The 137598-nt window shown below is 40.9% G+C and overlaps 2 protein-coding genes, 4 long non-coding RNA genes and 2 other non-coding genes across 9 annotated transcripts; 4 read left to right on the forward strand and 4 right to left on the reverse strand.

Annotated features, from left to right (window-relative positions):
* The first annotated feature begins 2936 nt into the window (after nucleotides 1–2936).
* On the forward strand, nucleotides 2937–4515 carry LOC145450373 (uncharacterized). The gene is made up of 2 exons (XR_013918481.1): nucleotides 2937–3068; nucleotides 3112–4515. It is a non-coding gene; the product is annotated as an uncharacterized LOC145450373 (long non-coding RNA).
* Nucleotides 4516–28794: 24279 nt separating this feature from the next.
* Nucleotides 28795–60432, reverse strand: LOC145450985 (uncharacterized). The gene is made up of 2 exons (XR_013918664.1): nucleotides 60144–60432; nucleotides 28795–28912 (listed from the first exon to the last, which is right to left on the reverse strand). It is a non-coding gene; the product is annotated as an uncharacterized LOC145450985 (long non-coding RNA).
* Nucleotides 39890–45385, forward strand: LOC145450535 (uncharacterized). The gene is made up of 7 exons (XR_013918513.1): nucleotides 39890–41842; nucleotides 42191–42383; nucleotides 42767–42885; nucleotides 43442–43631; nucleotides 44121–44216; nucleotides 44881–44979; nucleotides 45347–45385. It is a non-coding gene; the product is annotated as an uncharacterized LOC145450535 (long non-coding RNA).
* Nucleotides 51979–53159, reverse strand: LOC145449901 (uncharacterized). The gene is made up of 3 exons (XM_080328341.1): nucleotides 52552–53159; nucleotides 52420–52489; nucleotides 51979–52113 (listed from the first exon to the last, which is right to left on the reverse strand). The coding sequence occupies exons 1-3, from the start codon at nucleotides 52755–52757 to the stop codon at nucleotides 51979–51981; spliced, it is 411 nt and encodes a 136-aa protein (XP_080184467.1). The 5' UTR covers nucleotides 52758–53159.
* A 15608-nt stretch (nucleotides 60433–76040) lies between the features above and the next one.
* LOC145450915 (uncharacterized) lies at nucleotides 76041–78059 on the reverse strand. Its single transcript, XR_013918636.1, has 3 exons — nucleotides 77596–78059; nucleotides 77361–77521; nucleotides 76041–76150 (listed from the first exon to the last, which is right to left on the reverse strand). It is a non-coding gene; the product is annotated as an uncharacterized LOC145450915 (long non-coding RNA).
* Nucleotides 78060–100984: 22925 nt separating this feature from the next.
* Nucleotides 100985–101056, reverse strand: Trnaa-ugc (transfer RNA alanine (anticodon UGC)). Its single transcript has one exon. It is a non-coding gene; the product is annotated as a tRNA-Ala (tRNA).
* A 96-nt stretch (nucleotides 101057–101152) lies between these two features.
* Trnap-ugg (transfer RNA proline (anticodon UGG)) lies at nucleotides 101153–101224 on the forward strand. Its single transcript has one exon. It is a non-coding gene; the product is annotated as a tRNA-Pro (tRNA).
* Nucleotides 101225–118833: 17609 nt separating this feature from the next.
* LOC145450310 (uncharacterized) lies at nucleotides 118834–124528 on the forward strand. Of its 2 annotated transcripts, XM_080328822.1 has the most exons (7): nucleotides 118834–119841; nucleotides 120395–120772; nucleotides 121028–121184; nucleotides 122796–122999; nucleotides 123061–123196; nucleotides 123943–124129; nucleotides 124199–124528. In XM_080328822.1, the coding sequence occupies exons 2-7, from the start codon at nucleotides 120765–120767 to the stop codon at nucleotides 124377–124379; spliced, it is 873 nt and encodes a 290-aa protein (XP_080184948.1). In that variant the 5' UTR covers nucleotides 118834–119841; nucleotides 120395–120764; the 3' UTR covers nucleotides 124380–124528. The 2 variants fall into 2 exon arrangements, with proteins under 2 accessions (XP_080184948.1, XP_080184949.1); XM_080328823.1 differs by lacking the exon at nucleotides 120395–120772 and having other exon boundaries at nucleotides 121086–121184.
* Nucleotides 124529–137598: the final 13070 nt, after the last annotated feature.

Consider the following 137598-nt stretch of genomic DNA (forward strand, 5'->3'; position numbering starts at 1 on the left):
GAGTAATCGAACGAAAGAGAGACGGTGCGGTAAAAGAGCTAAGTATCTAAATTAATTTGTAAAAATACCGTGTTTGTAATGAAAGATGTCGCGGGCCACAAAAAAAACGTCTGCGGGCCGCATGCGGCCCGCGGGCCGCGGGTTGAGAACCCCTGCCGTAGAGTTTGCTATCATTTCGAGTAAATGTTTTGTCGACGATTTCGCTGCGAGTGCACAAGCGAAGCCGCATTATCTCCTAATTGCGAATATAGTTAGACTCAATTTTGTGAATAATATGTATTTATAATTTTCAGAAGTGGGCTCAAATACTGAATGCAAGAAATCTAGTGACAATGAATCATGCGAAGTACCGAGAAAAATTTCAATTCAAATAAATCTGCTATGAAATATTCTACTTTATGGTCATATACGAAGATCTGATATAAATGTGGCTGGCCCCTGGATACGTCAATGCGTCAGAACTGTTGTTTTGGTCATCATCAAATTTCGCGGTCATGCTAGTCAAATTTTGGTTGTCCTTGCAATTGTACCTGATGTCATAAATAATTTCGAGAATTACCTCGCAGGCCACACATAACCTTCTCGTGTGCCAAATTTGGCCTGCGTGCCACGGGCTGGCCGGACCTGACCTGTATGGTTATTGATAATAGTGATTGGTGGTACATAAAAATTATTTCGAAAATTCTTTGAAAGCAAATGTTTTCATGATAGAGAAGTTGGAGTCGGAGTCGGAGTCGAAGTCAGGGTCATTTTCACAAACTCCGACTCCGACTCCAGTCAGTATTTTTTCCTCGACTCCGACTCCGACTCCAGCTATTCTAGTTTTCACGACTCCGACTCCGACTCCGACTCCATCAAGCGAAAATTACCCGGACTCCGACTCCGACTCCACCGACTCCGACTCCGACTCCACAGCCCTGCTGGAGAGGCTTGCATATCGCCTCCAGACTCTTCTTCATCCACAAAATTCGTAGTGTGGATGTCGACAGCTGCTTTCAATGCAATCTTCTCGGTATACGGCACAACTGCTGCGGCCATGGGGCCGTCGTGAACGATTCCCACTCCTATGTGGCGAATGCAGTGGCCGTTGTTTTCAGGAATCTCTTGAACATGATGTTCCTGAGAGGTGCTAGCGGGGCTTCCGCGCTCAGCACGCAAGGATTTCGGGGTCACAGCGCTCACCCGACTTAATTTTGTATCTGTGGTTCCTCCACACTTGGCGCAAAATCCTTCCGAGAGACAGGGACATCTTTGGTCCCGAGGGGCGTCAGCTGGGCATCCAGTCTCGACGCTGTGTAACGTTGCAGCTTCCACCAACCCATCACCAGTAGCAGCGTTGCAAGTACTGCATCCAGCTATGATTTTTGCCGTGTCCGAATACACGGACAATGATAGTTCATAATTTACCGTAGTGGGGTCCTTTAACTCTGTTGCTACTGAGGGTAGCTGTTGAACTTGCTCAATCCATTTCAGTCCTATTATGTTTAACGGGACTCCTTCACCAGTTGCGAACGGTACTGGTAGGTCGTCCAGCTTGATGACGACGACAAAGTTGACACAGGATGATCCTCCTATGCCGCGCAATTTCATTTCGAGAGGCTGTCTTTAAGTCCAGCTTTGTGGGTAGGCAGCTTTTACAGCATCTTGGGTTACCAAGTTAGGAACACTTCCCGTATCCGCAAGAAATTGTGTACCTGTTTTGTGTCTTGGGTGTTCGAAATCTGGCTCGCCTCTTGACTGCTGGACGGCGTCAACTGCGAATGGTATGGTCCACTTCGACACCCGAGTCGTGAGTCTGCGAAAGGCCGCGTCCCCTCTGCTCTGACGCTGGCACTCCCGGAGCCGTTCGCACGTTCTGAGAGTTTCGCGAATGCGGGTTGTTGTTTCTTCTAGCGTCGGGCTGTCTTCCCGACCTTCCTGGGACCCGCGATCCCGTTTGCCCCCCGGGTGCAGCGCTCCTCCGATAGGGGTTTTCACCGGCCATCACGTCATTAGAAAAACGATTTGTTTCAGCTGTTCGGGCAGGATTTCGTCGCGGCGGCGGATTACGATTTGGTGCTGGGTATCGCTGACGTCCGGTTGCTAGCGAAGATTGGGGAGGCCTGCCAGCCGGCAGGCAGGCAGCCCCGGTGGTTGCACATTATAGATATGCACTGGTGGTAGGGGTGACATTGTGTCAGCATTTTTTCCTTTACCCTCTTCTTGATCATCCTTTTAGACTGCTTCTACTTTTACTATGCACATTTTAGCTACTCATAAGTAGACAGAAGATTTGGAATCGGGTTGTTTTAGTTTTATAAATGGAACTGTCATAGCAGGAACTTGCTGAAATAGCCACAGTAAGATAGGGGCCAAATACATTTTTGAAAGTTGCTGTTTTTGTAGTGTCCTGTGACCTTTTGCGAATATATTCATTCTGCAAATTCCAAAGCAACCACTTGTGATTTACTGCTACAAGCGGAACCTCCGATGAAATTTACTTTTTATTTAATCATTTATTCTATACTGGAAATAAATACTTTTACTTGACTACCAATGCTCATGCTGATCACTTTGACCACATCTGGTGTCTGGCCATACGCGATATCAGGGAATGTACATAAAATAGAGATGATGTATTTAGAATTTTGATGTGTCCTGAATCGGCCAGGAAATTATACTTCGTACCAGGGCTTTCGTCGATTTGACGTGTCCCTTGACTGCCGGATGGGGTTATTTTCATTGCGCTATAGCTTGAGTCTCTCCTCTTGAATACGTTCGTCTGATCAGTAGTGTTTCGGGCGAGCTTTTTTTTCTGTTCAATGATATATTCTTGGTTGCGATGTGTTGCTTTGGACTACTGGATTCCGCGTCCAGTCCTGACGCTGCCGCCAACGTATACTGTGTGTTTTTGTAGTTGAGATGCTCAGTGCTCGCGCTCACACTGCCGAAAATTAGAAATTCAGCTAATCGTCCAAGTAGAAGGTCCTGGTACGAGATGTCAGATGTGATACCGTTTGCTTCTGCAGTGAGCTTCTCAATCTGGCGCTATGAGTCCATAGGTGAGACGAGGAAACGTTAGGGGTTGTGTACCGGTTGGCAATTGCAGATAGGAGAGTGCTGATCGACAAGTATTCGTCTCCAGACTCTCCCCCGTCCTCTGGAACTGCTGGGAAATGACGTTTAACGCCGGAAGAAACGGTGGGACCTCCATTTTTTATAGTGTAGCCCCAAAACGATTGCTTTGCGGGTAGTCTACACTTAGTTCAATTTGCTTCACAGCGTTGCACGTTATTCCGGCTCGTTACGCTTTCTTCACCCCTTTACACGCCTTGTTGGTGCTTTGTGGCGCGGATTGAAGTATTGGCTGCAGCTTGATCGAAATAAGCAATGACCTTCCCAGGCCCAGGGACTCATAATAATCAATATAAGATTAAGATAAGCATAATACAACCAAATAGTCCAATAAGGTCGTGCAGATAACAATAGGGCTTCTCTATGCACATTACACATACTGATAAAAAACCAAAAGTTAACTTATTTATCATCATGCACGATCTAAAATCAAAATAATTCTCCAAGGTTTGTTTTCACAATAGATGTGATGGCCTTTTCTGCCGCGTACATTATATGCTAGTGATATGCCATTAGATGCCCACAAAAGTATCAACACTTAGAGTCCAAGCCAACCAATTGGCAGATCACCAGTTCAGTCATAAAAGTATTGCAGTCTTTCCAGATGTAGATATCCATTTTCAATTGAGGCATTGATGTCTTGTACTTTCGTGTCTATTCGGGGAAAGGGAATTCCATCAGGATACGGGATTTCGTCCGTGGCTCTGTCGTAGCGAGATTTCAAATGCAATATATCTCGGTTACTGTTCTGGTTCGGTCCATCTTTAATTCATCTGTTTCATGGAGCTGTACCGGAGCATTTGATCGCGCTGCATCATTTCTGTGCACCTTACAACTGTGGCAAGCAGGCGATCCTATCAATGTATGCTTGAGAGCCTTTAGGGGGACATCCGACATCACCTTTCGAGCCCAAATGACGTCAGACTCTTTCAATGTCTTCGTCAATGTTTTGTGGATGTCTGAACACTTCTTTAGATGTTCTGCTTCGGTGGTGGTAGTTGGATTTGGCATCTCTGCTGCCTACATGGGTAACAATTGTTCACCGCAGCTGATATAAAATTCGTGTGGGCACCACATGACACATAGATATAACATACATACGCTTAACATAAAGTACGGCAACACTTACTACAAAAGTTCGCATGCACGAAAAATGGTGGCCCCATTTAATGGCAGCATGATGGTAAAACTGGCATGCATACGACAATCACATATAAGCATCTCTCTATTTTCGACACATTTGTATCGCAAAACATCGATTTCAGTTCCGTACTGGTGGTGGAATGGCTGCGCCGCACTACATAATGGCGCAAATGAAATTATCCAGTCAAGCAAATATACCACTAGTTCTGGCGAGCTCATTCCAATCAACCATCCGATACTGCCCACTCTTTTCCAATCTTTAGATTTTGATGGTATTTAAGTTTTTTATATATCATGACCAGGCAAGCTATTCCCTGCTTGGCATAATACTTATATACTTTTATATTTGATTTTCGATTTCGGGGTCCATCCACTCTTTTATAGGGGCGGGAGGATATAGCCCAAACTCTGTAATTACGCATATTGATTCGACTCCAGTGTCAAGAATGCCACCGTCTTAGCTCAATGAACACAGCTATCTTGCCAAATATGGCGCATTACTTGTGATATTATTCTTGACCAAGTATTATTCAACATTACTTTCATCGAATTGTCTCTATGCGTAAGGTTACAGATTTATAATTATAATATTTAACACAAACAAGATAGAGTGGTTACATATCTGTCGCTTTCGCAACGGCTTATATTCCTTTCTATCAGCTTCGTATGGGTATAGCTGGGTGATTCATATAGATCACCTCTATTCTTTTCAGTTACTATAGCCTTCTCCATAATCTAGGCATTATGGTGCTATTTTCTTAGCTTTTAGTTGGGGATGTGGACCTTATCGGAATCCTAAAGAGACCGTGTCGATCAAATTAATATATACATACATAACTACATAATTGACTCATATCATCATTATTTCATTGTTGTTAGTACACTGATATATCACAAAACAAACGAATTCCAAGCATTCCGTGTACAGTACATATATTACACCATTGCTATGCATTAAGTATTCACCTTCAAGGTGATATATTCACGTCTAGGCCAGGTTTATTTCCCGAGTTGACGCATATGCAAAACTCTGCTCTATGGGATTCAAAAAGGGGATATAAATGATTCTCTTGCCTCGGTAATTGTCTGACAAAAAAACTTTTTTTCTGGCCGAATGCGGCTCTTTTTTGTAGGGATGTATATATATATATTTCGCATTTTCGGTTACTTTTTAATATTTTGCACTTCTTTAAAATGTTAATGTTCTACATACAAGCATCAAAAAAAATGTTATTATTTTTTTTTATTCTTTTCGTTTTCGGACGGATACCACAAAATATGTACAACGAAGTCACCCCCTCCCCTTCTTTTAATTAGCGGAGGATGCCATGAAGCCATGCTATTCCCTAGTGTCGGGGCAGTAGAGAATGTGAGCATGGTTTTTCCTCAAACAGAATAATTTATTTTTCAAATGGCGACGAGGCGCAGCGTCTGTTAATCACAGTGCGCAGCCTCCCTTTGGGAGTGGGGGTAATAAAAGGCATTTTGATTACACTCAATCCAGTATAATAATAGGATATCTACAAGCAAATAAGTTAGTGCGCAGTCGGACTAAACATAGGCTGATAACTACAAGTACCATGATGACAAAATGCTTGATACCAACTGTAAACAATTAGAGTAGTATATAACCCATTATTAGCCAATCAATAATATCATGTATGCGCCATAAATCATATTTTTAGATATGAAAGGTTAATTCATACGGGTGCCGACAGCAAATAGTGTTACATATATTCAAACATTTAGGCAGGGCAGTTCGGCGTTGTTCCCGGTAACCAACGTCATATCGCGTTGCTACAAATAGGGATCATTAACAGAATTTAAACACGAAAAGTAAGGCATATACCAACATAAAGGTGTATCGTCCACCCTGGCTACGGGGCGTATTTAGTATTATGGGGTGTTTTTGTATAGGATCCCCAATTTGCTGGATCAATCAAGAATAAATAGTATTAGCACGTTTACTGACCAATTATTTTCTTCTAACCTGCGCTAATACAGCATCGCTTACGCAAAGTGAGGGAACACCATAATAGTGTTACAATCTGGCGGGTATTTCTAATAATAGGGAATCACATGGGTTTCAAATATATATCACCATCTTTGTGCGACAATAGATCTTGAGTCATGACAACTCTTGTGCTTAGCCAAATTAGTAGGTGGTTCTGAGCATGCCGAGTCGGGTTTACAAAAGCGTTATCAACCACAATGATTCGTTGCACTATGTTAGCTGATCAGTATTCAGACTGTGTACCTGGTTATCCTCAACAGCTAACGAGCACAGATTTAAATGTTGGAAAATCGGTAATGTCAATAATCACACATGCGCAAAGCTGCTAAATTGAGTTAAGCCCTAGCATATATAGAGTAGAGTCTGAAGCATTAGAAATTGTAAAGACAAGTCGACATGACGCAGGACCAAAATCACATGCACAATTGTACTTTCATGAGATACCGTTCTGCAAACACACGCTACGTTTATGAGGGCGTAAACGCATAAGCATTATTGATTCGATTTTAGCCATGCACGGAACTTGCTACAAGCGAGCACCAAACACTGTGGAGTGTGGATAATAGACATTCCATGAAAAAGAGTTACGCACCGCAAGCCAGATTACTCAAACATCATTGCAGCCTGAGCAGAATTTAGCAATACTGAATAACGAGTTGATTTTGAACCGCGTATTTCAACCAATTTCAAATCACTTATCACCGTTTTAAACGCCTTACCCATATGTCACGTACTATAGCTCTTTTCACACGTATCGTATCCGCACACTTTTTTAGGCAATATATTGATCGGAACAGAGGTTATTAGCTCGTGGGCGATGAAGGCGTATGTTTTGGCTTGATCATAGGTTAAAAGTGCGCCACCAATACTTTGCTTTTACGGAAGGTTTACATCTATTTGGTAGCGAACTTATTGAAATTGTGCAAAGGCTGGATAATTACCTCTAGCTGACGCCGTAAATCTAGTGTCGAGCTTGTTGTTCATAAAAGTTTATGCAGCTGATACAGAATTCACTTTGGCGAGATCTAGCGCAATTCCACTCGCGTCACGCACGATTTAATGCGAATTGATTTTGCGATTCAAATACCGCAGCGCCGTGTAATCTGATCCCCACAGCACAAATGCGAGCCGCAGAAGAAAATCAGGTGATCCATCAAAAATACCAACTTGGAATTGGGTACGTCTCTCGAAAGAGCGTCGTTTATGGCACGCCTAGGCGAGTCCAACATTTCGACAATCCCGATGTGAGGCCAAGAAATCAAAGCATGCAACGAAATGACCAATATTAGGGCGACCATTCTTTGATATACATGAGAAATTCAAAAATTATATCGTTGGGTAAAAAAATTGTCAAAATTCTGTACGTAATTCAAATTTGATTTGCAAACAACATTTCGTTTCTTACGTAGAGATTGCAGCGGCTGTGACCCTATCCTCTCGCTTTTTTAGACCACACCCTGTAGCCTATTTTAGGGTCTTATGTTTTCCCAAACTTACGCCCATAACGTAATTCTGAATCTGAAATTTGACGGCTTGACGGAAATTGTTTCTCATAGTACATCGGTGTTTCGCGACATCTCAGCAAAAGTGTTATTAGGTTGCGGTCTTTAAAATACGATGTAGACATCATTGTTGGTATCAAGCAACGGGTGTTTTATCAGCGCTTCCACAGTATACACTGAACCTCATTGCTTCTAGAACCCAACTGCTACTGTGGAACGTTTAGTCTCTATTGTTGCCAAGGTATTTCGTAAGAACAGCTAGTTCCAACCCAAAATGCAGAGACCAACCTTATGTGAACAATGCCTAATTTAAATACTTGAATGCAAAATTTTGTCAAAATTAAACTCCTAATGTTAATGAATGCAAAAATTGTGCATTTATTTAGTGCAAAATCTTCCGTTTTTTTTTAATCGATAGCAATTGTCCCACCCAAAAATACATCATCATTAATATTAGACACCAATTTTCGAAGACTTGCGCTCATTGATAACAATGATGAATCACACCATAGGGGTCGGGAAAGGACAAATACTATATAGCAATATCTGCAACTACAAATATCAATGACGAAATTCATATATGGATTCGATAAATCGCAGTATTTACTCATGACATGACTTCTCTCGGCGCGCCCAAGCCGATACGAACAAACACATTAGTCCTTACTTCATCGGGCACGGATCTTTTAACCTGGGATATCTGGCGTCCAGTTACTTCACAACCGAACACTGGAATACGGCAGTAGGCTATATTAATAAACAGAATATGGCCATACATAGAGAAAAGTTGGCCACCCCTGGTTTAGGAAGTATAGGGATACTCTCAATATGCGTCAAATCAAATTCAAACCTAGGCCGTAAATTAGCTGCAAATCAAAACATGCGTATGCACCATTATTTATTATACCGGTATTACATTTGGATTTCTAAGTACACGACACATGATGCCATCTTCCTTAATTATACGATCTAGTTTTAATAGCCACATCGTTACTTGGATAGAAATCGGATTAAAGACCTTGATATACACATATTTCCCAATTCTGAAATTTAGGCTTGTTGAAGCGACTTGCTTGCAACCGAGAACCTTGATTTCGCCAAAATATTTCAAAGTCTTGATCTAAACCCGGCCATGACGCCATTCTGAGCGTCCCAAGAAAAATTGAAAGTAATGCCCATGTATGAATTTATGACGTAACAATTGAAGTTACAATTTAGTCACTGTTTCCACAGTTAAGTTCAAATCTTGTTCGTTGCCCGTGTTACGACATTCAATCTATACCAGTGGTTCTCAACCGCCGGTCCGCGGACCGGTGCCGGTCCGCGACGACTTTCCTACCGGTCCGCCAGGCATTTTACAGTTTTATACCTTAATTTCCAGATGCGATATGGTGAAGGCTTGTCCATCGATGAAATAAATAAAACATTAAAAGTTTAACTGATTGAGAACTTCGTGAGGTAATATTAGGTCTAGAAACATTTGACTTGAAGTTCAAGCCGTGTCATTTGACGACATGGGAGCGACAAGTACGAGCTGACTCGCTAAAATGCGCAATTTGCACGATGATTCGTTTTCCATTCATTCATTTTGTGCAGTAGCCCACGCCCTATCGTAACTGCCGCACCACTAACCCCCAATTGAAGGGTACCCGAAGGTATTTCGTGAATGAACATAAATGATAGAGTATTTTAGTTGGAACTTCATCCAACTTCCTTCAAATTTTTCTAACGCTTTGCCCGATTTTCGTCACTAAATACTTTGAATTTTGGGTGTCCTTCCGCCAAGAAATACGAATAAATTATTAGATTAGGCATTTTCGGCGTCAGCCATTGACGCGCCACGACGCACCAACACATGATAAAGTTCAGGAAAACATAGGGCTGGGAAAAGTGTGCCAAAAATTTGGAAGCAAGAAAACTTTGGTCAAAAAGGACTGCCCTTTGTAGACCGAAAGCCTTGGTATAGATATGGCAAATTGTCCATAGGCACTTAAATGGCTGCAGCCGAATTTCACTATCCTGGCAATCTGTACCCCACAGGAAAAACGCCATCTCACAGAGCAAAATTATTTTTCAGTGAAGAAATAGCAATTTGGAACTGTGTGCATCTTTTAGTTTAGTACGCTTTGGTGATTTCAATATCTATTCACTAGGGATGGTCTGAACGTGTGGTTCACGATCACGTTCTGTGTGTGAACCTCAGAAATTTGAAGGTTCACGTTCACAAACGAACCTTCGTAGGTTCTGCACTGTGAACCTTTTTCCTATATTACAATTTTCCACGTCATTATAATGTTTTTGGTTGCAATTCTTTGCATTTCAACTGCGGGTAACTTTATGCATATGCCGACAGCAGAACAATGCAACGCTATATGAGCAATAGAGCATGCACCTTGACAATCTAAAAAATTCTGCTAGCTTTGTTACCAAAGTTTGCTCGAAATATCTAGTTTCCCGCTTGTGAATGTTTAGCGACTCTAGTGTGAGCTTGACCCGCAATAACACACCGAAATACGCTATACATGTAGGCCGTGCATAGGTAGTCTGCGAATGATGCTTATGGGATAATATCGGTAGCAAGTGTAGAAACCCGTTTTACACTCTGCTCAATATCAATGTAGCAATTCTCAGACACCGAATATATTGTCCGGTCTGGCCTAAGCGTTAATGCGTAAGCTTTTATTCTCTTGCAAGTCATCGTCGAAAATTATCAAAATGACGTCACGTGAAGTCATGAATTTCACGTTCGCGTTCACACAGAACCTTTTAAAAAGGTTCGCGTTCACACGAACCTGAACATTTCAGAGGTTCACACCATCCCTACTATTCACTATATAACAGACAGTAGGTCATTAATTAATGACATGTAACGAAGTAAGTATTGCAAGAGTCCCATCCGAATATGTTTAATTTGATTAGATGCCCTAAATTTTCCAAGACGACATCTCACCCAGCTCTACCGGAAAATCTGATAATTCTGAGAGGATAAAAAATAGCAATATATAGGCAATTACCAATATTATTGACTGATGTTTCGGTCATGAATTATATAAAATTTCCACGCTTCCCGCGATTAAGCTGCGCAAAGTCTCTACCTGCACTGGTTAGAATGGATGTGCTCACAAGTATTGGTGAAAGCATCCATCCAGCTGTGGGGGGCCCAAGACCAACGTTTTTCGGGAGGTTGACTAACGACGAGCCTTTTCGGCACTGGTTTTGTGTATGGTCATTAGCCAGGTATAGCTGTTGCCAGGTGTTTTCGTGCTGCGCATTGTATCCGTAGTATACAGAGTAGCAGCCTATACGCCTGGTGGTAGTGGGCAATGAACATTCAGCAAGGTAGCACGACAAGGTGCTTGATTCGACTCCGAAACACTTCTTCTCTCGATATTGTCGAAGAGGAGAATATTATTCGAGTTGGCGTGGACGTTTAAATCCACGGCATACGGCGCGAAAGACTGTGAACGACTCTCGGCGGCAGCACGTTTATCTGGGAAAGGCAATTTTACCCCGACTCAGCAGACTCACTACCTTAAAGTCACAAGGACGCCATCATGAACATAATTAATTACGATCAAAGCCCTAAAAATGTCACTCTCTTGCCATATAGGCCTACTTGCAAAAACCGGCTGCATACTTTACATTTTGGGTTGATTTCAATTTCTGAAATTCACCGGTCCGCCAAACATTTTTTGAAATTTCACCGGTCCGCGAGGTGAAAAAGGTTGAGAATCACTGATCTATACCCTTGTTTCAAGCCAAATCAGTTTACTCCTATTTAGGGAGGTGACTCAAGTCAATTTCTTAGTCAAATCAACATAAATTTCCAAAATAGAAGCCGTGACTCAAGTCAATTTCTTAGTCAAATCAACATAAATTTCCAAAATAGAAGCCATGACTCAAGGTCAATAGATTTTGCAGACAAATTAACCCAATACGATGAACTGCCGACCCATTTGCGAGTTAGTTTACCAATTTAAAGCTTGTTCCAATCATAATGCACAATGAAATGCTCAAATTGCATATTTGTTAAATTCAAATACTATAGTGGGACTGTTCCAAATCCTATAACAGGCTCACATAGAAACTCTGGTCAAGGTGAATGGCGATAGCACACTATGGTAAAGTCCTACACTACAGAACAATTAGGCCCCCCAACACTATTATACTCGCAAGACCGCTTCCCCAATAATGAAGGAAACATAGCACTTACTGTTATCACCATTAATTAAGACGTATACAAAATACTTCATCGCGTGTACGGCTCTAATGCACACGCACCTTGTTGATTCCGAAAGCTGAAAGCGTAGATGTAAGAATAGCCTTGCAAGTTCAATCGATAATTTCATAATAGTGTAGACTGCCTAGTGCCCATACATCTGATACAGGATTCCTTGCTCGAGTTACGATACTCACTTAGATATTGAAGCGATTCTGATCACTCTATGTTTTTATTTGATGTAGCTGACCTCAAATCTTTGCTTATATATATACGCAAAACAAAATAATTTTCCAACAGGTAAGTAGTTTTCAACCCATAGTTGTCTCGGTCGCGTAGCTATGTAGGGTATATGTAGACCAGACTGATCCATTCCAAGTCCTTATTCTACGTCTACTTGTAATGATAGGACAATACGCATAATACCAGTGGTATACATTCGTACATAAAGACGAGTACACGAACATACAGTCATACACACATATGAATGTGAATAAGTCAACCTCAGTTTCTCCAAGCTTTCATCTGAGCATAACTACAAAGATAGACGATTAGGTTGTTATCTAACTCCAACCTAAGTACATACTGATGAAGAAGTAAACGTACAAATGCTTATATGCCTTCAGAGTAAGGAATTGCGTCATCGTTAAAAGGGTTTGGTGAATGACAAGATAATCGTTCTGCTATTTTGCGAAGTCAATTACCGTACCAAGCGCCCCAGGAAACTGTCACGAAAACTCCTACATTCCTTCATAAGGGATTAGTATCCGGATGGCCAGTGGTGTTTCCTATCCAGAAATTGCACGTTGCAGTAGTACCGGAAGGTTTCTACTCTCACGGCATGCCGCGAGCGCCTGCCTTCCACTTATGACCCTCCCAAAAACCGCACACACAAAAAGAATATTACAACATGGGTTTCCCATATTTGGTGATGGAGCGTTTTCGCCGCGCACGCGTTAAGAATGACATAAGGCAGAACATTAGCTACAAACTCGATTTTGCAGTACTTTGTCAAGACACGATTGCCGTCACAGATTTATTGCCCGTACTACACAGACTTGGCGCATAGCAGTATAAATATTACTCCGGTCTACTGCACGAAACCTGCGAACTATATCAGTTTTTGCCCCGTTTTCTAGAATACGATGGTGGCGTTACAAACTTATCAACAACGACAATCCGAGCAAAATCGCAGTATCACGTTCAACGATTACAGTATGACGTATTAAATTAATATGTTTTACACACTCCGTGTGGTGATTTCCATGGAGGAAATCATTATTTAAAATTTTGCATTTTGATCGAAATATGTTGGGCAGAACAAGTATTGCCTCGACCATGCAGGATCGTTACCCAGGCCGGATGGCTGGTACCATGCCTTGTACGATTTAAACTTTAACCGAGGTGATATTGAGTTTCACCATGCGTCCAAAAAGAACTAGTGGACCAAGGGAATTATCCTCACAACCAATTTATAGCAAGCATTCATGTATTAATTTAGCCCATGACCGCAGAAACGAGTGCGACACTTTTACAAATAGTTTAACCAGGCCGATGAATGAAAATGCCGAGATAAAGTGGACTCGCGTCACAATGGTCAATTCAAGTTAAGAGCCTTTATTAATTGGTAAACGGGCGTCCGGAAGTTAAAACCGAATTTAGAGAAATTATAGATTTTACGCGTAGAGGCAATTTACTGACTGAATACCCAGTATCTGCTTGTGCACCAATACTTTTGCATTTTAACATTCAATATTACCACACGTGTACGTACAACCTCATTGCGCGATGTTTGTATCACTTTTGTCATTGCGGAGTGCTTTATACCGCACGCAAATGACGATAGTAACTATAGCCTTTAATTCTGATCTATCGTATACGGTCAACCATAGACGGGAATGTCAAACCCGATTTAGCGTCGCGGGCCGGACCAAAACCTTGATCGTTTGAGCCGGGCCAGTCTAATCAAGCATGATATCTACCTATAAAACTAGACATATGGTCATAAGTTCAATTTAAAGTCCGTGCACAGTGCACACAGACGGATTACAGAAACACGGGCTCTATTCTAGCAATACGTTCCCGAGAACACATTTTCAAAGCAATCATACTATCAGGTTGTTGTTCTTTTCATGCTAGTCGTTTTCCGAGTAATGACCTAAGATGTCCAATGTCCATATACGTCACTAGTAATCGCTATTATGCCTTTCAATCATTCCGCGCTAATGCGTTTATTCCGTTTACGAGACACCATCCAAATTATCATTATTAATACAACAATTAGGGCAGCTTAGGTAACATTTTGAAACTACTCCCAATTGCTCACCACCGATGAAAGGTTTCTTACGATGCATGTGTTCCCCTTCATTTGTGATACTTTCGAGATGCTCGTCATGTAGCTGGTTTTCTTTAGCGATAACGGTAAAGCTGAGGTCAATTGACGTATATTTCGTGGTGCAAAATTCGCGTGATTCAGGGTTTGTCGTAGTCAGCTCCTGCATCGAGTCGTCTCCCCCGCTCTTCGCCACCATTCACTAATGTGGTAACAGCATGGAAATTATATTGCTTACCCGTCACCGATGTTGCATAAGGAGATTTAATGATAAATTCACTTGAAATGATATTGACTCGGTCGGGGAGAAAACCGGAGTGGTTGGTATTACTTTTGCCGAAGTTCGCCGTTGCGTCACTAACAATTTCCACGGGTGTAGATTTCCTGAAACGAACTACTTAAACCTATTAAAACATGTCGCCATTTTAAATTTACATTGCTATACGTGAAAACCACATTCTCGTGGGGGCTATATCTGACCGTCAGTTCCGGACGTGTCACTTTAGCTCAGTTCTGTTGTGATTAGCGCCTATTGCATGAATAACCTCCCACATTGTTTAATCGTCGTCTTGGTCTGTCCGATTTTAAAATCTAATTCATGGCGCGCTATATATATCTCCCGCCGCCAAACCTTACCCAAAACAACGCCAGTAAAATTCAAGATTGGGCTAGACGTAGAACGTTGCGAGGTACTCCCAATGTTTCTGTAATATTAAGACGGCAAAGATACACGTATTTGTATGATATTTCCCTTTTAACCGAGCGCATAATGTTGCCGGCATGCCTCTGCACAAAATGTTACATTTTTAGGTTTGAAAGTTTGCTCGCAAGCGCCCACTCCAGTCGTAATTTCTGGATACGGCAAATCCACGTTTTAACATCTTAGGGCTTTTTTTTTCACCTGTTCCATATGGGTCGTACTACTCAATCCCAAGCCCCGAACTACTGCCATCTCCGGCTAAGCAAATTTGCGTTGTCACCATGTTACAGTTGCATTGTGGGGAATAGGCTGGACGACTTAGTACAGGCGCTTATGGAGAAACGTCCAGTTTTAAAATATATTTGATTCGTATTCGGTTTGTAGTATTTTATACGAATGGAGCTTTGAATGAATAATCATCGTAACATTCAGGATTTGTTTCAGCCCAATATCTCGTGTTTATATCTGTGTTATCTGTGTATTTCGACATGTCGAAGACATCTCGTTTTGGTGGTAGTGTTTGTTGCGCCTATGGGTGCAGTAAAAGGCAGAAAAAGATATCCACAGAGTCATATATGAGAAGTAATAGCGATGGTAGTAGCGATGAAGAGTCTTTGGTAAAGCGTCGGCATCCAAGAACATTTCACCGGTGAGTGAATGGCAGAATATGTTGGGCAGCAAGACTATCTTTGAAGAATCAGTATCTATATTTAATATCTCCTGACCACCACAGTCAATCAATGTCCAGATAAGCCACAGCATTAATGAATAGGCCATGTTAAAGTGTCATTTTACCAGAAAATTTTGTCACAAGTATATGGATGTTGGTATGATCAGAGCAGACTATATCAGCAGTCTCAGCATCATGTCAGTTTCATCAGTATATACCTGTAATAGCATGACCAGCCAGGTCACTGTTTGTATTCTGTATGGGCAGTTCAGCCAATAACTAGCTTGGTACTCAATCCTTGCTTAAAATTGTCGTGAAGGTTGGAGGTAGGACTAGAAGGAAAGGTATAATTGAGGGCCACACGGTTTTGTCCAGCATAGTTGAGTAATAATTCTATATTTCTGGTGCCAGATGCTCACACTAAAGTTCAAATTGCTAATTCTGTGGTCGAGTTCATTATAGCTTTGTGCGTGCGAGACGTTCGATTTGTCTCGTAAGATGTTTTTTTTTAGGTTTACCTTTGGCTTTAGATTTAAAAGGTTACCTAATAGTTTATCCTTCTGGGGTAGAAAGTAACAGATATATCTAAATCAAACAAGATAATTTCACATATGTTCCTGCTACTTTTATCATAGTTCATAACAAAGAATGGTCAATTTGGTGTGCTTTGTATCATAGAATTACTTGTGAACTGATACAATGTTGTCTACAACGCAGCTTTCCTACCAATGATTCCCTGAAAGAAAGATGGATAGAATGTATTAGAAGAAAAGACTGGGAGCCAGCAAGATCGTCGGTCATCTGCTCTGATCATTTTTCAGAAAGTGATATTTACCGTGTTGGCGGGAGAATTCGTTTAAGGACGAATGCGGTGCCGACAAGATTTCTGAATTTTCCAAAATCTATGAGGCCAAAGGTACGGTAGACACTAGACAGTGACTATATATTTATGGAGTTTGAGTTCCAATTACTATACCTTGATTTTAGCCCTAGTTAACATAAAATTCACAAATTTCAGGCTTCGAACAACCGACGAGTGAGACCTTCTTCAGTTCAAGATAAGAAACGGCATTATGAAGCACAAACCGCTGAACCTGAAGTAGTTCTTCACGACCACAGCTACTGTGTGCACACGTCTCCTCGAAAAGTCGTTCAACAGCAACGCCGTAGGGTGGCAGAAATTAAAAAGAGGTTGGTTGCAGCCAGAATGAGAACATACCGTCTGCAAAAAAAGTGAAAACTCAGGATGAGGTCATTGCATCTCGTAAGAAGAACAATTTGATAAGCGATTCGTGTGTAGAAGTAATGTCACATAAATTCAGTGGTCTACCAAGTGAGCTCTTGCATCGTATGAAGCTACAAGCTGGTGGAAGAGGAGTCAAATACTCCAAGGAATTGCAATCATTTGCAATGACGCTTCAGTATTATTCCACTAAGGCATACAATTTTGTGCGTCAGAATTTTCAACTTGCTCTTCCCCATCCAAGTGTGATAAGACGCTGGTATGGAAAACTTCCCGCTGAGCCTGGCTTTACTAGTATTGCCTTTTCTGCTATCAGAGGAAAAGTAGAGGCATCAGCAAATCCTGTAATATGCTCCATAGTGATGGATGAAATGTCGATCCGCAAACAGGTTTTTGGGATGGAAAACGATACCGAGGATATGTAGACATGGGTACTGACTGTGAGGATGATGATTCTTTGCCTCTTGCTTTCTCATATGTTAGTTCATTTATCTTGAACAGTGCCCCAAAACGACGTCGTCGTCGTAGGCCCCGCAGTGGGGTGGCCTTCAATGTGACTGTGCCTGTGCTGCGTAAGAGAGAAGAAATTCCATTAAATTGGAACTAAGATCAGAATCGGTTCGTTTATTATACCTCGTTCGCAGATATTAAGCCCTAACGTATCCCACATTTGACTTTCAGATCACCGTTAATTACGCCGAAGGCGACGTAAAGTCGATCACAATTAATTAATTTATTTCTGTTTTTATTTTTTTATGTTGGTATTTCAATAGAAAAATTCGTTTCTCATAACCGAAGCTGGTGTTTATGAAAACGAAAGTTCAGCATTTTTGTACGAGACAGTACAGCGCAGTATTTCGTGTGACGAGGCAGTACAGCGCGTTATTGCGTGTGACCACAGAGATGGTTGATCTAAAGCCAGGTTCGAGTGCTTCATCTAGTAGGGTAGGCAAGTATCGTGGGCAGAAAAACTGAGTTGAAATGTTCACATCTCCAGTTAGTTTTGAATCTAATCAAATTTCTGGTTTCATGAAAGTGCAAAACGAGCCAAGCTTCATGTACACACGTATATGGGTAGCTATAGGTGTAATTATGATCAAATACATGTACGCCATTTAGATTGTATCTTGCGCCGTATTGATTCGATAAAATTAATATTTATTATGAACTCCCACAGTGCACAGATTGCTGTAACCAACATAGCCTCAATTTCACTGTGAATTGGGCAATTCTAGCTACATCTGAATAAGGACCCATGCATTTCTTGTTTCTCTCATTCAATGAACTCATCCAGTCACTTCTACAGAAATCACTGCCCCATCGCTACACATAGCAGACATATCTTTACTTTCTCTTTTTTGGATTTATTTAAATACGCTGAACCAATAAATACGTAGAATAACCACAATGGCATTCAATTGATTTCAGCAGTGCTTTTTGATATGTCCTATGATGCTGAATTTTCTCCATCAGCAATATTCACAGCCACCACGTAGCTGGCAGTTACAGCATTCACATCAGCTCCATTGCAGTATGAAGATTTTGAATCCAGGATAGGTAATTCTGAGGCACGCTCCGATAATAACTTCAAGCTGGCAATCGTAGATGTTTTTACTTCCTATAGATACATATATCTGAAAGATAACTGAACTGGCATTATACATCTTTTGACAGCTTGGTTATTTCTGTACACTAAAATATGCTGGATACAACGAGTAAAGCAATCTACATCAGGAATATAACCACAAAAAAATACATACGATGACACATAGACATTAGACAACCTCATTTTACCACGAACAATCGAAACCACTTATATCTTCGACATGTCGAAATACACAGATAACACAGATATAAACACGAGATATTGGGCTGAAACAAATCCTGAATGTTGCGATGATTATTCATTCAAAGCTCCATTCGTATAAAATACTACAAACCCAATACGAATCAAATATATTTTAAAACTGGACGTTTTTCCATAAGCTCCTGTACTAAATCGTCCAGCCTATTCCCCACAATGCAACTGTTTCTAGTGACAACGTAAATATCGCGAGTAGCGCACTCCAGTGTTTATATAGCTCAGTGCTCAATCCACCCGCTAATTTCCCATTTATGTGCAACATTTTCACGTATATAGTGCAACACTTCAATATTTACACTTAGTGTTCCCATTATACCCCGTTATTGGTTACGGCCCTTGCTTCACTTGTACCGACATATCCCTAATGAGTATTCAGAGCAAATAAACACCGAAAACTTCGACATATAGGTTTAATTGTCTAAGAGCGCCTAAATGACTGGTACCGAATGTTCCTGTCTTGGCAATCTGAACCCCAGAAGACGAATTCATCTGGCAGGGAAAAATTACAAGCCAGTGAAGAAATCCCAATTTGAAATCGTGTGCGTCTTTTAGTTTAGTACGATTGGGCGACAGGAATGTCTAAAGCTAGATATTCCTGTTGGGTGACATCCCTGTTGGGCGATTCTATAGTTTTTGATATAGCAGACAGGAGGTCACGAAGTAACATCATGCAACGCAGTCATACCAACGGGTTCGCCTGCCCGAATATGTTTTATTATTAGTTACGGACCCTACAGTTTCCAAGACACCTCACAATGTTCGCTCTACGTTTGACGCAGTGTTGCCAACTCCGGACGGACAAAAATCGCTAAAACTGATGTAAAAAATCGCTAGATGTCGCTAAATCTTGAAACAAAATCGCTAAAAAAAGTCGCTAAATCCTCATTAATTCCTAAAGATGTTAAATTGAACCAGTAATATCCATACATTCTTGTCAGCTCTATTTTAATCGTTTATGTCACATTACACTTATCCTATTTCTAGTTCGTAATACGCAAGAGTCATGTCAGTCATCTCAAAACAGGACAAAATGTGCGGTGCATTTCAACAAACTAGATCTCTCCCCGCAATGATCGCCCTGCATGACAAGGTTTGCAGTCCTGAATACTCACTATATAGGCGTGACACAAACTGCCGCTGAAAGGGAAGTGGATGTGAAAATCATCCTTGATATACAAGTGCTTTGCTCGATGCGTCTGTGAATACGTGATGCGATATACAGGTGATTGCGGAAAGCCTCTTGTCACCCCTAACTGGATGGGAATATTTGAACGCGACATGACTTGCACCGGGTGTGCCGACAACTATAAGTAGTGACGACGTCCATTCTAGAAAGTAAAGGAGGGCCGAACCGCTGAGTAGCCTACACACCACTACCTAGAGCGGCTGGCTATCCAATTATATATTTCTATTTCCCTATCCATCCATCTGATCAATGGTATATGTCAATTAATATGTATGGCATTTGTCCGAGTATAAGTAGGATGTTAAATCTCAATGAAACTTGTTGCGAATAAAGTTATTATCAATGATATTTATCATTTTCAGGAGGGGTGGGTATTTGAATCTTGTTCGAATGCTGTTACATCTTGTGTGGTGTCAAATGTCCGTGGCGTATACTTGGCGTGGCGTAACTTTCGCGAATCCAATATCAAACTCGTTATTCGACATTCGAGTAATGTGGGGAAGGACAATTTGAACCGCGTTCTCCCATTGGATATCGATAAAATTGGATACGAATAGTGGTATGGTACTACTACCATTGTTACGTCTCGTTTTGGTGAGAAAAGTCCGATGTAATACAGTCTTCTTAGTCATATTGAATTAAGCTACCCCTATAGAAAGTCGCAATTTCAGTTTTGGAGGGTCGACCCTATATTCGCCAGGAGTATATTCATATATCGGACCTTGTATAGCACATTACATTGGGCGAGCATATGAATATGATTACTCGTATCGTGTTGGGAGTCAATTGTTCGGGATCTTGACGAGTTTGGCGAACAAGAAATTGTAGATTTCCATGGCGGGAAAAGTTATGACTAACTTCGCTTCCTTGGCCATTGTTCAGTGCTGCTCATTGACCAGAAAAGTCAGTATAACACGTTCCTATCCATGCGTGCTACCTGACTGCTGATAGGTGATACGTGCTGACGCAGTGGCGCGCATAAGATATGGCGAACGTGCATGATGTTTGCTGCTCAAACCTGATTATTATCAGATATTTTCGAAAAAAATCGCTAGAAAATCGCTAAATATTTTTCAAAAGTCGCTAGATTTATCGCTAGTCGCTAGATCGATATTTTTGTCGCTAAACCGAATGGAAAATCGCTAGATCTAGCGACAAAATCGCTAAATTGGCAACACTGGTTTGACGAGTCTGCACACACTCAACAACTCACTGCGCAGACCCTTGGACAATAGTGCGTAACAAAGAATGTAGAAGGACAAGAAGTGCGAGGTCATTGTTGCGTCACGCCACTGTTACGCAGCGGCATCCATTTTGGTCTCAAAAGACCACAAAAACAGCCTGAACCTATGCGTGCGACTGTAGTTTTCGGTCATATTGGCAGTGATATTTATTGGATTACTCTCGCAACTGGGATATTGGACATAGAAACCAAGGTGAATTTATGTATTTTCGTTGTCTGCTGGTCGTTTTTATTTCAGATCACCCCGGACTACCACAGCAAGATACCTTTTCTGGGCTGCACCGAATTGTAGGTCTACATATGGTGATATATTTAGAATCTCAACCTGAAGGCTTCTTGTGAGAATTGTATCCTGTTGAAGCAGGAGATGGAGCTAGTAAGATTCAATATTGCCGATAGGAACTTTCCGCATAGATAGTGTAACAGCATAGACCACCCACTACTATATAAAGTCACCCATCTTACAATTTGCAGCTACTAGGCCGGTGTCAGGAGAAAGATGAAGAAATCGCGCGTTATTATTATTATTAAAAGTTTAGAGTCGCCCTTATCACCTGCTTAGGTCTTGTGTGCCACGGAATACAGTGCAAACAAATTCAGGGAGAAAAATGAAGAAATTGCGCGGTTGAAATCGCCGGTAATGCGAAATCCTTGTGAAATGAATTGTAGCATTTTGTCGATACAAATACACAGTGAAAACCATACAATATACCCAAATGTGATTAATAGCGGAATTGTGCAATTTATGATCGTTTTGGATTTTTGGTACTTGCATGTAAGCTCGGATAACAAGGAACAGATGGAGGAGGATAGGAAGGTTTTTTTCAACAAGGATCAGATTCAGGCTTTGAAAAGAGAAGAGCAGGCCTCTGGATGCAGATGGACCGGTGATACAATTATGTCAGCACTGAAAATCCGGTTTTCATTTGGAAAGCATGGGTAGTTTTTGAGCTTCAACCGTGTTTCTATATCGAATGTAAACATTCGATAGTGTAGATATCTGAGTAAATCCTCTGATTATACCACGAACATTTTTCTGATTTTTTAAATATATTCTCGGGTTGATGCTCGTTCCAGTTTCTTAGTAATGATTAATTGGAGTATAAATTAATCGCTCATAGTCGGACTTTATAAATAAAGGATGAAATTATCCAAAAAATAAATTTTAATAAAACCGATGAGCGCGTCTGTAGGCAAACCGAAGGCAGATCACTGCAGCTTTTGAGACCAAAATGGCGGACGCCATACGTAACAATAAAATGACGACACAATGACCTCGCACTTCTTGTCCTTCTACATTCTTTGCCGAATACGATTCATAACAAACGTGCAACCAATACATGTTTCCCATGAACACGATTGACCGGTTCTGCATGGTATAACGAAGATACATCTGGCGTTTATAGGACAACATTTCAGTACATTTATGAATACAGATATATTTCCCATCCTTACATAGCCGTCTTGAACTGATAACCTCGCAAAAGCTCCAAACCAGTGATACGGTCAACACTACAGATAAAGATATGACGTAAACACTCTGGTGGATCGTCAGAAGTAAGGAGAATTGACTCGTGGGTCTTTGGGGGCTTTGCGCGCAAGGAAGACCGCGATGAAAATGACCAAAATCGGTTTTAGAGGTGTTTTTATGAACTAAACTATCATTTGGAATAACGCAAAACAACTTTCCAAAAAATTGCCCAAATCTGAACAACTCGTAGCGTCGAAATTTGTCAGGTGATGTTGTCCTTGGTGCTAAGCGCCGGAAACAGCGAATATTGCCACAGTATGTTAAAGTTTAATTGAAATACATCTTCTCCAGCAAATTTTTTGGTTTAGCGATATTCCAATCAATTTTGAACGATACGTCTGTATCGGTCGTCGGCAATTTTAAAAATTTCTCGAAATTTGAATTGCTTGATTTGACACCCAGGTACTGTAGGTAGCAGCGTTTTATTCTGAGATCAGGTGATATGTAGCCTATAACTCCAGAAGGAACTGTCGTGGTACCATTGTAAGCTTCAACCCTTCTTTACTACAAGTGTTCTTCGACAAATATGTCACGTCGACGTCGGTTTTCCGTTTATATCCGAGAAAACAAATTCATTGTTGCACGCAGAGTTACAAACCCAGTTTTCGACGTTTAATGTCCCTTTCCTTGTTCTTGTTTCTGTTCAAATCATTCGCAGTGAGTAAAACACTCTTTAAAAGTGCACTACGAAGCGGGTCTTCTTGAACCAGAGTCCAGCCGAATAGCGATTCAACGCAATAACAATCTAAACTCGAGCGTATATCAAGAAACCAGAACACATCAAAGAATGAGTAATCAAATGAAACAGAGACGGTGCGTTTAGCGAGCAAGTAGCTAAATTGATATGTAACAATATCGTGCCACTAATAATTGCGTTCCTGATGAAAGATGTCGTGGGCGGCAAAATGAACGTTTGCGGGCTGCTAGCGCCTCGCGGGCTGAGAACTCCTGTCCTAAACTATACGCTCTTTGCTACAACGATCCAATTTAACAACGAGAAGTATAGTTTCGATGCCATATTCCTCTGTGGCAGGCTAAACCTCGATAGGTCGCATTGTAGTATGCGAACGAAGCACGCAGAAAAATGTTATGTGGAAATGACTAGGGATGGTGTGAACCTCTGAAAGGTTCAGGTTCGTGTGAACTCGAACCTTTTTGAAAGGTTCTGTGTGAACGCGAACGTGAACCTCGTGACGTCACATGACGTCATATTGCTAATTTCAACCCTATCTTTCAATGAAGTGATAGCCTATATTAATGTACACGATACCTAGCGACGACTCGGGCCACATAATGCCACAATGCTGAAGTAAATATTGGCGTTTTAAACGTCGCGAAATGTATCAACTGAGGCAACAAATGATAAAAAACTCCCATAAAATCAATATCATCTGTCGCTTTGCCAACAATTTCGACGATGAGTTGTCAGGGACTATAAGCTTACGCCCTAATGGTCTTGGCCAGACAGGATAATGTGTTCGGCGTCGGAGTATTGCTACATTGATATTGAGCAGAGTGTAAAACAGGTTACCACACAAGTTATACAGCTGTAGCCAACACCTCAATCGCACGGATATGGTTTTAATGATACAGTAAACATATGAAGTCAAGATTGACCCCGTACGCCTGCTAGATTTGTTACAACCAAAAACGATATCAATCTCATTGATTGCGGTTGAATAAGCTTCATTCGCTCTCTACATGTTCTGTATGTCGCTGGTGATGTTGTTTGATTGCGGGTCAAGCTCACAGCAGAGAGTCACTAAATATTCACAAACGAAAAGCTGGATATTTCGAGCAAATTTTTGTAACAAAGCAAGTAAAATATTTGAGATTGTCAAGGTGCATGCTCGTTTTGCGTTGATTTTTTATGCTGTCAGCGTCATGCATAGAGTGACTCGTAGTTAAAATGCAATAAATTCGAACCAAAGATGTCATAATGAGGTGAAAATTGTAATATATGAAAAAGGTTCACAGTGCAGAACCTACCAAGGTTCTGTTGTGAACGCGAACCTCTAAATTCCCGAGGTTCACACACAGAACGCGAACGTGAACCTCACGTTCACACCATCCCTAGAAATGACATATCGAAGCTGCTCGATCCCCTTGGTCTGCATTAGTTGAATTATCACACTTGGAGCGATATGCAGATACTTGGGTATCACTCGTTCGTTTGTGCAAATACATCATAAAATTCGCCATTCGCATCATGGCTACAATTCGAGAGATATCGAAGAGGTTTTTGAGAATTCTTCTCCGGTTTTGCAAGTCTCAAATTTCTGAAAAAGTGTCTTTTTTTTATTTCCAAAATATGGTAACCCTATAGTCTATATTAGCTGTGTGAATCTGCGATCTTTATATTTATGTTTTGAGTCGCAATACCTGAATACCATGTGCGCTGCATGCAGCTTTTTATTCGGTAAACTGCTGTATATGCAGCTCGCTCCGATCCGATGCTTGTAGACAGTGTTGCCAACTCCAGATGGAAGAAAATGTCGCTAAATATTGAGAAAAAACGCTAAAAAATAGCGCTAAATCCGTAGTTATTGCTAAAGGTGTTAATTCGAACCATAAATCAATACATTCTTCTCAGCTATATTTTACTCGTCTGGGGCAGGGATATATAGAACTCCGGGATGACTGACTGCGTCAATTGCGTCATCACGGTATTACCTAAGTGGGTCCAGATTCGCGCATTCAGTTTTGATGCACGTTCCGGTCAGCCGCTTCATCTGTGTTTAATTTAAAGTTTTTTAGAGCGGTAAAGGCATATAATATCCATGTTTATGTTATTATATAAAGCTAGCGGTTAACTAGGTTAGGAGATGTTCAGATAGTCTGAAACTTTGCGGTATTAGCCGTTTTCCTTCAGCAGGAATTTACCGGTATACCAGTACGGTCATTTACTCGCCTTCGGAATATCTCTGCTTCTGTAGTATCTTATGTAACATGTTTTGCTGCGCTGATAATCGTGATAAGATAACAAAATTTAGAATAATTTCCAACGTTAACATTGATATCCGCAGTATGATTTTGATTACGCCTTGCGGTATGTTTTTCATTTACCGGTATGTTATGCGAATGTATGTCACCATCCAAGGCTGTACATTGTACAAGTACAAGTGTACATTTACACTGTGCCGTGTCAACTATGAAGGTGAACGTTAGGAGGGACTTTGTCAGTTAAGATCTTGTACTATAGATTAATATGTGAATATGCAGGTAGTGCTGGTATTGCAGGCTTACCGGTATTCCAGATCATTGCTGGATTATTCCTAGTAAGAATTGGAGCCACTGAGTACACCACCGGTGTGCAAGATTCAAGAGGCATTTCAATTAAGGATAACCAAATATTTGAATCTAATACAAACACAACACGTCAAGGTCGTTGCAGTTGTAAGTGTCCATAACAACTGTTGAATCCAATCTCTTGTTACAGATACTATTCATCAGTTACATGTCTGGTAACATAAGGCAGACATATGTTTGTTAATGAACGGCACCTCAATGCTACAGTACTGGAATTATACTTCAACAGAAGTACACTGTTGTGAACTGCCAATGGTTGACTCCCAGTATATGGCCACAACATTTGTTGACCATTTGCTCTTACTGAAGCCATGAAGATGCCCACTCCCTTGAATGGATAAGCCAACACAATCGTAAGGACACGATACGACCTGTCTTTACCATATAAACACTCATAGCCTATAGGCTATAGGCCTGTACGATGGAGGAAGAGAAAACTCTGAAGATTGCTTTCAATTTGCAAGGTTTAGTCAAATCGTCGCAATAACGCATGGACCTCTCCTCAGTCGGTCCAAGGTAAGTTTTGCTGATTCTAGTGATACGTTATCAAATGAGCGATTTAAATTAATCCTGATGTGGTTAAAGTAGTCTGCATTGCTACTCAAGTAAGAAGTAACAGTCGTATTCCCAGGCGTACTGGTATTCAAACTTCCTCAAGTAGCTGTAGAAAGTGAAATGCCTGCAAGGTACTTAAGTTTGGAGATGGCTGCTTCAAAATTACAAGATATATCTTCGAAAATAGGCAACACCTACTTGAGTACTGCAATGAAGTAGAAGTTCTTCACTACTGACCAACTCTGCATAAATCTATATATATTGCTAAGGTTGCTTTATGTCTCTAAATACATCATTTGTTCATTTTTGTTGCGGATTCCGGAAAAACAAACGCGATGTTCCAGCGTTTGCATCACGTCAACAGTGGATATCCTGATATATTATACTGGGCATACATTCCATTGAAATCTTGGCAAAGATGGCCACGATCTGAATATTTGGATCTCGTGCATCCTCACCGAGATGATATTTTGACATGGAATCATCTAACACTCTATCGGAAAATCTGCAAGACAATGATACTGAATATTTCTTAACTGATAAATGGCATGAAATGCTTCAGGAGGCCCATTCGTGATGTACCGTTAAGCCATTGTGGTAATTTCTTCACTGCGGTCATGAAACTATTTCTCGGTGAACAAAATATCAGCTGAATTCAACAACTGGGTCTACCGAATGCTTCTTAAATTGATAATGATATGTACCAAACTTCTACCCCCCGAGGCTACATTTGAACCTGAAGAGAAGTATCAATGGTGTGTTGATTTCGTGATCAACTTTCATTGAGTGACATAGAAGCTGACAATGCTGCTATCACAATTTCGAGTCCTTACAGGCCTGCTATCTTTTCGTTATTGGAAATGCTCCATGGTAGGGGTGCATTTAAAACAAACGGTGTTTGAAACACTATGTTTAAACATGCTTTAAACCAGAGGTCTCAAACTCAAATGTGCTCGCGGGCCATTTTCCCAGTTTTGACGACGCCGCGGGCCGCAGCATTTATATGGGTATTCTATGTCTTTCCAAGTAGGCCTTATTTGGCGGGAATGAATTTTCCTATTGAAAGTGAGCCGATACAGCAGAATGACAGTAAACACACATCGGCAAAATGTGATTTACGTTTGTATTAATTTAGGCCTGGCATGAAAAGAATCATCACATTTATAACTATTTGAATAGAATTGTTGTTGTACTTGATATATATTGACTATAAGCTATAGACACCATATGGGCGGACAAATGTATGATGCCATCATAAAAGCTATCAGGTTATAATTTCCAGCTACTATGAATATTTTGAATCCAACAGACTGATAATAGAGATTGATCTGATATCAAAACATTTTTAAGTTGAGCATTGTAATTCCAATCCAGGATTCGTGTATACTTCTGATAAGTAGGTTATTAATCTCATGGACAAATATCTTCAAATATAGGAGCAGAAAAAATATAAATATGATATAAATATATTAATGAATGTGTCCTAGTGATTGAAATGTCGGAACGCCGAACGGCCCATTGTTGTTACATCGTTGGAGCGTACCACTACGGTACTCGGTACCTCTAAGTGGCCTTAATAACATGATTTAGCGACCAAAGATGTAACTAACAGATTGCCAATGGTTGCCATAACTATACTTGCTTAGTTAGCGAAATACCAAGCTGCGACCTTCTGATCTATTACTATTCCCCTGATACGCGATTAGTATGTTGCGTCCATGGTTCTAGCAAATTTACGGCATTCCGAGTCACTTAAAGTCCACTCAAGTCATTTTCATTTTGCCATCGAGTTAGCCCGAGTCTGAGTAATTCTAAGAAAGGTCGCGTCCAAGTCCAACTCACAAATTTCAATCTAGAATCGTCCAAGGGTCCGGTTTTGTCATCATGAATTGGAAATGTGACGAAATAGTGAATGTTCCACTGCATGGTAGCGTTTGCAATTGATGTGATGGTGAAGTTTGATGAATAGTTCAAGGCTTTCAGAGCAATTTTAGAGGGAATTTTCAATTTATAACCTGAAAATATATATGTGACACTTATATTTTGTCAAATTAATAAAAATCTAAAATGTCGTCGCGGGCCGCACAAAATGCTCTGGCGGGCCGCGTGTTTGAGACCTCTGCTTTAAACAGTGCTTTGAACAGAAGGCCTTTTGAAAAAAATTCTATGTAAGTTGTAAAATTATGCCATAATTGTGTAAATACTTTCCAAAATACGTGTTGTATGAGCCTACGGACGATTACCAACCGATATAGCCGACTAATATCGATATGGGATGGCTGGAACCCTCAAAATAGTCGGTTCAACAGCAATAGCACAGATATTTCGTCAAAGGAGCTATATTTACACTATATTTTCAATTGTCAATGTCAATCCAATATGACGTCACTATTGAATATTCTTGACGTCATGGCTTGAAAAAGTATGTTTTATACAAGGGCCTGGTTTTAAACATGTTTGTTTTAAATGCAACCCTATACTCCATGGTAATTGTCGATTAACGCGAATTGAAACGGTTGATTAAATCAATCCTATTACCCCCTCCCCCCCCCTTCCCAGCTGCAAGGTTTCCGACAATGGCTTGTAAATAGGTAGAAGACGCTGATATTATTCGTTATTCACTCTGTTATTTATGGCCTGATGCAGATTAATATGATGTGTAGAACTTAAACACATTCATGATTTACTGAAATTCAGAGTTGTCGTAGTTTACTTGGTTGGCTATACAGCAGTGTCATAGTTTACTGGGTTGGCTATACAGCAGTAAGGTTGTGATAAGGGAAGAATGTCTAGCTTACTCACTAACTATTCCGCAAAAGGTTGAGGATCGTTATTCTAGAAACAGCTGTATTGCTAGCTTGCACAAAAGTGGATATTTCGAGGCAGATTGCAGGTAACTTTCTGGACCTACTTAAGTAAAGGCCAAAATGAAGTCAGCCATCCCGGAGTTCTATATATCCCTGGTCTGGGGCCAAAGTCACTTATCACATTTCTGGTTCATAATACGTAATGGTCATCTCTAAGCGGGACAAAACGAGCAGTGCATTTCGATAACGCAGATCGCTTTGCGCAATGATCGCTATACGTGACCACTGGCCAGGTTTGCAGGCATAACCGCTCACTATATAAGCTTGCCTTGCTCGATGCGTCCGTGACTTCTCAAAACTGTGTGTGAGTACTTGAACACGACATATCACTGGACACACTTGTACACTACATGTGACTTGACACGTCACAACACTACTTGAATAAGACAATGGAACGACCTCAAAACAGCCCCCAAAGTCTGAAATCGGAATTAATCAGAGCAATCGCTGGACGGAATTGGTCATTGTTATGTTCAAGTTCAGTGTGTTGCGACGGTGCCATTGTCCGAGCAATGCCGGTTTTCATACTTTTAGGGCTGTTTCGGGGCGCATGCGTTGTCCTGACGAGATTTTATTTTGAATTTTCGAAATCACTGCGACACTAGCTTTCGTTCAATGCCAATTATATTAAATTTCAGCGCGCAGGTCGCCAGATGTAGCACTGCTGATTATGTTACTTTTATACTACTCAGCAAGAAGAAGCACTGTTTGCCCATGCGTAACCGCCAGGAGTTGTTTGTCTATCCGTAGGTTAGAAGGCCTAATCTATAATCAGAGTGTTCATCATCATTGGTTTATTAGCAATTTTATCAGTTCAATACACCATAAAAAATGAGATACAATGAAAAGAAAGGAAGATGTCGAAGCGACTAGGAGTTGTCTTTGGTATCGGACACCCACCTTGGCCTAGGCCAGGGCCGGCCAACCCGTGGCCCGCGAGAATATTTTGAGTGGCCCGCGAGGTAATTTCCGAAATTTATAATGTTATAAAAAATGAATTGCACAGATTGTGAACTTGCAAGGCCAACCAAACATTTGATTAATCTCACCGCAACACTTGAGATGTGATGACTAAAATATCATTTACGACGCATTGACATTTCCATGAGCCAGTCACACTTTGGTAGATCTTATTACACTACAATGTAGCAGAATAATTTGCGATAAATTTTTCAAAAGTAATTACTTTCTACACGCTTCGCGCAACATGTCGTCACTCGATTTCTTGCTTTTAATATTGTTACATCTTTGCGAAAATGAAAGAACGCCTAATGTATCAGATTGAGTCTAACTACATTCTCGATTAATTACGAGACAATGTGTCGTTCAACATATGCGACCTAGCGTTTGCGCTCGCAGAAAGACCGTCGACTATGAAACCTAGGCACAAAATGATTGACGCATGTTGGTCGAAGCTTTCGAAATTTATATGTCCAGGCGCTGAATAGTCCCGTCCTGGTAAACTGAGCCCAGCGATATACTGCAGGCCCGCATTATAGTCAAGTGACAATACTATTGAGCTACAAACTCCGAAAAATTTTCGCGCTTCGCGCGGCTAGTGGTCCCCGCAATATTTAGTTGATCAAATGTGGCCCTTTGGCTGAAAAGGTTGGCCAGCCCTGGAGGTGATGTAAAGAGGAGGCATGCACACTGAATGAAAGTAAAGAAGATAGTATAGAAAAAGGAAGCGACAAGAAATAGGGCGGCATGTCATGGGAAGCGAGATCGATAGGTCAGTCGTGGTCCGATAATCTTGAGGATGGACTGTATTTATTTAGTAGTAATTGCTTGTATTTCGACTTGAATGTGGACATGCTCGTCGACTGCCGGATGACCGGCACGATACTGTTCCACACATCAGGTCCGGCATATTTGATAGAGCGATGATCATTTCGGTCGATCATATGATATTTGGACGACGTGGACGCGCGTGTGTTGTACTTGTGCGCTCTTGATTCAGAGGTAAAGAAGTCATTGAAGTATTCGGGGCAACGACCGCAGTGAAACTGACACATAAACTTGGCGATTTCTAGTTTCCGCATATCTTCTATGTTTATGACGCCGAATCTCTTCAGCAGCGACTTATTGGATGGGCAGCCAGGCCCCTTTGGGGCCCTAGCTATGATTCGAAATACTTTATGCTGTAGTTTCTGCAGTGGCTTGAGTGCAGTTTTACTGGCAACCCCCCAACAGAGGATGCCATAATGTAACTTCGATTGGATTAAGGATTTAGGGTGGAGCCCAATTCTTCTCCTCAACTGAGTACTGCTCAAATATATATATATATATATCGGCTTTCAATTAAATAAAAGGGCAAAATAAAACAGGAAACAAATGAACATCAAGATAATGAGTTTTGGGCACTTATTAAGCGCCTCCATTGTGGGCGGTCGTGGGCGTCTTCGAGCAATAGCCCGCGTTGCGCTAGCTCGGTCTCTATTGTTGAGCGCCATGTGGTTCTATTCCAGCCACCTCTGCGCCATGGCTCCGTCGGAATGTGGTTGATGATGGCGGCGGCTGGTTGATCGTCTTGATGCCGCACTAGATGACCGATAAAGCGTAAGCGTCGTTCAGCAGCCAGCAAACGGCATGGGACTGTTTTTGTGAGTTTGCGCAGAGCATTGGTGGATATGTGCTCCGGGTGGTGGATGCCGAGTGCGTAGCGGAGGAGTGCATCGTAGTTGGCGTTGAGTGTCTTAGCCAGCTTTTCTGTCAGCGTGAGTGCTTCTATTCCGTTAAGAACCTGCTCGACAGTGGCACGGAAGATGCGGGTCTTGAGCTGGGTTGAGGCACTTGAATGGAAGAGGCTATGTAGCCGTCTTGCCGCGCCCCAGGCCTTTGCTCGCCTCGCCTTGAGTGCTTTTCCAGAGTCAGCGACGTCAATACCGATGTATACAAAACTCGTTACATACTTGAGATCGATATCTCCCAGTTGAATTGATGTCGCGTTCGCCGGTAGAGCTGGTATGGCCAGAACCTCAGTCTTCTTAGCGTTGATCTGGAGGCCAACAAGAGCGGCGGCGGCCCCTAGCTGGTTAATGAGACGCTGTGCCGATGCGGTGTTCGGGGCAAGCAGGGCTAGGTCGTCTGCGTGGGCAAGAATACCTACGTGGATTGCCTCGCGAGTCGTACGCGTGCGCGTTCCTTGCCGTGGCCGCCATTCGAAGAAGTTCGTAGTATCCGGGAAGGCCGTTCGTAGCACGAAGTCAAGGATGACCACAAACAAGAACGGTGCCAGGGTGTCACCTTGAAGCACACCAGCCGAAGTGTTGAAATCTCCGCTTGGGCCGTCATATGCTTAAATGCGAATCTCCACTCAACTAAAAATCGATTGGTACTCAGCGTTGAGTGCGCGCCAATTCTCTCTGCTCAGTTTAGTATCGTTTTCCGAGATAGCGTTGCCAGATTTTTTTCCGCCCTCGACCGGACGCGCGTGAACGATTTTGTCACGACAACACGACGCTGTTGTCGCTATTTCGCGGGTAACCCTAAAATGACGGAACGCGGAACTCTCGGAAATGGCCCCTTAAACGCGGAAAAAGCGGGAAACCTCGACTCCTAAAGCGCTGAAACAGAGGATTACGCGGAACAGTCGGTCATTAACCTTTATAGATCACACAGTAGGCACTAAAACATCGAAACAGCGGAAAAGTGGGAACCCCCGACAATCGGTCATTGACATTTGTAGATCTCAAGGAACTCTAAAGTTTAAAAAGCGGAAACTGCGGGACACCCTAATTTTCGAGTATAAGGCAGACTTAACCTCACAAGCGGCCGAGAACTATCGTGATAGTTAACATCGAACTTATGAATAATATGAGGGTTGCACATTCGGTTACTGACCCAAATAGACGCTGAACATAGCCTGGCGGGATCTATCGGGAAAACGAGTAAACTGCCGGACACCCGAAATTCCAATATAAGACGAATTTATCGTCACAAATGACCGATAACCGTCGTAATAGTTATAAATTAAACTTATGAGGTATCTGATAGTTGAAACTTGGGTCACTGACCCCTGTGGACGCTATACGTGGTCTGGTTGAGAATATCTGCTAAACGCGGAAAGTGCGGGACGATTATAACGCAGATTTAGCCTCACAAACGGCCGCGAACTGCCGTGATGGTTAAAAAAATCGAACTTATCAAAAATATGAGGGTGAAACATTCAATCACTGCTCATTATATAGACGCTCAACCTGACTTCGCGGAAATATCTAGCAAACGCGCAAACTGTGGGAGACTCAAATTGTACCGAATACATATAGAATAACACCAACGAAAGTACTGTAATCGAAAGAAAACATTAATTCCATTGACAAGTTTTTTTAATCTCTAGCATCAATTCCCGATGATGGGGAGTCCGATATACCAGCGATATGAATTTTTGTATTTGAGGTTGCCCTTATCATTTCATAGTGCTGGATTTGGACTTCCGCCCATTTTTTCTCGCTCAGTGTGGTACTCTGCTGGGCGTGGATGAATGTATGCATGTGTATGATGCCTTGACCTCCAATTATTATTAGGGTTAAAGATACTATACCGGTTGATGATTTTGTCATTTCAATAATTCGTTTCACCGTGATGTGCATTAACATTCTTCGCAATTTTACCTATTTTTAGATACATCTAATTAAAACGTTAAATAGAAATAGCATGGACGCCGTGGACGGGTTGCATTTAAAACAAAAATGAATTTAAAACAGACATGTTCAAAACATATTTTTATTGTTTTTTTACGCCATGACGTGCCGAATATTCAATTGTGACGTCATTGTGGATTCACATTGATATAGGTTAAATATAGCTACTTTGACGAAATGTCTGTACTATTGCTGTTGAACCGACTATTTTGAGGGTTCCAACCATCCCATACCGATGTACGTAGGCTATATCTGGTGGTAATTGTTTGTAAGCTCATGCAACATATTTTTGAAAAGTATTTACACAATTATATGGAATAATTTTACAACTTAAAAAAAATGTTTTTATAAAAGGCTTTTGTTTAAAACACTGTTTGAAAAATGTCTTAAACAACAAAGTGTTTTAAAACACCGTTTATTTTAAATGCAACCCTAGATGGAGAGAGGAAGAAAGAACCGAATTAAAGAAAGATGGCAGCGGAGAAAATCTGAAAAGACATGAACTGGGAAATTACTGTGTGTGCGCAAATGACCTAAATGTTGATAAGCGCATCAATTGTGTTAATAAAACAAACACAGGCCAATTATGCCGCTATTTTCGAATGCAAGTGTAAATTATTCTAGTGGAGCATTCACGGTATACCGAAGAATTCGTGAGGAGCGGATCGACAAATTCTCTGGTCCAGCTCCGATCCGGTTGTTCAATTCTCTGGTCCGGCTCCGGTCGTATCAGGAATAAGTATTGATCCGGCTCCAATCCGGCTCTGGCCAAAAATGATAAAGTCTGGCCAGAAATCCGGCCGTACTCGGTACGGGAGTTCCGTGAATTTATAACTATGCCTCGTTTATTTTCGCATTGACTTGTCGGTTACTTGCGTGTGGTTGGTTGATAGTTATTTAGTTATAAAATTCATGCTTATCCATAAAGATTTTGATCGTATCAAAACAATAGTGATCCGGCTCCGTCCGTAACAGAAAAAGTACTGATCCGGATCTGATCCGGTCCGGCCAAAATTGAAAAAATCCGGCCGGATATCCAATCTGGCTCAGATACATGCCCCGCACTACGAAGAGTATGCTCATTGCACACTTGCACAATGCACATTGCACACCTACTCAATAAAATTATATTCTAGATCAGAGGTTCCCAACTTAGGCGGCATCACCCACTAATGGGCAATTTTGAGAAACAAGGGGGCGATGGGGGGGCGAAATTATTATAACCTCCTCTGAGATATTTAATTAACGCAGCCGAAAATACATGTGGCAACTGATTATTCTACATATGACACGAAAGTAAATTACAGGTTAGGGTTTAATTGAGGCTTTGGTTTTGGGTAAGGCTTGATATCAGGAACATCTGATTTGCAAACGTCACTTTTGATTATAACATAAACACGAGTATTAGCTGTACTCGAGCAGTATGTAAACCAGACAAATGCCCGATAAAAGAATTGAAATTCTATACCCGTCAAATAAAACATGACGATTTCCATGTCAACTCATTACTCAGCGGTTGCTGATATAAATCATTCTCACGTGCAACGGCAGCTCGAAATATCCGTATACCAGAGCTTGTGAACTGCGCGCGCGGAGGGTTTTCAATGTTATGACATCCGAAGGAATATCATTTTTGCAATATATTCAAAGCTAATGTTTGAGGCCTTTGTGAAAATGTATGCAGAGACGTAGTAGTTTGATCTCGACTGCTTCGTCATGCCGTCGTTCAACGCTACGACCACTCAGTAGATCTTACGTGGAGACAGCATAGCAATAGCATACTCCAGGCAGCGTACATTTGATGTCTATGGCTGCCTTTCGAATGCAACTTTTGATGCCGACTGTCTTTGAGCAGTAAGTAACATATCTTGAATTGATGAAATTTTGATGCCGACTGTCTTTGAGCAGTAAGTAACATATCTTGAATTGATGAAATTCGTAGACGAAATAGAATCTCAAGTGTGAAGAAAGACATATTCGTGTATCTTGCATTGTGGATGCTGGAGCAAAACGTTGAGATTCGCTGCATTAAAAATGCACTGTTCGTTTACATCAGGGGTTCTTACAGTATGAGTCGCGAAGGATATATATTTGGGTCGCCAACGTACCCGAGTGATCTTTTAAATTATTCTAGTGCATGTTCAAAGTCACTGGATACTGGCAGTGGTCAACTTGAGTACCAACATAACTTAACATTGTTGGATTATTATTTTTATCTGAGCAAGTGTCACACACAATGTACAATGCGATAAGACACAATGAACATATAGGAGGAAGTCGAACGATGTTAGAGTCTAACATCCACCTCGGCCTAGAGTAGGGTTACCATATTTCTGTGACACAAATTCCGGACACTCATTAGCGCACACTATATAGCAAAGCTTTGCTCACAGACTAAAGGTGGCCACGATCCAGTTCAGGAGTATATGGCTGTGTGTTATGTAACCGGGACCGAAACCACATTTTCAGCCCCTACCCACCCAAATAAACAATGATTTTTAGTCCACCATAGGGTAATCGATGCAACTTCTGGGGAGGGGGGGGGGTGCTATATGAATCTGGTTTCTATATGCATTTGTTCGTTAAATTTGTTGAATGAATTCTGTCAATAATATTGGTTGTTCCATGTATTACTATATAGTTACTATAGTTACTACTCTCCGCCCTCATGATCATAATTAGCGGTAGAGCTGGTGGAGTTTGATGAGTTCGAAAATACAGGGATCGTAATTGTACATCGTTAGACGAAGTCATGTTCATGTCCCTCCGCTAAGATTGTTTATCAGCCTTATGCCGGTGCGATCCACGGAGCGTTATAAACACCCAACATCCAGTGGTTTCCAACCTTTTAAGGTCCCGACTCCATCTCCAATTTGAAAATGTTCCGTGGCCCAGATAAAAATTTGACGAGCTGAATACTAAAAGAAGTCAGCACCTTGGCCCTGACTTACTCACGGGCTATTTTGGAAGCTGATTACGTTCAACATATTCGCGAACCCTAGAATAAAGGCAAATGACCTCCAAGTTTGGAGCCACTATATATCATTGAATAATGCATTTAAACGGCCCTCACGATCTTTAGGAATATACCGTTCGCCTATATTTTCGATTACAATTAGGCTTATTCCAGCAAATGACGGTCGTTTATATTTATATTTTATTGCACTTTATGCGAGGGCGGTAGTCCCCATATTAAAATCATTAAATGCGGTAGTAAATCGCGCTGCGCGAAGAAAAATATCATGCATTAGCATAAATATTCCCCAAAATAATGTTACATGTTAATTTACGAAAAAATTATGAGCCTACGTCAAGTCTTCAAAATTCCGGACATTTGGCATATTTTAGAAATTCCTCCCGGACGCTAGTTTGAACAGTGGAATTCCGGACATGTCCGGGAAATTCCGGACGTATGGCCACTAGGGCTGTTCAAAAATAACCTTTTTTCCTGAATCTTGCTGGTTACTTGATTAAATCGTTAGGTTGCCTTTAAAAACGACGCACACCAAATTTGAATTCATTCCAACCAATATTCGCGAATTTCGTAGAGTTTGAAAATTTTGAATTTGCCTAAAAATGAAAAAAAAATATTTTTTCAAATTTTTTCGCCAACCCCATGAAATTGTTGCGCTGTCTTCAAAAACGATGCAAAACAAATTTGACTCAATTCGAAGCTGTAGAAGTGGAGTTATTTCAGTTTTTCTTTGATAATTCTGGGATTATCCTTGATTGGTGGATTATCCCAGAATTATCATCAAAAAACTTGAATAACTCCGCTTCTGCAGCTTGAAATTGAGTCAAATTTGTTTTCCATCGTTTTTGAAGACAGCGCAACAATTTCATAAGGTTGGAAGGAAAATTTGAAAAAAAATTTTTTTTTGCATTTTTAGGCAAATTCAAAATTTTCAAACTCTACGAAATCCGCGAATATTGGTTGGAATGAATTCAAATTTGGTGTGCGTCGTTTTTTAAGGCAACCTAACGATTTAATCAAGTAACCAGCAAGATTCAGGAAAAAAGTTTATTCTTGAACAGCCCTAATGGCCACCCTAGCCTAGAGTGCCCGATGTCACAGTTCTTTTCGATGTACTGGCGTAGCAGCATGTGCTGCCCCCCTGGCTCTCGATTAAAATGCCGCCCCCCCTAAGTAGACCGCCGCAAATTTCGGCATAGATTCATGTTCAAGCAATCTTGTCAATAAAGATATTTGCAAATATTATGCCGCTTCTCAGCGTCACCGTCTCAACGTTAATAAGGCCAAAAATAATAAAGACAAGAAATAGGGAACGAATGTATTGTGCACAAAAGGGAGGCGAGTGGCGCAGTGTGTAAATCAAGTGCGCTGCGACACCCATAGGCGCCGAGTTACGGGGTGGCGGCCACCCCATAAGATTAAACGCCCGGCGTCTGCAATTTCAAATCATCAGCGCTGTCAATTAGCGAGTCAGTGATAGCGCGTAAATGCCAACTATTCACCATCAACAGATACGCGCGCTTGAGCTGAGAAACATCTTCTCTCTCGTCGACTAGGAAATCGAATTCACGTTCTCCTCTTAATTAAATTGTATTTGCACCCATATTCGTTTAGAAAATAAGTCTTGAGTTAATTCCGTGATAGTCTCTTTAATTGGAGCGCGAAATATGACAGTGTGTTTGCCTATGCCTGCGAATTGAAAGTCATTCCTGCGCAAAGTGCGCATATTCATTACTCTAACAAGGCTTTGCCAACTTTTATCGGGTATTGCAACAATGCAGCTCAAGCGTTGTTACAATGAGCCAACAATTTTCGCGATGTCAGACTTGGAACCCCATTGCGCTGTACGCAAGTTGAAGAATTACTGATTAGATGCGTACTTTCTCGTTTTGTATCATCTGCAGGCTACTCCTTCTTGTCTGCTTTATACACTCGTATTTCCTCGGTGTCACCCGTCACTGTTTGATTTGTTATTAATACTTCGCACTGCGCAGTGCACAACGTTGAATTACGTTGTAAAATATTGATGCAAAACGAGATTCTCGGTGGCGCAAATTCTGAATTTATTCGATTAGTTTGAACGGGAACCTTCTATGTTTCAAGGTCAAGGCCACGGTCTTCTCCCTGCTGATCGTTTTAGCATACTTCTCGGAGTTGTAAGTTAGCCTACATAGCCTATAACTTCATATGTTATGGTGCGTCGGGGCGCAGTAATGGCAGACGCTGAAGTCTCCATTTCCATAAATGATGCGTATTTTTGTTGGGGGAAGGGTGGGCCTACCCCCAAATCAAGATATGTGACAATATTAAATCGCGCACAGCGCGAACAATTTTTGAAAAAGTTTCATGAATTTCTAAACAATTACTCTATAATTTATGTTAATTCACGAAATAATTTTGGGCCCCCTTCGAGTCCCCCCCCCCCCGAATTGTGGGGTTTTTGGGGCGGCAGTTACGTTCCTGACTGCATATGGCCGTTTTACCGCTCCATCGCCCCCTATCGCCCACTTCATTGTTTTCGCCCCCTATCGCCCCCTTCGTCCGTTTTCGCCCCCCTATCGCCCCCTTCGTTATTTTCGCCCCCCTAGACCGCCAAATCGACCCCTGGGGGTGATATCGCCCACGTTGGGAACCACTGGTTTATAGCACGTCCCCATGCAGGCCTGCTACCATCCGCGAAAACACTTTCGCCAAACAGTAACAATCTCCTACACTGTAAATCCGCAAGGTCGTATTGAACACTTCATAACACTTTTTTCTGCGTACAGACACACTTTTTGGGGATATAAACGCATTGGGCCATTATCGTCGCAACGCTTCTGCGTATTTCTCCGTTTACATGTAACACTTCGTCACTGCGGCTTATTTTCAAAAAATTTATACTTGGTAATTTATCATCAATTTTGCATTCATAAACCATCGCTACGTTTGGAGATCACATTAAATCACGGTATATGTAAAATAATATTACTCACTTGACCCAACACTAAGTTTAAGGGTAATATTTCAATGAAATATACATATTTCCCTGTGACGCAGAGGGGTCACAACCTTCGTCACGGTAGAGCGCGCTCGATTTCAGTTTGGATTTGAATTGGTGGTTCGTCAGGCTTCAGGCAGAGAGTAAGGTACACGAAAAAACTTGGCGAAGTGGATATATTGAAGCAGTTTCTGCTACCTGATAGCGTAAAGGATCATAAATTCCATGTACTGTAAGGTATGGAGATGCGGTAAATGTTATTGAATGTATGTAATGTGAGAATAGTCATAAAATTAACTCGTTTTGACATTGCAGTAACGTCGTTTGTTTTAGATGTTTTAGCAGGCTACTCATATCCCTTATTCATATGAATGTTCTTTAGATGTTTTGTAGTATATGATTCGTCAGATATTATTGCTGGATGATCGAGCTTCGAATCTGATAATATACCAGGCTGCGACCAGGTCCAGTACTACGGTACTGATGCGAAGCTGCTATAAAATTAACTTTTTTGACATATGGATAAAGGGATGTTCTCTCTATCCACACTGAAATATCACTATGTAGGCGATATTGTGATCCATTGTGGACAAGTACTGCAATGTCAGCAATTGAATGCCGGTATGACAGTCATGCAACGGTTTTGATTGTTTTTCAACTGCAACACGTTTTACACTGTAGGCCTACTGTTTATTCCAAGTGGTAAGGTGTTAACTAAAGCGATTTTTTTGAAATGTCAAAATAGGTCAGAATTTTGTCAAAATTGTACCGTTAGGTCAAAAATTGCCAAAATTCTTTACAGAATCAAAATTTTGTTGGCAACTTGCATTTCGTTTGTATCATAGATGATTGCACTGTCGGTGAACTTATCATTTTACAATTTACATCTTGTAGCCTACTTTATAGTCCTACCGTTGTAGACGGACCATCGTCTGCTCATTGTGAATCATAAACTGTCAAATGAAACAAATACTCAACTTAGCCTATTGCACTATCCTAACTGAAGCAAGACTGCGTGGGCATTGGTTCTTCTATTAAAAACCGTATGATGAATACTTGCAATGTAGACAACTTTGTCATAATGAGAGAGAGAGTGCAGTGTACGCACAACTTCAGTGTTGCCGGCCAACAACTGCAGCTGGTGAACGTTCTTTCTTCATTCTTGCCAAGCTACTTAGTTAGGACAGACACTTTCTACCCGAAAATGTAGGAAAGTATCTTTCGTTGTACTACAACAAAATAATTATTTCTACCATAATACGAGATGTAACTAATACTAGAATTATTCATGGGTCCAGATTTCGATAAAATAAGTTCTTTTTCATGTATAAATTTGTCAATTTTCATGCTAAAAGATTTTTTCAGATCAAATTACTTCGGAAGAACAGACAGCTCCAGCCAGAAATAAAGAAAAGTTCTGGTAATACAATGCTAACACTATGTGAGAAACACCTAATTTAAGTACATGGGGTCAAAATTAAGTTTTTCATCATCAAAATATGTGTGAATTTGAATTTTTTAGTTAAAATCTTACATTTTTAGGTCCAAAAAATCGCCCCAATAATAGCACAGCCAAACAAACAATCTTTTCAACAAACCATGGATCACAAGGGGTAGTATTTGTTTTGCCCAATCCCCAAATTTGACTTTTCTGAGTTCATTGTGATACGGTAACTGAACTAAACTCTATTTTGCAGGTAGTATGTATTGAACTTGGCACCTTTTTGAAATGCATTTGCTGTATGGAATACTGGTAAGCATCACGGTGTTTTGTAAGTGAACTGGTATATCCTTAGAGAATGAATTTGATTCTGTTGCAATCGGTTATCTTTGTGAAAAAGATTTTTATGAAAGTTTGCTGGTAAAATTTCACAAAAATTGTTAACAATCCAGGAAGTATACTAACTGTGCCAGAGTAAAATTGGTGGTAACGTCATGTGCAACTTTCCATTCCATTACTCAATTATTCTATAAAATACACCCTTCTGTCACGCACAACTTATTGCAGAAAAAAAAACTGTATCCAGTATGATATCTGCGTGATTACTGAGCAGTTCAATTGAATTGCGAATTTTTGCAACAAATATTTTCTTTTCAATAGTCTTGGATTGATCCTCAAATTCGTTCAACTGATGTCCATTCTTTAAAAAGAGCCCCCTGGGTCTACCGTGCCTGCGCTATCAGACAATGTTGACAGTGACGTGAGGAGTCGTTCGTAACGGGTTTTGTGCCGGCACAGTCATCTTATGTGATACAGACCTTTGTCTCAAGAGCCCATGGATACATGTGATTATGTAAGCCTATTTTTTCATTTTATATATCACCATTGATTATGTAATTTGCTGGTTTTTGCAGTCCTACTTTTCTCAAGAACTATCTCGCAGAGTAGCTTACGGGCTATTCGATATGAGCTGAAAAAGGCTTCATCTGTGTACACTGCACAGTAAAGTGTACCCTGAACTGTGTACACTGAACAGAGATGTAGTTGAACGTAATGAGCTCGTGTAACTTGTACTTTAACTATTGCTTACTGAACTATAATGGGCTAGGTCAGTGGTTCTCAACCTGGGGGGCTGAGCACCTCTCCTGCGCTTCTGTAACCTATCTGTGTGAAATATTTATATTTACTTCTGCATCAAATTTACAATTTTCCTTTGTAATGTTTCGTATTTTCTAGGAGCAGCATTTGGATTTGACCAGTAAAAAAAGATCCGCCATGGCACGCCACGAATCAGGGACTCATCAAGCCTGAGTTGCGGCTGATGGAAAGAATATGAAAAATGCCCTAATGTGCAGGTAGTATGTATTGCAATTGGCACCTTCTTGAAATGCATTTGTTGTTTTAAATACTGGTAAGCATCGCGGTATTTCGTAAGTAAACTGGTATATCCTTAGATAATGAATTTGATTCTGCTGCATTTGGTTATTTTTATGAATGTTTGCTGGTAAAATTACACTAAAATGATTAACAATCCAGGAAAGTATGCTACTCGTGCTGTAGTAAAATTGGTGGTACGGTGACATGCAACTTTCCATTACAATAATTATTTGTTCTATGAAAGACACCCTTTTGTCACATACAAATGTATCCAGTGTGATATCTGCGTAATACTGAATGCCGGTGACGTGATATTTTGTGATACGATTTTTGATGTACAACGTTCTTTCGAGTTCTCTACTAGTTACTGACGATTACCCCTGACGAGTCTCAGCCGAAAATATTCGGGCTCATTTCAATATGCATATACTATTCAATTTTATATTGAAGTTTTGCACCTCGAAGAAGCTGTTCGAATATTGAATAGTTCCCTTGTATTGCAAATTTTTGAAACAAGTATTTTCTTTTCAACAGTCTTGGATTGATCTTCAAATTCATCCAACTGGTGTCAACTCTTCGAAGAGACCCCCTGGTTCTACCGTGCCTGTGCTAACAGACAATGTTGATAGTGACGTGAGGTGTCATCTGAACGGATTTTGTGCCGGTGCAGTCATCTTTTGCGATAATACTTTTGCCTCAAGAACCCATGGAAACAAGTGATCATGTAAGTCTATTTACTCATTTCATATATCACCATTGATCATGTAATGTGCTGGTTTTTGCAGTCCTAATTTTCTTAATAACTATCTATATATGCGATATGAGCTGAAGAGAGGCTTGATCTGTGTACATTGAACAGAGGTGTTGTTGAATGTAAAGAGCTGGGGTAACTTGTATTTAAACTACTGCTTACTGATCTATACTTGGAACATCAAATTGAGATCATTTCCCATGTCGTGCTAATTCCAAATAATTTCGTTAATTAAATTTAATCAGGAAGGAAGTATTTTGAAAGATTGAGAACAATTACAATTACTGCAATGAAGGAAAAGTATTCAACACCTTCGATAAGATGTCACAAAGTTTTTTGTACTAAAGACAATCAATGTGTCCTTTGTCTGGTCAATTATTGTAATGGAAATCCAAACCCATAGGAATAACGATTCTACTATATTTATTTTCGGATCTCGTTTGCAATCAATTACATTTTCAGCAAAACGAGGTTGATGAAGTCAACTGTCTTCTCCAAGCCAAATTGAGAGACAAGCAAATACAATCCAAGACCCAAGCGCATGTCTTATTGAAACAGGTATCGTAATCTTTCTGTTTTGTGGACCATACAAATATACATAGACCTTTCATAGACGTACATAGACGTTGTGCTATAAATTTCATCCTGAGTTACAGTTCTGCATTCTCACTGTGGCCTGTGCGTCTGAATGTCAATGTAAATGTCAAAATGGCCGAATTGAAAAAAGCGCGGACCTAATTCTAGATATTTTTATTAGTCGTTATGCGAATTTTAGTCCTTCTCAGTGATAGGATTTCACATGTACCCGAGCGCCTTTCCTGCGCTTGTGTAACCTGCATGTGTGAAATATTTATATTTATTTCTGCATAAAATTTAGAATTTTCATTGACATATTCAAAACTTTGGAATTTAATCACATTTTCAAGGAGCACAACTTGGAGTCGACCAGTAGAAAAGAAGCAAACACCATGCTAATTCCAAATAATTTCGTTAATTAAATTTAATCAGGAAGGAAGTATTTCGAAAGATTGAGAACAATTACAATTACTGCAATGAAGGAAAAGTATTCAACACCTTCGATAAGATGTCACAAAGTCTTTACTAAAGAAAATCAATGTGTCCTTTGTCTGGTCAATTATTGTAATGGAAATCCAAACCCATACGAATAACGATTCTACTATATTTATTTTCGGATCTTGTCTGCAATCAATTACATTTTCAGCAAAACGAGGTTGATGAAGTCAACTGTCTTCTTCTCCAAGCCAAATTGAGAGACAAGCAAATACAATCCAAGACCCAAGCGCATGTCTTATTGAAACAGGTATCGTAATCTTTCTGTTTTGTGGACCATACAAATATACATAGACCGTTCGTAGACGTACATAGACGTTCTGCTATAAATTTCATCCTGAGTTACAGTTCTGCATTCTCACTGTGGCCTGTGCGTCTGAATGTCAATGTAAATGTCAAAATGGCCGAATTGAAAAAAGCGCGGACCTAATTCAAGATATTTTTATTAGTCGTTATGCGAATTTTAGTCCTTCTCAGTGATAGGATTTCACATGTACCCGAGCGCCTTTCCTGCGCTTGTGTAACCTGCATGTGTGAAATATTTATATTTATTTCTGCATAAAATTTAGAATTTTCATTGACATATTCAAAACTTTGGAATTTAATCACATTTTCAGGGAGCACAACTTGGAGTCGACCAGTAGAAAAGAAGCAAACATCATGGCACGCCACGAATCAGAGATTGACCGATCCTGGATTGTAGCTGATGCCAAGAATATAAAACTGCTTCAGTGAAAATGAAGTATTCAGAAACATTGTTGACGTTTTGAGCTACTATGCATTAGATTGTCATACCCTGAAGGAGTGGTTCTCAAACAGGAGAAAGCATTTGAAGGGGCGTGAACCCGCTGTCAACTAAAGTCTTTTTCGCACATGGCAGCTTCTACTTATTTCTCTGTGTATGGTCAGAATTTAATATTTGAATATTCTCTCATCAACAACTATTACCGTCACTGCCATCCAACTATCAGTTGGGATTTTTAGCGTTCTGGTTGCTTTTTTTAATTTCATGATACGACGATAAGGGGTGTGTGAATTTTTTTTGCTATCATAACGGGGCGTGTCCAAATATGTTCATGAACCAGTGCCCTAATGACTTCCAGATTTCATATTTTGCAGCAGACTGGCAAATAACAACAAAATCTTTTCTGTAAATCTGCAAAATTTGTATGGACTCAAAGAAACGATTTCTTTGTTATTTAAACAAAAGTGATTGGCATTAACCTGATATAAATCCTTGTAATGCAAGCCCAAGAATATTTTTGATGCCTGGTTAGCAGGCCCAATTTCATTAAGAGTAAAAAAATACTTTGTTACTTGTTTATCGTGGTAGTGGTAGTGAAACTGATATATTCATTGTTTTTTTTTTTTTACAATAAAATTAGAAATTTACAAGCCATAATTTGATCAATTATAAATATGTTTTAATGATTTGTGTTGATCATGTTTTCCGTTAACGGACGTAACCAATGAATTTGATTCCATGCCATTGTCACGAATGTTAAAGATACTAAATGGTATTTTGTTATCACTATCCCTAATTCCCTATGCATTCATTTTCATGATTGAACGAGTTGCATGATATTTGTAGTGAGTTTGCTCTTGATCATTTGTGATGTTCGTGATTTCATGGACTATTCCGGAAACGGTTTCAACTGCTGATCTGAATTTATGAAACCCTGTCACAGCAGCTATTGGAAATTTCAATGTTTGCACGTATTTAATCACCCATGTTGGGTATTATAAGCGTCATCTATTCATGAATCAATAAAATCTGATTTTATTTCAAGCCCTGCGTTCCGGTGACTAGTCAACCAGCCACTTTGAGGCTGAACACTTTTTAGGTAAACACTTTTAATTTAAACACTTCGCAACACTTCTAGGCGTTCAATTTTTGGATCACGTTTCGTGTTCAATTTTCCGGGTTGAGTAACACTTCAGAATTTACAGTGTAGTGTAATATTGTTTGTGTTCAGTTGATGTATCTTTTTGATTAAAGCTTATGCCCGCGTCTGAACAAATTGTGCTCGTTTCCATTGCCGTATTTGGGTATGACTAGCGCACGCTGTAATTGTAATTATTGCAGGTTTACGGCATGTCTGCAATTTCGTGATCAGCGCAACCTTGCCGGCCGATTGTACAGTCCGATAAAATTGATCACTACTATGTACTTCGCAAAGCTTACTGACTACTGATGCTGATTTCATGTACAAATTCGACCTCATCGTTAGAAACGTAGATTTCATCGCGCGCTCTGAGAATCACCATCTCCTATCCCGATTTGACGAACAAATATACGTTCACCTTCTACAAATTAAAGTACATTAATTGCATCGATGAGGGCCGCAAGCCGCGTTTAAAATATTTTGTGAACCAATTTTGTGATAAATATTCGCGGAGTGCAAAGTTGAACAGTGTTTTATTGTGTGTGCCTGCTAGTTGGAATTTATTCCAGTGCCCATAATATTATTCCAATTATGCTTTGCGGACGTAAATCGGAAAATGCAGCAATGCAGTCAAAATCGATGATTTAATCAGCAATCAATCGTCGCGATGCGAGCTACTCAATATCAAGTAAAAACCCGTTGTGTTGGCGGAAAGAGGTAATGACTGATTGGCCGCGCGCGTTTGTAATCATAATTTTTGTCCGTCTTTCGTGTTCCAAAATTGTCGCGCCGTGTTACTGCTCAGCGCTCAGTCCAGCGACTAATGCCGAGTGTGCGGCGATCAATGACCTAATTTCACAATCATCTCAGCGGGAGATCGCGTCGCGCTACATTGGGAAATGTGCACAGACGAATCTCGCAAATTGGTCGCGGTCCCGCGTAACACTGATAATACGACTTGTAGAATTGCAACAGTATATTAGCGTCATAATGGTCATTTCAAAAAGACGGGGTTTTGCGTTTCAAACGGAGGGGGTTTTGACACCCCCTGACTACGCGTCAGCCGCCACCCCATGCAAAATAAATGTCGGCGCCTATGGCGACACCAATGGTGGTTAGTCCGAACCCTTGTTCGGGCTAGTTTCCATGCGTCGGAGGTTTATGTGGGCTCTTCATCGCTGATACCGCTGTACTAACAGTGTCTTGAAAAGACCCAGAAACACAATAAGCCACGCTGAACAAACTCGGCATCCGATACCAGAAGTTGAATGCATGGGAGAGTGAAATGAAGAATGAATAGTGAGATGAAGTGAACGATCGTGAAGCGCTTGAAGAAAGACGCAAATATCAACGATACTTTAAAAGACAATGACACTGAACTCTATAATTACCATGTCGTGATGCACAAGGCCTAACAAGCGTCATTGAAATGCCTTGAATTCATAATAATAATTATATTGTGCAAATAGAAAATCAATAGCCGCCTTAAAACATACCTTTTCGAGATTTCGCGGAAACAAAATCAGCGATAATATCCTGAAATTCAAGTTTTTGAACGTAGTCTCTTTTTATAGACAGATTGGATAGAGCTGATAGGCGATCATCATTCATGGTAGAACGTAAATAGGACCTATCCAGTTTGAGCTTTGAGAAGCTCCTCTCACAGCTCGCAATTGAAACACCAATGGTGAGATAAAGTTACAGACACGAGCATAAATATGGTGTTGAATCAAGAAGCTTTGCATTAACTAACGACTGTAAAACACCAAACGCTGTTACACTACGATCAAACGTGGTTTCACTGCTCCGCACCAGCGTCTTAAATCTGTCAATTTCCCCGGCTAACTCCAAAAAGTCAACGTCGCGCTGGTGATCGAATAAATTGTGACTTTCGCTTTGCAGCAGCGCGTGGGCATTAAAAATCCAAATATATCATAGTGGTTTATGCTGGTAAACCTAGTTTCAGCTTCAAGTTTAAATCTGCTTCTGTATTTCTGTTTGTCTTGCTTTCTTCTCCTTTTTTAAATAAGCTCCACTCTCTTTGACACGTTTCATTTTCTAGTCCTAATTAACACTTGTATAAATTTAAGCACAAATTGTCAATCCGACAATTATTACCAACTTACCTTCACAACTCTCTCGGTCTGCTGTACCAAATCGTAACCCAGAGTAGGCTATAGATCCCTAACCTACGGAAAGATGCGCAACTTAGTTGTCACACTTAAATACCCAGACAAGCCTACTGCTGAGCCATCCTATAGTTGGCCAGGCCCTCCGAGCGCTCAAAATTAACAATACTGATCTTAATCGAAAGCTACTGTTGCCCTGATTCCGGAAATACAATTAAAATGCTGGTCTGAAAATCGGCATAGTTCCGAATAATCGCACGATATAATTTCCATTATCTTGCATGGCCAATTGGTCATTGTGTTGCGATTGTTGGGAGCAACCGGTCATGACGGCTGTTTCGGAGTGGTTCCATTGCCATGTTAACAAATTAATTCGTGTTTTCGGAGTCTGTGCAACACTAGCTTTCGTTGAGGCCAGTTTGATTAAATTTAGCTCACGGGGCGCCAGCTATAGGACTACCAATCACACTGCTTTTAGCCGGCTGAGTACACTGTGCAGCCTCATTTTACCGCCCCCTTGGAGCCTGCCGCCCCTGGCGCAGAGCCAGAACCGCCAAGTGGCTGCTACACCACTGTTTCGATGTTGATCTTCTTCGAAGCCGGGACCCATTCTACTAGTTCTTTCCATTCCTTGTGAGTGCTTTTTCTTTCGTCTGGTCTTTTGACTGGACTTTTTTTGTCGCCGTAAGAACGGCAACAGCGGTTCGTCTGCTTGGTGGGCGCTTATCGTAACCACTACACTATCTCACTCACTATCTCCCCCCTCTCCCCCAAAACCACACTAGTGATGGATTCTATGATATCTCAAAATCGGAAGAGGTACGAGGATATTTTTCGCAACATATTTAAAATGATTAGCGCTTGCCTTTCAGTTGCGAATGTGATATGCAACATCAAGGACTGGCAGTTTTTTCTATGCAGGGACGTGAAGCAGCAATTGAACACATTCGACTGTGGCTTTCACGTAATAGCAAATGCCTATTGTGTGTCTAACAATTTACCCTTGTCTGAAGATTTTCCGTCGGGAAGGTGCCGAGTGTGGGTGAACCACTTGGCAAAGAGTCGACGACCGTCACCTGAGTACCGATTCACATTGACTGACACAGCCCGATCAAAATGCACTTCTGTATTGGAAAATTGTACTACGATATCGGACAGTGATATGCCGGCCGTGTTATTTTTGGCATTTCAGGAGCCAGATGCCAAAACTGCCAAAAATAAAAATTTGAAAATGCCAAAAATAAGCAATTATTGGCATATGCCAAAAATAACACGGCCTGTCAAGTAGTGTATTTCGTTCATGGTGTTGTGTTAACAGGACCGCGTTACAAGCGAGAATAGCGTTTGTGAAAGGCAGGTTTCTTAATCTGGGTCCACCCCACCCATTAGGGGTGAAAGCATGGTGTCCTAAATGGTGTGGGCACAGCGAGATTGGACGGCTGACTGCATTTGGTTTACGTCATACTTTCAATTTGTCCAAAGGCAATTTTACGACCATTTTTGACTGGCTTGTCGAGCGCTAAATTTGATAAAACGGGTATCAATGAGAAGCTGGCGCAGTACTGATTATTAAAATATAAATTATATTCTGTTCATGGAACTGGAGCCCCCAAAATCAACCACGATTTTTGCATTGTGATCGAGTTGAACATTGTGACGCAACAAACTGTCTGGCTATTTATGAGCTGCATAGTCTCGTTTTGCCAGACAGTGTTGCGTCAATGTTCTTAAAGGTCAACTGCATCTTCATGACAACTTTGCGGAATCATGTTCAGAATTTTTTTTTCATAACGAAATTACCGACTTTCCGTGTTTCAACTCAATCGGAAATTGCCGTAATTTTGACTGAAAGTTCCAATATTGGCATGTTTACAGAAAAAGCAGAATGTGCATTGTGACGTCAAGTAAGTGACACATATTATCAACACCGGTCACAGCGGCTGTTTGTGTTCTCGCAGTTTTTATTCTAGTCAGTTAAGGCCGAGGTTTCCATTGGATCTGATTTGCCAAGTGATATTGAGACTGAGTCCGAGTACTCGGATGTCGAATGTAAGTATCATTTTTGCACGTACTTACAAAATTACCGTTTAAATGCCGTATTGGTTCAGGCGTTGATGCGCTCGATGCCACGTCAGTGGAATCCCTTGCAGCTTCATATGATGGGTCATGATCAGCCTAGCTTGCTCAGCGCAAGCCGCTCGTCGAGACTACATGGAATACAGTTGTATAGTCTGTAGTGTAATAGCTCGTTTCAGTCATGTATCTTGATAAGTTTGTGCTGTAAGGAGGATCCGAGAGTTACTGACAGAATTGAAGTGTATCACAGAATTGCCAGGATTCAAATCAGTGTGTCTGGACGTTGACGTATTGGAGATGTCCTACTATGGATATCAACAGAAATATGGCCGCAGAATAATAACATCGAGATCGATGCATGAATGGGATGAATCTCTGATTCGGTTGCCAAATACTTTCCTCGCACTAATGCATTTGTTTTCACTTTTCAGGAAGTTGAAACATACTCTCCACAGAAATTGTGTTCGCTGGGTATGGGGATTCTGTGGCAAAATCCAGCGGAAAATCCTGCCTGCATGCGTTGTTACTGCTGCCCGAACAAAAAATTCTTACACAGGATTCCAGTTCAGTAACGCCACATTGTGAATGTACAGTTGTATTCCGAATAATAAACGCATATAACTAATCGACCAAAATAACTACCGTGTCAGGCAGAAAAGCATATCAGGTTTTATGTCGGGCAATATCTTCCTCTCTGTCAATTGTGATTATGCTGCTAGTCAGAGGAGGTGGAACGGTCTCAGCACAATCGCTCAATTCAACAGTTTCTGGTCCAGTTCTGATGAGTGCTTGAACTTCTTCGGCAAGCTCATTGCAGTAATCTAGAACAGGCATAACAATATGACGAAATCTTATGATGCAGGCAGATCACCCACAGTAACCAAATGTTGAATTTTCAAGGATCATGTGAGCCGCACATTCCCCATCTTTGTACTTCGGGTATTTGACCGCGGTGCTCCTTCTTTCGACATTTTCCGAGTTTTCGTGCAATTTTCATTGAAATGCAGGATTGCCAACTGCATCCTACAAAAAATGCATAATTGATGAGGCTAGTAATGATGCCAAAACCTGATATACGGCAGGTTGTTTTGAATAGCCGAGACACTGCAAGGTACCTACCTGGCTTTTTGACTGAATCATGGTTGTAGTGATATAACTTTAAGCAGAAATGATTGAGGAGGGCATTGAATGATTCACTTCCAGCAGTGTTTCCATTCGGCGATAGATGGCGTATGTCATTTTCCATTCGCGTGGAGTAGAGAATATCGCAAATCCTTTCGTATGCCAATGAATCTGAAAATGGATTGTCATAATGGTAAACAACAGAATCAAAGATGCTATTCATTGTAACTTAAATTTAGGCCTATATGTAGGCCTATCATGTATATATGCTGAATGGAGCAGTTTGTTTCTTTTTGATACAGTCTAGTAGGCTTTTTCATCTTTAAAGGATGTAACCGCATCTACACTACCCGTAAATCAAAATCTGGAGTATGAGCAGTTTGTGCAGTCTTGCTTGATGCTCAGTGTGCTACCTAAACCAGACTCTTGCACGTCCGACTCTGATTGACACATTGGACAATGTTGAAAAATGCTCACCAGCTTATTCCTGTCCACAATCACAAACTGGGTCTTGCTATTCTCAAGACATTCCTCTGAATCTGAATGCCTGCAAATCAATATCTTGGTGAAGACTTGGTACAAATATGATTACACTGTTCAAGTACTCACTCTGACTCGCCATCTAACTCTATTGGGTGGAAGCTATCGTCACATAACAGGGATTGGATATCACTTTCACAGTCTTCATAATCCTCTCCAGCAATAGGATTTGGACAGCGATGAAAAGACACTTTGAGTACCGAATATCGCGTATTCGAGCAACCATACGCGACACAAGATGTACCTCCGTGCCTCATCTTCTTCATACCTTCCATATTCACAATCCAATCCAGTATCAAAGTCAATCCCAACACGAATAACTATCTGTTTACCACACTGAGCTATACCAGGACTTTTACCGTGTCACTCACATGACGTCATTTCATAGCTGAATGATTTCATATCCGTTTTTCAGCTTTTCGATTTATAATTTAAATTACTTGAAAACTATCATGTAATTTCAAATTTTTTTATTTTATTCATATTCCTAACCACATAACGTACGAAATAAGGCAAAGTCATTTTTAAGATGCAGTTGACCTTTAAACAAGCTAACCTTCCCAGGACTCTTCCATGCGAGTTGGTAATATTAAAGCCACCTGAAGTGACAAAAGTCCTCTGAAAATATATCGGTAGACTGAAGGAGAAATGATAGTCGGGCTACTAAATAAAATGTGTTGAGACAACACAGGAAACTCCTGGCAAAGCATCGGGAAGAAAATTCTATCCGCAATGAGATTGATGGCACTGGCGCAGTGGTGGCCCTAGGATTGGGGGGGGGCTCTGGGCGAAACTTCCAGCCCCCCCCCCATATATCCATAAACGCAGCTTCTGGGGGGCTCCGCCCAGTGTTGGGATGACTCGAGTCATGACTTGACTCGAGTCAGACTCGAGTCACTTTTTCGTATGACTTGACTTGACTCGAGTCACTTTGCTAAAATGACTTGACTTGACTTGACTCGGCGCATCAGAAATGTGAATTGACTCGTGACTCGGAGCAAAATCCCACGAGTCAATTTCAAGTCATCAAGTAATCGGTGTCGATAAAAATTACTGTATCTTACATATGTTCGGATTGTTCGCGCAACGCTGGTGCCCGTGAGAGCGACCAATCATTCAATCATCGCGCGTTTTACTGAGCCTCCATTGTTCTCTCACAAATATATTGATCGCAAACGAAGTGATCGAAGCTTACAGCCTACTTTGTCGTAAACTATAGTATAGTAAAGTAATTTAATAGCAAAATGTATATTTCTGTTTTGTGTCCTTAACTTAACCAAGCCTCTTGTTTTATTGCAATTAAATACGAAAATAGTTTATATAGTCCTCAACAATTGGCGCAGGCTCGAATTGTATCATATCAATTTGCAAATGGGTACTGTATTGCATCTTATCAATTCGTTTCTCTATTCTCTATTTTGGCTGGTAACTATAAACTGAGGCTGTGCAATTACTTACGTATTTTATTAGTTATACCTATATGTGAGCGATACAGCGCCTTACTAGCGTGTATATTTAACTCTATATACGTCCATCGGTTCAAAATCAATGACCACTCAATCTGTATTTCAGACAGCTAGCAAAATACAATGACGTAATCACGCCTCATACCTCGAAAAGGCAATTTGACTCGAATTGTGACTTGACTCGTGACTTGACTTGATTTGACTCGACTTGACTCGAGTCACCTCTGAAAATCGACTGACTTGACTTGACTCGAGTCACCTTCGAAAAACGATTGACTTGACTTGACTCGAGTCAAAATGCGCAATGACTCGAAATGACTCGTGACTCGAAGGTAGTGACTTGATCCCAACACTGGCTCCGCCCCCCAGACCCCCCTAGCCTCTCCATACAAGTATTACATATTGCATGTCTACAGTTTATGTGATACTATACGGTATGTCGATGCTGTGTGGCACTATTTACTATAAAAGGCAACTGTGTCATTCAAGTTCAAGATGAGATTTTCATGCGTGAAAGTAATCTCAAAATACAATGGCAATGGAAACTAAAAAAGAAAAAGTTCATACTTTTTCAAGGAAACGATGGGAGGATTCCCATGACTCGAATCGTGATATTTTGGTGACTCGACTTGGCTCAGATCAAAATATATAAGCAGAATGAGGACCAAGAGCTAATCGATCACGTAGGTGACCAAACAATGAAGTTTATAGAACACATTCATATAATTCAAACTTCCAATGAATGAAGAAACTATTATGACCGGACAATCGAATTGATGCATTTAGTTCTTCAAAAAAGTAGAAATCAAAATGATGATAACAAATATGACACCAAAAGTGAAAAAGAACAACTAAATGGAAACTATCGTACGGGTACAAAATGATATTGGCTTGGTGTAAACTTACCGAAGCAGTCGAGACATCATGATTCATGAATACTCAAAACAACAACAACAACAACAACAACAACAACAATGACTTCCCTTCTTTGACAAGATGACTCAACCAAGAGTTTATGGTCATCAACAATTATTACCGGATCACTCAACAAGGACTATATTTGTACAGTGAAAGAAAAATGATTTATTCCTAACAGCTAACACAGCAAAAGTACCTGCAGAAAAGAACAAATACCGGTATATTACAAATCACCACTTGTCCCAGAAGTTACCTAACCAAGACAGCTGCATGTTTATGATAAATTTTACAATGAATCCTTGCAATGGTGCCGGTCATAAAACAGCTTAACCAGACAACCTCGTCTAAACGCCTAAAGATAGAATAGAAGAAGCTCTTGAACCTGACAATAAAATGAGGTAAGGGGTCAAAACTAGGCTCATAATAATTTTCAAAATCAAGTCATACACACAGCGTCAAATTCAAATATTTTTGGCGCAACACTGTCCACACGAAAATTTCGAACGCTAGTTTTAAGAGGAACTAAACATTATCCAAATCGCCTACTTCTGCCTACAACATACATTGCTGTCACAACTTAAAAATTATATAGTCAATAAAATCTAATTTTTCAACATTCTTATAATAGCTTCCATATGATGACTAGTCATGAAAATTTTCAAGTTGACAGAAATGAGAGGGATACTGCAATAATTATCATTAGAAATGACTTTAAACTTGAGTGCAGTACACAAAAAAGCAAAATTGTAACTTGAATGGATATATTAGATCAACTTATATACAAGATAGCTCATGTACAGACCTACCAAAAATTCTATCAATTTTACGATTGAATGAGCCTGAAAAGCTTGTTTTTAATATGCGCTGGCTTGAAAAGCTGGATATAGAATTTAAAAACTTGAAATTGTGATGTAGGCTACTCGGATATATTTCAAAATCACTTAATCTAAATTTCTGTCAAATCTAAAAATTGAAATAAACCATTTAATTGTTTTGGGGCCACTGACATGGAGTTAGCCTATTACTGAAAATGAATGTATATTAGGGTTGTTCAAAAAGAACTTTTTTTTTCCAAATCTCACTCGCCTAGTGACTAAATCGTCGGGTTATCCAAGAAAACGATGCACACCAAATTTGACTCAATTCCAACCAGTAACGGCCGTGCAATCTTGAATTGAAATTTTTAAATTATTATTAAAAATAAAAAAATAAAAATTCTCAAATTTTTCTGTCAACCCCATGAAATTGTTGAGAGCTGTCTTCAAAGACGATACAAAACAAATTTGAATCAATTCCGACTAGTAGAAGCGGAACTATTTGAGTTTTTCGTTGATAATCCCAGGATCAAGGATAATCCGAGAATTATCTACGAAAAACTCCAATAACTCCGCTTCTACAAGTCGGAATTGACTCAAATTTGTTTTGCATCGTCTTTGAAGACAGCTCAACAATTTCATGAGGTTGACAGAAAAATTTGAGAATTTTTATTTTTTTATTTTTAATAATAATTTTAAAATTTCAATTCAAGATTGCACGGCCGTTATTGGTTGGAATTGAGTCAAATTTGGTGAGCATCGTTTTCTTGGACAACCTGACGATTTAGTCATTAGGCGAGTGAGATTTGGAATAAAAAGTGTTTTTTTTTAACAACCCTAATGTATATTCCTGTATACACTGTAGTAGTTTCTTGCGAATGTTATTGTAATTTTATAGCACTGAGAAAAAGGTGTTGAATATTATTGAAAAATATACTAGAATTGATAATCGTTCACGACAAAATTTTATGTTAGCGATGCGATCGCGTCTCTCACACAAATTACCAATTTGATGATCGACAACCGTTTACGGTACCATATTTTACATGGGTACATATATTTTCACGGTTATTCGCAAAACGATACCTATAAATTTCATAAATGTAGAAGAGGCCCCCTCATAAAATATAAGTAAGCTCTTATAACGCGTGCAGAAATTTAATTATCGACAACTTTTTACAGTACCATATTCTACATGGGTAGGCCTGCATTTATTTTCAGTTATTCGCAAAATGATAACCAAAAATTGCGTAAATGTAGGGGCCCCCCTCGTAAATCGAAGTAATCTCGTACAACGCGTGCAGGATTTAATGATCAACAACTGTTTACGGTACCATATTCTACATGTGTACATATATTTCACGGTCATTCGCAAAATGATAACCAAAAATTGCGTAAATGTAGGAGGGGCCCCTCATAAATCGAAGTGAGCTCGCACGCTGTACGCGTGCCGAATTTTAATGATCGACAACTGTTTACAGTACCGTATTCCACATGAGTTGCCCTGCGCGTATTTTCAGTTCGCGTAAATGTAGAAGCCCCCCTTATAAAATCAAAGTAAGCTCTTTTACCGCGCACAGAAATTTGATGATCGAAAACTGTTTACGGTACTACATGGGTAGGCCTACATGTGTTTCCACGGTTATTCGTAAAATGATAGCTATAAATTGCGTAAATGAGGGGTCTCCCATAAAATAAAAGTAAGCTCTTTTAACGGGTGCAGAAATTTAAGGATCGACCACTGTTTACGGTTGGCCCATAGTCGTTTACAGCACTAGTCTGGACAGTCGTATGGCAAGCTGTTCTTTGGTGCGACACCTGGTGGTACATGGGTCTTTTGCAGCTACACTATCGTTCGGTCAACTGTCGTTTAGGTATCTTACGTTGTTATTGTTGTGATCGTGGACATATTTCAAAATGGACTTGACCGAAGAAGAATTGATGAGAATATTTGACGACGTAAGTATACAATACATCTCACTCCAGGACTTCATATGTCATGTTATGCATTTAATTAAAGGTTGATGATGTGGACGATGCCAGCGACGACTCACTGAAGGAAGCTACTGAGCAAAGAAATGAAATACCGGTAGTGGTTGTTAGTGTCGATTATGAAGTCGACTGTTTGAATATTCTGCAAAGTACTCTCAATCAATTGGGTGTTACACTGCAACACGGCGACCAGAAAGAAATTCTGCGAGAACTAACAAACTTGGCTGCTCTTTCTAGCAAGACTGCCATGATGAGACAATATGTCAGTATTATGACCAGGACGTTTGAAACGCCTGAACTACAAGAAGTTACTGCCAAGCGAATTATGAAGAGTGTCATACCACAGATCATTGATGCTAGCTTCCCTAATTCGTCAGAATCTTCAGAGAATTCAAGCCAACAGCATGATATTCAGGCTGGAGTAGTTCAGTACTTGGCAGGCAGCTTATTGAAATGGGCTATCAGGAAACTAAAAGGGGAGCGTAATGCTTGGTGCCGAAGTCAGATAGATTGCTCTGTCGACCTACATCCTCTATTTGAAGGTCGCAGCAGAGGGACCCTTGTTAAACCACATAACGGCTACACTGCTATGATTTTGCGCACCGAAGTAGTAGTTTCAAAATATCTGGGTCACAGGCATATTTGCTACGCACAGATAATCTTGTCAGTCAATCCTTCAAAATTCTTTCCCGAGGCAGATCCCATCCTACTACAAATGTTACTAAAAAGATACATTAACCTTCGGTTGCATATTCATTGCCATGAAAAGTTGATCTCCACTAAAAACAAACAACCACAGTCCTGCAGTTTGTGGAAATCACTAAAAATTCTTAGTAAATGATGCAAGCATTGTTACCGTATTGTTTTCATTTCCCTTTATTGCTGCATATAAAAAAACAGCTGAATTATTTCAGAAGTACTGCTGTGTTTTATTTACGGTGGAACGGATCCAAAGACCGCGCATTAGCAGAGAACATAGAAATGGTCGGGTTGCCTGCTCTATGACCCCTCTGACGTTGATCTCCAAAGTAGGATTCCAAGGGGTCTTGATTTATCCTTCTCGGCAGTACGAACCTTGCGCCTACAGCAAGTGTCTCACGGATTATTGCTACCATAGACTTGGTCGCCATCCGTAGTCCACTTCTGGTAGGCTTTGAAAGCAACATTTTTTCGCGGTTCACGGATCCCATTAGAGGCCTTTTCTGCGCATTTTCCTCCCACTTGTCTAAATGTCATAAAAAGTCATTCTCCAACCAACCTAATCTACTGTCATCTGCGGTGTAATAAGGCTGACGGGATGGCTTCGGGTTCCTATGCTGGTAGCCGGCATTCACACAATCAAACCACTCATCAATATTTAAGATGAAATTTGAAAGTGCGATAAAACCTTTTTCTTGTAAAGATTTTCCTGAAATACAAAATCATCCACTAGAATATTTTCAATTTATTTCACTCTTACTAACTCTGAAGGAAACACTTACCAACTCTGAAGGAAACACTTACCAACTCTAAAGGAAAGAGTCCTTGCAGCGATGGGAACACTCATTTCCCATGGACTTGGAGAGGCATGACACTCATTGAGATGGGAGAAATATCTCAAATCCCCAAGTTTCATGTCATCCTGTTGTCAATTCAATCCAAGTGCACCAAAGAAAAATATTGCCACATTATTTACTAGGGTTTTGGCTATAGTTTCTCATGCCCGAATCAAATATTTAATGGGTTCCATGTAGATGTCTCCGTCATTCCACATGCAGCGAGTTGAACTCAGTAAATTATTCCTGCACGTCTTCAACAAATGCGGTGGATCGGGCAGGAAAAAGATAAATCTGTAAATAGAAATGAAACCAATTCATCTGAAGCTCTAATTATCGACACAGAATACCTGGATGGAATCAACGGATTGACCATTTTATGAGGTATCTCATCTTCATCAGCTGACAAAAAATGGTTTACTGCTGCTCTGTTTGCTGCTAATCCATCAACTTCAAAAAGTAAACGTACGGTTATATTACTAAGTAACATTACTATATAATTCTCTATTCTTGTAAAATAATCTAAGCGACTTTTCATATACCACTACTAAGCTGAAAAACCTTCGGCACATTTAAATTCAACTCACACACGACTCCTGCAACAACACATTTACTTTCTGCCCGTATCTCGACCAGCAAGTTCATAAGCAGGAAGAATAGCTCATTGCTGTCAGTTCCTGCAGTTGGGTAGAAAGCGATAACTCCATCCAAATCTCTATTTGTGATACCTGTATAGAGTCATCCAGACTCCGGAGATTTTCATGGTCAAGAAATAGGGAACATTCATACCTCTTACAAAAAACGTAAGCATCTGAGTTGCAATCTGTGATGACGACTTTGACATGGTGTTGTAGCATTCATCATCAAAATCGACATATCTCCAGTAGAAGAACGAAATGCAATATCCTCTGCAAATGATATATAAATTGTGTGACAGGGTTGTAATGACTCGAGTCATGACTCGACTCGAGTCACGATTTTCGGATGACTCGACTCGACTTGAGTCATTTTCGAAAAATACGGAAATGACTCGACTCGACTCGAAACAATCTGTGAATTGACTCGACTTGGACTCGAGTCATTGCGCATGACTCGACGCAAGTCCTTGACTCGAGATTCAGACGGCGAAGACTGACATTTCATTGTAATTTCGAAGCCAACACATTATTGGGATTTCGTTTGTTGGTACTGGTGCTTGAAAATGCGACCAGAAACTGCTGAAAGTGAGGAAAATTGATATATTATGTATGCAAACCATTCAATATCACCAAACAGAGTTAAAAAAACGGGGTTTAGGAAGACTTTAACTGGTAACCGAGCAGTCAACATAATGACTTGGACTCGGACTCGAGTCATATTACCATGACTCGGACTCGATCCTCTGCTCGCTGACTTGGACTCGGACTTGACTCGGTGGGAATTGAAAATGACTCGACTTGACTCGAGTCAAAAGTATAAACGTGAGATTGACTTGTGACTCGGAGCCTTGTGACTTGGTTACAACCCTGTTGTGTGAAATAAATTTATAAGATTGACAGCTCTTACTTCGGATGGACATTTCATCCACAGCTACCACCACCATTTTATCACATTCCTTCTCAGATTTAGTTATCGCCATCCGAAGTCGTTCAGCAACATTTGCTTGAAAGCCACAGCTAGCTCTTCCATATCCTTCCATTTTATGTCTTCTCAGTGTTCGAGATGAAGGCAATACCATGATGCGCTGGAGGTGCCTGTACGCAGAGGCTGACTTGGCATACAGCACAAGACAGTATCTGCAAAGCACAAACAATGCTCAAACGACAAGATTAAAATGTGCATTTCAAAAAGGCACCTAATGACTGAAGGTGGATATCTTCTTCCAAATTTTGAGCACTCAGGGAGTGCTTGTTGAGTTGTCAACCATTGTTTCAAGTATTCATCATCATTGGAGCAATTCTGAATCAGTCCCTCCATTCCGTGTGACACTTGAAGCCCTGATTCTTTCAATTCATTAACCAAATCAGGCATCCTATATTCATTAAATCAAGATTGAGTAATATATACATCAATGGTTTCCAGATACACTGCTATATTCTTACTTTTTCCTGTATCCAATAACTGCAGCTTGAAGCCTCTCTTTTGAAGCAGTTGTGACTACTGCCTGAGAACTCAACTTGCTGCCTTCCAATTTTTCCAATCAACGTAATTTACGAATTTGTGAGTCTTCTTGCTTCACTTTGAGCTTCATACATTGATGACAAGGAGACCCAGTTGAAGATGCTGCAGCACAGTCTTTGCTGTAAAACCTGAAATTCAGCGACAATACTCATTAATTAATGGATAGTTGCAGACACTTTTGTTAGGCTTCATATAATTTTTCTTACCAGAACTTCGTTTTCTGCCATCATTTGCACCAAGGTCCATCATCCAACACTTGATCATAGCCAGGACAAGGTATGACATTAGACAAAACATTCAAATGATGGTTGATTGAATGTTCCATAATGCTGATATTTTGAGAAATATCAGGCGCATAAATGCCATCAATTGCTACACTGGCAATGAATTCACCATCAACATGATTGAGTAAAAAACTGACGGAAGGAATTGCGTGGTTATCTTCATCGTGGTAAAGCATGAACTGGATCTTCGAATCATTGATTTTATGTTTGCGCCAGATGAGCAAAGCAGAATTTGATAAAGCTTGTTCCACATGTGATATTGACTCATATTTTGGGAAATCTTTGACTTTAGTAAGATCTGGCACAATTCTGTTAGAGGGACTTTTCCGAGGCAGGGATGAACGTTCATGAGATTTTGCAGGTAGATTTAGCGTTGGCATTACTCCATACTTCAACCAGGTCTTCTTGTTACTTGATGCAATATTTTCCTTGGTGAAATGACTCTCACATATGTGGACTTTGCCAGATTGTACTTTACTTTTAAATTCAGATGAATAGCGATATCGAAAGAGCATCTTGATGCAAGAAACATACAACTATAAATTATGTCGTTTGCGAGGAACTGTAAAGTGCTGACCCACCTGATGGAATTGTGAAGCCCATTCTTCAGTTTTTACGCCGAATCGCTTTTTGTGGCCGGATGGAACTAAATATAACTTATGACCTGTTCCAAAGCAGTTCGTGCAACCAGGTATGCAACAGTAAGCACCATTTCTTTTCACAGCAGCCATTGCTTAATAACCAGCAACTCGATAATATGTGCAATTTAACAACAAGAGCCCAGTTCTTGAACGACGACAACAACAACAACCCACGTACCGCTTGGTGTCGCTGCAGTAAAGACCAGTGAACGGGAAAACGTATGCAGTGTCCAGACTAGTGCTGTAAACGACTATGGTTGGCCTACCATATTCTACATGGGTAGGCCTGCATGTATTTTCACAGTTATTCGCAAAATGATAACCAAAAATCGCATAGATGTAGGAGGGCCTTCCCTCATAAAATCAAAGTAAGCTCTTTTAACGCGCGCGGAAATTTGATGATCGATAACTGTTTACGAGACCATATTCTACAGGGGGTGCATGGATTTTCATGAATATTCGAAAAATGATAACTCAAAAAATGAGAATTATGATTCACGCCTTTTTACGGTACTGTACCGCATTCTTCATGGATATAAGGATTTCCACGGTTATTTAGAAAATGGTAATAGTTGGAAAAAAGCGCATAAACCGGAGAAATAGTTGGTAAAAATCGCGTAAACCGGAGAAATAGTTGGTAAAAAGCGCTTAAACAAGAGAAATAGTTGGAAAAAAGCGCTTAAACAGAGGAGGGGGCCCTCCTCAAACAGGGGGGGCTGGGCGACCGCGAACCTCGCCTACCCCAAAAGCCATCACTGCACTGGTGAAGTGACCTCTTTTCATTATGCATGGAAGCTGATTCGGCTCTCCAAAGATTTTGAAGCTCTGAAAATCTTTTGTGGATGACTGGCAACATTCTTTCCCTCAACGGCTACTGTTGAAGCCGATATTTCCCAGATTCGCTGGGCGAGAAATGAATTTAGGAGTAACTTAGCTGACCTGAGTCTGGAAGCACTGTTACAGTGAAAACGATTTAAGTCTCTTTAACGGCTGTAACAATCAGCTGTTGAGCGTGTTTGTTAGGCTTTTTTTTCTTTTTTCTCCGCTAATTGGCACCAATTCCGATGGATACTGCGCATTTTGTGGTTTCGTTTGATATTATTAATCTATGAAATCGTTAGGTTTTTTCTTCTTATTGCTTGTTGGCACTGATCATAGGTGGATGCTGCACATTTAGTGGTGTCTTTTGACAAACTAGCCCAAATGAAGCGTTTTTATGACTAATTCGAGGCTGAAACTATCTACTTAGAGGACGATGCCAAAACTGCCAAAAAAAATAATCGAAAAATGCCGAAAATAAGTTATTTTTGGCAATTTTGGCATAGCCTATGCCAAAAATAACACGGCCTGGTGATATGCCATACAAAGAACCAGCTGATTCGTCATCTGCCATTGCTGTCACGGATAAATCAAGATGGGGTAATTGCGACAGCAGCATATGTCAAGGTAGTAAACACGGCGATCAGCAGATAATGTGTGTCGAATGTCGGAAATGGTTTCACAAGTCTTGTCTCGCCGATGAAAATGTTTCTGAGATGACATACTTCATTTGTTACAGGAACGACTGCTTAGCTGCAAAACTTGAATCGTGAACTTTTGTATTTGACTTTTTACTCTGTGTTTTGCCATGACTGTAAATATTGTCATCGTTTCATTTGTCGTTTTCGTTGATGAAGTGTCATGTGTTAGCAAATAAGGAGTAGTCAAGCGAAGCAGGGGTGGAATGCTCAAGCCAGAGGTGGTCAAAGCAGTGTTGGGATGACTCGAGTCATGACTTGACTCGAGTCAGACTCGAGTCACCTTTTTCGTATGACTTGACTTGATTCGAGTCACTTTGCAGAAATGACTTGACTTGACTTGACTCGACGCCTCAGAAATGTGGATTGACTCGTGACTCGGAGTAAAAATTCACGAGTCAATTTCAAGTCATTAAGTAAACGGTGTCGATTAAATCACCCTATATTATGTATGTTTTGGTTGTTAGCGATGCGCTGGTGTCACTTGTGAGAGCAACCAGTCTTCAATAATAGTAAGTTCATAATAGTAAGTCCATTGTTACATCACAAATAAATTGACCGCTTACGAAACCATCTCACCTACGTTGTCGTAGTAGCAGTAGATTTATCTAATCGCATCGTATCTTTGTTTCTTAGGCAGCTTATAGTGCGTACATTGCGCAGTGCTCACCTTTACCAACACTCTTGTATGATTTAAATCGAACTAATATAGTCCATGCCTTTATATTCTCACGGAGGTGTAGGTGGGTAGTGCCTAATGTACCACATCAATTTGTTCAACTTCTCGAGGCTTCGTATTCGATCCTCTATATTGGATGATAAAATCAGACTGTAGCATGTAGCTATACAGTTGCTCACGTATTTTATTATCAGTTCTACGTGTGCGTGAGCGATACAACACCTTTTTGCATGAATACCTAACTTTATAATCGTCATTTGATTCAAGATGAATGGCCAATTAATCTATCCTTCACACAGTTAGCAAAATGCAATAACGTTGGATCATCACATATCCTTCGAAAATTCAATTTGACTTGAATCGTGACTTGACTTGACTCGACTTGACTCGAGTCACCTCCAAAAAACGAGTGACTTGACTTGACTCGAGTCACCTTTGATAATCGATTGACTTGACTTGACTCGAGTCAAAATGTGCAATGACTCGAGATGACTCGTGACTCGAATGTAGTGACTTCATCCCAACACTGGGTCAAAGTAGTCAAGAAAGCTACTCAAGTAGAAGTAGAAGTAGCGACGATAAAATCTACTCAAGTACGAGTAGAAGTAGTTCTTACATGAGCCACCCAAAACTATTTGAAGTAGAAGTAGAATAGACTGACTTTAAATCTACTCAAGTAAGTAAGTAGTTTTGAAAATAGTCTTAATTCGTTCGCATGGACTGTCAAAAGCTTAACTATGCCTAAGGTACAGAGAGCTTGATTCATATTGATGCATCCTAGGAGGTATTAACTATCGACAGAATAAGCATTCTTCCGTATCATGGGATGCAAATTATAGTTTTGATATGAGAATGCGATGCTAACCCTTTGTTTACTAGAAAACCTAGTGTTAGAGAATATCATGGCATGGCGCCCTACCCCATATGATAAGGCCCAGAGTTTAGGCGAAGAGCAATACGGAGAAGTTGTATCGGATACGGTTTCAACATTTTGCGCGATTAGTATACGTTAATAACAAATATTGTGGATCGTTAACGTTATATTTAATGTAGCTTTATTTTCGGAAGATAGAGGATTACAACACTTGTTTTTATGCTTCAACATGTACTCAAAGTCAACATATCAACATGTACTCAAAGTATAGGAGCTCTGGCTGCATGCATGTTATTTTGCTTTGCGACATAAAATACCGCCCTTTGACTATCCCGCGTCATTAATCGGATTTGGTTTCGGCCTTCTTAGATATGACTAGAACCAAACACGGCTTTGTTCACTCCGATTTCTCAAGTCACATATGTTATCGATAACGAATTCTCTCGCAACTCCGGTTTAAATTTCACATAATATGACTTCATCATGTCTCATTCCCCTCTCAGAACTCCAAAAATTATTCCCCCGTAATTGTCGATTTACGAGTTGGGTAATTCGGCTTTTTAACTCCAAATCCTCCCAGACTCGCAGATACGAGGTTTCCGATGACTCCTTAAAACCGTCTTCCAAGTGTGCCACGCCGTACACATTAATTTTGTGCACGCAAAGCTCGGTGGTTATGACGCAACTCGCCATTTACTTTGTTGTTCTCTGTTTGTACTCCGTGAAAACAGCCACGAAATTCCTCAGGCTCAGACTATATTGGGAGATTAAGCTACTTCTACTTGACAAACTTAAAATAGCGAAAAGTAAGTAAGTAGATCACCAAATATTACGAAGTAGAAGTAGAGAAAATCAGATCTACTTGAGTAAGTACCAGAAGCAGAGGTTTACCTCTGGTTAAAGCTATAGTGAAAACACCGCGATATTGAGACCAGACATGGGGTGATTACTCAATGAACGAAATCGATTGCGATTCTGATTACTTATTAATCACGCGATTGCGATTACGATTACAGCAAAATCTGAAAGTAGTCGATTGCAATTACCATTACATTGGAAAAGTAATCACGATTACATTTAGCAGATTATGTCAGTATCAAAGTCATATTCGCCTCAAACTGGTATAGATAAATTTTCCGCTGTTTCCGCTGCTTCGGCTACGCTCCGTTTTCCGCTAATTTAGATTCCACAGCAAGCAGATTATGTCAGTATCAAAGTCCTCTCTTTAATCGATGGTCAATCTTCCGTTAAATTTGCATCAAACTCGTATGGTCAACTTTTCCGCTGTTTCCGCCGCTTCGGCTACGCGTTCTCCGCTGATTCGGATTCCGCAGCCAGCAGATTATGTCAGTATCAAAGTCATATTCGCCTCAAACTGGTAGGCCTATGGATAATTTTTTCGCTGCTTCGGCTACACTCCGTTTTCCACTGATTTGGATTCCGCAGCGAGCAGATTATAACAGTATTAAAGTCTGCTATTTAATCAATGGTAAATATTCCGTTAAATTTGCATCAAACTCGCATGGTCAACTTTTCCGCTGTTTCCGCAGCTTCGGCTACGCGTTTTCCGCTGATTTGAACTCCGCAGCCAGCATATTATGTCAGTATTAAAGTCATATTCGCCTCAAACTTGTATGGTTAACTTTTCCGCTGTTTCCGCTGCTTCGGCTACACTCCGTTTTCCGCTTATTTGGATTCCGCAGCGAGCAGATTATGTCAGTATAAAGTCCTTTCTTTAATCGATGGTCAATCTTCCGTCAAATTTGCCTCAAACTCGTATGGTCAACTTTTCCACTGTTTCGGCTACGCTCAGTTTTCCGCTGATTTAGATTCCGCAGTCAACAGATTATGTCAGTGTCAAAGTCCTATTCGCCTCAAACCGGCATGGTTAACTTTTCCGCAGTTTCCGCTGCTTCGGCTACACTCCGTTTTTCGCTGATTTGGATTCCGCAGCGAGCAGATTATGTCAGTATGAAAGTCCTCTCTTTAATCAATGGTCAATCTTCCGTCAAATTCGCCTCAAACTCGAATGGTCAACTTTAAGAAATTGAACATTAAACGGCAACGACCGATTTTGCTGCTTCGTTCCGCTTCGCCAAGGCTGGAGTGGAGAATTGTTTTGCATAAGCGACTGTAGGATTTCTGGTAGGCTTACCATATTTTGGAAATCAAAAAAGAGGACACTTTTTCAAAAATTTGCAACTTGCAAAACCGGAGTAAAATTCTGAAAAACCGGTTAATTTTTCCCACTTTGAAAAAAAAAGGTCGTCACTTCTGCTCAGAGCTCAAAATAACGTTTTTTACTCCACATTGCCAGGTGGATGACTAAAAACAAACAAACAAAAAAAGGTCATCTTTTCGCTAAAATCACCGTTTTTCACTCCGAAGTACCCGCCGGAGCTTCACTTCTGTGCTAATATGCGGCATATCACTCGCAATTTGCTCTAAATCTGCCTAAATTTTCAGAAAAGAGGACAAAATCTCAAAAATAAGGACAAGCGGGCGTCCTCCGAGGACACTTTCAAAAAAGTCAAAAAAGAGGACAAATCCTCTTAAAAGAGGACGTATGGTAAGCCTAATTTCTGGCAATCCAAAAGCTATCTTCCCGAGCGCAGAAATTATTGAATCTGGTCTTGATCGAAAGCTACTGTTGCACCGATTTCGAAAATATTAATTAAAATAATGATCAGGCACTGATCCACCTAGAATCCGTCCTCCAATCTGAAATATCGGCATTGTTCGAACAATGGGAGAGTCGCAACGGGTCATTGTTATGGCCATTGTGCTGCGGTTACCCGATTGTTCTGAACAATGCCCATATTTAAGACTTGGAAGATAGATTCTAGGTGGATCAATGCCTGATCAATATTTTAATTTATATTTTCGGAATCGGTGCAACGGTAGCTTTCGATCAAGACCAGATTCAGTAATTTCTGCGCTCGGGAAGATAGCTTTTGGATGACAGTTAAGGTGTGACGCCAAAATGGGGGACCTGATCCTCAACTACCAATGTCATTCTGTCAGAAAACGTCCACGTGTTACTACGGAAACAGAAAAAAATAATGTCCACGCATATCAGTCATCGTCGTCGCCCACTATGGTATGCTCTTACAACTGAGTTCACATAAAAAAAAGAAATATCTGGCACAGACTATGTTTCTGAGACTAGATGAATTTATTGTGAGGAATTTTGCATTATCAAACTCGAAAAGCAGAATAAGGCAAAACACAAATCCGTACTTAGTAAGACGACCATTTACATGAGTTGAGACAATTGTGAAAAAACGGAAGTTGTTATCATTGAAGAACATGTTGAGAATTAGTTGAGCATAAAACAAAAAATTATTAACGACAGTCTCTAGTCTCAGGCGGGCTTATAAGGATTTCAGTGAGGATTTATTTAAGTTGTGATACTTCTGACGGTGTTGCTCAACAACTTGCAGCAGACTTTCCTTTTGGAGTTCATCATCTGTGATGATCGAAGCAAAGTCTGCGTGAGTTTAACTCCTCGTTCGGCAGCGTTATTGACGACTTTGACATTACTTACAAAATTGCTCATTTCATTGTATGATTGATATTGAGGCCATTGCTTCACATGCTGATTCAACCATTTTCCAGAACAATCAAATTAGTTGAACAAATGCCATGACTGAGGGCCAACTAAATCAGCCAAGTGGTGTTCCCCTCTATGGTAATTTCTGATGAGAGAATGGATGGCCTGGCTAAGGTGGCCTAAGGATGCGGTTTTTCAACTTTCAGTAGGCGGCTTGCAATGCTTTTTCTGATATAGTAACTTTATTTTTCTGAGAATAGGGCATCAAGCACAGTTTCCTCCACAATGTACCATGGATGCTTCTTCCACTTATTGAGAGCAGATTCAGCAGCAGCTTTATTGGTAGTTGTGTAACCGCGTATCTCCTGAATGAACCGCAGGTCGTTTCCCGGCGAGTCACAGCCAATACTGCAGTCAAGCGAAGCAGGAACATAGAGTAAGCTTAGAAACAAGTTCATGCGCTCCAGTTGAGTAACGAAATTTGACGAGTATTGCATCTGAATAGCCCACATGAACATGTTCTGAGAATATAGAATAGTCCCCATCCACATGACATGTGGTACATTTGCTTAATAGGTAATATTCTTGCCATATTCCATATTTTGACAACCTACTCAACGGTTTGAAGAAGACAGTCCTGTGTTTTGGTAGTTTTAGGACATTCCTCTTTCAGATACAGCAAATACTGTAGAACCTGGCGTCAAGTAGACAACTTGGAGATAATAATACACTCAGATGGATATCCGACCAAATAATGAACATATTTCGATCTTGTTATTGGCGGGTCCAGTACAACCTTTCAGACAACGTTTCAAACATCCTCCTTCAACCAAGTTCTAGTCTACCATCAAATTAGATAATTTGGTATCTTACAATAGAGCTATCTACATGTCGATTATATTTACCCGATAGTGATTATTACGTAGGGGTACTCCCCGAATGGCGACAGCTTACCCGACAGATTCGCCGTTTTACATGTCACAGGTTTATCTCTCGAAACTACACATCGCATTACATTCGATAGTTTATAATTAGTTTATTAACATTCATCCATGTGATGTTTTCCATTGCATAGTTGTCAGAGGCAAATAAGAACACATATCACTGCAAAAGGAGTCGTTTGGAACTGTGAAATTTTAGGCAGCCTATTGATGTGCCATGTATATTCCGAATAGGAACGGTTCTCAACGCGAATAACCTTAGTGAACACTTGAAGTTCACAAATATACCCCCACAAACATTTTTACAGCCTAAATTATAATGTGTTTGGTAAAGCGGGTTGTTTTGTATCGGAAGCTAAATTGGCTCTTCCGTATCAGGTTCGTTTCTTACGGTACTTTAGAGATATCGCCATTCGCCATATAATTATATCCACAGGTGCTAAAAGTCACTTATAATGTTATAAAACTGACTTAAAACCAATTATTCAGCCATGGAAATACCCAAACCAAACTAAAATCTCAGGACGAAGGTTTCCGTTACCCGATATACGCGATTTCCCCTGCTGTTTTATCGGGTAACCTCGCGAGACAATTTTGCCCGACAGATTTCCCGACAAATTTGCGTCGTCTGTGACGCACGAATGCGTAACCTTACGTCGGGTAATTTGTCGGGACATTTAGCGACATGTAGATAGGCCTAGTATAGGGTTGCCACACGTCCGGAATTTCCCGGACATGTCCGGAATTTCACTGAAAAATCTGCGTCCGGGAGGAATTTCTGAAATAAGCCTAAATGTCCGGAATTTTGAAGGCTGGAAGCAGACTCAAAAGTTTTTCATAAATCAACATAAACAATACTATTTTCAAGCAGATTTATGCTATTCAAAGTTGTTCTTCGCGCCGCGCGCGAGCTATTGCAACGTATGATGATATTAGTATGGGCACCAGGCACCACCCTCGCCAAAAATGCAATCAAAATAAATATAAATAGCCTAACCATCATTTACTGAAATAAGTCTGATTGTAATCACAATTACAAGCTAATGGTAAAAAAATAAGAAGAAAATCGGTCTGGTGTAAATGACCATAGTAGTCGACAAACACCATGAATAACCCCCCCCCCCCCCCCTAAAAAAAATAAGCTAACGGTATATTCCTAGAGTTGGTTAAGGACGATTGGATGCTTCAATCCCAGACAGTGGTTCCAAATCTTGGGGTCGTCCGCCTTTATCTGTGGATCGTGATGATGTTGGACGTAATCAGCTTCCTAGGCCGTGAGTAAGTATTGGCAAGCTGAATTGTTGTAGTAATCACTAATCAGCTTATCAAGTTTTGAGCTTTGCCGCGGAACATTTTTAAGTGGAAAATGAGGTCGCGACCATAAAGGTTGGAAATCACCGGATGTGCAAGCTGCTGGTGCATTTTATAGTAGCCTAATATATCGAAGAATCAATATTACTGACATAATTAATACATAAAATTCAACAGCCAAATGCATATAGTAAAGGCCCAACAAGTTACATCGACTGCCCTGTGGTGTGCCTAAGATCAGTGTTTTTTTTTTGGGCGGAAGGGGGGAGAAAAAATGTTGTTTAGGATCTGATTAAAACACATAAACAGATACCCGCACCGACCTAACTGTAAAGCAGGGCTGCCAAACACAATCCTGACAGGCCAAACACGGCCTGCCAGATGATTTCTTCCTACCCGTGGAGGAATCTATTGCAAACCCTAGCAAGTAGCAATCACCAGAGCTCACATTACAGATGGCCCAATTCTTGACCTATGTTCCACTTCATTCCTGTATAGCAGGGGCGGGCAACTTCTCCAGTTGGCGGGCTGGATATAGAAAAATTATGTACTTGGCGGGCCGGATTGCTGAATCGATACATTATTCGTCCATTTACCCACATATACAAGGTGTAAATCGCACTAAATGTATGCATTTAATGACAGCAATGTCACTTCAAAGCCATTTATCGCCGATAATGACGAAGACAATGTGAATTTGAGAAAAGCATTGTCATACAGGCGCCGCCATGTCTGCTTCTCTCTGATCAATCAACACACGCAGCAATCACTAATTAAGATTTCAAGGCGTTCGATAAGCCCAGTACGCCAAATTTATCAAGATATCAGTTCATTAGGGCTGAATAGGTGAAGTGATAGCGCCGTTGTTCAACTGTGTGGCCTATCTTATCTTGATATTGAATTCATGCGGAACGCGGCTTCTAAAACATTTGAAAAGTGGCCCGCGACCCGTTTTGAGTTCGCGACCCCTGGCATATCCGGTGTCTTACAGAAGCCTAGAAGTGTTCCGTGCTACAAGTCGGCGGCTACGGAATCAAAAATAAGGAATCTCGGCCTGGTGTAAATGACCATTGTAGTCGAGAAACACCATAACTACCACAAACGATATTAGGGTTATGAGTACATGGTAAATGCCGATAATGCAACTCTTCCCGTTTCGACGAACTTACGAGTAAGCTCCACTCTCGCACGCAGTGCAGTGCGCAATGCGCATACATGTATTGTATATAATAACATAGAGTCACTAAAATTTGACGTAGTAAGCAAGTAGCGGGGAATCTCGGCAGACTGTAGCCGCGGGCCGCATTATCATGTAAGACGGAAAACTGTCCGTGGGTCGGACAAAATCCCTTCGCGGGCCGGATCCGGCCCGCGGGCCGTATGTTGCCCGACCCTGCTGTATAGTGTACTGTTTACAGTCGATGGCCAATGCTTTGCTAGTGTGACGTCATATTGGCGGTCAATGTGTTACACCTCATTTTAAAATCCGCTAGTGGGCGCTAAAGAGCGTCCGGAATTTGCTTCACAAAAATATGGTAACCCTAGCCTAGTAACACTAAAAGTGAGGCAAATATTACATACCTTTCAGTAACATTTACTAGCTTAACACCAGCTTAAAATATCTGCGCATCTGTACTCGACTCACAACACGATTGTGCTTCTTCGGTATACGATTCATAACAACGGTGCAACCAATACATGTTTCCCATGAACACGACAGACTGGTTGTTTTTGGTAGAACGAAGATACATCTGGCATATATAGGACTGCATTTCAGTACAGTTTCAGAAGTCGATATATTTCCCATCCGTGCACAGCCGTTTTGAACTGATAACTTCACAAAAGCCGTGAACCAATGACACGGTCAACACTACGGAAAAAGATATGACGTCAACACTCTGGTGAATCGTCAGTAGTAAGGAGAATCGACCCGTGGGTCTTTGGGGGCTTTGCGGGCAAGGAAGATCGTGACGAAAATGACCAAAATCGCTCATAGAGGTGTTTTTATGTACTTAACTATCATTTGGAACTACGCAAAACAAGTTTCCAAAAAAATGTCCAAATCTGAACAACCCTAGTCACCAATGACCATTTATTGCCTATTTTAAGTCAAGTCCAAGAATATGAACAGTTTACAATAATTCACCTTAACATAAGGTCCTTGCATTGTCATTTGGATGAGCTGAGTGATTTAATTGCTAGCTTAAACAGTATACCTTGCTTGATTGCCATATCGGCAACCAAGCTAAAACCCAGCTAGCACGCCCACTTGGTATCCAGGTGGAATTTAAGTGGTTAGGTGGGATGGATGATCGGAATGGGTTAGTAACATGTAACCCACATCGAAACCAAGCGGGATTTCCATCCATAAAGATGCGTGGTTATACCATACCAATCCCAGGTAGATTGCAATAAGTCTCTTCTAATTGTACCTATCAATTTGAACTCGGGGAAGGTTTACTTGTTGAGTTTTTGATATCAAATCATGTTGAAACATGAGAAACCCACTTATAGAGGAGCTCAGATTTCCCATATATCACCCACACAGGAACCAACCTTATTTTCCATCAATGTTATTTGGTTTATTTCATCGAATAATAAAGGTGGTTCCGTATGTAGTAAAGTTTTCTAGCTATTATGCTATCCCTGTTGGTTGCTCGAACCTCGAACATTAAAACCCCTACCATGCTTTACCTCGTCAATGTGATTTGAACTATTTAAAATTGACCGTTTGTCACACTGAAGTGAACTTAAATTTCCGTTGCTAGAGTACTCAATTCCTCACAGCGTGCGTTATAATTTTCTTGCGTAGATCCCATTACCTTTATCCCTTATCTGTATCTATTATTTTTAACTCAGGATTAATTTTACTCGTAAAATATCTGTGATCAAATAATTGGAACTTGTTCTTTTCGTCAATGAAGAATGGTCGACTTTTCATAGGGCTCCCACATGTGACCGAGTAGTTTTCCGAAAGAGATCCTTCTTTTATATTTTCCTACAGCAAGGTTTGTTCATCTATAGAGTAAAGTCATATTATAATCGGTTTCCGATTTATTCATTTGCGATGCTGGTCGCTGGGACATTTCCAAATTGAATTCCACCTCCATATGAGTTGAATTCGGGTACTGGTGACGATAAGCGCCTAAGAATCGGGCGGCCTCGGTTCGACTCCCGTCGGAGGTTTGTCCGAGCTCCTCTTCTTGCGACATGAGACCCGAGAATGACTCGACGAAAGAATGCACTCACACACGAGTTATGGAAATCGCTAGCAAGGGCCCTGGCCTCGAAAATGGTCAACATCGAGAGTAACTGTGACGGCGGGCACTCTAAGCCGAGGTAGATGTCAGTCTAAAAGACGGCAACTGCGCGTCGGTCGGCATCCTCCTATCTGTTCATTACATCGCTTTCTATCTTATCGTATTGTACATTGTGTGTGTCTTGTTCAGTTGAAAATATAACTCAACGATTACACTTAAACAGTGATGACGGCCTCACTCACCCACCGTAAAGGTTATTATATACTCAGATTACCGTATATATTGGTTTGCGTGATCCGAGGTAGCAGGTTCCAGGTATGTACTGTACAGTATACAATGTTAAGTTAACTAACGTGTAGGGTTTACCTATCATCTCCTAGCACATCTCTACGTCGACTTCTCGGCCCACATACACTGCTACTGCTACTGCTACAAGGACCGGGGTCGTAATATTGTCTTCGCTGCCAGCTAAGTGGGTTACCCACATGGTCCCCCAGAAAATACCTCTGTAATATGGGGCCAAAAATGTACGGTTCCCGCTTGATTTCCCCAGCTGGTTACCACAATTCATCTCACCTCGATACCTTGTGGTACCCAAGTAGGCGTGCTACCTGGGAAGGTGACCCGAATACCTCAATAGACACTTACGTGACCTTTGACACAACCAATCAGGTTGCAACAGGATGTAAACAAAGAAGAAGGCCGGGCAAGCTTACTATGAGCGCTTATGGGAAAGGGTTGATAAGTGAAGGTTTTTTCGCAAAATTACATTGAATTGGGAATAGATGGCTTTGGTGAATGGTATTAATGTAGAACTAGTATGTATTTGCAGTGTTCTAATCTACAATAAACATGAATGGTGGCAAGCACTCATCAGCATGGTAAGTCCAACTGAATGGATTTCTGACAACTTTTCGGATGAAGCAACTATTGCTGTATTGTCCTTAGACCTTAGTCGTACACAATAGGATTGTCGTACCGAAAGCATGTATTAGATTAATCTTGAGTCAGGATATGTGGGGTATTCATTATGTAGGCTTGGCGTTATAAGCGTTCTATTTATGAAATCGTATATAGTACAGTCTACAGTCTGCATCATTATCTAGCAAATTACTGTTACACTGGACACTTGTCTGCATATTCAATGATCAATGATCATATTAATATGATATATGTTAGGCAACATGATCCGTTCCAAGCTGAAATCGTCATTTTTTTTGTTCTAGCCCATGTATTGAATCAATCAGGACAAATGCCGGATAACGACTGCGCTAATAGCCTGTGTAACTTGGAGATGGCTACCCAGTCCGTTCCTGGTGTGCGCTTGTACCTTTCCCAGAGCCAATAACATGCATGGAAGAATGTAAAATCTGGATAAAGGCATGTGGACTTTCTTGCAGTCATCTGAATTCTCATTTTATTAATAAAATGACATATCTATTATTGTAGGCCTACCAAAAATACGGAATCGTGACATAATTTAGATGAAACAATTCTGTGTTTCAAAATGAGTTCAATCTGAAATGCAGTCACACTTGATGCCACAATCGACTTGGTGTGTCTCGTTTTATTCCACTCCAGTTTTGTAGCTTGATGGTCTGTCTTGAAATTGTTGAGAGCAATATATTCAATAATGAGATGAATAGTTGGAATTGGTAGCGGTGATATGTTGCATAAGTCGGACGAGTACGCCTTGATAGGTGCCTGCACAGCAGTGTTGCTCTGTAAAATAAACATATTATATATTTTGTGCAGGCTTGATGGATATCTTATATTCTTATATGAAGCTGCAGAAAGAGGAAGTCGATGGATAAAACGCAAGAAAATCAAATTTCTGGAAGAAGTAGAAGCACAAAACAGGAAACCCGTCCAGGAAAATTACAAATTGACGGACAATTATTGCTGGAAAATTACAAATTGACGGACAATTATTGCTAGTGAAGTTCAGTTCTCAGAGGAGCATCATAATGTCAAAAGATGCGGAGAAGCTGAAATTTTATGCTAGACCACATTAAATTCTTTCTGAATTGCCCGACTTATCCTACTGACGTCAAATTTATAGTATTGCTGTAAGCATAGTATTAAACCATTCGGTCAACCGTATATAGCTGCTTCATTAGATTTCGATTTGGCCATGTAGATATGTGGTTCTTAAAAGGACACCATTTGCATTCATTCATGATTTCTCAAAACTAGAACGAATATTGACTGTCAATAAATCACATACAACTTCGAAAGGATTGATGGATTGTGGTGCACTTACTTTTGTGCAGGAACTGTTCACAGGGACCATTTCAGATCGAAATATTAGTGAAATATGTGGATTCGACAAGAAATGTAAGACAATGATGGAGTTCAGCTATGGTGAACCAGGAAATGCTATCATGGCAGAGAAGAGATTCACCATTGAGTCTGAAATCAAGAAATTGAATCTAGATTTAAATATTCCTGCACATGATTTGGCACACCGTCAAATGCCTGAGCCAGACTGTTCCACAACAAGAAAGATGGCGAGAAAACGTATTCATATTGAACAGCTGATCGGAAGAATCAAGGAGTATAAAATTTTGTCTGGTGTCATACTATGCAGTATTGTGTATCAACTAACCAAATATGAACTAATTGCTTACTCTAATTCAAGATTGAAAATTAAAAATGACCGACGCAACATATTCGACAATTGTGCAAATTCAGTTCCATTGTGAATATTGTAATGCCTAATAGTATGCTACGGATTGTAATTGCGCGGTCACATGGTCAATGTGTACCAACAGTGCATGTCTATCCATACTATACTCCAGTGGTGTGCATTGAAGCTCATTTAGAGGCCCAATTTGTTGAATGAACAATTCTCCAGGAGAAAATGTTCTAGGACTATTTGTGTTTGGTGGAATGTCATAAAACTGAAGACACCAGATACACCAAAATCTACCTTGAGGCAGGAGTTGATCGGTTGCGCGTACGGTCGAGAGATTGATTGTCAATCACGATCGAGCTCACTGATGCTGATGCAAATCACAATGTAGTCCTTGTAGCTCCAGGTGCTGGATTGTCTTAATCAACGCATATATGCATGAGATCATATATCAGAACCTAATGTGAAAATAAATCATGGTTACAATATGTATTGCAGGAGTCTCTGAAAAAAAATAATTTTCATTACTTACCCTGTCTTACAAGTGCAAGCCGAATCAATAATGGATTTTCTGAGAACGTGTATTTCCATTGAGTATGATATCTCACTTTTCCGCAAGTTGCGATAACAATGGCTGTTCACTAGAATATTGCTTCCACAAAGAGTTGATTGTCTCCTCAATCTTTGTCCCTATGTCGTGCACGTAGCGCTCCATGAAATATTTCGTAGCTTTCTCCGCGGTGTTAGAAGAAGATGCTGTTCCACTCAAATCCAGAAATTCGATAGAATCTCCATAGCTTTCAAGTTTCATAATCAATACACCAAAATGGTGATGTGTGGCAGCAGCTGTATTTTATAGCATATATTTCTGAACATGAGATATGATTGAAAATTTCGCTCGAGACCGGCAGCCTATGAAATCGACAAAATATGCATTACAACAATCCTATAGTATGGTATACAACAATCATCGCTTAATCCGAAAAGTTGCCCAAAAACTTTGCATTTGGACACAGCACGCTGATGCGTACTTACCACCATTCATGTTCATCCTAGACTTAAAGCTGCAACTACATACTAGCTCTACGCTATTACTATTTATTAAGGCCAGTCATCCCCAATTCAACGTAAATTTGCTCAAAACCTTCATTTTCCAACCTTTTCCCATAAGAGCTCATAGTAAGCTTGCCCGGCCTTGTTCTTTGTTTACATTCTGCTGCAACTTGATTGGTTCGTGTCAAAGGTCACGTAAGTGTGTATTGATATCAGCGGCTACTTCTACCTAAATTTTCCTACACAGGGAATGGCTGGTGGTGTAGGACTTTACCTAAAGTCCTATATCAACTCGGAACAGGTTCATGAATATGACTTGAAGTGCAGTGGTGTTGAACAATTATGGGTGGAAATTTCTAATCCTAGAATTAGAAATAAGCATACTGTTGTTGGTGTCATCTATCGTCACCCTAACTTCACTATTTCGGAATTCACAAGTGAACTCAGTAGTACTCTCAACAAACTGCAGCAAGGAAACATCCAATTTTTCATAATGAGAGACATACAATATTGATCACCTATCGGATTTAGCGCCGCACCAGGACTATCTCCTTATGCTACGATCTAAAGGAGTTGCTTCCGTTATTTCAAAACCCACTACAGTCACAGCTACCTCTTCCACCATTATTGATCACATATACACCAATCTTTCCATTATTAATAGCGCCAATATTGTTTTGTGTTGTGTTTAAACGGAGCCGAATGTTGGCTCCTGTTAATTGATTGTCCGCTGATTGCGATTGATTGGTGTCATCACATAATTACTTTATATAACGGTTGGTCGCGGTGTTGGGTTCTCTTTTGCTGCAATAAACTTCTGTCATAAGCCGACATCGTTCTTGGTGCCAATAGGGAATATAGGCTCTATACTGGCGTGGTGGCAGCTGTCAAGGAATCGAAACTCTCACCAAGAAAACGGAAATGTCAGACTCGGCGCGTGCACCGAAGCAGTGGTGTCTAACAAAATCGGAGACGATCACATCTTTTGAAAGCTGCAAGAGCAATCTCAAATACTGCTTGAGTATGGACGCTAACTTTGCACCATTCCTCGCCGATAACGCGACGTGGCAACGCTACACGAAAGCCGATGCTACACGTGGCTTCACCGACGACGACGGAAATGTTCCGGAGGACCGAAGAAAAACGGCCCATCAAAAAGTGAAATTGTTAGAACTCATGCTTGGTCAAGTAGCAAATTACTACCCGATCATCTCCAGAAACATGTTTATCCAAAAGAGCACATCTATGGAGTCGATTTGGCAAACTATCAGGTCTCACTACGGGTTCCAGCGAACAGGAGCCCATTTCTTGGATTTCGCAGAAATTCAACTCGAGCCAGATGAGAAACCTGAGGATTTGTTCCAACGTATAACATCATTCATAGGGATTTACCGAGACACGTGAAGCAGCGTTACGGCACAGAACTACGCAGCCGCACTCTTGCCTCAATTAAACCGGAAGTATCCCAGGCGCTAAGTTTCCTGATGGACGAAGAGAATGCTGCAAACGAAACACGCGTTGTGCGTTCTTACCAAGCTCCACCAAAAACTGCGGGTCAGGACAGACGACGACGCAATAAGGTGTGCCCGTTGTGCAAAGCCACGAAACGTCGGGTTACAGGTCACATCTCAGCCAGTGCTCATTCTTGCCAAACGACGATAGGCGATTCATCAACTCGCACTCGCTCGTTGTTAACGACGGAGAAGAGCCGATCAAAAATACCGACCATATTGACACAGTAGACTGTATTCACCCTGTCAGCCGTGTATCCATAAAATATTCTCCATTCCTACAGGTGTACTGCAACTCGCTATGCATCAACTTGACTTAGGATTCCGGAGCTACTGCAAATCTTATTCGAGAGTCGACAGCTAATCGTTTGAAGATTCCGATTGTCAAAACATCTCACCAGGCCTTGCAAGCAGACGGAGAAACTCGATTACCAGTTGTTGGAGAGATCTCGACGACTCTCAGGTTAGGAAAACATAAACTTGCGTTCCCCGCCCTGGTTGTGCGAAAGCTAGGTTCTGACGCCCTGGCTGGGATGCCATTTTTCGTTAAAAATGACGTTGGCATACGGCCAAGCCGAAACGAGGTTACTTTGGGCGACGAGAGGGTGAAGTGTCTGGATATCGAATCACTACCAACATTCAGTAAGACCCAAGTTCTGCGAACAAAGTACACTAAGACTATATGGCCTGGCGACAACCTCGAACTACAGGTAAATACAAATTCGTCGATTATTGTAGAGCAGGCTTACCATATTTTGAAAATGTAAAAAGAGGACACTCAGAGCTTAAATCACCACTTTTCCCTCCGAAATACCCGCCGGAGCTTCACTTCTGCGCCAATTTACGGCATATCACTCGCGATTTCTTCTAAATCTGACCTAAATTTTCAAAAAAGAGGACAAAATCTCAAAAAAGAGGACAAAAGTGCGTCCTCCGAAGACACTTTCAAAAAAGTCAAAAAAGAGGACAAATCCTCTTAAAAGAGGACGTATGGTAAGCCTATTGTAGAGCCGGTTTCATCGCACAGGATCACCTCCCAAGAATACAGGTGGCCGAGCACCCACGTTGCGGACGTTGAAGATGGTAAACTATGTCTTGTAAACGACACCGACCTTCCCATTAATGTCTCCAAACATGGTCACGTGTCGAAAATAGTAACTTTGGGGGACGCCCCCGAGGCCCCGGAAACCCTTCCCCCGGACACTCTACCCAACACGCTCGACTCACAACTAAGAGGTACTATACCTTGCGTCTCGATTGACCATGATGGTATTTTAGACGATGATATCCGCGAGCGGTTCTCCGAATCGATAAAACAGCATGCTTGCGTCTTCAACAAATCGATTGGTCTTTACAATAGGTCTCATGTAAATTTTGAGGCAGTCGTGAATATGGGCCCTACATCCCCAACCCAGCGGAAAGGGAGGGTCCCTCAGTATTCTAGAAACCGCCTCTTGGAATTGCAGCAGAAATGCGATCTGCTCGAGTCCCAAGGTGTTCTTCGTAAACCGGAAGAGTTGAGTGTAAGTTTAGAGTATCTGAACCCTTCATTTCCCGTGAATAAACCCAGAGGGGGTACACGTCTGGTTAACGGCCTTTTCCGACGTAGTACAGTATTGCAAGCCAAAGTCCTCACTGATGCCCGACGTAGAATCGACTATTCGAAAAAATGCTGGCTGGAAATATCTGATAAAGACTGACCTAACTAGCGCGTATTACCAGATACCATTGTCAAAATCATCAATGAAATATTGTGGCATCGTTACCCCATACAAGGGAACCCGCGTATACAGTCGTTGCGCTATGGGCATGCCAGGGTCCGAAACGGCTTTAGAGGAACTAATGAGTCGTATCGTTGGGGATTTATTACAGAAAGGAAAGATCGTGAAAATCGACGATTATTTGTACTGCGGCGGAACCAACCCAGTTTAAGCACTGGATAACTGGTTATCCTTCTTGAAAGCCTTGGCACCTTCCGGTTTGCATTTATCTCCCGACAAAACCGTGATTAGCCCGAAAGAGACGATGCTGTTAGGATGAGTTTGGCAAAATGGAAACCTTCGAGCAAGCTCGCATCGAATTTCCTCGCCCAGCAGTTGCGAACCACCAAAGACTGAAGGGACTACGCTCGTTCATAGGCGCGTATAAGGTACTGTCCAAGGTACTACCGCAGTGTTCTTATTTCTTAGCACCGTTGGATCATGCCGTTGCTGGCAGAGACTCGTCGAACATCCTGGGGTGGTCGGAGACATTACTGGGCCAATTCAAATCCGCTCAACGTCACCTCAATACAAACGAAACGATCTCGCTACCGGCACCAAGTGATAAGCTATGGATAGTTACGGATGCTTCACCAAAGGAGAAGGGCTTGGGCAGTAGTGTATAAGGATGATTTTATGGTCCCAATCAGAGCATGCCACGTCACAAGCTATGTTACGCATCACAAACTTTTAAAAACGGCACTTTCACGGAATCGAACCGACTACCTCTGACATCTGAACTAGGAACAATACCACTACACTACCGAGCCTAACCTAGCGACCTACGCTTATTTGAGACTATAAATAAGAATATATCCTTCATGCCCTCTGGTAGTCGAATGGAATAAAGAAGCGGAAGAGCGTAGCAAGCGATACCATATCACATTTAATTACTAATAGATATTGAAGCAAACGCATTATGTCTGAGATCACGTCCCGAGATGCATATAGTATAATAGAACGAATTGAACCGTGGAACTGGAAGAGATTTGCTCGCCTAAAACTTGAACTATCTGCTAAAGAAATTGAAGAATGTGAATATATGGATCGAAACAACTTAACAGAGCAGCGTTAGCAAATGATACAGACCTGGATACGAAAGAACGGTCGTCGTGCCACAATGAACAAACTAGAAGAATTGACACATAGTTTGCTATACTCAAGATAACTATTTCACAAAGAAGTTTACGTGACTATTTAAGTCACACATTTGATGCGAAGCCATTCATTACGAAATTGAGCAACGATGGGAAGAATAGTGATTGACGATGTTAAATTCGAGTCTCCAACAAGTATTACAATGGACCAAACTTCAAAGAGTATAATAGTAACGGGCATAGCGACGATAAAACTTGAGCGGCAATTCATAATAAAACGCCGTAAAGGATATACGTGGGTGATCATACGTGACGAAGACGAAAGAAAATCAATGAAGATTCATGAGAAAGATGTCCGCATAAACGGAAAGTGTATTACTATCAAGCAAGGAACCGCCGTGGAATTAAACAGCTTATTCATGAAAAATTGTTACAGACTAGAAATGAACGACGCGTCGCATCTCATACATTAATATATTTTTTTATTTCAATAGAATGAGTTTACAAGTATTTAATGGATGCATATTTCACACGTCTCAATACGCCCACAAAATACTTACATGCCCATGCTCGCTATCAATTGGAGGAGAAAGAACGACAATCGCACGAGACGTATTATCGATCGAAATACCCTATCCTTTCCGTATTAATTACTGCGACACGTTACCGAATCACACAGAGATAACAACACACGACGACACTATGATCATGAAAATTATAAATGGAGAAGTAAAAGGCATCGGACGACGACGACATCGAAGTATCATCATTTTAGAACGCCCGTGTATAATACGAATTTATGACTATGCTTCATTTATTCTGAACTACCCTACTGATTACAAATCGACTCAATACTTTTGAATACCATACTTTCGACTATGTACTTGCTTGCTCATGAATCTATGATACTCAGAATAAATCTCATTCATGTATATATGTGTATTCATTTATTCTCGAAAACAGAGAAGATGTATATTTATTCAGACGCATTCATCGAAAAAACATGTAATAACGTATTACATCAACGGCGTTGTTGTTGTTCAGCATGTCGAGCGTTTGTCGATTGAAATCCTCCCGATCTGTAGTTCGAAGATTGCCCAGCGAACGACTGCCATCCAGCGCTACGATCAGCGCTATTGCATTCAATTTGCCCATTCGGTTTGATATGTCTGTCAGTCGCTCCCAATACATATGACACAGGAGGGTGATCAGGATCGGTTACAATAACCGAAGGGGAATATATGACGTACTCATCAGCCTGAGTAATAGGCTGATAATGTTCGGTTCCATCGCGAATATAGGCCACAACCAAACCACCAAGGTGCTTAAGAGTGGCTCGATATTTTTTAATAGCTCCACCCGTAGACTGTACAAGAAGCTGTTTAGCCTTCAATTCCGATCCATTTGCCGCATCTATGCGTAGCTTTGTAATACCATTGAACACATAGAGATCGCGTCTGTAAGGTCCATCGAGTATGTAAGAGTCACCCCGAATTGCTAAACTACCCATACTTGAAAAATAAATCAGACATAAGTACAACCATCAATTAAATCTGTACGCAAATTTGTTTCGGCATCGAACTTGGTAGAACACCTTCTGATACCAGGCGTCGAGTATAAAACGTTACGAATGAATTTGCTTCCTTTACGGCGTATCAAGAACGGACACTTTGGATATAATTTAGCATGTTCAAACCAAGGATTATCAGACGGTAACCAATCACGCATACCACCACCACACGAAAAACATTTCAAAATATCATCATAACCGGTATAGAACAATCCAGATTCAGCAAGTTCATTGGGAGAGGCATCGATAGTATTCGGCCAATGCGAAAACGTACGCATCGTATTACGATACCCAACCATATTATAAAAAACAGGATCAGCTAATGGCGGGATAGTTATATCACGATGTTTTGCACAACTTTCATAAATTCGTCGACCAGAGCTATCCCTCATAGCGTAATAATGAGGTCCTCTTCGTTGTGGCTTATCATCCTCACTTATCGGTACCTCTATACACCCGCAACAACAGTCACACCTAATTCGCGTTTTAACAGGAACAGAATCACACTCATCGTCTGACCTATTAGACGCAGGAATCGATTTAGCAGGAACAGAATCAAATTGGACACTCGACATTGTGTCGGAATGATTTACAATACAGCACAGCTCGATTTATATAGCTATCGAACAAGCCCAATAACAAGATTACATTTTTTGTATCGACACAATGCGAGCGATATCGCAGAGGTGCAGATGTCACGTAATCAAACAAGTAATCGCTCAGACAAGCCTATGCACATGCCTACGGGAAGCAATGACGCGCGCGAAGCCAAAGAATTATTCGCTCAGACAAACCTATGCATGTTATCATGCTTACGTGACCGAAAAAAAGATCATGTCGCAATTACGTGCGAGAAGACAATTAATCACTCAAACAAGTCTATGTCTCATGACTACGTGACCGAAAAGATGATACCATCCAACGATTACGTGCGCGAAACCAATTAATCACTCAGACATGTCTATGTTATCAACCACATCATTTATACGTGACTGCGCGCAACAGTAATTATAGTTGAATCATACAACATAATCATCCCGGGAAAATCACGATCACTTGTATAATGCCTACGTGATCGAAAAGGATAACAGAAAGATTAGATCATGACGCGTTATATTCGAAACTAAAAACAACTCATCACGTGTTGAGAACGTGACAAAATCTCTTCGAACTCACTATATAAGCGATACCTACGAACTGATACAATAAGGAATCAATATGTCTACAACAGAGACAAGCGTCACCGAAGGAATCGAGATGTCTACAACAACAGAGACAAGCGTCACCGAATCGGTTCCAGAAACAGATACGCAGCCAATAGACGACTTCAATAGCGACGACAACGAAGAACTGATCAAGATTACAATGGAGATCGAGAAGTCTACTGCCGACAAGAAACTTCACGGAACAAGTAACAATGACGTTATAATTATTGATGATGATTCAGATACAGACACCGAAGCAGCGACGTCATCCAAAATCGATGACGACAAGACCGAAGCAGCGACGTCATCCAAAATCGATGACGACAAGAAGCAGTCCCCGACTGAGCTCGTGAAACTCGGACCGCATGAATTCAAGGCGAAGCGTACACTCGATTTTAATGCGAATAAAATTCGCTGCGCAAATACAGTTTCCGAGCAAAGCCTCGGTACTGTGAGTGCTGACCAATCTCGTACACCGCAGAGAAGTCGTTCGCCGTTTTTCAGCAAACGCCGCCGTATCGCGAATAGACTAATAGATGAAGAGAGGTTTAAAGATATGATACTCAGTCTTGATTATCCCATACTGAAGATTGACAATGGCGTACTATTTTTTCGCTCATTGGAGAGCAATATCGATGAGGTGATGTTCGCTGATCGTAAGCGTAGTCATAACTTCCTTCGTGCGGTCTTGATTATCAGCCTAATGGAAGGATACATACAAAAAAAATACTATGCACCTCATTTTTTCATTGAAGGAAAAAACCATACCGCAAAGGAAATGCTGACAGAGTTATTGCTCACAGATGACATTGCGAATTTCCTTGATCCATTTCACGAAAAATTGGAAGCCTTCAAGCATATCGATAATGAGAAGTCGATTTCGGTGATGCACAATTGTGGAAATTTGTTTTTTTCGAATAACATGCTGCAGGAAGCTATCATGTGCCTTAATCGAGGTTCTGTGAATTCCGAATTCGGTCGTATCGAACCGTCTTCGTTTTGGCTCGTTTCAGATACTGACAATGCTAGCGATATTTTGACGAAAAATCTCGGCAGAGCGTTCCAGTTTAGCACGGTGATTATACGTTTCGATGATGCGTCCTATCCGTCGTATGCAGTGCCAATGACTAAACATGCTCAACGAAAAATTATACACGATATGTTCGCTCGTACCTATCTACCTTCGGATCCAGAATGCGATGTTGATTCCTCGTGCGAGGAACAGGACGTATATGCATCTGCATTGTATGATAAATTCGCCGAAATAAAAAAAGAATACGAGTATATTTATGAAGCCAATTGAATTATGTGTTTATGTATAACATTGTACAGTATGAGTAGGTGTGCATGTGAATTGTGTAACAACTGAATTATGTGCTTATGTATAGCAGTAATTGTATAATAACAATGGAATTGTTTGTGTTTTTTCAGATATACAATATGGCAAACTTCGGTAAAGATTTAAATATGCTTTTACAAGAAGAATTTGATGCAGGCGAGCGAAAGCGGATTCGAGACGAAATGACACATGCGTTTGAGGGTTTCGTAGATGAAGACATCAAAAGAGCAGCAAGTTGGCACAAATTGACGACTCTCGAAGGATACGAAGAATGGGGGAAAAATTTTCTTGTTATAGCTAAAAATGTGCTCAAAGACATTGATAAATTAAATCCTAATGCAGAGGAATTACATAACTTGAAAAAGATTAAATTTCTATTCCTTTATGAAGCATTTAAATGTAAAATACGTTTGAAATATGGAATATATATGTGAATGTATTTTTCAGATGTTAGTATAAGCTGGATGTCTCGACGAAGACGTTACGTTGAAGCTGCATCATTCACCATCGATGATTCACTCGGTTTTTGATGATGATGCAATAGATGTCCTTCGTTCACACTACGACGCGATTATCGATTCTGAGTAGACTAACTCACGTCCGATCACGAGATCAACAAAAGAGGTTATCAATGTGCGTATTCTCGATAGAGAAGTGAACGATATTCATGCACGTATGGAATATGTGAATGTATTTTTCAGATATTAGTATAAGCTGGATGTCTCGACGAAGACGTTATGTTGAAGATGCATCATTCACCATCGATGATTCACTCGGTTTTGATGATGATGCAACCGATGTCCTTCGTTCACACTACGACGCGATTATCGATTCTGAGTGGACTAACTCACGTCCGATCACGAGATCAGCAAAAGAGGTTATCAATGTGCGTATTCTCGATAGAGAATTGAACGATATTCATGCACGCATCGCGTCCATATATCCACGAAGATTCCAACAATTCAAAATAAATCACGCATTCGGATTTCTGTTGTATAATCGTGAAACACATCGGTATAGTTATTTTTATCCGCAATCAAGCAATGCGGTATTGGATATACCGAAAACTATTTTATCGCGAGAGGACTTTGATAATTTTACAGATGAACTCGATTTATCGTCTGCCTATGAACGCGCCCGACAAGCAAGACCCGATACGAAATTCTATTGCGTTTGTATATTGCATATTCAATTCTATATCTACCAAATGCATAGAGTTTTGTTAGGCTGCATTACTGCAAACTCTATATCGAAAGAGATAAATGCATGTCGCTCTATCAGAACTTTTATTCGAGATAAGCACGGGACACTATTGGGCGATTCGCTCTGTTTGTTCAGATGCATATCATTTCACATCAAGAATAAGAGAAACGAACCACATGTTCACCAAATGGCATCCAAATTCCGAGAAGTATACCACGTATCTATAGAAAATGGCGTTCCACTCGATGAGTTGTATAAAGTAGAAGAATGTTTTAACGTAAGGATATTACTTTACGAAAAGCGTGATCATCACGCAGTTATGTTGCGGCAGTCTAACGCAGAGGGAACAGTCGTTCATATACATTTGGAAAATGCTCACTGTTGCTTGATTACGGATATTGAAACATACGCCGCGTCATTTTGTTGTAAGGCGTGTAACACTTTCTTTTTAAATAGAAATAATTTAAAACGTCACGAGAACAGCGAATGTGAATTAACTCAAAAACGTAAATATGCCTCCGGTGTATACAGACCTAAGTCGAGCGTATTTGATCAATTGGAATGCGAAGGTATCCTTGTAAATAACGAAAGACGTTTTTATCCTTTTCGAATATCGTTTGACTTCGAAGCCATGTTGATTAAGGATAAACTAAAAGCCGATACGCCAAAGGTTGAGTTCGTTAATAGGCATGCGCCCGTTTCTATCTCATTATCGAATAACGTCACGAACGATACCGTTACTTTCATATCAGATGGTTGTCCACAAACGTTAATGAATAATATGGTCAATGAAATACATCGCGTTCAAGATATTGCTTCCGCGAAATTGCGAGACTCGTTCGCGCATGAGATCATTGACATTGAAAAATTAATCGAGGAACGTAAATCGAGCGATCCTACAAAAAGAAGATCGTACTTGGATATGCTATCAAATCGCTTTCAAACATGGCTTGATCAAATACCAGTGATTGGTTTCAATTCATCTCGATATGATTTAAATTTATGCAAAAGGTATTTGATCAAGATATTACATGCAGAAAGTGGATTCTTTGTATTGAAGAGAAATAGTTCATATCTAACAATTGCGACGCGTAGACTAAAGTTTTTAGATATATCGCTATTTCTCAGTCCAGGCTACAGTTTGGATGCTTATATGAAGTTATATGGCGATGGTGTCAATACCAAATTTTATTTTCCGTATGAATATTTCGATTGCATTGAACGACTAGATGAAAAAGCGCTACCGAGTCGCCAATCGTTTTATAGCGCGCATCGTGGTTCGAATATAACAACGGAACAATATGCCGAATGCGTAGAGGTATGGGATCGTTTGAACATGACGACATTTCGTGATTTTCTTCGCTATTATAATGAATGCGACGTCGTGGGCTTCTTGACTGCGCTGAATAATAATTTCGAATTCTACAAAAAATTGAATATCGATATGTTCAAGGATAATGTGAGTTTACCGAACATAGAAAATCGTCTCATGTTTCGTGATTGTTGCGATATAACACTCATCAATAAGGCAAATGCTGATCTTCATCAAACTATTTTAAATAATCTTGTCGGTGGCTTGTCACAAATAACAACGCGTTACGTCATGTCGGAGGAATCAAAAATACGTTCATCGCAATATAATGTTGACGCAAAAACCGTGAAGAAAGTAGTAGGTTATGACGCCAATGCACTGTATTTGGGGTGTATAGGTCAAAATATGCCCACGGGTTATGCCATACGATGGATTTATGACGAAACTAAGAATAAGTTTCACAGACAGCGCGTATGGCCCACTCACGCAGAGTATGAATGGTTGGAATACGAAGCTCATTCACGCGGTATCGACATTCGTCACGCATGGAATGGTAATCAAATACGCATCGGTAACAAACGAGTACCCGTCGATGGTTATTACAGAGTAGGAAAGCTCATTTTTTATTACGATGGGTGTTTTTTTCATTGCTGTAGTAATTGTTATCCCAATAAAGAGGATACGGAAAGACGCGTTCGAACCGATATGATTACCCAATATTTTGAGAATCTTGGATATACTGTTATACGAATGAAGGAATGCGTATGGACGAACATGAAAAAAAATCCTGAAATCAAGCGATTCGTCGCCTCTTTGTCTCGCAATGTCACCAAAAACTACTATCTCAGCGAACGAGAATTGCTTGCGCGTACGGTCGACGGCTCATTTTTCGGTGTAATGGAGTGTGACGTCCATTGTCCTGATGATTTAAAAACGAAATTCGAAGAATTACCACCGTTTTTCAAACACATGCAAGTAAATGAGTGCGATATTGGTGATCATATGCGCGAGTACGCAGTGGAAAATAACATCAAATTTCCGAAAAAATTCCTCGGCTCTAGTTATTTCACTGTGTAACAGTTATTTAACACAGATCTACTTCGATGGTACATTCAGCATGGTATGATCGTGACACGTGTATACCAGGCTGTCGAATATGAGCCCAAACGCGTTTTTCTTGGTTTTGTTGATAAAGTTGTTTCTGAACGTCGTAAGGGTGATGTAGTTCCGAAAGATCCTGCCCGTGAAATGGAGGCTGTAACATGGAAGGTATGCGTAAATAGTGCTTTCGGTCGTACAATTCAAAATCCCTCTAAATATAGGGAGCATGAATACGTAACGTTTGATGAGTTACCTGCTCGTGTCGAGAAAAATTTTTTTCTCGATGCTGATGTAATTGATGAATCGAATCGGATGATGGTTTGCTCGAGGTATCGTCTCGACCGAATAAAATTTCTCATGAACACCCGATCATTGTCGGATTTTATATTTTTTGCTATGCAAAATTACGAATTCTTGAGTTTGTGTATGACTGTTTGTTTGTGTATTTGGAGCATAGTAGTTGGACTTTTATTGAAACCAATACCGATTCCGCGTATGTTGCAATAAGCTCCGATACGATCTATTCACTCATCAAACCTTCAAAGAAAAAAGAATTTTTTGAAAATCACGACAAGTGGTTTGTGGCTCGCGCATGCGCATCGCATAAACACGAATTCGAGAATGACCCAATTGGCTTCAAAACCGAAAAGGCTTGTTGCGTAGAGGCACGTAATTTCTCAAAACGCGTACCCGGTTTATTCAAAGAGGAATGGGTTGGAGATGGGTTTATCGGATTGAATTCCAAGACGTATTATTGCAAGGGTGATACGGACAAATGCAGCTCGAAAGGGCTGCAAAAAACGGCAAAAAAAAACTTTCAAGGATTTCCATGGCATTCTTCAAAATAGATCCACAGCGGGTGGTATTAATAGCGGATTTCGTTGTTATGGTGGTGATATGTTCACGTATAGGCAATATCGAAGTGCTTTGAGTTATGGTTATTATAAAAGGATCGTGCTGGATGATGGTATTCATACTTTACCTTTGTTACTGTAATAAAATGGATCGAGTTCGTCTATTGCATGCTCCGTTTCGTATGATAGTGGCGGGTCCAAGCAGTAGCGGAAAGACTTACTTTACTTACGAGCTCGTCAAGAATGCCGAGAAGATGATTAGACCGATACCGAAGAAGATCGTGTGGCTTTATAACAATTATCAGCCGTTATACGACAAGATGAAAAATGTAAAATTTTCTCGCGGTTTATCTGAACTGAAAAAATTACAGAAAGGTGACACTCATATCCTTCTGGTGATTGATGATATGATGACGCTGGCGCAAGAAGCGAGGGCTTTGTTTACTCGTTATAGTCATCATTCGAAGATCCGCGTGGTGTTCATTTGTCAAAATATTTTTTATAAGGGTCAGGGCTTCCGCGATATGACGCTGAGCGCTAGCTATATCGTCATATTTAAAAACCCTCGAGATTCAAGCCAAATCAGTTATTTGTCTCGTCAAATGTTCCCCGATAAAACTGGTTTTCTTACTGAAGCCTATAAAAAGGCTACTCAAAAACCTTATTCATATATATTTATCGATTTGACGCAGGAGACCGTTGAAAAATTTCGATTACGAAGTAAAATATTCCCTCATCAGAATTTGATCATATATCAAGAATAAATATTGGTGTCGCTTCGTATTTCGCGGCATTCAATATGGCAGCGAGAGGTAGTCGCATATCTCGAAAACGTTTAAGCGAATATCACGCCAACTTGAAACTTTTGAAAAGTGCTAAATCGAAGCAGCGACGAGAACTTTTATTGAACAATCAATTTTTAAGTTGTGTTTGTCAGTGTATTCATAATATAGCTTCCGGTGTAGTACGGATCTCTCCCTCAAGAAAATCAAAACTACGGAAACATAGATCAAATATTCGAACATTATTGCTTCAAAAAACTCACAAAGGTCAACGAAAAGTTTTGCAAAGGGGAGGATTTCTCTCGAGTAAACGATCAATGCATACTTGATGAGTCATTTTTTCTAACTAATTTATTTTAGGTATACTAAGCGCTGCAATTCCCATCATCGGGAGCCTGCTGAGTAAGGTATTCGGAAGGAATGAGTGAATTGCATTTTCCAGCTTTTCGATCAAAAGACGAATGGGAAAAAAAATTCGATAAGCACATAGCCAAATTTATGCGTTCTCAGTTGAAACGTTCAGAGAAACTTGCTCTGTTTAGACATGGTATTGCAAAATTGAGAAATTTACGTCAAGAGAACGTCGCCACCCGCAGCGCCGCCGCGCCCGCCCTCCACAGCGAGGGGCTCGCGAGCCCCTCCGCGAAAACGGAGCGCTCACCGTCACCGGAACGTGTGTTACAGAAGCGTAGCATCGCGCCGATTCGCGGCAGGTCTCGAGTTCGTACATTTCCGTGGACTTATAAGAGACTTCGTAAGCCCAATTCTAAAGTTGTTGGTGAAGAATGGGTGACCTGAAATATTTCGATCCGAAACAACCAAACTCGTACAGGGGTGCCTATTTACAAAACAAAAAGGAATGGCTCAAAGGAGAAGATACCTATACGTTCCATTTTCCGCTCGGAAAGAATTTCAAGCGATCGAGGGTTATAGTTTCCGGTATTGATGCTCAATTTCAAAGCGATTTGATGCATCTACAATCGATTTCAAGGCATAATCGTGGATTCCGCTTTGTGGGCGTCGTTATAGATATATTTTCTAAATATGTATGGATGATTCCGATTAAAAATAAAACCGGAAGCAGTATGATCTCCGCTTTCAAACGAGTATTTCGTGATCGGATTCCTTTGGCGTTGCAAACAGATCGAGGTAGCGAATTTACCAATAGAGCGTTCCAGAGCTATCTGAAGGAAAACAAAGTGAGATACTTTTATACGAGAAGCGAGTTGAAATCGTCCGTGGTCGAAAGGTACATTAGAACTATTAAGGCGATTATATATCGCTATTTCACGAAAAATAACACGAGTAATTACATTAACGCACTCGACGACTTCGCCTACTCCTACAACCGGACGTATCATAGAAGTATAGGTATGGCTCCTAACGAAGTGAATTCCGCTAACCAGGAGTCAGTTTGGAGAAAACTTTACGGATTTCAAGAAGCTAAACTTCCCGAGCTCGCCGTAGGCTTACCCGTTCGCATTTCTAAAAATCGAAATATGTTTGAGAAAAGTGCTCGGGCGAATTGGCAAAGAGAAATATTTTATATCGCTGAAGCCTTGAAAGGAGATCCTCCCGTGTATCGCGTTCGAGATTACGGAGGGGAAGTCATCGAGGGTCGATTTTATCGAGAGGAGCTGCAACCTGTGGAGGAGCCAAAAACGTGGAGAATCGAGAAGATTATAAGAAGGCGTAAACGATCCGGACTAGTTCAGTATTTGGTGCGTTGGTTAGGGTATGGAAGTGAATTCGATTCCTGGATCGACGAAAAGGATATCGACTAGTCGAAACCTTTATCAGTTTATAGCGCAAGTACTTATCATACTCGTGATCGTTTCATTCTCGTTGTACAATCTAACTGTCGCTAAAGAGAACTTCGGGTATCACTCATGTCGTCTTGTGTGGGTTATATGCTACCGAATCCCAAGCTCAAATTATGAACTACGTGACGTTGTTTTCGAATGCCTGCATGAATAAGTTTCCTGACAACACGACGGCACAGTACAGCGTCGAATTGGAGACCCCGAAAAATGTGGAAGGAGCGGAAGTGGCTCTCACGGAAATTTCATTCCCTACCGATTTTAAAAAGCGATGCAGTATCAGGAATGGTGATTTCTGAATTCGTATCGGAGTTATGGGTACTCAAACGGAGACCAGAGCTCTACTTTTCAAATATGGTTCGTACAAGTCGATATACGACTTGTATAGATCTTTGGAAAGTCTCAATTACGATGTGAGAATAGTATGTTATCCGGAAAGTAATAGCATCTTGCTCTCCATACCACACAAAGCGGTCACCGACAAGTTTAACGAAACGACCGTATCGCTCGCTACTTCTCCTAGTGATATCGATCTATACGGTTCTCTTTTGCATCTGGGTACCGATACGGAAGTGTTAGGATTTCGTCTACCCCAGGGGTGGGCAAACTTTTGAGCTCGCGGGCCGCATTCGACATCTGAATCCATTCGCGGGCCGCACTATATAAAATTGGGACTATACACCAAAACGCAGTATTGGTATTTGATTATATCATATAGTGATGACATGGAGATAATAATAATGTGCTTATTCAATGCAAACCAAACATTACTTTGATGATATCAGACAAGCGTGCGAAACAGTGGCGAGATTTCATAGGCTGGTCGACCTCAATAACCAATTTGTCGGTTGTCCCGATTCTTAGAACAGGATTGAAATTTGAATCTGTGAGCAGCGATCTGTTCATAGATTTACCAATTCCACTTTTGATACAGTTCCAGGACACACAATGCTGGCAGCATCATAACCATGTTAGCTTCAAAAACGCTTCTACTATGTGAAGACAAAATATAAATACCCTAATTGTACGCATACAGAGAACGAATCTACCTAAGACACGCGCGAATCGTTATTATAAGCACACCACTGAAATATTTAAAACTGAACTGGCCAATCTGAAATCACACTCGTGATCCGAATTATGTCAATGTCGTTTAGGATTTCTGTGATGTTTACCAGTTGAAACCTTTTAAACTGCGTGGGCCTTGAGATCGGGCTGTCGCGACAGAAATTGAACATAAAAGTAATATAGGACGTATGTACCCTAGAATCGTTTGTAAATCGCGCCGAGCGCGCAAAAAAATTCAGTTGAGCTCAGCTACGCGCCCCCTTCAGATGCTTTCACGACCCCCCAAGGAGGGTGCGCCCCTTCGTTTGACAACCGCTGTCTTAAAATTATTATGGTGAAATATACTAAGAAAAAGGTTAATCAAGTCCCTGCATTAATTCGATTTTTGGTACGCATTTTATCAATATTTTTGATAAGTTTCTTTAGACTCTCGCGGGCCGCACAGAACGGTGTCGAGGGCCGCATGCGGCCCGCGGGCCGTAGTTTGCCCACCCCTGGTCTACCCTATTCTAACTGCAGGATTTCTAATTTTTTTTCACGGATGGGCGAATTCATTTGAATCTTAGTGTGACAGTAGATCCGGTTGTAAATTTCGTGTACGTCCATTGCAATATCATTGAACCACAGGAAGATAGTGGTCGACTCCTACCCTTGTTACGCGTCGTTCAAGTGAACGAAGAATTGTTATCGTTTTCGAAATATTATATCAAACCCTTTTATTTCCCGCTTATTATAAATAGACTAGAACGTATCGACATATCTCTATTAGATGAAACGGGTGAGAAAATACCTTTTCGAAGTTCGCCATCGAGTCTTGTACTACATTTTCGGAAACGCGCTATCGCAATATGAAATATATTCATCTTACGTCTCATGAGTCTGATTTTACTATCGAACTAGCGAAACCGATTGAAGCAGGGGAATGGGAGGCTGGGTTAGCCAAAATTTCATTTCAAAACAACTTTCAACCCAGAATGGAATCTCACGACGCTTTATTATGGCGTTTCAGGGATACGGATGAAGGCGGATTTAATAATTATTATTATTATCCGGCAGCCGACTACTATGATAGAAGAAGTTTGATTAGACGGATCTATTCCGATCAGGAAAAGGTATGGATTAATTGGGTAGAAGGTTCTAGAGCTATGATGATCGTTCGCCCTAACGATGACGGCTCTCGTATCAAATTTGTTAGAAATCGCAAGACAAGAAATCCGATATTTACATACGGACGCGCTAGAGCGATAGAGTTTAATGATGGGACCTATTCGTTGGGAAAAATCGAATTTAGAAATGATCTCTTGCCTATTACAAATTTGTTGGTATATTCAGATCTGATCAGACCTCGGATCGTGGGTGATACCAGTGCTCGTTTGCTACGAAACATTCATGTTACTTCTAAAATAGACGAATATTAGCATATGCTATTCGAGAAAATATACTTCTTCCCTATGATCGCTGATAGTGCAAATCAAATACGTATCATGATTCGTGATGATAGAGGTGAACCTATAAAATTAGGCGGTATGCCCCTACATCTCACACTCGCTATACGACATCATGAAGAGTCATTATTGTTGTGATCGCGAAGCATTCAAGCACTATTATCAACAGCAAAGTGGGGGTGATCTGAACTATTTTAGAGGTCGAATACAGCGAGGTCATGGACTCGGTAACTTATTCCGCTCTTTCGGAAAAAGTGTTATGCCGCTCATTTCAAAAGGTGCAAAATCTCTTGGTAGACGTCTTCTACATACGAGAGCGCAGGTAGCATCCGATGTTCTCAATGGACAAAATATAGGTGATAGTCTTAAAGTACGCGGTAAAGAAGCGGCCGGGGATGCTCTTGATTCGTTTCTACGAAAGCGAAAAATGGCACCACGAAAACCTCCCAAGAAAAAGAAGAGACGTCGTCGAGATATTTTCGATTAAATAGGACTTACGCAAGCTAATATTTCATTTCTTATCTCAGCCGTGATACATGGCGGAGTTGATTCATAACCTTTCTCCTGAAGGGGTTCATCCGTCTTTAGATTTGTTCCATCTCCCTCCTACGCAGACGAGCGTCGAAAAGAAAAGGACTGTTAAAATAGCCCCTATATCGAATAATGCTTCCGTTATCACATTCCGCTTCGAAGGTTCCGAAGACCTTATTGATTTGAGTGAGAGTTATTTTCTGTTTCATTTGCAATTAAAGAAAGGCGTTGAAGACGTCGGGGTTGTGAATAATATTTTAGATTCGATGATATCTCAATTACAAATAAAAGTGGGCAACGAGAATTTGAAGCAAGATATCAAAGTTCAAGCTTATTCATCTTACTTGCATTACCTATTCTCTCCTCAAGATGTGCAAAACAGTACTCTCCATGCTCAGGGATGGGTAAAAGATACAGCGGGCAATATGGATGAGATAGGCGCTACCGTTGCTTCAACGAATGCGGGGTATTACGCTAGAAGTAAAGCCTACAAAGCGGGTGGAGTAGTCGAGATACGAGCTAAAATTCATCACGGATTATGCCTGCAGGATCGCTATATTCTACACGACGTACCGCTCGAATTCGAACTTACTTTAAATCCCAAAAGCTTTTTTCTAATGGGTGACGTGACTGGGGCCTTCGTCATCACGAAAAATGAATTACATTTACGTAGCGTTCAAATTAGTGACGATATCAAAAATGCGATGATAGTTAAAGCTGACGCAAAATATCCGTTTATAGATATCAAACTTATTACAAGAACCTTCGCGGCTAAAACCACGCAAATAGATATTGGTAATTTATATAGCGGAATCCTACCCTCTCGCTTGATCATCGGGATGGTTGCTACAAAGGCGTTCCAAGGAGATGTTACCAAAAATCCATTTAATTTTATACACAATAATATGAATCGAGTCGAGTTGAAGCTAAACGGCTACCTGATCCCGGAAGGTGGTTACGAGTTGGATTTTACGAAGAAGCATTATATGGAAGCGTATCATAATCTCGTTGAAGGGATGAGCGCTATGGAAAAAGATAAGGGATTGATTACTCCGACTGAATTCGCGAATGGCTATTGCCTTTTGGTATATAATTTACGTTCTGATGATTTGGAAGACTGCTTCGATCTGCAGAGGTCTGGAACGCTCAGTTTACGCATTACCTTCCCCGCTCCCGGTCTCACTGTTGAAACAACCCTGCTCTGTTTTATGGAATTTCAAAAGTTATTACAAATCAGTAACGCTCGTAAAGTGTCTGTAATATGAACGAAGACGAAATAGACTATGTGTTAGGTCGTTGCGACGCAACAAAGCATATTTTCATTGGGACTTTTCCGATCGATTGTCTACCGAAAAAGCCCGAGTTACCCTATGCCGTCGTAATCAAGTATGATGAGGCGCGAAAGAAAGGAAGTCATTGGATATGTATATACGCTGATCATGACGGTACGCATTTTCATGATAGTTTCGGATTACCGCCTCTCCGACAAGAGGTAGTAATTTTTATTGAACCCGATAAATATACGTGCTCGATAAAGCAGCTACAACACGAACGTTCGCGTTCTTGTGGTCATCACGTGATATCGTATATAGTAAAACGAGCACGCGGAGTAAGTTCCGAAAGTTATTTCAATTATTTCGGTGACGACAAACGTCATAACGACGTTATTGTGCGTCGCTTCGTAAAGGAATTGATCCGTGATGTGGATGCAGGAAAATAATTTTATTGTGATTCGTTATCATACGAATGGAAAAAAGATCTACATGAAATTTGAGGAAAAAATAATGCTATCGAATCCGCTTAGAATTTACAGGCTCTCGTTTTCACCTTTCCGGATACGAATCTATCCTGATAGGAATGATATTACTTTTTTCGTTGGTAGTGATTGGGAACCTTTTCGTTTCCCGAAAGATTGTATGTATGTCGATGTAATGTCTAGGCGTAATGTCGTTCGTATTGTAAGAGATGATCTTGTTATTTATCGTCGACGTAAAATTGGAGAATGTATTATGGATCGCTTGCGAAATATGCGGTAATAAACTATATATAAGATACGAGAATAGGTTGTTTATTCAATCATCATGAATGCGTTAATCGTGTCACTATGCTATCGCGGTACTGCCAATTATGTTAAGAATGAGGGAACTCTCAAGGATATCGAAATCATTAGAGAAATTTTACATGAACAATTCAAATTTGATGATTCTGACATCAAAGTCCTAGAAGAAGAAAGTGCTACCCTTGAGAACTTCACTGCAGCGATAAAAAATATGGCTTCTAGTGGCGCGAAAAGAAATTTCATATATTTTGTCGGTCACGGATTTACGGTGAAAAATAGTACAACGGAGAATGATCCCGAATCGAATGATTCTGGTTTTGTGTTCTATGATAGGCCGTTACTTGATGATGATATGTGTTCCCTATTGAAATTGTTTCGAAGAGATACAAAAAACCTGTTGATGTTTGCTCAATGTCACTCTGGTGATTCCGGCGACTTGAAATTTCGTTTGCATGCGGATGGTACTTCGGAAGTTTTGAAACATAAACGTACGGTGAAATCAAAAACGATTCTGATAAGTGCCGTTAGTCATGATCAGCTCAGTTGGTGCTATCCATCCGGTACAACCTTTGCGCGAAATTTCAGAACTGTGTTACGAGAGTTTACGGAAGAGGTAAAATTCTCGGATCTTATGAACAGATTACGAGAATTAGAGCCAAGACAGAAATGCTCCATATCTAGCAGTTTCAAGTTGGATAATGATGATAATCTCTATAGAAAAAAAGGTTACGCCTGGCTCAAGATATAAGACGAGTTTCTGAAATATTGCTCCATTCGCTAGTCTTAATTATGGTCGAATCGGGACTACATACCTACGAGTTCTATAGACTCGCTACTTTTCTCGGATTTGGCATACAAATGGTTGCGCTATGTTAGATGGTCGAGGCGTATCTAATGTACCTATTTATGAATCACATTTCAAATGTCTGTCAAGATATAAAGACGATTTTCTGAAATATTGTTCCATTCGCTAGATTTAATTATGGTTGACTCGGGACTATATAACTACGAGTTCTATAGACTCGCTACTTTTGCTGGTTGTCGATTCAATTCGCCCATCAGATTGTCGGATTTGGCAGCTAGTGGATTTTATTTGACAGATGGTCGTGTGAAATGTTTCAGTTGTGCTTGCACCGTTGAAGATTGGACCTTTGATCGTATTGAACATACTCGGATTTGGCATACAAATGGTTGTGCTATGTTAGATGGTCGAGCCGTACTTAACGTACCTATTCATGAATCACATTTTAAAAGACTGTTTACGGACTTTAGAAGTGTGAAACCCATTGAGTTTGCTAAAATCGTTGATCGTGAGCATGAGAATTTGTTGAAATGTTCCAACTTGCTTCGCGAATCGCACCGTCGGAGAACATTTGAAAAATGGCCCTCGTATCCTTCTCCCCTTCTCGTTGGTGAGTTGGCTAAACATGGTTTTTTCTATCTCGGGGATAAACAAAGAACGCAATGTGTATTCTGTTCCGGTGTGCTTCGTGGCTGGAGTTCTACTTGCGAACATTTTCCTCATTGCAAGTTTGTTCGTGGTGAATATTCCGGTAACATACCACTAAGCGATCGGGAGCGTTTGCGGTTGGATGGATTACTCTGTAAAAAAATACAACAAACAGCTATTGAACCACCGAATCCTTCTCTCAGAGAGCGACGTCATCTGTCACAATTACTACCCTGCTCGAAACCCTTGAGTCCGGACATGGTTTCATATGAACGAAGGCTAGCAACATTCGAAGGTTGGACAGGTAAAATTGGTGCAGAGGAATTATCAAAGGCCGGGTTCTATTATACAGGATTACCTGATAAAACAAAATGTTTCTATTGCAATGGTTCCCTTCAACATTGGCAAGATAACGACGAGGCATGGACGGAGCATGCAAAGTGGTTTCCTGGATGCGAGTACGTATCGAGAATCAAAGGTCTTGAATTCGCACGCTCGCTCGAATGTGATCATCCGGATCTTGATCGGCCGGCGATAGCTAGCCCGCTAACACGTGAAGAATTGGAGAAACGTCACCTTGCATTAGAGGAGAAGTTACGAATCGGCCGACAACTCGCTCTCTGTAGACCTCTCTGTCGAGACAAAAATCTCGCTGTTCGTGTGTTCACAGTTGTGTCAATATTTGTCGGGTTACGACTATTGATTGATGCCTGTATTCCAGAATAAAAAATTGTATCGTAAATTCGTGTTTGGACAAAATGTGGAGACTGCAGGGATCGAACCTGCGACCTTCTGCTCGCAAGACAGCTGCTCTACCATTGAGCTAAGTCCCCTACGGTTTAAGCGGTGTTAAATATCGGTTTTTCTTCAGTCGCTGCGTTACCGATCGTGTCTGTTTATTATGCTCTTATATACAGTCTCATAATGTTGGTGCGTTAGTCTAGTGGTATGATGCTCGTCTTGGGAGCGAGAGGTCCCGGGTTCAATTCCTGGACGTGCCATATTGGTTAGCTGAGTTACTTAGTTTCAATAGTTCAGATGTCAGAGGTAGTCGGTTCGATTCCGTGAAAGTGCCGTTTTTAAAAGTTTGTGATGCGTAACATAGCTTGTGACGTGGCATGCTCTGATTGTATTCGGTCAGGAACGGGAAAAAGTATTTATCAGGTTTCTTTGGCGCTAGGCTTGAAGGGCATCAAAATTCGTGGATACCTTGCGAACTCGCGGCGCTGTGGATAGCTGCGGCACTGAAGCACTTTGGGCCATACGTGCTACAATCCAAACACGCCGTAGGTATATTAACTGACAGAAAGTCATGTGTGCAAGCAGTCGAGAAGCTACGACACGGCGAGTTCTCCACTTCAGCCAGGGTATACTCTTTTCTAGCGACAGCATGCCAGTATCGATGTTTCGTGAAACATTTACCTGGCTCGCTTAACCAACTATCTGATTTTTCAAGCAGGAACGCTTACGAATGCAGGGAAAAGTCTTGTCAAATTTGCAGATATGTGGAAGAAACCAAGTTATAACCCGTCGTCAATCACATCGACGTCGGCGATATCGCTCGTAACAAGGTGAAACTGCCGTACACCAACAGACATCCGTGGCACAATATACAGTCGGAGTGCAACAATTTGAGACGAACACATGCGCACCTGAAACAAGGCACTCATCCCTCGAAAAAGGATGCGAATGCAAAAGATGTGAAAAGGTATCTCAGGGAAGTAACCATTTCCAATGACGGTTTATTGGTCGTACAGGTTCGTACACCGCTTTCTCCAGTCAAAGAGAGGATCGTCATCCCGAGAAAGGTACTTGGCGGGAGTTCTCTGATGGCGCTTCATCTAAAACTCGATCATCCTTCGATCAACCAGTTAACGCAAGTGGTCTCCCGATATTTTTTCGCACTAGATCTTCATCGCGCCGAGACGGAAGTGAACGAACGCTGTCACACATGTTTTTCCCTGAGAAACATCACTCCGGCCTGCTTTGACCCCTCAGTCAGCATGTCCGCCACCCCGTGCCATTGGTAAAGGTTTGCTGTCGATGTCCTTAAGGGTGAAAAACAATGCACTCTCGTGGTGCGTGAAACAGTGTCTTCATTTACCAAATCTATTATCATTACAGACGAAAGAGCGGAGACTCTACGTAGCACACTCGTAATCTTGTGTCTAGACCTGCACCCACTGAACAGCCCGAACTCGGTCATCAGAATGGATGGAGCTACATCGTTTTCCGCACTGAAGAACGACTCGCTCCTCTCTACCTACGGCATGGCTGTGGAAACGGGAAGGGTCATGAACGTTGATAAAAATCCCGTCGCCGAAAGAGCAGGTCAAGAACTCTCCCAGCGAGATACTGAAGCTTCCGGGATCCGGCTATCATGGAGGTCAAGTGGCTCCTCTACAACTTCAAATCGCCACTTGTAACCTCAACAACCGTATCCGCGGAAATGGCGTCTCGGCAAGGGAGATCCTGCTTCAGAGAGATCAGTTCACCAACTCCTCTCTCCCCATCGATGATGAAGAGCTGATAAAGAAACAACAGCAACGTAAGACCGCTAATCATCCGGCAAGTGAAGTTGCAAAGGCCCCTAAACGAGAAACGAGGAAATCGGTTCCTGTCGCCGTTGGAGATATCGTTTACCTATACAACGATAAGAAAAAGCACCGAAGCCGGGACCGATATTTGGTGGAGTCAACCGAAGGCGAGTGGTGGAACATATCTCGATTTGGAGGCAAACGACTTTCGTATGGGACTTATCACGTGCATCAAAATGACGTTTTCTTGGTACCAAACGAAATTGGACCAATAGATTGAACTTTGAATTACTCTGATTCGGATTGCGAATCTATCGAGCATGAGCCCGAGATTCTCGACAATGCGTCGATCTCCGGCGAAGGGCGCTTGGAAGCATCTACTCCCGACAAACAGCAATATCCGGTAGATCCTGTCTCCGAACCAGACTTGCAACAACGTCTACCTGACTTCCCATCGGAGAGTCCACCAATACGACCTCGTCGGTCTCTGAGAGTCAGAAAGCCTCTTGTCTGGCATCTGGCATAAAGATTATGTCATAGACAAATGAAGGAGAAAACGTTGCGCCAATATTGTTTAGTGTTGTGTTTAAACGGAGCCGAATGTTGGCTCCTGTTAATTGATTCTCCGCTGATTGCGATTGATTGGTGTCATCACATAATTACTTTATATAACGGTTGGTCGCGGTGTTGGGTTCTCTTTTGCTGCAATAAACTTCTGTCGTAAGCCGACATCGTTCTTGGTGCTATAGGGAATACAGGCTCTATACTGGCGTAGCCTATAAGACCTATGGTGTTAGACCAGAGGTCTCAAACACGCGGCCCGCAAGAGCATGTTGTGCGGCCCGCGACGACATTTTAGATTTTTATTAATTTGAAAATATTTTAGTGTCACATACCTTGTCAAGTGATAAAGTCAAAATCCCCTCTTTTAAATTGCCCCGTAAACCTGAAACTATTCATCAAACTTCACTATCACATCAATTGCAAATGCTACCATGCAGTTGAAGATTCACTAGTTCGCCACATTTCCAATTCATGATGACAAAAGCTGACCCTTAGACGATTCGTGACTGAAATTTGTGAGTTGGACTTGGACGCGACGTCTCTTAGAATTACTCAGACCTGGCCTAACTCGATGGCAAAATGAAAATGACTCGAGTTGACTCGGAGTGACTCAGAATGCCGTGAATTTGTTAGAACCATGGACGCAACAAACTAATTGCGCATCAGGGAATAGTAATAGATCAGAATTTCGCAGCTGGGTATTTCGCTAACTAAGCAAGTAATTATGGCAACCATTGGCAATCTGTCAGTTACATCTTTGGTCGCTAAACCAGGTTATTAGGGCCACTTACAGGTACCGAGTACCGTAGTGGTACACTCCTACGATGTAACAACAATGGGCTGTTCGGCATTGCGATATTTCAATCACTAGGACACATTCGTTAATATATTTATATTATATTTATATTTGTTTCTGCTCCTATATTTGATGATATTTCACCATGAGATTAATAGCCTACTTATCAGAAGTATACCCGAATCCTTGATTGGAATTACAATGGTCAACCTAAAAATGTTTTAATATCAGATCAGTCTCTCTTATCAATCTGTTAAATTCAAAATATTCATAGTAGCTGCAAAATTATAACCCGATAGCTTTTATGATGGCATCATACATTTGTCCGCCCATATGGTGTCTATACGTTATAATTATTATATATCAAGTACAACAACAATTTGATTCAAATAGTTATAGCCTAAATGTGATGATTCCTTTCTTGCCGGGCCTAAATTTATACCAGAGTAAATCACATTTTGACAATGTATGTTTACTGATAGTCTGCTGAATCGGATAACTTTCAATAGGACAATTCATTCCCGCCACATAAGGCATACTTGGAAAGACATAGAATACCCCTATAAATGCTGCGGCTGCTGTAGCAGGTATGTACTGTACAGTATACAATGTTAAAGTTGAATGACGTGTAGCGTTTACCCAGTGGCGGCTCGTGACAATATCGGGTGGTGGGGCAAGGGCTGCGAGCGACTTTTATCAACATGACGTCACAATGGCGTTTTCCAACGTAAAAAAGTAACTTTATGATGGTCACATGAATTTCCCGACAACAGTGATTTTAACGTAGGTGCCGCGAGAGGTTTGCCGGTGAGCCGTGACTTGAAGTTTGGTAACAAATGTTTTATTCATTTATTTTTAATCAAAGGATTATTTTACAAAATGTACGTGAACTAAGAATCGTCCCTATGCCACGAATCAAGTATCAGGTCATCTTTAGTAGCATGCGTTTTGATTTCATGGTAGAGTTATAGATTACGCAAATCGATAGACACTAAAAGCCGACCGTCACCCCAAATTCGAAATCTGGATCCAGTCCGGCCAGGTAAAAAAACATTGAAATCCTGCTCCGGCTCCCGAACCGGACTGTGGCCATCTCTGGTTACGACCAGGTGATAATAGGCAACCAAAGCGGAGGCACCCGGCGTACGATTGGATCAATAGACTGGACAACTGGACTAGACCTCTCATTTTCGCTCGAAAGGCAACTGCGTAAACTACGTACGGAATAAAGATTCAATACGATTCATGTTCGCACTTGACTTGACCTGACTAATTCCAATGACTAGAACTCGAGAGATTGCGTAAGCCTAACTGGAAAGGTCAACGAGTTCGGACACATACGCAATTGTTATCTCATAGATTGGGCCTATCTTATTGAATCCAGAACATCAATTTGAATGGTCTTTGAAGAACTAAGGACAGCAGCCTCGGAACTTCGGTCTCGGAACAACGTAGGACATTTTGGCCTTGAAACTGGAGACTGTGACACAACACATACGGCTTACTGTCTATAAGTCTGCTGCGAAATCGCCGTTGGAAAATATATTAATCAATAAATACATGAATAAAAGCCGTAACTTAGTATACTGTTACAAGAAATCATCGAGAAGTAGCATACGCAATCTCATAACCCATTCCGGTATGGTAAACTGTCAAAATCAATGCAAACAGACGAACACCGAACTTTGAGTAAAATAGATCGAGGAATAGGCTGATCGAATGATCAGCTGTTAGCCGACATCGAAATTGAAATAGCTATCGCAATTGACAGGGGATTGTGAGCAAATGGTTTGAAGGCCACAATTTCACAGTGAAATCGACATTGGCGAACATAGAATTATGTGAATATTTGAATGCAAACCGAGAATCTTGGTTAGCTGTTTCATGCGATCATCGAGATATACCATTGGAAATATCATCACCGATCTCGTTATGGAACGCAGACTATAGATTAGCACAGACCGACACCGGCTTTAGCGTGAGATCCGCAATGACGTAGGTAGGCTAAGTATCAGATCAGCGCGCATCTCTACCATACTCGACTTCGAAAACGAAATAACTGCCTCAATCATTGAGTGTCAACTTTAAGACTTGGCACCGCGTTGGATACTAAAATCAAGACATACCGTGTGAAAGCTCATGACAGATCTAGGTATGGAACATCGTTAAAATCAATAGAGACCAATAACGGCTTTTGCGTAAATTTGTTGGCGATAAATGAAGAGTCAGCTCTTACTCGACTTTGGAAACGAAATTACCACCCACATAGTTCAGTGACAAACTTAAAACTTGTTACAGCGGTCGATACTAACAGTTACCGTGCCAAATGTCATGACCGATCTCGGTATAGAACATCGTCAAAATCAATGGAGACCAATACCGGCTTTTGAGTAAAATCTGTTTGCTGTACTATGTACTGTACATGATAGGTCAGCACACACTGAACTTCGGAAACGGAATTACTACCATTATCTTTAAGTATCAAGCCTGAAACTTGGAGCAGTGTTAAATAATACCTTCACGACATATCATACCAAGTTTCAAGAATTATCATGGTGCGAAACACCGTCAAAATCGACCTATACCAGCAAAGGTCGACTCAACGCATATTACGGTAACCGAGTTCAGATATAGATACGATTGTTACATCACACCCTAGGGGCGAGTAGGCATATTTGCCCCGGTTGCTCGTCCATTATACGAATAGGAGAGAGTAAATCACCGTTTCTTTATTGTGCGCGGCTTTGAGAGAATAGATAGTGAAAGCTTGTTATGAGCGCTACCGGGGCAAGCCCCGGCTAGGCATTCACAAAGCGAAAACACAGAAGAGAATTCGATTTTCGCAGAGACTTCGCTATGTATGGGCGTTTGCAAGCGAAAGCACAAGAAGAACGCGGGTTTTGCTGTGATCTCGGTATATATTGAGCGCTGTGCGTCTATAAATGGTTAAATTGTTATTGAACAGAATTTTAGGTGGGGCAATGCCCCAGTTGCCCTATAGGACGAGCCGCCACTGCGTTTACCCAACATCGCCTTAGCACATGTCTACGTCGACTTCTCGGCCCACTTACACTGCCACTGCTACTGCCACTCCTACAAGGACCGGGGTCGTAATATTGTCTTCGCTACCAGCTTAGTGGGCTACCCACATGGTTCCCCATAAAATATCTCTGTAATATGGGGCCAAAAAGGTACGGTTCCCGATAGGTTTTCCCACCTGGTACCACAATTCATCTCACCTCAATACCTTGTGGTACCCAAGTAGGCGTGCTACCTGGATCCCGTCTCTTATCAAGCTCGATGTGGCTCAAGCTCGGGATTAAAAAGACTATTGCTCTTTTGTGCGGACGATAAAGTCCAATGTTGTAAAAGATGCAGTTATAAGAGCATAAACTCATGTCGGGGACCATCATTTAGTTTCATGGATTCTAGATCCCCGAGTTCGAGGATGTAGCTTGGACAATGAACATTATTCGCAAAAAAGTTGTTCGAGACCAGGCAAAATGATTATTTTCAAAGATGGAACCAAAATGCAATGATTAGTCTGCTGGTAACCTATAATCGAACAATGAATTGGATTGATTATGATTGTAAATTTGGTGAGTATAATTGTGTACACTCCACACACACTGAATGTCCGTTTTCTTCCCTTGATTTTTAGGAATTTTCGATGCAGAATCTAGTATCTCGGTACCATATCTGATTCATCAACCAGCATTATTCTGGATGGATCATGCCGGTGTTCTCTAAAGCTTTCAAGACTCGCCTTTCGTCCGTTGCACATGCTGCATCTTATGAGGGGCATCAGTCATGTGCAGCCGCAACTGCAAACAAGAGTCGTGATTGCCTGCCACAGGCAAATCTTGAAGTGATGCTACGAGTGAAAGATCACTTCATGGACTATGGTACTAACAAAGCAGATAAAGAGTTCTGGAAGATCAACAGTTTGCTGGCAGAGACCAATCCATCAATCAAGATGAAGATGCAACTATAATGGATGGTCCCGAGATAAATCAACGTGTTCCTCGCTACTAGAACAGATCAGTTATGATTCTAATGACCCGTCATTACCGCATAGGTTAAACGTTTTCAGCTATGTGGGTGATGTTTCACAGCCCCACATTAGGAAAGTTTAGGCGGTATCCTTCATCACCTTCATTGACAGTGTCGTCATTCATCGAATTTTTTTTTATTCGTGTTGTTGTTGTTGTTGTTATTATGAGTAAAAAAAACAAAAAAACAAACAAAATATTCATGATTTGAAATAATTATTCGATTAAAATCAGAGGCAAAATGATTTATCCGGAACCATATCCAAACCTCACTTTCGTTATATTGAAGTCTGTATTCAGATTCCAATTTGGTGTATTTGTGATACCGCCAGCTTCCTCCGTCGTAAGAAGCTCAATTTACTGTCGAATAACGATCGTGATTTTCGCCATTCGGTTTGTTTGAATTTTACATTGTTATAATACGAGACAGAATCGCAGATTGCCTTTCCAGAGTATATGAAAACGAACAGTATGTAATTTTCAGAACCCGGCTCCGTTCTAAAATTACTAAATGATAGCAATTGTAACGACTGTGATCGTGTCTGAAAATAGGGTTCAGGGTGTCATTCATTTCCGGAATCTGACAATGGCAGATGTAGTTGAAATATCAAATCAGAAACTGCATCGTTACAGATTTACAATCAAGATTACAGGTATTGAAATGCACTCACTGAACTGTGTGTCAGCAACGAACAGATCTCCAGCACCGCTGTATCGACAAAATCAGAACTGAAACATTCATTTGCATGTCGCACATAAATGCAGGTCAGTTCACAACCCGATTGGCCACAGTCTGTGCAATGTCTTTGATCAATGTGATCCATCCATCCGCCATTCGCAAGATCTTTGCATGTCATCGAAGTGTTTTGAAATGGTGACATGACGATTTCCGATGGAATACGACATTTCTGCGCCGAATTTTATAGCCGTTTGCAGTACCGGTAGGGGACAATACATCACTGTCCGAAATTAGAAATCCTTCAGCGCTGACCGATGATACGTTCGAGCAAAAAATTTTGTCGTTCATAAGTATTTTGTGAAAAGGCGGGTATTCATATGTATATCCGGGTAGGTAGAGCATGTATCAAAGTGTTAAGCCAGTACAAAATGTTGTTGCCGTTGTTGCAAACATTCAATATGTTAACATGGGACTTTTCCAGAGGCCCTAGATGACAATCTAGTGTTTTATTCCTATTATTATTGTATACAATATAGATATATTCCCTTTTTTTTATTAAAGGGTCGTATTCCTATTCCTAATATTGCACACAAAATATTAGCATTGTGCGTCAGTAGTTATATGTTTGCGCTGAATGTGCCAAAACACGATTTATAATAAACAAACAAAGATTATCAATATAATAAGTAATTAAAGATTTACCTCATTCTCAGTTTTGCAGCAATACTCGCGGGGAATTCCCTTCTGACTGTGCGGCAATTAAAAAAGGGGGATTGAGGCTAGAGAGAAAGCGAACAAAGAATCTCGATTGACCTTTGTACTCTGGCCAGACACGAAGCTTGGGATTTATGCTAATTCATTGCAATTTTACTGTATTTTTCCACGATCTAGAGCTGACTTTGGTCGTACACGTTTGGGCTTGGTAATAGCTGCCTGCCCTGACCAATCGATCCGTGGTCAACCCAAGGACGGGTCTTGGGAATAATTGCCCGTCAAATCCAATGGATGATTTGTCGTTCCGCGGTTGATTAAATTTCGTGTACGGGGGGTCATAGGAATAATTGCCGGTCGCGACGTCAGTATAGTTTTCTTCTAATCCATGAGATCCTGGTGCGTGTTTTAGGTGTCAATGCGTGTAGTAGAAATTTGTATTAGGCGCCCAGACATAGATTAACTTAAATAAAGTAACATTATGAGTATAATAAGTAATTAAAGAAATAGCTGATTCTCAATTTGGCTTACATCAACGTGTCAACTTCTGATATTACGTACCTAGTAATCGGTGCAAGTAACAACTGTAGCTGTTCCATACCTATACCGCGTTCTAACGTCTTCATAAGGACAGACAGACCCAACCAAACAACGTATTTATGACAAGTTCTTTTTACTGCTTCACGTCTGGTCAAGCGTAATCATGCCGGTGTCTGTAAATGATATACAATTTACCAGAGATGAGCATGGATTAGGATTAGGTTTTGAAAAAACAGGATTTGTGAAAATTTGTCGGATTTGGATTGGATTTGGATTAGACATTTTTTTCAGAACGGATTAGGATTTGGATTGGATTTACCTATTTTCTGGGAGATTGAAATGTCGTGTGGCGAATGGCGACAAACTTTATTCAGATCAGGTATTAATGTACTTATGGTTACTAAGTTATCTTGAATCAAGTAAATCGTTGGTTGTGAAAGAAAATTTTCGAATCCCTTCATTGCATAAATTGGTATTTTTTTCTGAATTTCCAGTTGGTATCGGATTAGGATTGGACATGGACTTGAATATGAAAAAGTTATGGATTAGGATTAGGATTTGGATTTGAAGGTTCGGATTTGGATTGGATTAGGACATAGAAATTTCAAATCCGCTCATCTCTGCAATTTACCGCGGCATATGAATTTTGTATGCGGTACATGATATACAACTTGAATCGATTAGTTGGCGAACTGATGTTTTACCCGTCTGTACGATATATATCGATCACGAGCTCACCACGCACTTGCCGTTCGAGAGCGACTAATTTCGCTATAGACAATCAGTTGTGTTCGCGTGTACCGTAACATATCCTCAACACTTGTTATGCCAACACCTCCACGCATATTTACAATATTATACTAAGGATATTATCCTTGTTATTGACACATTCAGTCCTTCACAGAACTGTTACAACTCGACGGCGAGTGGGACTGGAGCAATCGCAGCGAGTAATGACTGACTGAGTATAATTAACTGGCTAATAAGTCCGGACACAGTAAGTTTCCCCTTGTGTGTATTGTAGAATGTCGATCAAACAACCCAGACTATATCATACCGTTAAAAAATACGCTTGCATATACTCTAAATGATAAATTACATTAATACCAGTTAAAACTAACAGCGCTACACATCCCTGTTTACACTGCGAAGACGACGGAAAGACTGAACATGTACTAGGACAGTGGTTCTCAACCGCCGGTCCGCGACGACTTTCCTGCCGGTCCGCGAGGTAATTTACAATTTTAACCATAATTTCAAGATGCAATATGTTGAAGGCTTGTCTATTCGTAAAATAAAAAATCATTAAATTTTAAACTGATCCAGAACTTCGTGAGGTAACATGTTTAATTTGACTTGAAGCTCAAGCTGTGTCATTTGACGATATGCGAGCGACAAGTAAAAGCTGATTCGCCAAACCTTGTGTGCGATCATCCGTTTTCGATTCAATAATCTTGCGCAGAACCGTAACTGGCGTGCCCCAAACTCCCAATAGGAGCGGGGCTGAGCTTGAAGGGGCCCAAAATTATTTTGTGTATGAGCATAAATTATTAAGTATTTTTTTGAAAATTTATCCAACTTTTTTCAATATTTATTTTTCGCGCATTGCGCGATTTACTGTCACTGAATGTCTTGATTATTGGGGGCAAGAAATACGCATGATTTATAGAAATAGGCATTTGACGTTAGCCATTTCCGCGCCACTACGCACCAACACACAATGAAGTTTGAGCTAACATGGAACTCCGAAAAGTGTGCCAAAAAATTCGGCGGCGAGAAAACCTTGGCCGAAAGAGACTGCCCTTTGTTGACCGAAAACTTCGATCTATATATGTCTAATGGTCCATAGGCGCCTAAATGGCTGGACACGAATCTCGCTGTGCTGGCAATCTGTACCCATAGGAAAAATGCCATACCACAGAGACAAATTATTTGCCAGTGAAGAAATACCAATTTGGAATCGTGTCCGTCTTTTGGTTTGGTACGCTTAGGCGAATTCAATATATACTCACTACATAGCCTACCAGACAGTATAGGTCACGAAATAATGACATTCAACGAAGTAATTATTCCAACAGGCCAGCCCGAATATGTTTAATTTACGTGTCCTAAATTTTCAAAGACGACACTTCAATTAGCTCTACCGGGAAACCTGATAATTCTGATAATTCATGTGCTTTCGTGCGGAGCATTGTATGCGTAGTAGCCAGAGTGGCCTATAGGTCTGATGGTAGTGGACAATGATGAGCAAGGTTGCACGAAAAGGTGCTTTGTTAGACTCCGAAACGCTTCATCTCTCGATATTGCCGAATATAATAATATTATTTGAGATAGTTCGGTAGGTTTCATCCGCGACCTTCGGCACGAAAGACCGTGGACGACTGTCGGCGGTAGCACGTTTCCCAGGGCGAGGCAATTTTGCATCGAGTCGGCAGACCCACTACCGTAAAATTACATTGATGCCATCTTTATCATAATTAATGACGATCAGAATTGTCAAACTGTCAATCCCTAGCACCATATGCTTGCAACAAAACAGTGACATAAGTTACATTTTGGGTTAATTTCAATTTTGGAGGTTCACCGGTCCGCCGAATATTTTTTGAAATTTTACCGGTCCGCGAGGTGAAAAAGGTTGAGAACCACTGTACTAGGACACTTGCCCTCGTGCTGCGAGGCAGTCATGTGTTACAGTATCATAGATACAGGCGTAAAACCACCGTGACAGATATATTGCTTCGGCAGCCACGCACTATCGCTCGAAGTCGACTAATTTTGCTGCAGACAATCAGTTGTGCTCGCGTGTCCCGTAACATCCTTAACACGTGTCATGCCAACACCTCCAAACATATTTGCAATATCATACTAAGGATATATTGATTCGGCGGAGTGTTACCGTCAGAGAATTGCTGTGTCACCCTTTCGAGCCTCGCATTTACCGTTCGAACTCTGAAACTACGAGTACGATTTCAGATTCAGTTATATAGTGACGAATCGGGATAGCTCGCTTCATCGGGGATCAGTGGACTTACCTTATTTTGCTGAAATGCGCTCAGTTTCCGTGGTGCAATAATGGGGATGAATTGTGTCAGATCGTATGCGATGCGATCTAGCCTGCTACTACTGGATTACACTTCCAGCCAGGAATGAAACCTCCTGAAACAGTATCAATCAGACGATTGCTCCTCAAATCAACGACGAGAGAAAATCGCTTAATGAAATCCAGTGGCGGCTCGTGACAATATAGGGTGGTGGGGCAAGGGCTGCAAGCGACTTTTATCAAGATGACGTCACAATGGCGTTTTCCAACGTAAACAAGTAACTTAATGATGGTACGGTAACATGAATTTCCCGGCAACAGTGATTTTAACGTATGTGCCACGAGAGGTCTGCTGGTGAGCTGTGACTTGAAGTGTGGTAACTGCGTAAACGGCGTACGGAACAAAGATTTAACACGGTTCATGTTCGCATTGGACCTGACTAATTATCTGCAGAAATGGAAATGACTATAACTCGAGAGATAGCGTAAGCCTAATTGGAAAGGTCAACGAATTCAGACAGATACGCAATTGATATCTCATAGATTGGGCCTGTCCTATTGAATCCAAAACATCATTCTAAAGAACTAAGAATAGCAGCCTCGGAAATTTGGTCTCGGTAGTCGGTACAGCATAAGAGATTTTGGTCTTGAAACTTGAGACTGTAACACGACACATACGTTTTTATTACTGTCTTATAGGTCTGCTGCGAAATCGCCTTTGGAAAATATATTACCGAATAAATACGTGGATGAAAGCCTTAAACTTGGTACACTGTTACATGACATTATCGAGAAGTGGCCTCATGGCCCTTTTCGGTATGGTACACTGTCAAAATTAATGCGAACAGACCAACACCGAATTTTGCGTAAAATTTAGTGAGGAATAGGCTGATCAAGTGATCAGATGTTAGCCGTCATCGAAAACGAAATAGCTATCGCGCTTGACAGGGGGTTGTAAGCAAATGGCTTGAAGGCCACAATTTCACGGTGAAATTGAGAATGGAGAATTTAATATCAAAGTAAATATTATGATGCAAACTGAGAATGATATCATCATCTCAGTTAACGTTGCCGCAGATACGCAGGCTTTTGCGTGAAATCCGCAATGCCGCGTTGTAGGCTAAAGTGTCAGATCGGAGCACATCTCCACCATACTCGACCTTGATAACGAAATTACTGCCCTAATCATCGAGTGTCAACCTTGAGACTTGGCACAGCGTTCGATACTAAAATCAAGACATACCGTGCAAAAGCGTATGACGGATCTAGGTAAGGAGCATCGTTAAAATCAATAGAGACCAATACCGGCTTTGCGTATAATCCGTTGGCGATAAATGACGAGTCAGCTCTCACTCGAATTAGGAAACCAAATTACCACTAACACAGTTCAGTGACAAACTTAAAACTTGGTACAGCGTTCGATACTAACATTAAGACTTACCGTGCCAAATGTCATAACCGATCTCGGTATTGAACATCGTCAAAACCAATGGATACCAATATCGGCTTTTGAGTAAAATCTGTTTGCGATACATGACGGATCAGCACACACTCAACTTCGGAAACGGAATTACTACCCTAAACTTTAAGTAGAAACCCTGAAACTTGGGGCAGTGTTAAATACCACCATCACGACATGACATAACAAGTTTCAAGAGTTTTCATGGTGTGAAACCCCATTAAAATCGACCTATACCAGCAAAGGTCGACTAAACGCAGATGACGGTAACAGAGTTCAGCTATAGATACGATTGTTACATCACACCTTAAGGGCACAGAGCTATCGTGCCCCGGTTGCTCGGTAATTTCATGAATAGGAGAGAGTAAATCACCGTTTCTTTATTGTGCGCGGCTTTGAGAGAATAGACAGTGAAAGCTTGTAATGAGCGCTACCGGGGCAAACCCCGGCTAGGCATTCGCAAAGCGAAAACACAGAAGAGAATTCGATTTTCGCAGAGACTTCGCTATATATGGGCACTTACAAGCGAAAGGACAAGAAGTATACGATTTTCGCTGTGATTTCGGTTTATATAGATAGGTGTGCGTCTATAAATGGTGAAGAATTGGTATTGAACAGAACTTTAGGTGGGGCAATGCCCCAGTTGCCCTATAGGACGAACCGCCACTGGGTTTTGAGATTGATTTACTATGTCGTACGGGCAACCACTACCGAGCACCGTCGTGACGAAACCGGATTAATCAGTCGTGGAACGACGAGTTAGGGCTAACCGCTTATATTCCTAGTTTATTCTTGAAAGCTCTATAGATTACTGGTTAGCTGTATGTTGTGGGCGACTGGCAACAGTTAGCTGTCGCTGTCATACAATTTACACTTTGTGTTATACATTCTTCGTTACCACCGCGAACTAGGAGGTCAATCACGACGACGGGCAACTGCTCCTAATTGGCGGAATACTGTTTGATTCATCTGTATAATCAGATTTAGCACCACAAGAAGTATATTAGTAGTTTATGATTGAATAAAATCTCATACATCAAACAACGATTACAACTTTATAGATCTCGTTCGTATTACTATCAAAGCTAATCGATCACGTCCACACAATATTATTACGTAGCATTCATTTGGTGGGGTTGTTGTTGCTAGTATTGTAACATGGTGATCGGCTACTATGACCTTTACACCAGGTCTAAAAAGGTAAGGAATTCGTTAGTGTTACAGCTGTCTGACGGTGGGTCACACGGACGGGCTCTCATCACTTGTCGTACGAATATTTGTAATTTCGATGTAGTGAGATGCACACGAATCAGCTGTGATCAGTCGAGTGTGACACGATCGAAGTCACTATTTACTGTTTGAAAAAACTCGTATATTCCGTTCGAGAAATGTCCCTCATTTGTCCAAATGTCCTCCTTTATGTCAAAATATCTTCCTTTTTTATCTTAAAATATCCAAAAAATCTACGAATGGCACGAGATGATGACATAGTTTACGAGAGATGGGTATTTCGGGAGTCAAGTCAGGGGACAAAATGAGCTTTTTTAGTCAAAACAATGAAATTTGTTGTATAAACATAAAAATCATTCGTCCGCCATAGTAACTTTTTGCAGCTCGTGAAAAGTGTCCTCCTTTCGGGGCTTACGTTAACCCTATATTTTACCAGCTTTTAGTCTCGGATTTGAACATCGAAGTTTGCACATAATTTCACATTACATTCCCTATGACAAGCGGTGTCCGGACAATACCGAGAAAACTATTACCGAGAATGCCATTACCGAGAATGGACACCACCGAGAACGGACATTACCGAGAATGGACACCACAGAGAATGGACGCTACGGAGAATGGACACCACAGAGAATGGACATTACCGAGAATTGACACCACAGAGAATGGACATTACCGAGAATTGACACCACAGACAATGGACATTACCGAGAATTGACACCACAGAGAATGGACATTACCGAGAATTGACACCACAGAGAATGGACATTACCGAGAGTTGACACCACCGAGAATGGACATTACCGAGAATTGACACCACCGAGAATGGACATTACCGAGAATTGACACCACAGAGAATGGACATTACCGAGAATGGACACTACCGGGAATGAACATTACCGAGAATTGACACCACCGAGAATGGACATTACCGAGAATTGACACCACAGAGAATGGACATTACCGAGAATATTGACAATACCGAGAATGGACATTACCGAGAATGGACATTACCGAGAATGGACATTACCGAGAATGGGCGTTACCGAGGATGAACAGCACCGAGAATGGACACTACAGAGAATGGACATTACCGAGAATATTGACATTACAGAGAATGTACATTACCGAGAATGGACGCCACCGAGAATGGTCATTAACCGAGAATATGGACAATAGCGAGAATGGACATTACAGAGAATGGACACCACCGAGAATGGCCATTACCGAGAATGTATATTTCCGAATATGAAGAATGTCGTGAAATCTAAACCAGAAAATACATAATATCCGGACGTTGGGATCAATGTTATTTATAGTTGTTACGCGCTGTTGTCCAAGGGACCGCGCAGTGACTTGAGGAGTGCGCGCAGCCTCGTGAAAAATTAGAGAGTGATGCACATACGATTTGTGTTTGTGCAATGTGCATATGCATAACATGCGTGCATTATAGGCATTGTGCACATGAGACAGGACAGAAATGTGGTAATCTAACCCGTTTACTGTAAAACAGTGGTTCTTAACCTTGCCCCCAGCGCCCCCCAGGGGGCGCTGGCGATTTTTAAGGGGGGCGGAAACGCTCAGGGGGCGATATGGGGGGCGCTGGGCTCAGGGGGGCGGTATGGGGGGCGCTGGAGAAAAATGGCTTCGCAGTAGATGATGTGGTGATAGGACATATCCTTAATGAGTATTCAGAACAAATTAACACCGAAAACTTCGTTACATATAGGTTTAATTGTCCATGGGCGCCTAAATGACTGACACCGAATGTTCCTGTCTTGGCAATCTGAACCCCAGAAGACGAATTCCATCTGGCAGGGAAAAATTATATGTCAGTGAAGAAATACCAATCTGAAATCGTGTGCGTCTTTTAGTTTAGTACGATTGGGCGACAGGGATATTCCTGTTGGGCGATATCCCCGCTGAGCGATTCTATATTTTTTGATATTGCAGACAGGGGGTCACGAAATAACATCATGCAACGTAGTCATACCAACGGGTTCGCCCGCCCGAATATGTTTAATTATTAGTAACGGGCCCTACAGTTTCCAAGAAACCTCACAATGTTCGCCTTAAGTTTTGATGAGTCTGCGCACACTCAACAACTCACTGCGCTGACCCCTGGACAACAGTGCGTATCGACTAAAAAAAGGTAATAACTTCGGATTTGTTGTGCGCAACGTAGATTTTCTGTGCGCAGAGACCGTGTCAGCACTGCGCAAGTGCGCAGCTTAGAGGGAACATTGCACCTCACTCAGCTCTACCGGTAAATGTGTTTAAGTGAGCAGAGAGAGGATAAAAATTAATCTCAATTTACATGCAATTCCCGATGATATTGACCAATTCAATCATTAATTAGTGAAATTTTTCGCGCTTCGCGCGACTAGGCGAAAATAGCTGCCTCAGTAAATGGACACCCAATGTAGATACCTAACAGGCTTTCAGCAAATAGAGGACAGCCTAATGGGGGTCTGGGAGTGAAGTCCCCCGGGATGCTTGGTTTATCACCCGATGGGGGCCCAGGACCAACGTTTTTTGTTTGGGGGGGGGGGGCTGACGAAGTGCTGTTACGGCCCTGGTAACGAATAATTGTACCTGCGGGCACGCCCGAATATGTTTAATTATTAATTACGTGCCCTTTATCTTCCTATACAACAGCTCACTCAGTTTATTGCGACTTATATATGTAATTACCACCTATTCATTCATGCATTATAGAAAATTTTGGTACCTAGGGCGACCAGGCCACACAAACTTTGCTGACCATCGAAATCACGATAGGGGGTTCGTGGGGGCGAAGCCCTCAGAAGTTTGGTTTATCACGCTATGGGTGCGCAAGGCAATTGTTTTTAGGGGGTTGACGAAGTGCTGTTACGGCCCTCCCTCTTACTCATTGTCTTTATTACATTCCTTACATTATGAAGTTGGGGGGGGGGCGCTGGAGCACGATAATTTTTGAAAGGGGGCGCTGGAGGAAAAAAGGTTAAGAACCACTGCTGTAAAATGTCTCGTACTACTTTCTGCCACCGATAAGGTGATAAGCGTCGCATTGTTTCCTTCTCAACAATTAACAATTAATAATAACAATATGCTGCTGGAAGGGGAAGGTGCAGAATAGCCTTATAAGGCTTTCTAAGTCGGGCAAAGTAAACATTATTGAGAGGACATTACTAGTAGCCTAAAGCCAACCGTTTACTGAAAATGACAAAGCTGCATCAACCGAAAATATAGGCCATGATCCGCCTAGATACTTGTTTACCCCCTTTTCGAGATTTGAAAGAATTGATGCCTTCTTGCTTCATACCAATCACAGCAGCTCGATGAGTTCCGCTAGTATTACAAATATCCGTTCCTTTGAAGAAAACTATTATGTCTGAGTTTGCCTTTTCGCTTTCAAGCAGATAAAACGAATTGAAATGCGAATCACAGCAGGTTGATGGGTTATTAGAGGTATCCATGCCAGTGAAGCGACGGAATTCCTTATCGAACCATAGTTTCTTCAGTGGCTCTTAATCATATTATGCTCTTTTAAGATTAGAATCACAGCAGGTTGTTACAGATTTGTGCGCCAGTGAAGCGAAATTATTCAATGTTATGTCGTAGTTGGAATCATCACCACACCAATGTGGAGTGTTCGAGACAATCAGCTGATTTAAAACCAACCGTATCGGTAAATCACATGCTTTACGACTAAAAGTCATGACAGGTGTTGGTCAGCTAAGAGAGGTGGACGACGAAATGGCAGAACAATCAGGACCTAATGTATTAGCAAAATACATTACTTCGACGCGAGGAAATAAGTTAATCGCTGTTGGCGAGTTCGTATTTAGGAGAATGAAAGTTTCGAATGGTACTTCGTACTGGATATGCACGCATTATGACAGAAAAAAATGTCGGTGTTCATTGAAAGTCCTTGAAGGATCAGAGCCACCAATCGTTCTGAAGCAATCTCAAGAACACAATCACTGTGCTACGTTTGGCATAGTAGAGGCAAAAGAAATGGTTCAAAGGTATGATGTTATTTCATTATCGTTTTATGGGAAATGTATTCATGTCTAGCCAGACCAGTGGTTCTCAAACTGCGGTCCGCGAGACAATTTTTCGAGACCGCGAAACACGTTCCAACAAATTCACTAATAATTTTGAGTTTCCTGTTTGCTATTTCGGCTCGTTCGTGAATCGCGCAATACCGTTTGTGAACCGAATGCATAAAGAGTAGTGATCAACCGTTTTCGGGGGTTGGATTTGAATTTGAAATGGTTGAATGTTATTCACAAAATTAGTCGCTGGAATTAAATATATGAAAAAGGAAAAATCCTGATAAACGGCGGTAAAGTCAAATGATTCAATAAATAGTTTGTTACGCACACATGGCAACAAACCTTCAAGTCTATTTTTGAATGCAGTCCTCGAATTGTGCTATAATGACGTCAAGTGTCATTACGTTTGAAGCTGGTTTTTCGATATGTTTACTTGCCATGACGCTAACGTATGTTGCAAGTTTATTATAGTGCTTACCAAGAATGGCATTTTCTTTGGCATCAACTAACAGTCTCCATTCAGAATGAAAATCCAAGGCTCCGTAAGCAACGAAGCACCATCGAAAATATATGCCTCTGCAATGGCATCCGCACAATTAAGTCCCTCAGGGGCAATTGCGATGGGGTGGAAAGAAGCCGTAAAACGAGCCATACGTCGTGTTAGATACAGGAATAATCAAGCGGTAAAGTATAGAAATAATATTAGCTATTTGTTAAAATGAAATATTTCACAATTACATTGGTTTCAGCCCTCTCTACCAAAGTCATTACAAGAACTGGAGATTGGTACCTTGGAAACATCCGGAGGGGAAAATCTGGTTCTGTATGACAGTGGGCGATCAGCCAGTAACAGGAGATTTATCGTCTTTTCTAATGATACATTACTAGAAAACATGACAAGGTAAGGACATATCTCGTTTTGTTATTAATTCGATACGTTGCACATGTCTAAGCAGCGTATAGGCCAATGTATATATTTCTATGGTGGGGTGCCGTTATCGTTAATATTTAGGTTTGGTGATGTCTTTCTATGTAATGTACTGATATAGAAACAACCGTTTGCTAATCTATTGTATTGTCGCACTGCTGTTAATTTCATACTAAGCATTCTTAAAAGGGTTGTTTTTCTTCTGCCTTATTCTCGATTATTTACCAGATACACAGAATGGCACGCCGACGGCACATTTAAAACTGTGCCAAATCTCTTCCATCAGATGTACACCATCCATTTTACAAAAGATCATGAAACTGTCCCTGGAGTTTACGCTCTCTTGACCCATAAAGACGTATCCATGTACAAAGAGTTACTGCAGGTAAATCATAGACGTCGTTTCGATGGGTTTACAAACATGTGTAGAGCGCTACACCTGCATGAGCATTAGGGTTGTTCAGATTTCAAAAATTGTCAGGAAACTTCGATGCTTGTTACCCAAATGAAGGTTTAGTACATAAAAACACTTTTATGAGCAATTTTGGTCATCTTCGTCGTGATCTTCTATCCCCGAAAACCCCCCAAAGATCCACGGGGCAATTCTCCTTACTACTGAATATGCAATGTTGACCACGTCACCGGTTTATAGCTTTTGTGACGTTATCAGTTGAAAACGGCTGTGTAGAGATGATATATTGCAATAAAATAGCCATGATTTCAAAATTGTACTTAACTGCAGTCCCATAAAGGCCACATGCGTAACGATTTCACTCTCCACAACCTGTCTATCATGCTCAAGGGAATCATGTATTGGTTGCACCATTGACATCGGCTTGTTTTGGATCGTACATTGAAGAAGCGCCGTTGGTTGCAATTCGTGAACAAATACTGATATTCCCGGCTACTTTTTATCCATAAGATATTATTCAAAGGTATGTAATGTCAGTAATACTTTTCTCAACTTCAAATCATCTGTAAAATACCGAGTTATCTTATTTTATGGTAGACTGCAATTTAGTTGAAGAAGAATGCCTGAAACAATGCATCAACACAATGTTCAGCGCTTGCCTTATAGATATTCTTGTCACATTCCATACGTTGTCAACCTCTTTAACAGTTAGAAGGACACAGTCCTGCGTTGTGGTAGTTTCGGGGCAATTTTCTTTCAGATATGGCGGGTGTAGTAGAACCTCATCTAGAGTCGGTAACTTGGAGTGACTAATACACTCAGATGAATATCCTTCCGAATAGTGACCAGAATATCAGACCAAATAGTGGACAGACCTTAATCTTGTTCATGGTTGGTCCGCAAAACCCATATCCGCTTTGTTTCAGACTTTCATCTGCAACTAAATTGCAGTCTACCATAAAATAAGATAACTCGGTATTTTACAGATGATTTGAAGTTGCGAAAGGTATTACTGACATTACATGCCTTTGAATAATATCTTATGGCTGAAAACTAGCTGGGAATATCAGTATTTGTTGACGAATTGCAACCCAGCGTCGCTTCTTCAATGTACGATCCAAAACAAGCCGATATCAATGGTGCAACCGATACATGATTCCCATGAGCACGATAGACAGTTTGTGCAGAGTGAAATCGTTATGCATGTGGCCTTTTTGGGAGTGCATTTAAGTACAATCTTGAAATCATGGCTATTTTATTGCAATATATCATCTCTACACAGCCGTTTTCAACTGATAACGTGACAAAAGCTATAAACCGGTGACGTGGTCAACATTGCATATCCAGTAGTAAAGAGAATTGCCCCGTGGATCTTTGGGGGGTTTTCGGGGATAGAAGATCACGACAAAGATGACCAAAATTGCTCATAAAAGTGTTTTTATGTACTAAACCTTCATTTGGGTCACAAGCATCGAAGTTTCCTGACAATTTTTCAAATCTGAACAACCCTAATGAGCATGGGTGCATATTGGAGTCTGCATATTCGACTATGCGTAACTGATTAGCCTATTCCTATATCAACAGGTGCTAAAACAAAGAAGGCCAGACTTGAATCCGACAACACTTATGCACGACTTTGAATCCTCAGCGATTCGAGCCTTCTCGGAAGTATTTCCGAACATTAAAATCACGGGCTGCCTATTTCATTTGAGCCAAAATGTGCAGAGAAAGGTCCAGGAATTAGGTTTGAAAACTGAGTATCAATCTAATTCCGGTTTCTCCGCTCAGGTAAGCGTTCATTTTAGCTACGGCGTCAACGCTAAGTGTAAAACGGGATGATTACTTTCAGGTGAAGTGCTTGACGGCCCTTGCTTTTGTGCCCGAGTGCGACGTCAAACAGTGCTTCGAAATATTGACTTCTTCCAACTCGGGCTGGCCAAGTTTTGCCGAAGACTTGGCTAATTATTTCAGAGATACATATATAGGTAGGCTATATTAACAGATGCAATCTTTTTCACTGTTGCGGATTGGATTGGCCACATTGAAATTCTTGCTGATCTGGAATATTTTGTATTGCGTCATCAGGTTTGAATCAGTGTAAGATAGTATAGCATTTTTGGTGTGTTGAGATGTCTAAAACTATGGGGTAGAATCGAAGACTACTCTAACGATGTTCATATTGTTATTATTGTATCTTCACGACCTTGTTGTTCTATCTTAACCACCTACGGTAAATCTTTATAATTACCACCCATCAGACTAGATTGTGTCTGCGATGCGTTTATATACCAACAAGACTAATCGATTCGCACATTAAGTCATCAATAGCGGCGCCGAAATTTGTTTGCGATTCGCTTTCGCCGCTTTGTGACCAAGTCATTATTCACATATCAGCCTACTGAATTGAATAAAATAATCCATCTAACTCTATATTTTAATATATAACTTAACTGGCATATGTTTATGCGTGTAGGGACGTAAACGCGAACTGGCATTTGTACGTACTAACGTACATAGATTTAACCCAATTAATCTACTACAATTTAAAACATTGCCTGATTGCAAAAAAGCACACCTCTCCCCCTTTTGATTCACCCCTGAAGATTGATGACACTTTTGCGAATTGTCCATGAATAACGTCTTTACATTACCACATTATATCAAACACTGATAGTACGGATCTGCTTCGCGAATATATGAAGTATTTAACTCATCATTGTTTCTGCCTTAGGTATCACGAATGATCAACAACGCAGTAATAGGCGGCCGCTGTTCCCACCCAGCATTTGGAATGTGCGACAACGTACCATCGATGGCATGCACCGAACCAACAATTCTGTTGAAGGCTGGCATCATGGCTTCCGCGTTCTAGTTGGGGGATGTCACGTAACCATTTGGAAATTTTTAGAGTGTATCAAGTGAGTATAAACAATGGAAGATGTATATGTGTACTTGGTTTCAACTTGAATATACATATATTTTTGAAGGATGGATGTCATGCAAAATCGAGTGCAGCTGTTACAAACTTCCACAGGCCAGGCAACGCCTAAAAGAAAGAAAAAATACGTCGACATTAGCGACAAATTGAAGCGGCTTTGTGATGCAGCGTGGTCAACCGACATGACTACAGATTTTCTGCCAAGAGTGGCATACAATCTAAGTGAATAAATGGATAATAGCGATCACCACATATTTAGCATCCTTTCTGATGAAGAAACGCCAAGTCTGTGTTGGTGATCACCGTTGTACCTATTTATCCGCTGGATGTTTCATTTTAGCATGCCACAGACAAGTAATAAAATGCAAATAACCTGGAACATGATTGCTTATAATTTTGGAACTAGAGTTTCTGGGCTTACAGTAAATTCAGAACTTCTCAGTCTCTTATTTTTGCTAGCCGTAGAAGCTTTAAAACAGTAGGAAAGGAGCGACAAGGAAATATAGCGTGACTATATGCAAGATGGCGTAATGGTTGGCTGTCAGTTGTCAGGTTGCTGAGTAAAACGGCAGCCTACTGATAAAATATTCTGCGATTGTAACAGGTAGAATTATCATCATCGCGAAATGAAATTTGGGTCCAATTAGTACGGTACAGCGACGCAACGTATCATTGAATATAGATATGATATATTTCATTACAAAGGTAAGTGCATAATTCGTTGATTGTCCGATTGTAGAGCGAAGCCATTACCTAGGAATCACAATCGTCACGTTCATAATCGAATATATTTCTGCGTCGGAATATTACGCAGTGTACAGTTTGTCTAGGTTTGCTAGCTGCTTTAGATGAAAAATGTACCTCGATCAATTGTATACGCAGCGATCAACGAAGTTTCTTTATCTTGTGTTGTTAAATCCTGATGAACGCGATAATAGACTTTTTAATCAACCCAACTTTATTATCTACGCCCTACATTAAATTGTGTTTGCGCCCAGAATCACCACAAGACACGTTCTCTTACAATAATTCGTGAGCCAGATTTTCGTGACGGTCACTACTGATTGAATACGCACTTTCTCCATAGTAATCATCTGCTACCAATATTAATTCTTGTCTACTTGATAATCTACACTCTATTCCCGAATTATCGCGTCAGCCTAAACATATGAATTATCGCGTCAGCCTAAACATATATGTTGACCAATGTATAGAATGACTAACCGTCTACTGAAAATGAGTAGGCCCATGCCGCAAATGAAAAATGTAGACCATGATTTGCCAGCATATTTTTACTCCCTTTGCGAGCTCTGTGAGAGTTGATGCCTTCTCGATTTCAACAAATTACACTCTTTTGAGATGTGCATGACAGCTGGATGCTACAGATTTCCGTATCAGTGAAGCGGAGTAGGCTAATTCGTATGTCATGGTTGGTACACGAATCGGAAACGTTGTAGACAATCAGCTGATATTGTAAAACCGCTTTAAAACCAACCGTATTGATCGATGATCACATGCTTTAGGACTATAAGTTCACGTGTACAATTTATGCATGCAGTCATGCAGGCATGTCATCCATATGTAGGTACAGATCGCGTGTATGTGCATTACGGCGTTGCCACATTCGGTGTCAATTCTCAGGTATAATTTTCCCGACAACGTCCGTCTCAGTAAGTTAGATTCTCGACATTGGCAATTCTCGGTAATGTCCATTCTCGGTAGTGTCCATTCTCGGTAATGTCCGTTCTCGGTATTGTCCATATTCTCGGTAATGACCATTCTCGGTGGTGTCCATTCTCGGTAATGTCCATTCTCGGTAATGTCCATTCTCGGTGGTGTCAATTCTCGGTAATGTCCATTCTCTGTTGTGTCAATTCTCGGTAATGTCCATTCTCTGTTGTGTCAATTCTCGGTAATGTCCATTCTCTGTGGTGTCAATTCTCAGTAATGTCCATTCTCGGTGGTGTCAATTCTCGGTAATGTCCATTCTCTGTGGTGTCAATTCTCGGTAATGTCCATTCTCGGTGGTGTCAATTCTCGGTAATGTTCATTCTCGGTGGTGTCAACTCTCGGTAATGTCCATTCTCTGTGGTGTCAATTCTCGGTTGTGTCCATTCTCTGTGGTGTCAATTCTCGGTAATGTCCGTTCTCTGTGGTGTCCATTCTCTGTAATGTCCATTCTCGGTAATAGCGTTCTCGGTAATGTCCGTTCTCGGTAATGGTTTTCTCGGTATTGGTATAGAACCATGACAAGCATAGGCTATTATGGTTATGGTACCCGTGCTTTCAAACATGTATTGATGAATAGCGAAAGCCACCACAAGCTATCATTACATGAAAAAAACGATCACTAGCCCACCCATGTTGGGATATACCCACCAATGGCCATGTACATGATCTGAAGTTTGCACATAATTTCACATTGCATTCCCATGACATAGCACAGGCTATTACGTGGGTATGGGGGCTGTGCTTTCAAACATGTATCGATGAATCCCGAAAGCGACTCAAGCTACCATTACACGAAAAATCGAGCACACTCGTCCCTCCATGTCGGGGTATACCCACCTTTGTACATAAAAATGTTTCCATGTTGTAGCGAGAATAGCGGGGGAGGGTGGTAGATCATTATCACAAGAAGTACCATGGGATGAGTGTGAAATCGACATCGTCCGTTACGCGACTGAAGCAAGTCGCCACTACAATCACTCTCTGCGTAGTGCGTAAACGCAACGTACTAAGCGCTACTGGGTATACGAAACTACGGATTCTAGCCAAAGCGAGGTTATCGAGATAGCTGTAGCGATTCACAGCACATGCTAAATCTCCTTGAAATTGGAGTACAAAATGTAGCGCTCTGAAATACTCAAGTAGAAGTAGTTGTTAAAGAGTAATTGGTATCGTAAAATTGCTTTCTATCGTAATTATAAAGAGTATTTTCCCATAGAACTTTCAAGCGTAGCCCAGACACATTGGTAACTTGATAGTGTAAGCAGACAAAACCGACTCGAGTACTTCGGAAAAATTGAAAGTATCTCGTTGCTGACCACGTCTGCTTATTCACACCGACTTGAACGAATCGTGTAGTAACCAACTGCATCCCGTCATCTTCTTATAGTTCATTAATTTAAAAATGAATATACACGAAATTGATTTTAATTTATCGGTAATGCTATCATTACATATAGGACACGGTGTTCGGTATCACATTGCTTAAGTCCCACAAAAAGCGAAAAGCCCCGCCGTCGCAGTAAAAACATTTGGTTTTGTCCGAATCAATGTAGTGAAACCCCCGCTTTTGCTAATTATTCGACACTAACATTACTTTTATTCGGTTCCCCGCCTTCGTCTAGCGTTGCGATTCTTTTTGACAACGGCGACATGGGTGGATTCACGAGGTTAAGGCACGGAAATAGGGCGTATTAAAACATCCCGTAACCATCATGATATTACCGACAGTGATTTTATGGACATGCCACCCATTTAACTGAAGCTCTGTGATACAACTCTACGAATATTGTTCGTCAATTCCCCGACGGATCAGTACAAGACACATGATCTCAACCAACGCGTGTGCAACCGAAGCAGATGAACTTTGCGTGGTGTGTATTTTTGATAACACCTCTATGGCAACCTTTGACCTCTCTACTGGCAATAAAGCTGCTTCTGATTAATATGGCAAGGGTGGAAGAAGCAACAAACATACTAGTAAACAGGTAGGCCTATTCGATAGAGTTGATAATGACGCGCTCACTCAACTTCTGCAATTGTACAAGTACAAAGCATTTTGAATAGCGTTGCTCAATCGCGGCTGGACTCCCAAGGCCACTGCGAACGTAAGTCGATCTCACTGATTCGGAGTGCTAATGTCACACAATTGCTATAATGATCACTCGCATTATGTGTAGAAAGCAGAAATTGACCCCTGGGTTGTACGATCTCGTGGCCTGGCAAACGTTCTATAGTTCAAAAGTCACTGTCATGTTGGACTTTGATTGCTGTTGTACTCTTGTTAGCGTCGATATTCATTGGTACGTGTTTTCATGGTCTAAAATGTTGGTTATTATAGAGTGTTTTCGTAAAAGGTTGGGAGCCACTGATTTAGGCCTTGATGGGTTCAACCAAATACACGTGTAACACATCCTATTCCTGGGCCGAAACCGATCTTTTACCACACCTTCGATATGGTGAACGTAGCTTTTACTCATACGTAGCACGATGATCTGCGAAGACGCAGCGCTAACGTGTCATTTCGTTATTATTTCGACGTCACATGACAGGGTAGGTAGACATTGGGCAGTGGTACCCGACAATACAGTGTTCAACGCGATCAATAAGTACCCCCACTGCGTGCTATACGTTTAAATAAATATTTTCACTCGTTTCCGCCACCTAGTGTGTAGTAATGAAGAGGGTACACAAATGAAGTAGCAATATAAACTAGGCTGTACAACTGACTATGACTTCCGATAATACGAATTACTGATTTGGAAATGAGCTAAGAAGTATTAGACATAGAATCGGCATTTCCAAAGGATAGGTCTTGGAATTTAAAGTGGTTGAAACCCTTCCTAAGCCACTGTTAGTAGCGATGACTGTGAGCTAACAACGGCCGCAAGCACACCACATAACAGAACATCGGTATCACAATTTACGTCAAACCGCGACACATGTTTTATTCTACAGTTCGAGTTTCACAGCGAAATCAGTTTTAGAATGCGCAACTAGAACTAGAACAACTGAGTTTTTCAACTCCGCAACTATAACTACATAAAACAGCAGATGGCTGACCGTCAATCAATTAGTTAGATGATTCGTACAAGTCAGTTTTCAAAACGAAAATGGTATTGTTACCCAGGGAAAAGATAGATTTCCAAGTGAAAACGGTATTGGTACTCAGGTAAACGACAGATTTCCAAGTGAAAATGTATTGTTGCAATGGGTAAACGCCAGATCTCCAAAGAAAAATGATATTTTTACTCAGGTAAACGACGACCCGCCGAGTGAAAATGGTTTGTTGCTCAGGGAAAAAATATATTTCCAAGTGAAAATGGTTTGTTGCTCAGGGGAAAAATATACTTCCAAGTAAAAATGGTCTGTTGCTCAAGGAAAAATATATTTCCAAGTGAAAAAGGTTTGTTACCCAGGGAAAAAATATATTTCCAAGTGAAAAAGGTTTGTTGCTCAGGGAAAAAATATATTTCCAAGCGAAAAACGTTTGTTACCCAGGGAAACATATATTTGCAAGTGAAAATGGTTTGTTACCCAGGGAAAAAGGAAAAGGGTTTGTTACTCTAGGAAAGGATAGCTCCCAAGTGAAAATGTATTGTGTACTCTGGGTAAACGATAAATCTCCAAAGGAAAATATAATTTCTACTCGAGGAACGATAGCACCCCAAACAAAAATGGTAATTTTCCATAGGTAAACGTCAGCTATCCCAAATGAAAAAGATATTTTTTACTCGGGTAAGTGTCGTATGTTCAGTGTCAGTGATGTTGTTAAACGTTGTCGCCTGACGTCGGTATCTCGTTAGCGTAATATTACGAGAATGAAAATGATTTACACATATTGTGCAGAGTATCATAGTGTCGGGACAGTAAAGATATTTTTCGCGTGACGAACCACGATCGTTGTTTAAATGTTAATACCTGCATTTCTGTTACCGAGTTGCTGTACAATAGAGATGACTCTACATTAGACCACGCTGTGTGCTTCGATTAAAACCGCAAGACTACATGTAAATCTATTCGCACATCTCGATGATGTGGATATAGTGTTACTAAAATCAATTATTATTTATTTACACAACATAAAAATAACTTTTCATATCGTAGTAAGTAAGTTTCTTGAACTCGTGCTTGATGAAAACGAATGGTGACAAGTATAATTTTGAGTGAAAAATAATTATTTAGAGTAGTGACAGTTTGTGACCAACGAATACAAATCGATCATGGTATTACAATATGCGCTTTCGTCAACATAACGACTTGGTGCAGGAGAAACACTTTAAAGTTTTTTTCAATAACTCGATCCTCAAGACTTGTTACTTGTACGATGTACCGTTGGTGCGCAAACTATAACGACCATTTTGTATGATAGTATGTTTTAGTTGTATTGTTGTGAGGACAACTATGTGATGACTCGGCACTTTTCGTTAGCAAAGTAGATTGATTTGTGTGTAAGATGTAAGCATATGTATTCTGTTGTTGGAGTAGCTGATTTATTGCTATGACATGGACATATCCTGAAGCCTTTGTTGGTTTGTTGTCTTACGAAAGATGAGGTGACCTTGGTGTCGTAAATTGTGTTAACTAAACTCGGATGGATACCCCAATTGTGCTGGACTTACACATGGTATTCGCATACTGTGCACTTACAAATTTTTGTGTAAACATTTCTGATGTTTCTGTTAATACTAGTTCTTTGTTGAACTATTTGATTATTAAGATACATGAACATCCATTCAGACAATAAAGGTCTAGAGGTATCGAAACAGTTTGAAAGCGTCACCAATCATTGTACAGGTTCGTAGTGTGGGAATATCGAGTATTTTCGTGTACCATGAATATATTTCATATACCTTAGGTAAGAAATGAGTTGCGCGGGGTAATCATACACAACCTACAAAAGTTAAACTTGTAGCGTTTGATTGCCTACTTTTTATCAATGTCTTTGTGATGTTAAAAGACGGCTGGGTTTACATTTACATTAAGCGGAGAAACTCAAGTAATAAATTTTACTCGTTTGAAAATATCGATCAATGGAGTAACAGCATCAATATGTGTGGTATATTATTTTTCGCGATATGCAACCAATCTTCTAAGCATAACTTGTCAAAAATTTATCATGTCATAGAAAAGCCGGTTGTTACGAATTCGAAAGAAATGTACTTCGATTATCACGATGATGGAAATTAAGATCAATGCCGTATTTCGGAGGTGGATGTGTATCGTTTGGTATGTTCACCAATCACTAAATGTCGGTTAGTTAAACGATACATTTACAAGTTTACCGAAATCTTGATTTACAAATGACAGCTTGACGATGTAAAGCTCAACCACTCAAATGTGTTTATTACAAAGTATTTGACACAAACAAAATATCGAATGAAGACTTCGGTTTCATTACCAAGCTAGTGAAAATTGTTTTCTATTGGATGGATATGATTTACCTTTAGAAAAACGATATAGACCAGTGGTTCTTAACCTTGCCTCCAGCGCCCCCCATGGGGCGCTGGCGATTTTGAAGGGGGCGGAAACGCTCAGGGGGCGATATGGGGGGCGCTGGGCTCAGGGGGGCGGTATTTGGGGCGCTGGAGAAAAATGACTTCGTAGTAGATTATGTGGTGGTAGGACATATCCCTAATGAGTATTCAGAGCAAATTAACACCGAAAACTTCGACATATAGGTTTAATTGTCCATGGGCGCCTAAATGACTGGCACCTAATGTTCCTGTCTTGGCCATCTGAACCCCAGAAGACGAATTCATCTGACAGGGAAAAATTACATGCCAGTGAAGAAATCTCAATTTGAAATTGTGTGCGTCTTTTAGTTTAGTACGATTGGGCGACAGGGATATCTAAAGCTAGATATTCCTGTTGGGCGACATCCCTGTTGGGCGATTCTATGTTTTTTGATATAGCAGACAGTAGGTCACGAAATAACATCATGCAACGAAGTCATATTAACGGGTTCGTCCGCCCGAATATGTTTAATTATTAGTTACGGGCCCTACAGTTTCCAAGACACCTCACAATGTTCGCTCTACGTTTGACGAGTCTGCGCACACTCAACAACTCATTGCGCAGACCCTTGGACAACAGTGCGTAACGACTAAAAAAGGTCATAACTTCGGATTTGTTGTGAGCAACGTAGATTTTCTGTGCGCAGAGACCGTGTCAGCACTGTGCACGTGCGCAGCTTAGAGGGAACATTGCACCTCGCTCAGCTCTAACGGTAAATCTGGTAACGTGAGCAGAGAGGACAAGAAATTGATTTTGCAAGATTTATGCAATTCCCGATCTTACTGACCGATTTTATCATGAATTATCGAAAGTTTTCGCGCTTCGCACTGGTTCGCTAAACAGTACAGCTGATTTCGTGGCTAAAGCGAACAACGAGATTGGGGGCGGTCGGTTTATCACCCTATGGGAGCCCAAGACCTAATTTTTTTCGGGGGACCTGACGAAGTGCCGTTTCGTTGCTGCCAACGGGTATACGCCCGAAGATGTATAATTAATGTGGAGGGGTCCTACCTTTTCAATCACACATCATTCAGCTCTACCGGTAAATCTGTTTCCGTGAGCAGAGAGAGGATAAAATTGATATCTATATGCATGCAATTCCCGATCATATTGACCAATTCAATCAATAATTATTGAGATTTTTCGCGCTTCGCGCGTCTAGGGGAGAATAGCTGGCTCAGTAAACGGACACCCAATGTAGATGACTAGTATCAGGAAATTGCGGATAGCCGAAGGAGGGTCTGGGGGCGAAGCCCCCCGGAGGTCTGGCTTATCACCCGATGGGGGCCCAAGACCAACGATTTTTTGGGGAGCTGACGAAGTGCTGTTACGGCCCTGGTAACGAATTAATTGTACCTACGGGAACGCCCGAATATATTTAATTAATAATTACGTGCCCTTTATTTACCCTTACAACAGCTCACTCAGGACTACTGCGGTAAATCTGATTACGTGGGCTGAGAGGATAAAAGTTTATAGCGACTTATATATGTAATTACCACCTATTCATTCATGCATTATAAAAAATTTTGGTACCTTAGGGCGACCAGGCCACACAAACTTTGCCTACCATCGAAATCACGCTACGGCGTTCTTGGGGGCGAAGCCCTCAGAAGTTTGGTGTATCACGCTATGGGTGCGCAAGGCAATCGTTTTTAGGGGGGTTGACGAAGTGCTGTTACGGCCCTCCCTCTTAGTCATTGTCTTAATTACATTCCTTACAGTATGAGGTTGGGGGGCGCTGGAGCACGATAATTTTTGAAAGGGGGCGCTGGAGGAAAAAAGGTTAAGAACCACTGATATAGACCGATTAAGCGACGCTGTTTCATATCCGTCGAGTGAGTAAAATTTCTTTGGAGTTCGGTTTAGTGAGATAATTGTTAGGGATTCAATCACATACAAGTAACGTCTTTTAGTGACAGAGTATTGTGATGACATTTACTCTAGCGAATGACAACGGAAAAATTTTCGATTGCATTGTCGGTGTATGTGTTAGACAAATAATTCTAGTACACCTAACTATAGGATACATTTGGCAAACATCGTACAAATTGTTTCGTTGTGATGGTAATGACTTTCAGCGGTTTGGTTTCATGTCGGGAATTATTATTTGGGGGTTCAAAAACAATCAATACTACAAATGAACAACAATGCAAAACACGTTAATTGAATTACAGTGTAGCAAGTACTTCATTGATATTACGATTGTTGTGTACCAGACATTTCTAACTGAATTGAATGCATCTAGCAAACATATTCCAATTTGTTTTTTGTAATGATCAAAGTGTGTTAAATGGTGCGAACGGATTAAGCATTAATCAAGCGGTGATATGTCAATTCCCTTAGTGTCATATCCTGACACCGGGAAATGTGCGAAGGTGTTTCAATTCCCACCGCAGATTACGACGATAAAGTAGTGTACCGGTTATTGTTCAACAAAGAAAATTGTTGTTTCATCTTTAGTCTTGGTTACTGGAGACAATTACATTTGTAAATTATTTCCTGATTTCCACAATACGCTGCGTGGTTTTTACGAACACGGCTTAATCTTCCCAATCAAAACATTTCAGACATGTTAATCTAGTTTTACAAATCGATATGTTAATAACAATGTTCCTGAAAAGTTTGTTGGTATCGTAATAACCTTCAACACAACCCTGGTCTAATAATGTCATAATTTAATAATCAAGTCATGATCGACTATTACAAAATCTCATATGTCAAAATCAATGTGTCAATTCGTGAAAATTTTCAATATAACGCATGCGTTCGATTGTAAGAATTCTCAACTACGTTGGTCGGACATTCAAATCTCGTATACTCATATGTAATGTGTTAATCTCAAACCGCGCGCCAAGTAGTAATTACTTCATCTTACAGTTGAATAAAAAATATGGGATATGGATACAACTGAGTTGGTATGTTTGTGGGTTGTAGTCATTACTCGCGTATTCTTGTCTACTTTTCATACGGATACTTTTTGTTTTGGTTTGGTGAGTTACTACAAACGGATTGACTTACCAAGGTTTTGGTATTTTACTCGTTTGTGCAAGGCGAGATGTTAAAATGTTGAGTTGTCAGAGTGATAGTATTTCTCAAACTCTATTTTACAAACGGAAACGGAGTCGTGAATAGAGTTGTCAGTTTTAAGGATTGTTTCAAAGTATAATCTTGAAATGTGACTGGGTGAAAGTTGGTAGTCATGTTTGTCAAACCTATTTCAATTCACGCAATGTCAAAGTCCAAATGTTTCATTCTGGATTATTTGGATTTACCTTTAGTACATCCCGAGAATGGATTTAAAGTTGGCAAATTACCAAAATGATTGAATATTATCGGGTTAGAGATAGTTGGTATTGATTCTATAAGTGTTAAAACAGCGGCGTGGAATGTGTGAATGATCCGATGCGGGTGAATGTTGGCGTCAGTAATATTCAGGTTACGTTCGATTCAACAGATCGCGTTAATAGGATTTGTCAAAGGATTTGAGTTGGGTCGAATCAATACATTCAAATACGATTCAACTTGATTTGTGTAGTGAGTTACATTTCAAGTTGATAAGCTAACACATTGATTGAATATTTTCATGGATCTTATCACGCAACTAAAGTCAGCCACTATTCGGGAGGCGTGAAACATATAGCGATCGCGGGCAAGTGACTAATTGTTGGTTTTCGAATCACCGTCTGCGACGGTTCTGGGACAAACTAATTACCGAAATATTACCTTGTGAGCGGGCATGAGGGATTGCTATGTCTGAAGCATTATCCGATGAGTGGTCGTTGGATTTTAAAATGATATCACACCCTTTTGAATAAGCGTTCACTTCACAAAGGATTAGGGTTAGAGCGGAAATAAGTGACAATTTGTCGCTATTCAAGTTACCGACCCTGGCGGTCTGTTATTCGTTACTTATTAAATCTTACGAGTGAAATCAAGCTCTGTGCCAAACTGCTTACGAAAATTTCACCGCGTGAGTGATCGATATGCCTGTAACACCAAGTCGCTAAAGATGGTTATGTCCGAGACATTATCTTGTGGGCGATCGCGGAGTTTTGCAAACTATTTCACACCTTTTTGAATAAGCGTTAACTTCACAAAGGATTACGGCTAGAATAGAAATAAGTGACAATTTGTTGGTATTCAAGTCTCGCCGGTGGAGTATCTGTTATTCGGCACTTATTACACTTATCATGAAATTAGAGTGAGAACATAAAGAATCAAGTTGTTTTCGAATTTTGATGTCGAGGTGATAAATTTACGCATTCAATTACAATTCAACTTCGGTTGTGTATTGAGTGATAGATCGATATGTCGGAAGTGGTATCTTCTGAGCGATCGTAGGATTTTACAAATATTTCACATCTTTTTGAAGTGTTGGTTTGCGAACGCGGCTATTGTTGATATTCGAATCACCGTCTACGCCGGCTCTGTGGCAAACTAAATACCCGAGAGTACGACTTGCCGCCACCGCCTATATCCGAAAACGTTAGCATGCGACCGATCCCTATCTCTGTAACGCTATCATGCGACCGGAGCCTATACCTGAAAATACGAATCACGACCACGAGTTTTCATTACGATTCACCGCCGCAGCCTATACCTGAAAGTACGAATCACGACCACGAGTACTTCAATACGAGTCACCGCCGCAGCCTATACCCGAAAGTACGAATCACGACCACGAGTTTTCAATACGAGTCACCGCCGCAGCCTATACCCGAAAGTACGAATCACGACCGCGTCCATAAGAACCCATTACAACTCACCACCACAAGGGGGGTCTGAAAGTACGAGTCACCACCCACGGTTTTCAATACGAGTCACCGCCGCAGCCTTTACCCGAAAGTACGAATCACGACCGCGTCCATAAGAACCCATTACGACTCACCACCACAAGGGGGGTCTGAAAGTACGAGTCACCACCCCCGGTTTTCAATACGAGTCACCACCCCGCCCATAAGAGCCCATGCAAAAAAACGTTAGTTCGCGACCGATCGTATATACTACTTTCGAACGACGACTGATGAGAACCAGTCGGTTTGGTCACCGTTTCCGTCGAAAATATGAGCGATTTTCTCTAATACCCTACCGGCTGACGGTTGTATTACTAACGCATTTCTAGACTCTTTGGACTTGGATTAAAAGTCCACCGTCACCGATCACCATGGTACAATACTAGCAAAAACAACCCTGCCAAAGAGACCGTACGTAATAATATCGTGTGAACGTGGTGGATTAGCTTTTCATGAAATATACTTAGATATACCCCGTTGGAGTTGTTGACGGGTAAAGTTGTCATCGTTGTGTGATGGATAAGATTTTACCAATATACTCCTTGTGGTGCCAAATCTGATTGTACTCATAACACCTGTACAGACGAATCAAACAGAATTCCGCCAATGAGTCGATACAAAGTTTCGCTGTGAGCAAATTAATGTAGAGCGACACCCACATTACAGCAGAACTATTTTGTCTGGGCGGGGGGAGGTCACGATTCGTTTCCGGACCCGGCGCAGATTTGATCAGTTTTGGTTAAAGCCGGATTGGATGCGGCCAAGTGTCTTTGAGAGTCGGATTTATGCTACATTTTACCATCACATATGTGGAAATAACGGGACTTTACGTGCCAGCCGTTTTTTTTGGACGTTGATTTCGCTACCCGAGTCGGTGTGGAGTCAGATTTCGAAATCTCTCACTCATCTTTACACCTCACCGAAAGCAGGCTAGATCGCATCACATACGATCTGACACAATTCATCCCCATTATTGCACCACGGAAACTGAGCGCATTTCAGCAAAATAAGGTAAGTCCACTGATCCCCGATGAAGCGAGCTATCCCGATTCGTCACTATATAACTGAATCTGAAATCGTACTCGTAGTTTCAGAGTTCGAACGGTAAATGCGAGGCTCGAAAGGGTGACACAGCAATTCTCTGACGGTAACACTCCGCCGAATCAATATATCCTTAGTATGATATTGCAAATATGTTTGGAGGTGTTGGCATGACACGTGTTAAGGATGTTACGGGACACGCGAGCACAACTGATTGTCTGCAGCAAAATTAGTCGACTTCGAGCGACAGTGCGTGGCTGCCGAAGCAATATATCCTTAGTATGATATTGTAAATATGCGTGGAGGTGTTGGCATAACAAGTGTTGAGGATATGTTGCGGTACACGCGAACTAGGGTTGGATTATCC

The sequence above is a fragment of the Botryllus schlosseri genome, chromosome 11 (assembly GCF_051294905.1).
Source record: "Botryllus schlosseri isolate E-star chromosome 11, Bs_hap1, whole genome shotgun sequence".
NCBI lineage: Eukaryota > Metazoa > Chordata > Ascidiacea > Stolidobranchia > Styelidae > Botryllus > Botryllus schlosseri.

What these genes read in the sequence shown, in the direction of transcription:
- LOC145449901 (XM_080328341.1), bottom strand. Translation starts at nt 52,757, where the DNA reads ATGGAAGGTATGAAGAAGATGAGGCACGGAGGTACATCTTGTGTCGCG. An exon ending in GAGTTAGATGGCGAGTCAGA is followed by an intron (nt 52,490 to 52,551) that starts GTGAGTACTTGA and finishes ATTGATTTGCAG; the next exon opens with GCATTCAGATTCAGAGGAAT. An exon ending in TTGTGGACAGGAATAAGCTG is followed by an intron (nt 52,114 to 52,419) that starts GTGAGCATTTTT and finishes ATCCATTTTCAG; the next exon opens with ATTCATTGGCATACGAAAGG.
- LOC145450310 (XM_080328822.1), top strand. An exon ending in TGTACAAAGAGTTACTGCAG is followed by an intron (nt 121,185 to 122,795) that starts GTAAATCATAGA and finishes CTATATCAACAG; the next exon opens with GTGCTAAAACAAAGAAGGCC. An exon ending in AAATTTTTAGAGTGTATCAA is followed by an intron (nt 124,130 to 124,198) that starts GTGAGTATAAAC and finishes ATATTTTTGAAG; the next exon opens with GATGGATGTCATGCAAAATC.